Consider the following 144,179-nt stretch of genomic DNA (forward strand, 5'->3'; position numbering starts at 1 on the left):
CGTGCATCCGTGCGTCGCTGCGGTCCGGTCCCAGGTCGACGGGCACGTGCACCTTCCGCCGACCACTGGCGACAACATCGATGTACTGTGGAGACCTCATGCCCCATGTGTTGAGCAATTTGGCGGTACGTCCACCCGGCCTCCCGCATGCCCACTATACGCCCTCGCTCAAAGTCCGTCAACTGCACATACGGTTCACGTCCACGCTGTCGCGGCATGCTACCAGTGTTAAAGACTGCGGTGGAGCTCCGTATGCCACGGCAAACTGGCTGACACTGACGGCGGCGGTGCACAAATGCTGCGCAGCTAGCGCCATTCGACGGCCAACACCGCGGTTCCTGGTGTGTCCGCTGTGCCGTGCGTGTGATCATTGCTTGTACAGCCCTGTCGCAGTGTGCGGAGCAAGTATGGTGGGTCTGACACACCGGTGTCAATGTGTTCTTTTTTCCATTTCCAGGAGTGTATTTTGAGTGACTTGTAAACCTCTAAAAGGGTGTCCTATTTTCTCTTCGAGCAGTTTATCGGATTAGATATCTATTAGTCATATAGGCACAGTCGCTGCCTTGAGTGATTGATGGTGGGCAATATTGTCGAGAGGAGTACCCCTGATACCTAGGAGACTGCACTGTAGAAACTGAGTTTTTGTGAGCCTCAGCACGTAATCTTTATTGGCTACTTCTTTGAAGTTCTTTGCTAGAGGTAGTGCATGGAGTGCAGTAGCAGCGCACACAGGAAGAACAGCCTGGATCGTGTGGTGGTCTCCCTGAACCTGGGTTCTGGAGACACATTGCGAGCTGTGGCACTCTCCGTGAACTTGCGGTTCGGATACACAGCGTACACGGTCCGGTCGTTCAGCGGCTGCACCGGCCTTCTGTTCTTTCTCAGCAGTCCGTGTGGGGACTTCACCCTCCTGAAGGCCGCCACCTGCCACAGAGGAGAGGATCAGCGTGAGTCACACGTCTCCAAAAATGCTTCTCATCTAAATACTTATAATATCGTAAGCATGCACTTAAAAAATATTCACATCATTTCTCAAAAGTAGGTGTCCTAGAATCAATTTGTAATCCTGATTCTAAAGACTACTCTGATTCTCTTCTGAAACGTCAGAATTATTCACAGAATAAGAATTTTTTTTTTTTTGATGTTATTGTAGTGCTACTTATACTCTGATCAGCAAAACATTATGACCACTGCCCACTGTGACGTTACATGCTGCCTGGTGGCGTTGCTGTAACAAAACTATGTAACCAGACACGGACGGGGGATCACCCTAGCAGAGATATGAACCCTGACAAAGGGCAGATTATTATTACGCAGAGCCCGTGAACGAGTGTCTCGAAAACAGCGAAGCTGGTCGAATGTTCACGTGCTACTGTCGTGAGCATCTCTACCGTATCTTCCTTCGTCGTCGGCGTTGTCGTTGATGCCGTGAGGCACCGTTATACCAAGTGGAAAGGCGCGTCGATCTTAGAGCATGAGATGTGGTAACCTTAAGCCATTGACAACACACAACGGTCACGGTAGCACCTGATTCCAGAACAGCTGCAGTAGTTAGGATCTACGAACTACCCCCTCTTGACCAGGTCCCCAGAATTTAACTCGTAACGAGATCCCTTCGAAGCAAATTGTCATAACGATCGTCTATAAAGGCTTTGTACAACGATAAGAAATGTTACAGTTTATGGAATAATAACAGATACGACCAAACGTCTTCTTTCTTCTGTTTTATTTAACGTAACTTTGTTCACAGTTTCATTTCGCATTCACCACTCATTCACACTCTTGATGTGGAGTATATGTGAGTGCCTGAACCCTGACTCTCAAGTTCCATGGAAACCCTTTGATGAACAGTCTTGGTTGCTCGACACCAACAGTCAATGATAATGATACAGTATTTTGTAATTGACTCTTCTAGTTTAGCCACCGCCTCCACGAATGTTTGTTAGGCGTAAGACAATTACACACTTTTCTCTCCGATCCGCAATTATTATGAGTTCGCGTGAAAGTTAAAGTTTTTCTCCGTTTCGTAAATTGGAGCGATATAATTAAAAAAAAAAAAAAACGGTCTCAGTACCGCGTCCCTCGTGAGATGCGTATAGATTTATCCCGGAATTGACCGCCCTGTAGGTGTACTCAGTTTCATGACCACACTTCGCTATCCGCGATTTCGTGTAACTAAATGTCCTTTTGTTACTCTGATTGTATACCGTAGTTATTTAAAACTCGCCTCTATATTTTTTTCACTACGCACAATTAGCACTTCTTTACTTGTTTTATATCTAAGAGTAAAAGAAAAAAAATGACGCCGTATCATCGGCTTCGTCGATATAAAGCAAAACACCTTAATATGCCCAATTTTACCTCTTCTTATAGGATCGGCTACCTTACTCATTAATTTACTACATATTATTTCCAATAACATTAAACAGGTATCGCCGTTATATTTTAATTGTATTCAAATGCATGTTATTATTATTATGACGGACCAAATCGCGCGGCGTGCGGTTTTAACGATAGCTTTACACTCGCCCAGCCATTACTCATGCAATATTATATACAGGGTTATTACAAATGATTGAAGCGATTTCACAGCTCTACAATAACTTTATTATTTGAGATATTATCACAATGCTTTGCACACACATACAAAAACTCAAAAAGTTTTTTTAGGCATTCACAAATGTTCGATATGTGCCCCTTTAGTGATTCGGCAGACATCAAGCTGATAATCAAGTACCTCCCACACTCGGCGCAGCATGTCCCCATCAATGAGTTCGAAAGCATCGTTGATGCGAGCTCGCAGTTCTGGCACGTTTCTTGGTAGAGGAGATTTAAACACTGAATCTTTCACATAACCCCACAGAAAGAAGTCGGGAGAGCGTGGAGGCCATGACATGAATTGCTGATCATGATCTCCACCACGACAGATCCATCGGTTTTCCAATCTCCTGTTTAAGAAATGCCGAACATCATGATGGAAGTGCGGTGGAGCACCATCCTGTTGAAAGATGAAGTCGGCGCTGTCGGTCTCCAGTTGTGGCATGAGCCAATTTTCCAGCATGTCCAGATACACGTGTCCTGTAACGTTTTTTTCGCAGAAGAAAGAGGGGGCGTAAACTTTAAACCGTGAGATTGCACAAAACACGTTAACTTTTGGCGAATTGCGAATTTGCTGCACGAATTCGTGAGGATTCTCTACCGCCCAGATTCGTACATTGTGTCTGTTCACTTCACCATTAAGAAAAAATGTTGCTTCATCACTGAAAACAAGTTTCGCACTGAACGCATCCTCTTCCATGAGCTGTTGCAACCGCGCCGAAAATTCAAAGCGTTTGACTTTGTCATCGGGTGTCAGGGCTTGTAGCAATTGTAAACGGTAAGGCTTCTGCTTTAGTCTTTTCCGTAAGATTTTCCAAACCGTCGGCTGTGGTACGTTTAGCTCCCTGCTTGCTTTATTCGTCGACTTCCGCGGGCTACGCGTGAAACTTGCCCGCACGCGTTCAACCGTTTCTTCGCTCACTGCAGGCCGACCCGTTGATTTCCCCTTACAGAGGCATCGAGAAGCTTTAAACTGCGCATACCATCGCCGAATGGAGTTAGCAGTTGGTGGATCTTTGTTGATCTTCGTCCTGAAGTGTCGTTGCACTGTTATGGCTGACTGATGTGAGTGGATTTCAAGCACGACATACGCTTTCTCGGCTCCTGTCGCCATTTTGTCTCACTGCTCTCTCGAGCGCTCTGGCGGCAGAAACCTGAAGTGCGGCTTCAGCCGAACAAAACTTTGTGAGTTTTTCTACGCATCTGTAGTGTGTCGTGACCATATGTCAATGAATGGAGCTACAGTGAATTTATGAAATCGCTTCAATCATTTGTACTCGTAATAGCCCTGTTTATAAATATACAGACGGGACCGAAAGATCGATCTCTCTACCGTAACCAATAGAGGCAAATACGCTATTCAAGTTGCGTTACATCTATCTTGACTCGTATTGTTACACATCAACAGGAAAAGGTAGGAGGACAGTGGGACCACCACCACCAGGCGCTAAATGGCTGGACGTCCACGACTCTACACAGAACGTGGGGTTCGGAGGCTTGTCTGCTCTGTGAAGTACGATAGACGGCGATCTGTGGCATCTCTTCCAAAAGAGCACAGTGCTGGTGCCTGCGCAAGGGTTTTGGAGCACACCATTCATTGTACATTATTGAACATGGAGCTCTACAGCAGACCATCCCAAATGTCACATATTGTTGGTTGGTTGGTTGGTTTGGGGAAGGAGACCAAACAGCGTGGTCATCGGTCTCATCGGATTAGGGAAGGATTGGGAAGGAAGTCGGCCGTGCCCTTTCAGAGGAACCATCCCGGCATTTGCCTGGAGTGATTTAGGGAAATCACGGAAAACCTAAATCAGGACGGCCGGACGCGGGATTGAACCGTCGTCCTCCCGAATGCGAGTCCAGTGTCTAACCACTGCGCCACCCCGCTCGGTATGTCACATATTGATCCGAAGATATCGCTGATTATGATTGCAGAGCGAACTGACCATCGATCAATGGAAATGTGTCGGCTCTTCAGGTGAATCACATTTTTGCTACACCAGGCCAAGCCAAAGACTGCGATTCATTGGCAGAACACTTAGAAGGTGCAACAGGTCTACCAAAGAGACTGCTTACACCACGCTTGTCCGCCCTACTCTGGAGTACCGCTGTGCGGTGTGGGATCCGCATCAGGTGGGACTCACGGATGATATCGAAAAAGTATAAAGAAGGGCAGCTCGTTTTGTATTATCGCGAAATAGGGGAGATAGTGTCACATATATGATACGTGAATTGGAGTGGCAGTCATTAAAACAAAGGCGTTTTTCGTTGCGACGGGATCTTCTCATGAAATTTCAATCACCAGTTTTCTCCTCCGATTGCGTCCGCCCCGGTAGCTGAATGGTCAGCGTGACAGACTGTCAATCCTAAGGGCCCGGGTTCGATTCCCGGCTGGGTCGGAAATTTTCTCCGCTCAGGGACTGGGTGTTGTGTTGTCCTAATCATCATCATTTCATCCCCATCGACGCGCAGGTCGCCGAAGTGGCGTCCAATCGAAAGACCTGCACCAGGCGAACGGTCTACCCGACGGGAGGCCCTAGCCACACGACATTTCCATTTTTCCTCCGATTGCGAAAACATTTTGCTGGCGCCCACCTACATAGGGAGAAATGATCATCACGATAAAAATAAGAGAAATCAGGGCTCGCACAGAAAAATTTAAGTGCTCGTTTTTCCCGCGTGCCGTTCGAGTGTGGAACGGTAGAGAGACAGCATGAAGGTGGTTCATTGGATCCTCTGCCAGCCACTTTATTGTGAATAGCAGAGTAATCACGTAGACGTAGATGTATACCAGGTCGATGGTCGTCTCCACAAAAGCCGTGGTCGAGGTGAACGGCGCCACGATACATGCTCCATGGTCGCAGCCTGGTGGGATCAGTGTTGTGCTATGGGAGGCCTTCTCCTGCACTTGCACGGAACCTGTGGTAACACACACTGACAACTGGGAACTAGCTGCATCCTTGCATGCTTGAGGTCTTCCCCGATAGCGATGTCATCCTTCAGCAGTTTAATTGTACCTGTCTCGAAGACAGAACTGTGCTACAATGGTTTGAGGAGCATTGTAGTGAAGTTTGTTGTTGTTGTGGTCTTCAGTCCTGAGACTGGTTTGATGCAGCTCTCCATGCTACTCTATCCTGTGCAAGCTTCTTCATCTCCCAGTACCTACTGCAACCTACATCCTTCTGAATCTGCTTAGTGTATTCATATCTTGGTCTCCCCCTACGATTTTTACCCTCCACGCTGCCCTCCCAATACTAAATTGGTGATCCCTTGATGCCTCAGAACATGTCCTACCAACCGATCCCTTCTTCTAGTCAAGTTGTGCCACAAACTTCTCTTCTCCCCAATCCTATTCAATACTTCCTCATTAGTTATGTGATCTGCCCATCTAATCTTCAGCATTCTTCTGTAGCACAACATTTCGAAAGCTTCTATTCTCTTCTTGTCCAAACTATTTATCGTCCATGTTTCACTTCCATACATGGCTACACTCCATACAAATACTTTCAGAAACAACTTCCTGACACTTAAATCTATACTCGATGTTAACAAATTTCTCTTCTTCAGAAACGCTTTCCTTGCCATTGCCAGTCTACATTTTATATCCTCTCTACTTCGACGCAGTTATTTTGCTCCCCAAATAGCAAAACTCCTTTACTACTTTAAGTGTCTCATTTCCTAATCTAAAACCCTCAACATCACCCGACTTCATTCGACTACATTCCATTATCCTCGTTTTGCTTTTGTTGATGTTCATCTTATATCCTCCCTTCAAGACACCATCCATTCCGTTCAACTGCTCTTCCAAGTCCTTTGCTGTCCCTGACAGAATTACAATGTCATCGGCGAACCTCAACGTTTTTATTTCTTCTCCATGGATTTTAATACCTACTCCGAATTTTTCTTTTGTTTCCTTTACTGCTTGCTCAGTAGTGAAGTTACGTTGATGCAAATCCTGTGGAACCCATCTGTGTCGCTATCGGCCGCCATCACCGCGTACGCAAATCAGCGGCCCCTTATTTACGCGAATTACGTGAACTGTGAGTAGACATCTAATGCCACATAGCTCCACAAACCTACCACCCAATTGTCGGATCCCTTATACACAGAAACAGTGTTGCGTTTCGTTCCAACGAGCTACCAGGTACGTGGTCATAATGTTTCGGCTCGTGTATGTAAATTGGTTCATCAAATATTTCAAGCCTTAAATAATAAAATATCGCCAGTGGGTATCTTTTTATCTTCGGAAGGCGTTTCATTGTGTAGATGATGTTAAAATTTTGTAAAAACTCAAATTTTATTAATTGATGGATTTTCACCCAATTGGTGTGAATCCTATTTAACAAAGAGAATGGAAAATGTTTTGCTGACTAATTCAGACAATGTGTTTAGGGCACAGAAAATTTTAGTGACTGGGCCTCAATTTTGGGTCTACTTCTACTCGTAATATATACAGGGTGGTCCAATGATAGTGACCGAGCCAAATATCTCACGAAATAAGCATCAAACGAAAAAACTACAAAGTACGAAACTCGTCTAGCTTCGTCAAACGTATATCAACTGCGTTTTTTTTAATAGTAACCTCCATTTTTTATTACATATTCGTGTAATACGTAAAGAAATATGAAAGTTTTAGTTGGACCACTTTTTTCGCTTTGTGATACATGGCGCTGTAATAGTCACAAACATATGGCTCACAATTTTAGACGAACAGTAGGTAACAGGTAGGTTTTTTTAAATTAAAATACAGAGCATAGGTACGTTTGAACACTTTATTTCGGTTTTTCCAATGTGATACATGTACCTTTGTGAACTTATCATTTTCGAGAACGCATGCTCTTACAGCGTGATTACCTGTAAATACCACATTAATGCAATAAATGCTCAAAATGATGTCTATCAACCTCAATGCATTTGGCAATACGTGTAACGACATTCCTCTCAACAGCGAGTAGTTCGCCTTCCGTAATGTTCGCACATGCATTGACAATGCGCTGACGCCTGTTGTCAGGCGTTGTCGGTGGATCACGATACCAAATATCCTTCAGCGTTCCCCACAGAATGAAATCCGGCGACGTCAGATCAGGTGAACGTGCGGGCCGTGGTATGGTGCTTCGACGACCAATCCACCTGTCATGAAATATGCTATTCAATACCGCTTCAACCGCACGCGAGCTATGTGCCGGACATCCATCATGTTGGAAGTACATCGGCATTCTGTCATGCTGTGAAACATCTTGCAGTAACATCGGTAGAACATTACATAGGAAATCAGCATACATTGCACCATTTAGATTGCCATTGATAAAACGGGGGCCAATTATCCTTCCTCCCATAATGCCGCACCATACATTAACCCGCCAAGGTCACTGATGTTGCACTTGTCGCAGCCATCGTGGATTTTCCGTTGCCCAATAGTGCATATTATGCCGGTTTACGTTACCGCTGTTGGTGGACGATGCTTCGTCGCTAAATAGAACGCGTGCAAAAAATTCGTCATTGTCCCGTAATTTCTCTTGTGGCCCAGTGGCAGAACTGTACACGACGTTCAAAGTCGTCGCCATGCAATTCCTTGTGCATAGAAACATGGTACGGGTGCAATCGATGTTGATGTGGCATTCTCAACACCGACGTTTCTGAGATTCCCGATTCTCGTGCAATTTGTCTGCTACTGATGTGCGGATTAGCCGCGACAGCAGCTAAAACACCTACTTGGGCATAATCGTTTGTTGCAGGTAGTGGTTGACGTTTCACATGTGGCTGAACACTTCCTGTTTCCTTAAATAACGTAACTATCCGGCGAACGGTCCGAACACTTGGATGATGTCCAGGATACCGAGCAGCATACACAGCACACGCCCGTTGCGCATTTTGATCACAATAGCCATACATCAACACGATATCGACCTTTTCCGCAATAGGTAAACGGTCCATTTTAACATGGGTAATGTATCACGAAGCACTGGCGGAATTTACGTGATACCACGTACTTAAACGTTTGTGACTATTACAGCGCCATCTATCACAAAGCGAAAAAAGTGGTCCAACTAAAACATTCATATTTCTGTACGTATTACACGAATATGTATTAAAAATGGTGGTTCCTATTTTAAAAAACGCAGTTGGTATCCGTTTGACCTATGGCAGCGCCACCTAGCGGGCCAACTATAGCGCCATCTGGTTTCCCCCTTCAAGCTAGACAAGTTTCGTTCTTTGTAGTTTTTCGTTTGACTCTTATTTCGTGAGATATTTGGCCCGGTCACGATCAATGAACCACCCTGCATATATATGAATGACCTCCCACTTAACAGTCAACAAGAAGAACTGATACTTTTTGTATGCAGTATTAGCATTGTAATAAAACCCATTAAAAAGAAAGCAACAGAAGAGAATGTTAATGTCGTTTTATAAAGAATTGTTTAGTTGCACTGGTTGACTGTTCCGTCCATTCTTGGTAGAATATTTTATACATTATGAATGAAACTCTCACAACACAGTGTAATATTCTGCGTCATCATCAGGTACAAAGATGTTAAGTGGACGATGGCGTAACAGCCGAAAACCAGTTCGTGTAACAAATAATAAATATTGAAGAATATTTCACTAGTGTTGTGCGGGTTTCATTCAAAATGAATTGTTTAGTTGTTCTTTGAAAATGGACTAACCCAAAATTGTGAGAAAAAGCACTATATTCAGTTACATACAACAAACTGACTTATATTAACAATTGATGTAGCACGTGAGCGGGAGTGAGTAAACAGGGCAGAATTCTCCAAATTTTTGGGTGAACATATTGAGCTTTTCAAACAAATTTTGGGTGCTTTTGCTAATCTTGGAAACAAACGAGTTAACCTCCTGAGATACTTTGCGTATTAACACTGAATAATGTTTCATCGATAACTAATTTTTTGGTGTTCTCATCTCTTGGAGACAAAATTTGGTGCCACGAAAGCGAGCAGAAAGAATAATGAATCTCATTATGATCTACAGCCGTCATGTCAAGAATCTTCTAGAATCAAGACATCTTAACTGCGCCATCACAGAACATATATTCGCTAGTGAAATTTATCGTAAATAATCCATTGCAGTTTCACGAGGATTGGTACGTCCGTACCTACAACTCCAGAGAAAAACATAACCCTTATTATACATAATCAAAGCCGTCAGTGGCTCAGTAGGAGTTCCTTATGTGCAGCAAAAATTCTTGATCATTTTTCCCAATAACATAAAATATCTGATGGGTAGCGAAGTAAGTTTTAAATGTTACCTAAAATCATTTCTCCTTGACAACTACTTGTGCTCCAATGATGAATTTCTATTTGAAAACCGATACCTCTTAAAAAAAAGCAAACTTGTTTTTAAGTGTAGTTACATAATTTCAAATGATCTATGGAACACTTAGCTAACTAACTAAAGGTTTAAGAATTTGACGCTCAAACGTTGCACTAAAAGTTCAATCAAGGTCCATATCTTCGTAACTATTGCTTTAATTTTTAGACAAATTCTAAACTTGATCTGTCTGGATATCCACCCCGCTTCCAAGATTCGGGGATACAAGCTGGAGGTGGACAGAATCTACATGGTACACTAACATCGACGTCCGGTGTGCTAGCCAACTTGGATTTTAGGCGGTTTCCCACATCTGACAGGCTGAATACTGTGCTGGTAGGGGAGACCAGGGCAAAACGATCCCTTTAAGGAGTCCGTCCATTTACTCTGGCTAACATACAAAATATTTTATAAAATCCATTGGATATATGTTTTGCACATATTTTACTTGTTATATGTAAAGGATTATTCTGCCCCTGGTCTTTGGGGTAAAATGATCCCCTGGCTTAGAATTTGCACTTTACTGCCATTCTTTGTAAATTTGTTTCTTTTAGTAAATTAAATGCATATGTTATTCAACTTTTACTGCGCAATGTACTTAGATAACGTATTAATTTACATAAATGCATTTAGTTAAGAGGAAATGAAATTTTGATTCACTGTCACAAAGTTAAAAAATGAAATATTCAACGTTATCATTTAAAATACAAATTGAACAAAAAGAATACAAAGCTGTTTACATATTCAACTTCCTTTTACTTGGCAGAACATTTCTGTTTCTACAAAAATCACAAATGGAGTCATTATCATCATTGTCAACTCCAGCACATTCCTCATGAGCCCAATTTTTACAGCCCTGACACATAATCCAACCTTCACCACTTAACGAAGATAGAAATGTTTCTTTGCAGTAAATACACTCTGGGTTACCATCGACATCCTCGTAATTCTCACAACTCTCTAGCATGTATGACCCTCCCGTCTTCTTAGACGTTTCTTTTCTTCTCTGCAAAGAGCCATCAGATGTTTTTACATGAACTTGTTTACGTTTAGGTCTTTGTAGGCATTTCCCTTTCTGTAAGTCATCCTTTTTTCTTTTTTCCTCCACTGAGGCATTTTTATATGGACTGCTAGTCAGTATTGTTGCGACACCCCTCTGCCTCTTCCTAGCAGACCTTGGTCCACTCATTTTGGGAACTGGAATGATTTGGGCTGGCAATCTTGTACCGAATGATGTTTTCCTACATAAAGATCCACCCACTCCACTTGGTCCTGGTTGGGAAATATCTAAACGTGGGAGATCAGATTCAATAAAAGTTGTGATTGTTGAGTGATTTCCATGTGCTGTAGGCTCTGGAGACCCTGATTCCTTATTGACAGAAGACTGTGCATGTGGTATGCATTCTTCAGTTAAGGCTTTAGAACTGCTTCCAGTTTCCATTGCTACACAATTTGAGTGATCTAGTTGGTCGGAAGTTTCTGCAGCTATAAAGTCTGCATCAGTAAAGATTTCTGGGTCATAAGGATATATCCCACATTTCTTAAATCCATTTATAGCATTCATGGGTATGCATGCTTTGAGGTAAGCTTCCCCAAACATCTGACTTATCTGGAAAAGTGTGAGTACCCTCCCTGAGTGGTTGTTAAGCCGTTTCTCCATAGCCTTGTCATAATGTGTCCTTGAAGGAAACTTATTGACTTATCTAGTGGCTGGAGCTTGTGTGTGCAGTGGGGAGGTAAACATATGATGGTAACAAAGTTTTTTCTGGCAGCTTCAATCACATCCAAATTTTTCGTGTGGCTGAGGTGTCCACCCTTTATTAGCTGTGCTGGATCATCCTTTGATGGTTCTGCATGTTACACAAAATGCTGAAACCAATCCTCGAACACCTCGAGTCTCATTCATGCACTAGAGTTGCAGACAAAAATAGTTCCAGGCGGAGCTCCATCAGTTAACTATGCTTTCATCCTTTTTCGGGGAAATATGAGCATCGATTCGGTGGTATGAATGTTCCTCCAGCAAACATGCATAAAACAGCTGTAGTCGACTCACCACGCTCCCCAGACACAATTCGCCCTAGTTGTAGTAGACCCTTCTTCGCCAAAACTCGCGAATTCCTAGATGAAAATGTTCCAATAGAAGTTTCATCCACGTTAAAAGTTCTGTGAGGAGGATATGGCCGATCGGATTTACTTCCCCAAGATTTTGAGTAATTTCGTCACAACAGGCCGATTGAATGCACGAGCTCTTGCAGCTGATGTTGAGTCTGGAACTCTGAGGAAGAGATCTGGATGTCGTCGTCGACAGCCAGCTAACCAATCTTCTCCAGCCATACCCAGTTCTGTGTTAAAAGGACGTGGTATACCATTTTTCACTGCTAAGTGGCGCACATCTTTTGTTGTCAGACCATAAAATCTTGTTTCCATATCCACAATATGCTTAACCAGTTCCTCCTCTTGGCATTGAGTGAAAACAGGTTTATAATTTTCTAAGACTTTCTTATCTTGCACAGCAGATGTATTTCTTCCTGTTACTCTTCTTTTTAGTGCCATTCTAGGGACATTAAAATTCCTATTAAATTATTCCTATTAAATTATTCCTATTAAATTATTAATGGGGTAATATGGTCCCTACGAGGTATAATGGTCCCCTCTACATGATCATTTTGCCCCAAACCCTCGTCCTGCAACAGCAACAACATTGCAGGAGAACGCCATCTTGTATGCTAACAACAACGCGAATACAACTTCCTTACAAACTGCGTTAAAAGCTGAAATATTTTTGACTCGCTTTAGAGGCTTACAGCGGGACATAAACAATTACAGATTTAGAACTTACCTTAGATCATCAGTGTATAAAACGAAGTTTTCTTCTGTAAATCTTGTTGCAGAACACACGGCGGAACCATATCACTGGTGTATCCTTAGACTCATGCGAGCTCTTAATTCACGAATTGTCCGCTTCATGGCAGCACTAACTGTGAAGACAGAGAGTGTGACCATTATGCCCCAAGCGAACGTTTCGCCCCAGTCTACCCTACTCATTTACCGCATCGGCTACATGATTCACAAACATTTAGGAAACGTTCTCAAACTTTCACAGATTTAGACAGAATGGGCACACACATCTCGTCTGGGTTGGAGAAGGGACTGAGACAGGAAGGGCATCTGGTGACCCTCTGCCACTAACATTGCCAAATCTAGATTAACATGTGGATCCCATGCAGACGTGGGATAAAATATGATATGTCTTTTAATAAAAAAACACGAGGATGAACTCTGGTGCCTAAGAGGGGCTTGATAATAACAATGTCAAGCGATATTCCTACTTGTGGAGTGCGAAGTAACGGTTACTAATACTTTTTAATTTGCAGTTTTTGGTAGATTATATCTGTTCCATTGAGAGAACTGCAAAAACTATTTCTTTTGGCAGTACTTACGAGAAAACAACGTCTTGAAAAAATTAATATGTTATACCAATCTTTCTTCTCTAATAACTGTAATTATTTTCTTTGTGATAAATGAGGCACTCGATTGTTCCTTCTTCATGTTCTTGTATCGACACGAAAAGGATGTTAAGTTGTACTCGCTGTGTTTGTTTGCTAATAATAATTGGAATATTGCGTTTTAAACATTTTTTTCTCATGTTGTTGTTGTGGTCTTCAGTCCTGAGACTGGTTTGATGCAGCTCTCCATGCTACTCTATCCTGTGCGAGGTTCTTCATCTCCCAGTAACTACTGCAGCCTACATCCTTCTGAATCTGCTTAGTGTATTCATTTCTTGGTCTCCCTCTACGATTTTTACTCTCCACGCTGCCCTCCAGTACTAAACTGGTGATCCCTTGATGCCTCAGAACATGTCCTACCAACCGATCCCTTCTTCTAGTCAAGTTGTGCCACAAACTCCTCCCCAATTCTGTTCAATACCTCATTTTTTTCTCAGTAAAGCGAAAAACCTCTCAATTCTCCTGTTTTGAATACATCATGCAATTAATTTCTGGCACTTTAACTTAAGCTGGAAGCGACTTGGTTGGTGAAGCAATGATCGAGTGCGTTATGCGCTCTATTGGTAGTTTTTTAATTGTTATAGAATAATTTCTTTTGTAAGAACATTAGCTACGTACACGATCGATCGTCACCAAGTGCACTATTAACCAACAATGACCTTTCCGCTGGGAGCTCGTTTTCATTTATTATAATAAAGTCAATGAATATGATTCCATTTACAGCAAAAATAATTAGCATTCACAACAGTTTCAGTTACAAAAGAGGGTAGTTGCAGTTTTCCTTTCTTCGAGTGGATCCTTTTGTTTCAGACTTCATGATGCTTCTGGTCTGGAAAATCGCTTCAAAGGCGAGGAAAAAGAAGAACAAGAAGATGAGGCATATACTAAAATTACTACCAATAGTTTCGTTAGCAACACTGATTTGTAAAATTTTCTCTTCCTCATATCTTCGCAGAACTTTGACCTTTACTGTCCTTCTTCAAAATCCAGCAGTAGTCTGATGTCATACGTTCATTCCACCTTCTCTGTTACCTCTTTTACGATTCCCTATGCTCCTGGTGGACGCTTTCTCCTTGCTCTCCACTTTAACGCCTTACGTTTTCAAAGAAGTCGTCAATATTTGAATGTGTTAACAACCCAACTCCCCCCCATTTTTCAAAATGGTTTTAATAACGTTCTTTAAATTTGTTTGCTTTTTATTCCCTAGAAAGTTTTCACTAGCAGGCCTGAAGGCAGTCAATGCATCTTTTTGTTCAACATTCGTGGTATTCTCAAATTCGTGATCTTTCATCAGTTTAAAAATTTGAGGACCAATAACAATTTGTGCTTCTAGTGTTTCTTGACTGATTAAGGGAAATCTACATACGAAGGTAATTAAACTAGTATCCACTTCATAAAAGAGCGCCTGCAAAGGGCTTTATTAATCTCAATTTGATCTATAGGGGTGGAAAGCATTTTTTCCCTCCACTAGCTAATTTCGGTCCTAGGCGCAAGGCACGAAATGTCTACAATCTGGCAAAAACCTTTACCTTCCAGCGCTTCGCCTTTGCCCAGTTATCGGACTCACATAAAAGCAGTGCATTTTCAGTCGCCAGCTTTCGGTTCCAATGAAATACCTCCAACTAAAATAAACTGAATCTCATTATGAAGAAAATTGTACGTCATAGAAGAAAAAATCGAAGAGTCTTGAAAACAACATGAAAAAGTTAGTGAAATACACATATTAAATTGTATCACCTATAACATTGTAGCATATTGTAGAAGTATAATATAATTTTCCTTTCAGACACAATTGCAAATTTTTACATGAAGTATCGGATCGACGAACGTTTTCTCAGGTTTAGTTGTTGCAGTTATTTTATATATTTTATTGTTATTACTGGTAAAGTCCTACATATACGTATGTCACAAGTTAAATGAGGAGGAGACCTTAACACATGTCCTAACGTCCTGTCTCTTCTTGTCAATATTTCGCACATGTTCCTATCCTCGCTGATTCTGTGGAGAACCTCTTCATTTCTTATCTTATAAGTCCATCTGATTTTCAGTATTCTTCTACAGCACCACATCGCAAACGCTTTGATTCCCTTCTTTTCCGGTTTCCTACTCCCACGATTCACTTCCATAGAACGCTGTGCCCCAACCATACATACTCATTGATTTTTGCCTTGACACCAATAGACATCCTTTGGCCAGGAATGTCCTCTTTGCTATGCTAGTCTCCTTTTTAAGCCCTTCTTCTTTCTTACATCACGTGTTATTTTACTTCCAGAGTAGTAGAATAACTTCAGTTTATATCCCGGCAGGCAGTGCTGATGTGCCTCTTCATCCATCTCTAGGTGGGGAACAGATCGCATTATTGCCAGATTTTCCCCCGCCTCTCCACTACTGTGTCATGGATTTCCCCCCTCCCGTCTGACACTGGCCAATTGCCCTACGTATGAAACACTGGAAAATTAAAAAATTGACAGGAATTCAAAATTTGGTCAGAAATTCAAAATTTAACGAGAAATTAAAAAATAGCGCAATTATGCTAATGCATCTTCCCCCACCCCTATGACATCACTGTGGAAGTAGGACCAGTGCCCTAAATATTAGTGGGAAATCCACGATGATGCAATATCCTGTTGGAATTCAGGACAACAGACTCTCTAATATATGCACAGTCTGCACTCTTGTCAGATTTCGTCAGTTTTCCCCTGACATCACACACCTGAAACAAAACTACGTTTGTTTCTCATGCAGGTCCAAGCCTGCCTATTAGACAAATGATGTTTTCCTGTTGCCAGTATAAGCATGCGGTTCTAGGACAATTGGTTTTGTTCCCCTATATCAGTTCTAGGACAAAGAACATTGTCTCACCAAAGACAAATAATGGGTTTCCCCCATGCAGGTTCAAGCCTGCCTGCTATTCAGAGTCAAAACAAAAGGTGTTCGTTTCCTCTGCAGGGCCATGTGTGTCATGCCTGCCAGTCTATGCATGTTGGCGGAATAAACATGTTATTCACCCTACATGTACTATCCAGTCTGCTGACCTACTTAACACGTTTCCTGCAAGTTATTATTCACTCAGACCAGTGTGGCTGTTTTTAATAGTCAGGTCGCTTACAGAATTAAAGATAGCCACTGACATCACACACCTGCTGCTCCTCCTAAGTGCAGTTCCCCAAAGTTTGGACCTGTCCACTTGTGTTATGTTAGTAATGGATAGGAATATGGTGTCTTTATTTTTAAGGAAATTCCACACAGTGGAGAGCCGATCAGCCATCACCATCGTCACGAGAGCTCCACTGTAGCTCCCTCCAGTCACCTCGTCACACTGGAGCGAGTTGCACATAGTATACTATCGTTCGGCTGCTTAACATGAAGTGCAGAATAGTAGTTCCGATTTCTACCAATATTGTGTTGTTTGCGATGGCACTATAGTCACAGGCCACGTTACTTGGGTTAAAGTGGAAAGGTAATTTGAAAATGAAAGCGTGAAACATATCCTTTAAATAATAGTGAAAAATTATTGGGAAATTCGAAAGTCACCTAGATTAAAAATTATGTACACTCCACACAAACATTTTGCAGGGATATTCAAAAATCGCACGGTGTGCTATTGGAGTATGTATCAAACTGCTTCTAGCCAAAAAAAAAAAAGAGGTTGAGATATTATGGTTTTAAAAATCTCCACAAAAAATCTGTATGTTGGAAGGGTGAGACCTTTACTGGAAGCTGTAGTCATAGACTGACACTACCAGTTACATGTGCAAATTACTTCAGAGACTGCTGTATAACAGAATACATATGGAGATACTTTGAACGATGCCTGTCAAACAAGCCGGATTCTGACCAAACAGTAGCTGTGTGAATCAGGTACTTTCATTTACAATCTACACAGAAGTTGGATTCCAGAAACAACTAATGATCTCTGCTGTATTTATTCAGCTGTCTTCAGCTTACTATACCATGTGGAGACAGGGTGTTGTGTATCATCTGCTCCATGTAATGTTTTGCGGAAGAATAATAAAGCTTCTTAACAGTATGTTGGCTGATAGACCATTTCAGGTACCCTTAGGCTATACCATTAGTAACCAGAAAACCCTCAACAATGGATTACCTCAAGGCTGAGTCCTAGCGCCACTGCTGTTTAGCTTGTATATTATTGCAGATATGCCACCCACTCAGTACAGGAAGTTTGGTTAAGCTGATTAGTAGGTTATAGCAGCACAGCACAAACAAATCATGGTCACTGAAGACATGTTAATAGAAGACATAAGTGTAATGTTTCAGTACGTTTATAAATGGGAACTTCAACCGAAATCTAACAGCAGTGAATTCACTTGCTTTTGTCTGAGTTATATCCTAGCTGACTAAAGTAGACAGTGTTTGATAGGAGAAGTTCTGGAAGTCAGCCTTTATTTTGCTACATTCTTCAGGCATTGCGATCTCGTTATAGACAACAACATCTGCAGACAGTTTCATAGATCTTTTAAGATGGTTAGTAGTGGATGCATGTACTTACAGTTCATTACTCTGTCAACTCACGTGTTTTCAGATCTCAATTTCCAGTTGTCAGCTTCTCCTGTGGTGATGTACTGGAGATCAGAAGTGGATGCATGCGCTTCCAGCTCCTTACCTCATCCTCCTATGCATTCTCCTATGCATTCTCCTATGATGCTTCTGCCTTCTTCTGAGGTGATTTCTCTAAAATGGTTAGTAGTGAATGCATGCACTTCCAAGTCTTCAGACTGTCATCCCATTTGCATCTTCTAATTTATCCTTTTGACACATGCACTTTCAATTCTTGATCCCACCATCCTATGTAGCTTCTAGCCTCTCCTGTGATCGAAACTTTAAGATGAGTAGTAATGATCATACACACTTCCAGTTCTTAACCATGTCACCCCTGTGTGTCCCCATCCATGTATGAAGCTTCTGGCATCTCTTGAAGTGACAGTTTCAAGGTGAGTAGCAGTGGACACATGAACAGCCAATTCTTCTCTTCATCATCCCATGCAAGCCTCCATTCCCATATGCTGCTATCAATTTCTCCTGATCTAATGGTTTTACAATGAGCAGTAGTGGATATATTTCTTCCAGTTCTTTACCCCATCATTCCATGTGTGTCCCTAACCCCATATGTGACTGCCAGCCTCTCCTACTGTGGTTTTCTAGTATGGATAGCAGTGAAAGTACGTACTTTAAATATTTCATCACTACACCCCATCTGTGGCCACTCCCCCATGCGCCACTTCTGGCTCCTCCTGAGGCCATGTTTTAAGGTGTGCACTTACAGTTCATTACCCTGTAATCCCATACGTTTTTATATCTCTAATGCCAGTATTCAGCTTCTTCTATGGTGAGGTTTTGAAGATTGGTACTAGTAGATGCATGCACTTTTAATTATTTACCACATCACCTTATTTGTGCCCCCTCCTCCATACGCAACATCTGACGTCTCCTGAGGTGATGTTTTTCAGCTGATTATTAATGGATACATGCACTTGCAATTCATTATGCTGTCATCCCATATGTTTTCAGATCCATGTTTCTAGTTTTCAGCTTCTTCTTCAGTTATTTTTTGGGACATTCGTAGTAGTAGATTCATGCACTTTTAATTCCTTATCACATCGTCCAGTTATCAATTTCTACTTAACATTATCCAGTAAAAGAAGTTTAATTGTGCCAGTAGGCCTAAAAGTAAAGTGTTTATGTATTTATTTATTTACACATCTAGTTCCATAGGACCAAATTCAGGAGCAAATCTCCAAGGTCATAGAAAGTGTCAGTACATGAAATTACAACATAAAATTAATAACAGATAAAATGAAATGTTTATAAACCCAAAAAAGTCAAGCCATAAGTTTCAGTAAACGCGATCAATAATACAACATAGGAATCAGCTTTAATTTTTCAAAGAACTCCTCAACAGAATATAAGGAGTGATCCATGAGGAGACTCTTCATTTTCGATTTGAAAGTGGTGGATTACTGCTAAGTTTTTTGAATTCTTGTGGTAGTTTATTGAAAATGGATGCAGCAGGACACTGCACACCCTTCTGCACAAGAGTCAAGCAAGTCGGATCCAAATGCAGATTGGATTTCTGCCAAGTATTAACTCAATGAAAGCTGCTAACTCTTGGGAATAAGCTGACACTGTTAACAAGAAACGACAGTAAAGAATATATATATTGGAGATGCCAATGTCAGAATACCTAGATTACTGAAAAGGGGTTAGCAAGAAATGAGAATAAGGAATATATATTTTGAGAGGCCCATGTCAAAATACCCAGACTCTTGAACAGGGGTCGACAAGAGGTTCATGAACTTGCACCACTTATTACCCAAACTGGCCATTTACGAGCCGAAAATATCCTTTGAGAATGGGAAGAGCTACCCAAAAATATAATACCACACGACATAAGCGAATGAAAATAAGCGAAGTAGACTAATTTTTGTGTCGAACGATCACTTACTTCACATACCATTCGAATAGTAAAAATGGCAATATTAAGTCTTTGAACAAGATCCTGAACAAGGGTTTTCCATGACAGCTTACTATCTATCTCAACACCTAGAAATTTGAACTGTTCAGTTTCACTAATCATATGCCCATTCTGTGAAATTAAAACGTCAGGTTTTGTTGAATTGTGTGTAAGAAATTGTAAAAACTGAGTCTTGCTGTGATTTAGCGTTAGTTTATTTTCTACAAGCCATGAACTTACGTCATGAACTGCACTATTTGAAACAGAGCCAGTGTTGTACAAAACATCCTTACTATCAAGCTAGGGTCATCAGCAAACAGAAATATTTTAGAGTTACCCGTAATACTACAAGGCATATCATTTATGTAAATAAGAAACAGGAGCGGCCCCAACACTGATCCCTGGGGCACCCCTCCCGCCCCCCACTTGACAGTACCCCACATGACAGCCGTTATCAACATTGTGAATAATGACCTTTTACTGCCTTTTGCTAAAGTAAGAGGTGAACCAATTGTGAGCTACTCCCCATATTCCGTATTGTTCCAACTTCTGGAGCAATATTTTGTGATCAACACAATCAAATGCCTTAGTTAAATTAAAAAATATGCCAAGCGTTCAAGACCTTTTGGTTTAGTCCATGCAGTACCTCACAGAGAAAAGAGAATATAGTATTTTCAGTTGTTAAACGACTTCTAAAGCCGAACAGTAACTTTTGATAGCAAATCGTGTGATATAAAATGATCAATTAACCTTACATACACAGCCTTTTCGATAACTTTTGCAAACACTGATGGCATAGAAATAGGTCTGAAATTATCTACATTATCCCTTTCTCCCTTTTTATAAAGCGGCTTTACTACTGAGTACTTTAATTGTTCAGGAAACTGACCATTCCCAATGGAACAATTACAAATACGGCTAAATACAGCGCTAACATGTGCAGCACAGTACTTTAATATTCTGTTGGGTACTCCATCGTATCCATGAGTGTCCTTAGTCGTCAGTGATTTAATTATTGACCCAATCTCCCCCTTTTCTGTATCACAGAGGAGTATTTCAAACATCAATCCCGAAAAGGCATTTGCCAAGAGAGTTATACGATTCCCCGTATAAACTAAATTTTTATTAAATTCACCAGCAATGCTCAGAAAATGATTGTTAAATGATGTACATATATCTGATTTATCAGTAACAGAAATATTATTACTGTGAACTGACTTTATATCGTCGACCTTGTGCTGCTGACCAGACACTTCCTTCACAACTGACCATTTGGTTTTAATTTTATCGTGTGAAGTAGCTATTCTGTTTGCGTACTACATGTTTTTGGCTTTCCTAATAACATTTTAAGCACCTTACAATACTGTTTGTAATGGGCTACTTCTAACGTTTTGGTGTAGTTCTCGCTTTGTTCTACATCATATCCTTATCCCTCTAGTCAGTCACCCAGGCTGCCTATTACTGCTAGTACCCCGTTTAGAACATTCTAATGAAAAACTCTCAAAAAGCTCTCTATTGCTGTTCGGTTAGCTTTCCTACATTGATGGTAATTATCTGTGACATTTGTTTGAATACAAAAGCCTTTTAGTGATAAAATTTGTATATCATGGCCTGACAGGCAACTCACCCATTTACTAACAGAATGCCCATCTAGTGACGAACAATGAATAAAAATACTGTCTATGGTTGTGCTACTGTTCCCCTGCAACCTGGATGGAAAAAACTCAGTCTACAGGCACCTCCGCACTGTGCCTCCTGTCGTGACCTGCCACATTCGGCTAACAGTCTTGGCGATTCCACACATGCTGCAGTACCTGATTGGAAGAGACAGTGATTGGCTGACGGAAGATGATCCAGGTGACGGTCTCCGAGCACGGTGGCGTGGTGAGCGACCCATTGTACACCAGCAGGCTGCCCCGCTCTTCAGGGACCAGTTTTGCGGTAGACATGGACATCTGTGGCTGCACCTCGGAGTCCACCTCCTGCAGTTGTCGCAGGTGTGACACCACGGGCCTTAGTGTAGGGTTGTTATCGTCAGCCAGCTGTTGGGACAAACAAGCTCGCTCTCAGCAAATGGTTCAAATGGCTCTGAGCACTATGGGACTTAACATCTGAGGTCATCAGTCCCCTAGATCTCAGAACTACTTAAACCTAACTAACCTAAGGACATGACATACATCCATGCCCGAGGCAGGATTCGAACCTGCGACTGTAGCGGTCGCGCAGTTCCAGACTGAAGCGCCTAGAACCGTTTGGCCACAACAGCCGGCTCGGCATCAGCACGTTCCTTGAAAGGATACAGCAGCACTACTTGAGACACCAAAATGCAAGTGTAACACTAGTAACTAATAGTTCTGGACATTGGAATGTGGTAAGCAATAATGTACTATTTAACATGGCATTTCACTTTTAGTCTATTGTTTGCCTTTATACACAGAAAAATACTTGACAAAGCAACAACTAAAGAGAGGAAATACAAGGGATGGCCAAATGTACAGGAAACGTTCCTCACACACAGAGGACGAAACTGCACTGTATAACAAAAATTAAATGATTTTTTTCAAAAGGGAAACTGAGCAAGTCAATATTACGTCGGTCTACCTCTGGTCCTGATTGACAGAGCTGTTAGATGCCTTGAGGGATATCATGCCAAATTCTGTATACTTTACATATTAAATCCTCAAAACCCCAAGACTGCTGGTGGGCCCTGCCCATAATACTCCAAGCTTTCTCAACTGGGACAGGTCCAGCGACCTTGCTGGCCAACGTATTTGGAAAGGACGAAGACAAGCAGTAGACGCTCTCGCTGTGTGCGAGTGGGCGTCATCTTGCTGAAATCTAAGCACAGGATGGCTTGCCTTGAAGGGTAACAGAACTGGGTACAGAATGTCGTTGATGCATCACTGTGGTGTAGGGATGCCAGAGATGATAACGAAAGGGGTCGTGCTAAGAAAAGAACTTGGCACTCCAGACCATCACCCCTGGTTGTGTGTGAGTCGGCAGTTCAAGTTCTAGTGGCTAGTGTTGCCACCACTAGATGGTGGAGTCCTGGATTCGATTCCTGGCCAGGTTGGGGATTTTCTCTGCCCGGGGACTGTGTGTCTGTGTTGTCTTCATAATTTCATCATCATCATCATCATCATCATCATCATCATCATTCGGGACAGTGACTAGATGGGACTGTGTAGAAACTGGACTGTGTAAAAATTAGGACTTTGTATGGGCGCTGATTACCTCGCAGTTGAGCGCCACACAAACCAAATATCGTCATCATCAACTCCTGATTGTCGGGCCATATAGCAGGCAATAGTAGGATTGGTACCCCCCCCCCCTCCACTGTCTGAGGCGTCGCCAGAGACATCTTTGCTGGTCATTGGCGCTCAGTTCGAAGTGTGCCTCATCAGTGAAGACAATTCTCATCTACTCAATGAGATTCCACGCCAAAGACGTATTTGGAGACACTCTGGGCAGTAGTGCAATACCGACCTACCTATCGTCTGCAGTACGGTCTGACAACCATGAGAAATTAATCTCTGTCATAGTACGACTCCAATCCAGCTTTAGGCTTCTCATCGCCCCTCACTACAGCAATGGTCATCCATGAATTACCTGGTACAACTTCATTTGTTGTACAAGAGAAATTAATCTTACAGCCAACAAAAGTTATTGGCCCACTAAGTATTTCTTGTTGAGCGACATCATTTGGTGTCTCATCAAAACTGATAACAGTCTTGTACACAGGCATTCTGCTCCTCCTTGCATATCTTCTACGACGGTACGGCATGGCTGTGTGCTCCGTGCGGCTGCCTCGAGTCGACTGAGCATGCTGCTGCCTGTGCGCGGAGACCCCAGCACCAAGCGCCAGAAGTCCCGATAAGATAGTGCGGTCACATGACTTTTGATTTTCCAGCAACACGGGCCTAGTAATACTAGGGCCCGTGTTGCGCTCTCTCTCACACAATCGAGCAACTCCACTTCCCCCCCGGGCTCGCTCAGCAGCTAAGTCCACTTCAAGGTCATGCGCCTATACGGCGACACACACAGCCATGTACTATAACAGAGACCTTATCTGTTATAGAACATTTGCAATTGGAGTAGTTGCTGACAGGAATTATGGTACCTGTGTTCTTACAACAGACAAGTCTCTCTCACTGTAAGATTAATTTCTCTTGTACAACAAATGAAGTTGTACCAGGTAATTCATGGCTGTGTGTGTCGCCGTATAGGCGCATGACCTTGAAGCGGACTTAGCCGCTGAGCGAGCCCGGGGGGGAAATGGAGTTGCTCGATTGTGTGAGAGAGAGCGCAACACGGGCCCTAGTATTACTAGGCCCGTGTTGCTGGAAAATCAAAAGTCACATGACCGCAGAGCAGAATGCCTGTCCCATTTTTTTGCGCTGCAGGACCCCTTTGGTTGTCATTCATCGCACCCTTACAGCAGAGCAGTACGTCGACAAAATAACACGCCCCAATTTGTTGCCCTTCATGGCAAGCCATCCTGGGCTAGCATTTCAGCAAGATAATGCCTGCCCGCACAACATGACAGCTGGTTTTTACTCGTGTTGCCGAACACCTCCTTGGCCAGCAAGGTCGCCAGACTTCTCGCCAGTTGAGAACGTTCGGAGCTTTATGGACACAGCTCTCCAATAAGCTCGGGATTTCGACTACATAACGGACCAGTTGGACAGAATGCGGCACGATATGCCTCAAGAGGACATCCAGCACATCTGTCAATCAAAGCCAAGCCGAATAACTGCTTGTATATAGGCCAGAGGAGGACCAACACATTAAGTTGTGCAATTTTTGAAGTTCTTTCTCCTGAATAAATGATTCCATTTTTCTGAAACTGTGCTCATTTGTCCGTGTGTGCATGCACATAACACGTACCGATTTCCGTTCCATTTGGATAATTCGTTCGCGGTGCGTCTTTTCTTTGTCTTAGACTGTAACGCACGATGTAACAAGACGAATTGCAGGTTGTAACAAAAAGAGGTGGCCAAACTTGCGGGAATCACTCCTCACACGTTATACAGACTTGGGTCCAGAAACGCTCATTTCCTGCACGTATCCCTGGAGAATCACATATTTCATAGCCTTCCACAATATGGGCACTGAGATTCTGTACACCTTGTGCCATGCTTCTGTACACAGGACCCCTCAAATGTCCCAACAAATAAATGTGTAGTCCATTTAGGCCTGGACAGCATGGGGGCCAGGGAACTGGTCCGCCTCTGCCTATACACCTGCCAATGAATCTGTTATTTAGAAGCCTACAAACGTTGACAATGAAACGAGGTGGAGCTCCTGCTTGCATAAAGCACATGTTTTGTCGCACTCAGGCAATTGGTCTACCAGAGCGGGTAGATTATTCTCTAAGAAAACATGGCAAGTTTCTCTGTTCAGTCTGGGTGAAAGAACGTCGACAAAAAATCTATTTTGGTGACGTGATTCCACAATTTCGTGAGTATTCTCGGCAACCGATATGTGCTGATTGTGAAAATTTAAAATCTGACGATAGTGAAATGAAGCCTCATCCGTAAACACCACACTTGCACGAAATTGAGAGCTGACCCATTGTTGGATGAACTATTCGCGGAAGTGCAGGAAAATTTACTGGTTATGGTGTCTACACATGTTGTACATGGTACAGATACAGTCGAAATTACAGTGAAATCCAGACCTTTGTAGCTGCTTACAGGCGTTGATAAATATCAACGGGGACAGCTGGAAATGTGTGCCCCAGCGGGGACTCGAACCCGGGATCTCCTGCTTACGTGGCAGACGCTCTATCTGATTGAGCCATAGAGGACACAGAGGATAGTGCGACTGCAGGGACTTATCTCCAGCACGCTCCCCGTGAGACCCACATGTCCAACTTACTGTCCACACACTACATTTGTAGTTCCCCTGCCCACTATACTCATTACTCTCGGCAGTCAATCTACCGAATCCCGTTAGAGTTTGAGCCATGTGAGTGCGTCCACACTGCAGATGATCACTGGCTGGTAAGCCTCATCTACATGGTGTCCGAAAGAACAGACACCATTGATGATCTGCACCTCTCGAAGTAGGAAATTACAGTGACATCCAGACCTTTGTAGCAGCTTACAGGTGTTGATAAATATCAACAGGAACAGCTGAAAATGTGTGCCCCGACTGGAACTCGAACCCTGGATGTCCTGTTTACATGACAGACGCGCTGTCCGACTGAGCCATCGAGGACACAGAGGTTAGTGAACAGAGGCACTACAAATGTAGTGTGTGGACAATAAGTTGGAAATGTAGGTCTCATGGGGAGTTTGCCAGAGATAAGTCCCTGCAGTCGCACTATCCTTTGTATCCTCGATGGCTCAGTCAGATAGAGCGTCTGACATGCAAGCAGGAGATCCCGGGTTCGAGTCCCGGTCGAGACACACATTTTCAGCTGTCCCCGTTGGTATTTATCAACGCCTGTAAGCAGCTACAAAGGTCTGGATGTCACTGTAATTTCATTCTGCGAGAGCTGCAGATCACCAATGGTGTCTGCTCTTTCGGACACCATATTCATACAGATACAGTTGGTTCTCATGCAGAACTCTCCAGACAGTCATACGGTCAACATTATTTGTTTCATCTAAATTTCTTACTCCGACACTATGAGTTGTCGTCAACTGCATGAAGAAGTTCCTCATCCAGTTGAGGTGTCCTCGTCCTCTTAGGCAACCCTCAGTCGCGTCGCGATTATCAGGCTTAAAGGACGACGATCAATTGCTTCTATCTTCCTCCCGTCTGGGCACCGTCGTTCTGAAAATCATGGGCACCAGGCAACTCCGCATCTGAGTACTCTTCTTGAAAAATTTCTCGGGTATTAAGCCGGGTAGCGTCGTCCAAAAGGCGCGATATTTCGGGAAGCCGACTTCTTGCCATCTTCAGGCGTTCTTGGTGTCTGATTGGTCTCTGATGGATGCCGACTTTATATAATCTCCACCCCTCTCCAGCAGCCTCCGTCTCGGAGCTTCCGAGTAGTCCGCGGCCGGTGGTGGGGGAAGGCCGGCGCCCCGCGACACATCGTGGGCTGCAGTCCTTCCGTGGCTACGGCCGCTTGCGGAAGTCTGAAGTCGTGGTGACAATGCTTCTTCTTCTTCTTCAGGTGTCCTGACAGAAGTGGATTTCCGTGTAGACTGTTGCTGTGTTTTAATCATACTCAAAACTGGATCCCAGGCTTTGCTTAGTTCATCATACAGCCAGATCTCCACTGTCTCTCTGAGGATGCAGTCCCAGAAGGTATTCGATTGCTGTAACACCTTTGTGCCATTGTAGTTCATGTCATGTCCAAGTGAGATGCAGTGCTCTGCCATGGCAGACTTGGTCAGCTGTGCGTTGTCTGTGAGGCGTTTATGTTCACTACATCTCTCGTGTACCATCTAGATGGTGTGGCCTATATACATTTTCCCACACTGGCAAGGGATGCTGTAAACTCCCGGTTTCTGGAGTCTTAAGTCTTCCTTGACTGATCCTGATACTGTTTTCGTTTTGGATGGAGGGAAGAACACACAGTTGACATTATATTTTCTGAGCGGGGCGTGGGGCGCCACGCTTCCCCCACCACCCAGCACCGCCCTTCCCCACCATCCAGCGCCGTCCTTCCCCCACCACCCAGCGACGCCCTTCCCCCACCACCGGCCGCGGACCACTCAGAAGCGCCCAGACAAAGGCTGCGGGAGAGGAGTGGAGATTATATACGAGGTGCATTCAAGTTCTAAGGCATCCGGTTTTTTTTCTCCGGACTGAAAAGAGATATAAACATGCACATTGTCTTAAAATGAGGCCGCGTTCATTGTAAATACGTCCCAGAGATGGCAGCACAGTACGGCAGATGGAATTTTACAGCCAGCGGCGAGAATCTGAACTGTTTTAAATACTTAAAATGGCGACGTTTTCCTTACTTGAACAGCGTGCAATCATTCGTTTTCTGAATTTGCGTGGTGTGAAACCAGCTGAAATTCATCGACAGTTGAAGGAGACATATGGTGATGGATTTATGGATGTGTCGAAAGTGCGTTCGTGGGTGCGACAGTTTAATGAAGGCAGAACATCGTGCAACAACAAACCGAAACAACCTTGGGCTCACACAAGCCGGTCTGACGACATGATCGAGAAAGTGGAGAGAATTGTTTTGGGGGATCGCCGAACGACTGTTGAACAGATCGCCTCCAGAGTTGGCATTTCTGTGGGTTCTGTGCACACAATCCTGCATGACGACCTGAAAATGCGAAAAGTGTCATCCAGGTGGGTGCCACGAATGCTGACGGACGACCACACGGCTGCCCGTGTGGCATGTTGCCGAGCAATGTTGACGCGCAACGACAGCATGAATGGGACTTTCTTTTCGTCGGTTGTGACAATGGATGAGACGTGGATGCCATTTTTCAATCCAGAAACAAAGCGCCAGTCAGCTCAATGTAAGCACACAGATTCACCGCCACCAAAAAAATTTCGGGTAACCGCCAGTGCTGAAAAAATGATGGTTTCCATGTTCTGGGACAGCGAGGGCGTAATCCTTACCCATTGCGTCCCAAAGGGCACTACGGTAACAGGTGCATCCTACGAAAATGTTTTGAAGAACAAATTCCTTCCTGCACTGCAACAAAAACGTCCGGGAAGGGCTGCGCGTGTGCTGTTTCACCAAGAGAACGCACCCGCACATCGAGCTAACGTTACGCAACAGTTTCTTCGTGATAACAACTTTGAAGTGATTCCTCATGCTCCCTACTCACCTGACCTGGCTCCTAGTGACTTTTGGCTTTTTCCAACAATGAAAGACACTCTCCGTGGCCGCACATTCACCAGCTGTGCTGCTATTGCCTCAGCGATTTTCCAGTGGTCAAAACATACTCCTAAAGAAGCCCTCGCCGCTACCATGGAATCATGGCGTCAGCGTTGTGAAAAATGTGTACGTCTGCAGGGCGATTACGTCGAGAAGTAACGCCAGTTTCATCGATTTCGGGCAAGTAGTTAATTAGAAAAAAAATCGGAGGCCTTAGAACTTGAATGCACCTCGTAAAGTCGGCATCCATTAGAGATGAATCAGACACCAAGAACGCCTAAAGATGGCAAGAAGTCGGCTTGCCGAAATATCGCGCCTTTTGGAAGACGCTACCCGGCCGAATACCCGAGAAATTTTCAAGATTTCTGTACGCCGGGAAAACCTCAGATCACACACTGAGTACACTTCCATTGCACTGTACCAGAAACCAAGTCCGAGACGAACATAAAACTGTTGATCCCCTTGTGCTTGGTGCTAGTAGAGCAATGGAGTCAATCCCAAGTCAACACATGCAATGAAGTGAGCCACATGTCAACATTACCTCCCTTCAATTGGAACAGCATAAACTGGCTGTGAACCTAAGCATGACCACTAACTGTACAGCCTAAGCAAACGTAGCCAAAAGGATATTTTGAACATTTCGTGCAAGAAAAACATTTCATGTCATGCTGGTACGTTCTGTTTCTGTGCGTTTCCCATGATTGATGTGTATATGAAGGATTATAGAAAATGAACTCTATCATGGAAATAAAGCATTTACAGACACATCCCCATATATCGTATTTTATTCCTCTACGTGAGGAATGTTTCCTGGAAGCTTGGCCTTACCATTTCGTTACACGGTGAATACAATGCCATCTGAGAAGAGCGAGTGAAGCTTATCTAAAAAGAGAAACCTTTTAACACAGAAAATAAATTTGAACTCAAGTAGTACCCCAGCTTTGAAGTAATGGGGAAACCCTGCCCGTACCTCAGGCATAGGTGATCTATAGATCTGATATACACTCCTGGAAATTGAAATAAGAACACCCTGAATTCATTGTCCCAGGAAGGGGAAACTTTATTGACACATTCCTGGGGTCAGATACATCACATGATCACACTGACAGAACCACAGGCACATAGACACAGGCAACAGAGCATGCACAATGTCGGCACTAGTACAGCGTATATCCACCTTTCGCAGCAATGCAGGCTGCTATTCTCCCATGGAGACGATCGTAGAGATGCTGGATGTAGTCCTGTGGAACGGCTTGCCATGCCATTTCCACCTGGCGCCTCAGTTGGACCAGCGTTCGTGCTGGACGTGCAGACCGCGTGAGACGACGCTTCATCCAGTCCCAAACATGCTCAATGGGGGACAGATCCGGAGATCTTGCTGGCCAGGGTAGTTGACTTACACCTTCTAGAGCACGTTGGGTGGCACGGGATACATGCGGACGTGCATTGTCCTGTTGGAACAGCAAGTTCCCTTGCCGGTCTAGGAATGGTAGAACGATGGGTTCGATGACGGTTTGTATGTACCGTGCACTATTCAGTGTCCCCTCGACGATCACCAGTGGTGTACGGCCAGTGTAGGAGATCGCTCCCCACACCATGATGCCGGGTGTTGGCCCTGTGTGCCTCGGTCGTATGCAGTCCTGATTGTGGCGCTCACCTGCACGGCGCCAAACACGCATACGACCATCATTGGCACCAAGGCAGAAGCGACTCTCATCGCTGAAGACGACACGTCTCCATTCGTCCCTCCATTCACGCCTGTCGCCACACCACTGGAGGCGGGCTGCACGATGTTGGGGCGTGAGCGGAAGACGGCCTAACGGTGTGCGGGACCGTAGCCCAGCTTCATGGAGACGGTTGCGAATGGTCCTCGCCGATACCCCAGGAGCAACAGTGTCCCTAATTTGCTGGGAAGTGGCGGTGCGGTCCCCTACGGCACTGCGTAGGATCCTACGGTCTTGGCGTGCATCCGTGTGTCACTGCGGTCCGGTCCCAGGTCGACGGGCACGTGCACCTTCCGCCGACCACTGGCGACAACATCGATGTACTGTGGAGACCTCACGCCCCACGTGTTGAGCAATTCGGCGGTACGTCCACCCGGCCTCCCGCATGCCCACTATACGCCCTCGCTCAAAGTCCGTCAACTGCACATACGGTTCACGTCCACGCTGTCGCGGCATGCTACCAGTGTTAAAGACTGCGATGGAGCTCCGTATGCCACGGCAAACTGGCTGACACTGACGGCGGCGGTGCACAAATGCTGCGCAGCTAGCGCCATTCGACGGCCAACACCGCGGTTCCTGGTGTGTCCGCTGTGCCGTGCGTGTGATCATTGCTTGTACAGCCCTCTCGCAGTGTCCGGAGCAAGTATGGTGGGTCTGACACACCGGTGTCAATGTGTTCTTTTTTCCATTTCCAGGAGTGTAATTAAGTATTGCCTGAGACATATGAGTCGCAACTTTATCTATGAAAATGAGAGAAGCTGAAGAAATTAATTAAAATCTGTGTTATGGCCAGGACTTGAACCTATGTCTTGTGCTTACTAGGCAGATGGGGCTAGCCATTACACCACCGTAGCAGCACAGTTAACATGTCTCCATGGACTACCCAGTTCCAGCGCGCTCCCTAACACAAACTTCAGTTGACGACTTCAGCCTATTTTCCACTTCTTAAATCGTCAGTCTTGCTCAGGTACGGACAGGATTTCACCATCACATCAAAGCTGGAGTGCTGCTCTAATACTGGACTGCCTTGGCAATACTGACTGTGTGAGAGAGAGAAAATAGGCTGAAGGTGTGAACTGAAGTTTGTGCTAGGGATGTCATTGGACTAGGATAATCCGTGCAGCTGTGTTACCAATACTGTTATGGTGTTGTAGTAGCTAACACGTCTGCCTAGTGTGAAGGAGGCCTAGCTACAAGTCGCACAAATACAACAAATATAATTCATTTCTTCATCTTTTATCATTGTCCTAGATAATGTTGAGACTCATGTGTCTCAAGGAATATTTAATTATATCAGATAAATTCAAACGTTAGTAAGTCTTTTCTGGACGTATTTGTCTGTAGTGTTGGCTTGTACGGAAGTGAAATGTGGGAGATAGGCAGTTGAGTCAGGAAGAGAGTAGAAGGTTTTGAAAGGAGTTACGAGGAACTACTGAGCTGAATTGGGGAGAAAAGAAGTTTGTGACACAACTTCACTTAAAGAAGCGAATAGTTGATATGTTGTATTCTGAAGCATGAAGGAATCGTCAATTTTGTAATGAAGGGAAGTGTGGAGGATAAAAGCTGTTAGAGGCAGTCCAAGACCTGAACACACAGTAAGCAGATTCAGACGATGTAGGCTGCAGTAGTTAAAAAGAGTTGAAGATGCTCACACAGAATAGAACAACATGGATAGCTGCATCAGTAAAGACTTGGGAACAGGGACCACAAAACAACAAAAGGTAGCTACACTCAGTCTAGTCATATTCCGAAACGGATATATCTTGTGGAGATGAAAGCCATTACATTCATCCAGCTATTTTTTTCGTTATTGATTGGAGCTGTCACAGAGCAATGTACTTCTTACTGTCACTAAAATACTTCAGTTGATCAACAAAGAGGGAAAGTACAAAAATATTCAGGAAAGTACAGAAATAGAGCAATAAAAATCACTTAGGAATGAAGTAAATAGGCAGTTCATGGAAGCCAAGCAGAGAAAATGAGAAGAGACTGAAAGAGATATGGGCGTCACAGGGATTGATCCATCGTATAGGAAAGCAAAATAAATTTCACTGAAATTGCAAACAAGGTCGTCAACATTAAGAGTGCAAGAGGAATGTTACTGTTAAGCACATATGAGGCAGTAGAAAATGGAAAGTGTACATCGAAGTTACCTACCAAGGGGAGGAATTGTCTGATAATGTGATAGAAGAAGAAATAGAAGTCAACATGGAAGACAGAGAGGATGCAGTGTTAGAGTGAGAGTTAAACAGAACCTAGAAATGGGTGCAATTAAATAAGGCGGAAGGGATGTGTCACATCCCTTCGGAATTTTTAAAATAATTGGGGGGGGGGGGAGGGGGGCTGACAACCAAGATTACTCAAGTTGGTTTTTACAATTAATGAATCCACAGATATACCATCAGACTTTCGGGAAAATACCATTCACACAATTCTGAAGATAGTAAGAGTAGATAAGTGTGAGAACCAGCTCAGCAAGCACGTGCACCCAAGTTGCTCAGAAGAATAATATACAGAAGAACGAAAAAGAAAACAAAGGGTCAGTTTGATGACGATCAATTTGAATTTAGGAAAGATGAAAGGGCCAGAGGGGCAGCCCTGACGTTATGTTTGATAATAGAAGCTATAACTAAGGAAAAGCAAGGTATCTTCGTAGGATCTGGCCACCTAGAAAAAGCGATCGACAAAGTAAATGGTGCAAGATGTTTGAAACACTCGGGAAAATCAAGAGTAAGGTGTCGGCATAGATGGGTAACATGCAGCATGTATAAGAACAAACAGGCAACTGCATGAATGGAAGACCAAGAATGAAGTTCTCGGATAAAACGAGTATAAGCTAGCGTTTCTCCCACACCGTTCAATTTTTACAGCGAAGAAGCAGTGACGGAAACAAAAAAAAAGATCCAGCAGAAGGATTAAAACTCAGGATAATAGGATATCAATGATAAGATTTGCTGATGACGTTGCCCCAGTGGAGATGAAGATCTCTCGAATGGAATGAACAGTCTAATGAGCACAGCATATGGATAGACAGTAAACTGTATAACGACGAAAGTAATGAGGGATAGCACAAATGAGAATAGCGACAAATTTAACACCAAAATCGACGACTATGCAGTAGACCAAGTGAAGAAATTCTGCTAACTTTGGATGCAAAGTAATACATGACGGACAAAGCAAAGAGGACATGAGAAGCATACTAGTCTACAGTCGCTATTTTATTTAGCGTACTGACTACCAGTTTCTGTACGATCATCAGGCCACGCTTCAGCCAAAAGAAGATAGTACACACTTAAAACATTCTTTGAGAAACGTTTACATAATATTTTTAGCCTAGGACAGCAGAACCATCGTGCAAAGCACAACCTTAAAATATAGGTAGCCGTTTAACCATGGCACTGAGTCGTCAAGTTTGCTTACCAAAGTAGACGTGACATATGCTTAAAGTAAAGGTCAATGCTGTGCTTTATATAGACGTTAAGAAAACAAAGTGTTAATAACGCCCATTGTTTCTTAAAAAGAATAACAATATCTTAAAATAAAAATCATGTAAAATATGGAATGTAAGAAGACATGTAATAAAACATTATGATTAAGCAACCTCACTGTAACAAGACATTAAAGGCAGAATAGCTCATCTAAGCTGCTACGATTTCATCCATAGTTTGTACATTGTCCGTACCACTGTAAAACATCCATCTGACAATGGATATACCAAACAAGAATGACTGTGCACAATATTAGAATAATATATGTTGAAGTAATATCCAGATCCAAATGGTATAGTGGCTATGTATTACTACACAATTGTCAGCTGACAGTCTGTGATCGCATTTATAGCTGCATGTTCATCTGTACCAGTAGCGCCCAAGTGTACGGTTGAGCCCCTGATGGTATGGCACTTCCTCCTCTCTTCCTCACAGTTTGGAATGTGGCAGTGATACTGGGTGCGTTCCATAAGTAATGCGACCAAATCCATAAAAAATCATTTATTGAATATGTTCGTACAAATAATCAAACATTTTCAACTTAGCACCCTCTTGCGTCGATATGCTTCTAGAGGCAGTTTTTCCATGTCTGGAAGGCATCCTGGAATGCCTTTTCCGGAATGTCCTTTAGAGCTGATGTAACATGCTCCTGGATGCTTTCAATCGTGTCCCAATGTTTTCCTTTCATGATTCATTTTAACCGAGGAAACAAAAAAAAGTCAGTGGGAGCCAGGTCAGGACTGTAGGGAGGGAGGCTGGGGAAACACTGGGGTCTTGGTTCTGGCCAGGAAGTCATTGACAACGAAGGCGCTGTGACTCGGCGCACTGTCGTGGTGAACTTTCCACGTGTCCTTGATGTCGCTTCGGCAGCCCGAGACCCTCCTTTTCAGTCTTTTGAGCACTTCCAAGTAGAAAGCTGAGTTCACTGTACTCTCGGTAGGTACGAATTTGTGTCGGCGCAATGCCTCTGACGTCAGAGAAGACAATGAGCATGGTTTTGGTCCTGGACTTGCTCATGCGTGCCTTCTTGGTATGGGGCGACGATGGGGTGTGCCACTTTGAACTCTGCCTTTTTGTCTCAGAGTCATACCCAAAAATCCACGACTCATCACCAGTGATAACTGAGTTTAAAAAATGAGGATCATTTTCACACATTTCCAACATTTCTCGGCACTGAAGCACTCGCATGTGCTTCTGTTCGTCGGTCAACCCTTTTGGGATGAGGTTGGCACACACCTTTCTCATGTTCAAAATCTCGGTCACAATGCGGAAAACGGTTGTTTTTGACATGTTTAGATAGTTCAAATGGCTCTAAGCACTATGGGACTTAACATCTGAGGTCATCAGTCCCCTAGACTTAAAATTACTTACCGAAGGACATCACACACATCCATGCCGAGGCAGGATTCGAACCTGCGACCGTAGCAGCAGCGCGGTTCCGGACTGAAGCGCCTATAAACGCTCGGCCACAGCGGCCGGCTCATGTTTAGAGTTTGTCCTGTCAATTGAAGGCTCAGCCGTCTGTCAGAGTCCAAACAATCGCGCCCACGCTTCACATTTTCGTCGACTCGTGCTGTTGATGGCCGTCCACTGCGAGGTTCGTCGCTGATCTCCTCTCGGCCCTCCACAAACGACTTGCGCCATCGGAAAACTTGTGATTTGGACGAGCTATCAGTCCTAAAGGCATGCTCAAATAATGGAAACGTTTCGGTGGCGGATTTCCCAAGTTTAACGCAAAATTTGATAGCGTACCGTTGCTCTACAGAATGATCCACTGTGCCGTGTTACATAAACTCAAAGTGGGGTTGACTGAAACGCACGTCCTGACTCTCCTGCAGCTCGCAGCCGAATGAGACAAAGAGCGTTTTGAAGCTAACACCCCCCACCACTTAGCCCAGCCGGTTACAACCCGCTGTGGTGTACCTTTGCGTCAGAAAAAAAAAGTTGGTCGCATTACGTATGGAACGAACTGTGCATGTGCAACCGATGTCCTCGCCCATTGTGGACGTACTTTTCTGCAAGCGTGAAAGTCAAGTAACAGGAGAAAGAGACTGGAACACAAGGTACATGGGTGTGGTCTATTATTTAAGAGGCTTTCATGTAAACCACGTGGTGTTCAGAGTCATAGAAGATGAGATATTTCAGTTTTAATTTAGTACTGAAAGCAGAATTCGTGGTACCATACAGAGGCAGGAGGCGAACATTGTCGTCAGGTGGGGAGGCAGAAGCCCTTCAGGTATGGTGAGTCGTCATAGCAGGGTTTGCACATGTCGATGGAAAGTTTACACAAAGCCAGCAGAAGAGTACGGAATGCACAGTCTAAAAGTTGGACGCAATTTCTCAGGCAGACATCCCTTGGCGACACGCAAATGAACGAGTCCAAAGAATGGACGACCAACAAAAGAAAAATAGTCCATTATAAAAACACATTTTATAGGAGTATAAATAAACTGAGAAACACGAGGGTGGGTCAAATGAAAACCTTAAATTTGTAATAACAAATCGAAATTTCGCGCCGTTATCCTGTAAGTTGGTAAGCGTGCTATAAACAGCGTGCAGAATGGCCTGTAGGTGGCAGCATAGTGCAGATTCACACATACCGTCGCAGTATCAGTATAAAGATGGCCGCCCCACTTGCAACTTCTACCAAGGAAGTACAGCGTTCTGTTGTTCGGTTTTTGCATAGTGAAGGTGTGAAACCTACAGAAATTCATCGACGAATGAAGGTGATGCATGTTTGTCACAGCAGCAAGTCTACGAATGGAGTAGGAAGTTCGCAAATGGTGTGACTTCTGTGGAAGATGCTCCTCGTCCAGGTCAGGCACAACGAGTTGTGACTCCACAGAACATTGCAGCAGGTGAAGCCATAGCATAAGGAAAATCGCCGAGTGACACTGAATGACATTGCAGCATGTTTACAGATTAGTCATGGGTCAGCACACCACATTGTGCATGATGTGCTCCAGTTTCACAAAGTGTCTGCAAGATGGGTGTCACGGCAACTGACTTCTGAAATGAGAGAACGACGTGTTGATGCTTGCGAAGAACTTCTTCGGCGCTTTGAACGAGGAGGTGATGGCTTCCTTGCAAGAATCGTTACAGGGGACGAAACCTGGGTTCACTTCCACCAACCGGAAACGAAGAGAGCTGGCAAGGAATGGCGCCATTCCTCATCACCAAAAGCAAAGAAGTTTCCAACAGAACCATCAGCAGGAAAGCTTATGCTGACTCTCTTTTGGGAAGAAAAAGGTGTCATTTTTTAGCATTACATGCCTAGAGGGACCACTGTCACCAGTGCATCATACACAGATCGCCTAAAAAAATCATCTGCGGCCTGCGATCAAATCAAAGCCACGTGGATTGCTGTCAGTAGGTGTCCTTTTGCAACATGACAATGTAAGGCCCCACACTGCCCTACAACAGTTGCAACAATCACAGACCTGCATTTTGAGTGTCTTCCTCATCCACCATACTGACCAGACCTTGCCCCAAGTGATTTATATATGTCTGAACCACTCAAAGACGCAATGGGAGGAAAGAAGCTCCGTTCTGATGCACGCGCTGCATGAGTGGTTGCGCGGACTACCAAAAGAATTTGTTTCTAAAGGCATTTATGCCCTTGTAAGCGCTGGAGGACTTGTATTGAGAGTGGGAGAGATTATGTTGAAAAGTGATACAGCTTTGTACCACTTCTGCACAATAAATAATGTTTTAAAAAATATTTAAGGTTTTCATTTGACTCACCTTGTATTTCAGAAGATTTTGCCACTGGAGGAAGCGACGAAGAACATTATAGTTTTGGTAGTAAAATCATCGGCAAAGGGCTTGTCAGATCTCATACAAGTCACAAAAGTTATAAGCAGGAGCAACAGACCTTTCTGTAGGTGCGAACGTATTGATACTTCGCTTATGTTGGACTTACACTGACGAGCCAAAATATTATGACCACCTGTTTCATAGCTTGTTTGTCCCTCTGGTCCATCACTGATATTGAGTATCTGGTATCCGACAGTTTGTTGGTAGGTTTGTGGAGGTATGTAGTTTCAGGTGTCTACCCACAGGTCATGTAATTCCCGTAGATAACGGGCCAGCGATTTGCACAAGAGGTGATGGAACCGTATAGCGACTCAGATGAGTTACATAGGATTTCCATCAGGCGAATTTGATCGCCAAAACATCGACGTGAGTTCACTATAATGCTCCTAAAACCACTGTAGCACGGGTCTGGCTCCGAAAGACGGACAATTATACTGCTGAGAGATGACATCGCCGCCGGGGAAGACATCAAGCATGAAGGGGTGCAGGTGGTTCGCAGCTGCCAGCGTGTCTTCGATTATAAACACAGGCCCCACGAAAGACCAGGAGAATGTCTCCCACAGCATAACACCGATCCCACCAGCCTGTGTCCGTGACGCGCTGCACGTTTCGAGCCGCCGTTCACCTCGATGATGGTGTTTGTGGAAACGACCAGCGACCTTCTGTAGCAAAAGCGTGATTCACCGGATCAACCCACACGTTTCCATTGATCGGCGGTCGAATGCCGATGGTCCCATTCCCACTGCAATCGTAACTCACGGTTCCGTTGTAGAGATGGGGGATGCGCTCTTGAACTGATTCATAGAGTTGAATCTTTCAAAGGAGTGAACAATCAGTGATTCAGAAAAAAAGAACGGTAGCTCCAAACGTTTCCCACGGCAGAGAGAGAGAGAGAGAGAGAGAGAGAGAGACAGAGCATATCAGCAGCGCCTCTGCTGGTCACAGCACAGTGCACGCCACACAACACAGCCAGCGCCGGCCTCTGCCCTGCTTCTACCTTGGCTGCCTGCATTGTGCAGTGCCCCATTGGATTTTGTGTTTCACATATGCCGTGCCGTCTCTGTGCGTCGTCTGCCGCGTGCAGTGTCTGGCGCAGCGTAACTTTGCATCGCACTCTGTCGGCGATCGTTTCAGTCGCACGTCCTGCCCTCTGGGCAGCTGATGCGAGCAACAGGACAGAGAGCCACCTAGCGGATAACATAGGAACTACTTGCAACAACCTGCTCGCAAGGGAACGGACGATTTGTCTCGGAGCGGGTGAGTTCACCGCTCCCCCCACCCTCGGAACTCGCCCGCTCAACGCTCACCCCACCGTTCTCGACTCTAGCCAGAGCGTTGAGCAAAGCGACTCAGGTGTCACTCTGGTCTCTGCGGTCTTATCTCACGCAGTAATACAGCTCGCAGCTCGACCTGCTCGACTCAGTGCTTCTGCATTGGAGTTCGTCTCTACTGGATATTGTTCTTCGTAGTAATACCGCTATGCATATTACATTATTATGTTATATATACATCATTTGTTTTTATTTTATTTTTATTTGTTTAAACTGATTAGATTAGGTTCCTGATGACTCCTCTTACTATAGGATTTTTATTATGGACACTCGAATTTACACTTTAATTACGAGCGAACCGATAAACATATCGCAAAATGTGATACACCAATATTTTCCTTGTCTTATTCTGCGTAAGGCTATATGCAGCACTTTCGTTTTACAGTCAAATTTATATATTTTTTTCTTATTCTGGTACGGATTTTGCGATTTTTGGCGTCTTCGGAAGGAAACGTTCACTTTAAAAATATATGGCTTGCGATGTATTTGTATGAGGTTAATGAAATTTTAATACATTATAGCCAAATATATTGTTAATGTAAATCTCAAGTTACAACATTTTCCGATCACCCAAAAAACCACGATAGTGCAAAATAAATCAATAATCAAAAACTTTGTCATATCGTGGAAATTTCAATAAACAATACAAAATTCTTACTCATTATCTGTGTTACTTCAAAATAGGATCAAATAAGATCAAAATACAGGTATAGTACTAGAATAAACCAAGTTTAAAGGGCAATGTGCCTTCCATGTATTTTCTATTGTAAATGAGTGGTGAGTCATGAAAAAGAGCTAATTCATTTCAGGGAGTGAACAGTTCTGATCCGATCTCTGAAAAGAACAGTTTTGCCCATCTCTATTTCGTTGGAGCCAGCACATGAATGCGTGGCGGTGATCTGCTGCAGAGCTCCATGTTCAACGATGTACTATGAATGGTGTACTCCCAAACTTTTGTTCGTGCACCAGAACTGTGCTCTCTCGGCAGAGATGCCACACGCCACCACCTGTCCTACGTTAGAGACCAGACAGGCCTCCGAACCTCACGTTCAGTGAACAGTCGTGGACGTGCAACCATTTAGCTGCCAGTGGTAGTTTCACTGCCCTATCTGTTTCTGTAGATGCTCACGACAGTAGTACGTGAACATTCGATCAGCTTCGATGTTTTCGAGATAGTCGTTCAGTGTCTGTGTAATAATAATCTGCCCTTAGCCAAAGTCGCTCATCTCAATGGATTTCCCCACTTTCAGCCCATACCTTCGCTAGGGTGATCCCCTCACCCGTGTCTACACCACTTACGAGTACATTCTCGCAATGACTCCAGGCGGCATCCGACGTAGCCGTGGGTGTTGGTCATAATGTCTCGGGTGATCAGGGTATACTAAAATGTAGACTTTCACGGCCGGAAATATCATGTCCATTATAATTATCCGGGCTGTTACGCCGTGGTCGGTTGATGAATTCTGTGGTGATTCCCAACGGACCCCCTTGAAGATGTCTCCCACAGTCGGAGACGAAACGTTGGGAATCACCACAGAATTCATCAACTGACCACGGCATAACAGCCCAGATAATTATAATGGACATGATCAGGGTATGTCAGATGGCAGTCCACTTTAGTCACATCATAAGCCCTGTATTTGTTCATTAGACTTTAAATATGTCTGATTGTAAATAAATACTTCAAAGTATATTTCAGATAATTGCAATACCTATAAACTTAAACACAGATAAGTTAACTGAACAAAGCTTAAAATGCGTCAATACACATCAGCTAAAGTGTTGCTTCACCCTGGGATGTCCTGCAGATGTCTTGATACTGCGTTAGGAAGGTCAATGTTGACGTTTTTTGGAAACATACATAGTTATCACGAGTGGGGTAGAACGCCGCACTACGATGGATTCCAGCATTTCAGTTGAAGGTAACGCACCAATAGGGACGCATTAGAGACGTCTGTGGAACAATAAGCTGAATATCGCGCCATGGACGACAACTGCGACCATTGATTGTGTCTGCATCATCATTATGCATGCAGACGGCTTGTCAACCAGGAAAGTTGCTCGAAGTGTGCACCAGAGTCAAAGTGATGTGATGCGGGCGTGGGATAATTCCAATTGACAGGTAGTAAAGGACAAGTAGTAAAGGAGTTTTGCTATTTGGGGAGCAAAATAACTGATGATGGTCGAAGTAGAGAGGATACAAAATGTAGACTGGCAATGGCAAGGAAAGCGTTTCTGAAGAAGAGAAATTTGTTAACATCGAGTATAGATTTAAGTGTCAGGAAGTCGTTCCTGAAAGTATTTGTATGGAGTGTAGCCATGTATGGAAGTGAAACATGGACGATAAATAGTTTGGACAAGAAGAGAATAGAAGCTTTCGAAATGTTGTGCTACAGAAGAATTCTGAAGATTAGATGGGTAGATCACATAACTAATGAGGAAGTATTGAATAGGATTGGGGAGAAGAGAAGTTTGTGGCACAACTTGACCGGAAGAAGGGATCGGTTGGTAGGACATGTTCTGAGGCATCAAGGGATCACCAATTTAGTATTGGAGGGCAGCGTGGAGGGTAAAAATCGTAGAGGGAGACCAAGAGATGAATACACTAAGCAGATTCAGAAAGATGTGGGTTGCAGTAGGTACTGGGAGATGAAGAAGCTTGCACAGGATAGAGTAGCATGAGGAGCTGCATCAAACCAGTCTCAGGACTGAAGACCACAACAACAACAACAGGTAGTGTTGAGGACTTAAGCCATGCATGTCGTCCACGGTCGAGAAATGCACAGGTCAATCACTATCTACGACTTTTCTAGTCGAAGGAACCATGGGATGAACGATCCAGAATGGAATTTGGCTCTTGCAGAAGCTGCAGGATGTCATGTATCGCATCAAATTATTAGGAGACGACTGCAAGGTGCGAATTTTCGTAACACTGACATAGCAAGTATCATGTCGTACACCACAACACCATGGAGTGCGTTAGACATCTACAAGAAGTCACGCAGAACAGATGCCCCAGGATTGGTGTTGGGTTTTGTTTGGGGACGAAACTATGGTGTGTTTCTACCCTGATAATCGTAGGCAACGTGTTTGGAGACAGCCTCCACAACTGTGTGCCAGATGTGCAACAAGGTGGTGTAATGTGGTATTGTTGAATGGCATTAAACGGGGCCACCGTATGCCTCTCATGGTTGTTGAGGCCCATCTCACTCAGGGACGAAATTCTGCAAGCACTAGTTTGACAGTTCTAGTGACAGTTTCAGCTTAATGGGAGGTAACACGTCTTCTCATCGTTTTTGCGAACACATTCCTTCACTATGTTTGCATGACCGGAATGGAGGGGCCAGCTTGTTCCCAGGAGATGAACCCAAGTCACTGAAACAAACTCTTTTAGGACATCGACAAAGATCACCTACTCCATGTGGCGTATGCTCATCGCTGCTGAAGAGTGGGACAATTTGGAACAGAGCTGGCTCTATGATCTCATCGATGCTATTCCACAATGCACTCAAGCCTGCGATGGAACGCTCCACCACATACTGAAGTTGCTCGGGAATGTTGTGAAAAACACCCCACAGGTAAAACATCCTGGGTTTTCAAGCCATGTCAATTCGAATAAAATCCTCGAGCTTTCGATGACCATCTCCGCCATCGTCGTCAGGAGTTCGCTGACTGCCGGGGCTGCTACGGTTTCTCGTTTATATAGGCATGGTGACATCATCAGCAGCCAATCAGAACGATCCAATGTGGCGCGCGCGCTTAAGTCGACCCGGGCAGCTAGCGGAGCTATTGCCCGTGGCAGCACCGGCGATGTCAGGTGGCCCCAGGGGCAGGTGCCACGTTTGAAACTGCAGCTCCTGCGTCGCTCATCTGTCTTTGCTTTCTTTCGACGTCCGACGCCCGTCGCCCCATGCCCTGCTGAGTGTGTACCCCTGGTGTCTGTTGAAATTGTTGTTAAAAGCTGTGAGTACCGGGCGTGAGTCGTGCTTCGGTAGCTCAGATGGTAGAGCACTTGCCCGCGAAAGGCAAAGGTCCCGAGTTCGAAACTCGGTCCGGCACACAGTTTTAATCTGCCAGGAAGTTTCATATCAGCGCACACTCCGCTGCAGAGTGAAAATCTCATTCTGGAAACGTACCCCAGGCTGTGGCTAAGCCATGTCTCCGCAATATCCTTTCTTTCAGGATTGCTAGTTCTGCAAGGTTCGCAGGAGAGCTTCTGTAAAGTTTGGAAGGTAGGAGACGAGGTACTGGCAGAAGTAAAGCTGTGAGTACGGGGCGTGAGTCGTGCTTCGTTAGCTCAGATGGTAGAGCACTTGCCTGCGAAAGGCAAAGGTCCCGAGTTCGAAACTCGGTCCGGCACACAGTTTTAATCTGCCAGGAAGTGTGATATCAGCGCACACTCCGCTGCAGAGTGAAAATCTCATTCTGGAAATTGTTGTTGTTTAAACGAATCTAGGCCCCTTCCTTTATAACAGAGTCCCAATATGTAGATGCATAAACGGACATAAAATACGGTTCGAAAATACAAAAGTGTTGGCTCATGCATAAATGTACATAAAATATAGTTAGAAAATACAAAAGTTTTGGCTCATGTAGCTACATATAGGGACTCCATTATAAAGGAAGTGGCCGAGATTCGTTTAAACAATAACAATTTCATCAGAGATCAGGGAAACACACTCAGCAGGGCATGGGAGCGGGCGTTGGACATCGAAAGAAAGCAAAGACAGATGAGCGACGCGGGAGCGGCATTTCAAACGTGGCGCCTGCCCCTGGCGCCACCTGACGTCGCCGGTGCTGCCACGGGCAACAGCGCCGCTAGCTGCCCGGGTCGACTTACGCGCGTGCGCCACATTGGGTCTGTCTGATTGGCTGCTGATGATGTCACCATGCCTATATAAGCGAGAAACCGGAGCAGCCCCGGCTCTCCTGGACTCCCCATCTCCAGACGATCCAAGCCAAGGCACGTTCCCGACTCCGTCTCCTCAAGCTCCTTTCCGGCCGCACGTGGGGTCTGGACCCCTCCACCATCCTCCACACCTATAAATCCCTCATCCGCCCTATCCTTTGTTACGCCCATCCAGCCTGGATCTCCGCCCCCCCTACCTTCTATAAATCCCTCCAAATCCTTGAACGCCATGCTCTCTGCCTTGCCTATCGCATCCGTCTCCCCTCCCCCACGCGGATCCTGTATGATCTCATCCCCTTCCCCCACCTCCTCCTTTTCTTTGAAAGGATACGGATCCTGTACACCTCCCGTAAACTTGATCCTCCTCACCCGCTCGTGTCCCCGATCCTCTCCCACCCCCGCCCGCTGCCGCGCCTGTATTCCCACATCCCACCTGGTCTCCATCTCTCCACCCTCCTTACCCTCTCCCAAGGTGGCTTCCGCCAGCTCCCCCTCCCTGATGATGTCCTCCTCCCCTGCATCTACCCCACCTATCAACTTTGATCCTCCCCCCCCACCTCCTGTGTCCTTTCCTTTAGGCACCCTCCCTCCCCCCCTTTCCCTTCCCTTCTCTTTCCTTTCCCCCCCTCCCTCCTACCCTCTCCTCCGGGCTTCCCCTCCCCCTTCCTCCCTCTCCCTCTCTCCTTTGCCCATGGCATCTCTGCTCTCCCCTCTCCCATCTCCCCTTCCTCCTCCTCCACCTCCACTCTTGGCAGGTCTCCGGACTCGTACACGCTGAGTGAACATTCGCGCGCCGGAGGTCATCGCCATCAGTGTATCGTGTGTGCCGTCGTGTTTAGTGTCCAGTTTCGCCGTCACGCTCCATTGTTCACCAGTGCCATTGTATTCTTCAGTGTTTGTGCGTCGTGTCAACAGTTCGTAGTGTGGATTGTCTTCGAGTGTGAACGGCTTCTTGTGTTTTTATGTTCATGAGTCTACTGTTTTTTCCCGCCGTTTCTCTAAGTGATGTCTCTTCTCTGTTTATTTCCTTGTACTCTCTTCGGCTGAAGAGCAGCGTATTGTGCTGCTGCCAGCCTACCTGCTTGCTCAGGTGTCAAAATAACAATAAAGTAAAAAAAAAAAAAAAAAGCAGCCCCGGCAGTCAGTGAACTCCTGATGACAATGACGGGGATGGTCATCGAAAGCTCGAGGATTTTATTCGAACTGACCCGGCTTCAAAACCGAGAACGTTTTATTCGTGTATACGGTCGTGAAAGACTCCAAGGACACAATCCCCCCCTTGGGAATCCTACGATTTTGTCGTTATGTAAGTGATTTCGGTTTTTCATTTGGTGAACTGTAACACTGTGAATGAATATATACACATGCTTGGGAGTCAGTTTTTGTTTTTGTGCCATGAATTCCGAAATAAGGCTGATGCAAAACTGTTGTTGATGTGTGTATGCTGTCAGTCAACCCAGTATCAGTAAGTTGGATGTTGCTAATTTATGATTGTGTAGTAGCTCAGAGTTGCTGTAGATCGTCGCTGATTGCCATCTAATCGTGTGACTTATTGCACGCTGATTCTAAAACTGCCCCGGCGGTCTGTATTTATTCCTGTGTGGCAGGGCAGCAAAGTGGTTCAAGCTGCTAGTAACTAATTTGATATGGAGGGATTATCTTCTCAATCGGATTTGATTTTAGTCTTGCAAGTTCCCTCAATTCTGATGAGTGCTACTGTCAGCTTTGCATAAATGTTGTAACGACTGTACACCAACTTCATTGCAGGAGAAGTGCCCTCAGTAATATATTTGACTTTACCTGTTTAGTTTGTTCTTTCTTTATCGGTGTTCCAACCTTTTTTAGAGTTGCTATTGGATTCATGCAAGGTTCAATTACATGTGCACATGGGAGTGCAGATTAAAAACAACTGCGTCTCATATGAAGGCAGGCAGGTTTGACACATTGAGAATGTGCAGCTGGACTGCAAGAACGCAGTATCTGAAAGTAGGCCAGTGTTGTAAATAACACATTTCCGTTGCCACTTCCCGTCCCAGGCAAATTGTTCGATTTTACATTGCGGCAGTTTGCTTTTGGCTGGATATTTTTCTTGCTAGAAAGAGATGTGTCTATAATGCTGAATGATTTGTGAGGTTACATACAATATGTTTTTATTCTCATAAGCATCAACTGCGAAAATGGTAGTAGTCTCATAGCTGAGGGGAAGCAAACCATGTTCGAAGCTCACAAACCTCCCAAGGATTTGTATGAAACATGCTGTTACGAGAGGCTATATTGAGGGTCTCAATATTTGGAGAAGTTCACAAAACTGATCTTTTCAATTGGCTTATGTGACATTTAAATCTACTCTTTATGTCCTAATCTTGGTGGTACTTTATGGCAGTAAGTAATAAGAAAATTCCTACATTCATAATTTCTTCATGGATCTCAAACTTGAAATAGTGTATTGACTGTATTTAACCCTTCCATGGTTAAATTTTTTGCATATATTTGAAAAATAAAATGTCAGTAACTATCTTCGTTTGTGATAAATAATATACTTTCACTAGTAAAAAAATTTTAAGCTGACTTATTTCGAAAATCGGTGAAGTCGAATGCATGTGTTCCACGATCCTAACTAAATTCATGTTTTCATGTGAACCTAGGATTTTCAGAGTTAATTTTTAAAAATATTTATATAACATGATTTCACATAGAGTTTATTTCGTAGAAAGGTTTTTAACTGCAGTTGTTTACGAAATACCTTATAATGAGTCTAGCAGTTTTCATACTGGGCAAATGCGACACGAAGTTTGAAGAACATTCTGTAGGGACAACTAAAGTTACCTTTGGGAATAACATTATTTAAAATGAGCATATGATACAAGAGATAGGAAGTAATCATGAAATTTTATATTTTAGCCATAAGGAACCGTTAATGAACATCTCACTGGAAATGGATATTTACAGTTACTTGAACAGAAGAGCAGTGAGTTACTCAAATATCAAGTGGAGCTTAGAAAGAAGCAACTCCCAAAACTTCTTACAAAATGGATATACAAATGTTATGTCACCTGATAGATACTCTTCTCTTCCACATCTTACTGATGTTGATAATAATCTTTACCCCCTTTCTGTCCTCCCTTCCACCCCAAAACTTTTGATATTCGAATATACCTGCCCAGGTTTATCTGTTTCTCCTTCCCTTGCTCCTCTCACTCTTTGACCTGCATATCAGCCTCCTCCCCCCCCCCCCCCCACCGATCTCTATGACCAACCTGGATAATAATATACAATGTTTGAGGCTAATTATCAATGTATTATTTTTTTATAGAATGGAAAATTCTTCTATAAATGTTCTCAAATCTAATCGTCATATCACTATGACAAATTTAGTTGTAGGTTTAACACATACACACATATATTATTACATACATACACACACACACACACACACACACACACACACACACACACACATATATATATATATATATATATATATTTATATATATATATATATATATATATATACAGGGTGTTTCAAAAATGACCGGTATATTTGAAACGGCAATAAAAACTAAACGAGCAGCGATATAAATACACCGTTTGTTGCAATATGCTTGGGACAACAGTACATTTTCAGGCGGACAAACTTTCGAAATTACAGTAGTTACAATTTTCAACAACAGATGGCGCTGCAAGTGATGTCAAAGATATAGAAGACAACGCAGTCTGTGGGTGCGCCATTCTGTACGTCGTCTTTCTGCTGTAAGCGTGTGCTGTTCACAACGTGCAAGTGTGCTGTAGACAACATGGTTTATTCCTTAGAACAGAGGATTTTTCTGGTGTTGGAATTCCACCGCCTAGAACACAGTATTGTTGCAACAAGACGAAGTTTTCAACGGAGGTTTAATGTAACCAAAGGACCGAAAAGCGATACAATAAAGGATCTGTTTGAAAAATTTCAACGGACTGGGAACGTGACGGATGAACGTGCTGGAAAGGTAGGGCGACCGCGTACGGCAACCACAGAGGGCAACGTGCAGCTAGTGCAGCAGGTGATCCGACAGCGGCCTCGGGTTTCCGTTCGCCGTGTTGCAGCTGTGGTCCAAATGACGCCAACGTCCACGTATCGTCTCATGCGCCAGAGTTTACACCCCTAACCATACAAAATTCAAACGCGGCAACCCCTCAGCGCCGCTGCCATTGCTGCACGAGAGACATTCGCTAACGATATAGTGCACAGGATTGATGACGGCGATATGCATGTGGGCAGTATTTGGTTTACTGGCGAAGCTTATTTTTACCTGGACGGCTTCGTCAATAAAAAGAACTGGCGCATATGGGGAACCGAAAAGCCCCATGTTGCAGTCCCATCGTCCCTGCATCCTCAAAAAGTACTGGTCTGGGCCGCCATTTCTTCCAAAGGAATCATTGGCCCATTTTTCAGATCTGAAACGATTACTGCATCACGATATCTGGACATTCTTCGTGAATTTGTGGCGGTACAAACTGTCTTAGACGACACTGCGAACACCTCGTGGTTTATGCAAGATGGTGCCCGGCCGCATTGCACGGCCGACGTCTTTAATTTCCTGCATGAATATTTCGATGATCGTGTGATTGCTTTGGGCTATCCGAAACATACAGGAGGCGGCGTGGATTGGCCTCCCTATTCGTCAGACATGAACCCCTGTGACTTCTTTCTGTGGGGACACTTGAAAGACCAGGTGTACCGCCAGAATCCAGAGACAATTGAACAGCTGAAGCAGTACATCTCATCTGCATGTGAAGCCATTCCGCCAGACACGTTGTCAAAGGTTTCGGGTAATTTCATTCAGAGACTACGCCATATTATTGCTATGCATGGTGGATATGTGGAAAATATCGTACTATAGAGTTTCCCAGACCGCAGCGCCATCTGTTGTTGAAAATTGTAACTACTGCAATTTCGAAAGTTTGTCTGCCTGAAAATGTATTGTTGTCCCAAGCATATTGCAACAAACGGTGTATTTCTATCGCTGCTCGTTTAGGTTTTATTACCGTTTCAAATATACCGGTCATTTTTGAAACACCCGGGAAACATTCCACATGGGAAAAATATATCTAAAAACAAAGATAACGTAACTTACCAAACGAAAGCGCTGGCATGTTGACAGACACACAAACAAACACAAACATACACAAGAAATTCAAGCTTTCGCAGCCAACGGTTGCTTCATCAGGAAAGAGGAAAGGAGAGGGAAAGACGAAAGGATGTGGGTTTTAAGGGAGAGGGTAAGGAGTCATTCCAATGCTGGGAGTGGAAAGACTTATCTTAGGGGGAAAAAAGGACAGGTATACACTTGCACACACACACATATCCATCTGCTCTTACACAGACACAAGCAGACATTTGTAAAGGCAAAGAATTTTCAAAACAAATGTCTGCTTGTGTCTGTGTATGTGTGGATGGATATGTGTGTGTGTGCGAGTGTATACCTGTCCTTTTTTCCCCATAAGGTAAGTCTTTCCGCTCCCAGGATTGGAATGACTCCTTACCCTCTCCCTTAAAACCCACATCCTTTCGTCTTTCCCTCTCCTTCCTTCTTTCCTGATGAAGCAACCGTTGGTTGCGAAAGCTTGAATTTTGTGTGTATGTTTGTGTTTGTTTGTGTGTCTATCAACATGCCAGCGCTTTCGTTCGGTAAGTTATATCATCTTTGTTTTTAGATATATTTTTCCTACGTGGAATGTTTCCCTCTCTATTGTGTGTGTGTGTGTGTGTGTGTGTGTGTGTGTGTGTGTGTGTGTGTGTGTGTGTGTGCGTGCAGGCTTTGTGATGATCTCTGAATAAAAATAGATTTGCACATTTATGATGTTCTATGTTGATGAGCATCACCTCACTACGGATCTGTAGAAAGAACACCAGAACACCACACCTAATAATATACAGTCATACCTCCAGGAAGACCGCCAATACTGCTGCATCACCATGTTCCCTATAGTTATTCTGCTTGCCACGTGCTGCTTTTCTTGAAAATACCATATGCATCTCCATAGCATAGCTGAAATTAGAAGAAAGATATTGGCTTGTCATGATTTTTAAGATAAACTGGCGAAAACATTAACTTTGCCACTACAATCTACTAGTTTTTTTTTTCGTACTGCCCATCATGTGGGGGCATCATTAGAGAATATGTGGATAGCACAATCAAAGACAATAGCAAGCAAGTAAACAGTTTCTGGAAATAAATACTATAGTCCAAAGGAGTTTTGGAGAAATTGGGCAGTAAAAATTGTAATACATAATGTAAACAAAAAATACAAAATTGAATGTTCAGGAATGCATAGTTTATATAATTGGTATTTTTAATATCCCTGTCAATGTGCAACATCGATAGAGGCTCAGAGGTATTACAAATCGTGACTGACAATCGCCTTCAGGGGCGCATGCAGAATGTGATGTGGAGCAAACTGCTCACAACAATGAGGCCAGGCAGACAGATGTGACCCAGCCTAGTAAATTCCATCGCAGTCACGCCTATCTGCTTGTCGAACTTCGACCCTGGATTGCACCTTGTAACTCTTTTTACATGATATTGATCCTCTCACTTTATAATCAGACTGGTAGCCAGAGGAGGTTACCTGAAAGGACTTATTATGGCTTGGCTTACACCCATGACGATTCTGTTGTCCAATTCCTAAGGCATGTAGAGAAATTGAATGAGCTATCTGAGAGAACAGCTACACAAAACTTTGACTATGGGAGACCTAACTTGGGTAATAACAGTCATCACAACATTAATAATAACGAAGGTAGAAGGGGTGGCAATAATTACAGGAATTCCCAGTCAGAGAGAGAACAGATGTGAGGTAATCAGGACTAAATTTTAGATAGAATAGTAACCAAGTGTTTGATAATAGAGGTATATCATGGCAAGAGTACAGTCAGCCACAACAACCTTTCATACCTAATGGTGCAAAGAATTGCCTATTAAAACTCAAGACTCTGTGTTGGTGGTCTACAATGTGAGAGTTTGATGTGATAATGCAGGGACCACTGACAATGAGCAATGTTAAAATCAGAATTATGATGATGCCAGTGTAGTGGATATCTTTTAAATGTATGCAGTTACCATTGATGGAAACTATTGGAGTAAGTTTTGGAAAGAACAATTAAGCCAGTCGAGAATTACTTATATTTGAGCAGAGAGCTGAGGACAAAGTAGACAATAAGTTAACTAACGCTTTTCTGAAAGATAATTTGGTAAATAAAGATGCTGAAGAGCTGACACTTGAAGATGAAGAAGAACTGGGTTATTGTGTTCGTTCAGTGAAGAAATAACGTTAGTAGATGAAGAAAATGATGTCTTAGACATTGTAAAGCTGTTACATTCTGTAGGGGATTCTAAGGAAATGTGTGTTATTTGACGTTTGTCACATTAAAAACGCCTAATTGAGATCATGTTTCTTATAGCAGTGGAGGTGGAGATCAATTAAATACTGAGCAAAGTTCAAAATGTGTAAATTCAGTTGTTGGTATGGGAGAAGGTGAAAGGTTTTGTTGTGCATTGGCAAAAGAGCCAACCCGGTTTTGAGAGGTTTTAGCTCACGCAGGCTGGCGTGAGGTCTGGAACAGGACAAGGAAATTAGACTAGCAAAAAAGGACGTAGCTGTGGAATACTTAACTTTAATCCATAAATGGTGAACATCGCTCTTGACGGTACATGTTTTACAGCATCAATAGTAACTGGTAATGGCGCCTTGCTAGGTCGTAGCAAATGACGTAGCTGAAGGCTATGCTAAACTGTCGTGTCTGCAAATGAGAGCGTATGTAGACAGTGAACCATCGCTAGCAAAGTCGGCTGTACAACTGGGGCGAGTGCTAGGAAGTGTCTCTAGACCTGCCGTGTGGCGGCGCTCGGTCTGCAATCACTGATAGTGGCGACACGCGGGTCCGACATATACTAACGGACCGCGGCCGATTTAAAGGCTACCACCTAGCAAGTGTGGTGTCTGGCGGTGACACCACAGGTTTCTTTACAGTATTTGGACTAATTTAGGAACATATCTTATTAAGTTCTTTTGTGAAAGACTGACTGCAATAATCAGGTAACTGCATCCATGGTGGTAGAAAAAGTATAAAAAATATGTTTTATAACTATTTTAAAGAAAATATGAGTAATAGTAACCAGAATTTAAGTAATGTAGAGATTCTGTTTCAAAATAGTAGCCAAGAGCAGAATAATCACAAAATTTGAAGTGAATATTAAACCAGCTGAAAGTGTATCTAATATTAATAGTAATAATAAAGAAACTGACGTTAATGACATGCAGTGTGATAGAACAGAGGAGTATGATGATGACATACCTTGCAAATTTGTGGAAAAAGCTCTAAAGCAAAGCTTTTTGCAGACATAGTAACTCAGGGGAGTGCTAATCAGTTGAAATGCTTGCAAACACAATATGCAGAGTACTGAAATTTTGTCTTCTGAATTTATTGATGTGTGCTAAAAATATATATTGTGCATAAAAGTATTATGTAATTAGAATATAGTGGATGGAAATTTCAAATTTAAACCTTACTTCTACATTTTAGCAAGAATAAGGAACACAACATTGAGAAAAAAGCATATCTTGTTTTCAACAAACATAGTAGTTTTTATGTATACTAATTTATTGCTTTAATCACTGTCGCTTTCAGCAAAGCTGCTTATTCTTGTAAGCTACACCAATGTTCTTCCATAAGTTTGTGTGTACATGATTTATGTACATCTTCTTAAAAATTTTATCTCCCAAAGGAGTTCAAATTTTATATATGTATATACAGGGTATTTCACTTAATGTGTTTGCCTCTGTAAGTTATGAGGTAACAGGCGACAGAAATATTTATTGTGGTAGGTCACCTTAAGAAACGTTACATTGTCTGTGGAGCTATGAACATAGTTTATTGTGTTATTATCCAAAGAGTTACAGCAAAAATATACAATTTTTAAATGGAACAATAGTTGTTTCTATCTGCACTGGAATCAGTAATACCAGCTGTGTATACATCAATTTAAATTACATTCCTATCACTTTTAGTTTGGGTGCTACAACCTTTCAAACTTTCAGGGGCAGATACCACATACTGTACATAATACATGGCTGTGTCGTGGGTGATGGATGTTCTGGCGGTGGGAAGTTGATTTAAATGAGATGTTCACATGTGTGTCCATGTTCCTGAATGCACAATGCAATGTGCCTTCTAAAGGATCTGCGCACGAGATGTAACATCACCGCTGTCATAGAGCAACATGCGTCCTCAATGCGCCGTTTTAGATCCGCTGGGGATGTGGGCTCAGTGGCATAAACACGATCCTTTAGATATCCCAACAAAAAGAATTCTAATGGTGTTAAATTGGGCGACCTTGCAGGCCATGAATGAGCATCATGGCACCCCAACCACCTTCCTGCAAACCCTGTTGTTTAGTTCTTCCACAACAGCACACACAGAACTGGCTGGGTGACCTTTGTGCTGCATCCACACATGGACTCTCCTGTGTAGAGACACATGTTCAAGGAGACCACCCAAACTGTTGACTATAAACACGCGATATAACTCACCTGTCAGTGTACCTGGGAAGTAGTGTGGACTGATGAATGCATCTCCAAGGATTCCACACCATACACAAATAGACCACCTGGCTGTGTACTATACGCCACACAGATGTGAGACTGACACCAGCGACGGCAGCAACAGCTCATAAGCTGACATGAGGACTATGGTGTACTGCAGCTAAAACAAACACCTCCGTCTCCTCACTTCTTGCAGTACTTCATCTGTTACTGCAGCTCATAACAAAGCTGCCTGCATTGTGCATTGTGTCAGCATTGCTGCCTGCATTGTGTCAGCACTCGCCGAGCATCAGCAACATCTCAACGTAGTCATTGTTCGCGTATGCCATCTTAATCTGGTGTCAGTAACACTGGTATATTGAGCCCCACTTGTTTGTGTGGCTCGACTCTTGGGTATACGGCTGTGTGTGGCGACAGTCAGCAGTCTAACAGCGCACTGAGGAAGCTTCTTGCTCCATGACACTGGCGACGTTACAACTCGGCCACATCACATTTAGAAGGTGCATTGCGTTTAGCACAGCATGTGTGGTATCTGCCCCTGAAACTCTGAAGGGTTGTAGTTCCCAAACTAAAAGTGATAGGAATGTAATTTAAATTGATGTATACATAGATGGTTCAAAAATGGCTCTGAGCACTATGGGACTTAACAGCTGAGGTCATCAGTCCCCTAGAACTTAGGACTACTTAAACCTAACTAACCTAAGTACATCACACACATCCATGCCCGAGGCAGGATTCGAACCTGCGACCATAGCAGTCGCGCGGTTCCAGACTGAAGTGCCTAGAACCTCTCAACCACTCCAGCCGGCATACACAACTGGTGTCACTGATTCCACTGCATGATAGAAACAACTATTGTTCCATTTAAAAAATGTATTTTTTTGGTGTAACTCTTTGGATAATAACACAATAAACTACGTTCATTGCTCCACAGACAGTCTAAGTTTCTTATGGTGACCTACCGCAATAGATATTTCCGTCGCCTATTACTTCATAACTTACAGAGGCAAACACATTTAATGAAACACCCTGTATATTATGTGCACATCTATTCCTGCTCTTACTCAAATCACATTTACTTTTTATGTGGTTAACATTAGTCTTCAGGCATAATTATATTAGTCCTATGAGTAAAAGTAAGCAATTTTACATTCATGAAACAAATTGTAGTATACAAGAAGGCATTAAGTATAAACATTTTAGAAGATCTCACCCAAACCTTAATTTTGAACACAATTTACCTGAAGTACACAACTGATCAATATCTGCACTGTCTGAACAATTCTCATTTAATTCATATTTGTTTATTTGTCTACTAGAATATGATTTCTCAGAGTTTCAATTTTACTTTTATATTTCTAAGAATGTGCTAATGAATTGATTGTAACACATAAACTAGCTCCCATTTTTTTACCCTTTGATTAGTGTCAATAATTCACTCACGAATTCCTTACATTTTGTAAATTATTGTAAAAACCGGTGTGCCAAACTGATGGGGGTTGTACCACACCAGTTACAAAATTTTATTGCTCATCTGAGGAATTGGATCACAGTATCCCTTTTTCTGCCTCATTTAGCTATAAAAACCCAATCTGTCAGTCACTTCCAAGTCTAATGAGATGAAATATTCTGCATGTGGTTGTGTCAGTCTGGGTTCTGTTGCTGAAAGAGATTCCACTGTTGTAACGCAAAAGCTTATACCTGGGAATGTCAACCTGAAGAGGATTCACCACCCAAATTCAATGACATAAGAAAGCTGATGACGAAGAGAGAAAATAAAATATTCGACATCACTTAAATATGTGATGACCATTTTGAATATTTCATTTCATGTTTTGTATTTTTTAAAATACATAACCACCAGAAAAATGTATACATACTTTAAGGAACGCAAAGTATTACTTATGTATTTATTTTACATTTAATAATTGATGACACATGTTGTAGAACCTTCAGCTTAGCACATGGTTACTTCAAATGTTCAAAATATTCAGCGTAGGCGGCTATACACGTTACAGAACGACGAGCGGGCGCCCCAAATATGTCAGTCAATGTTACAGTGGAGATCGCTGCACATGTCGCTGAAATCTCCTGGCGAAGTTCCTCCAGCATGTGTGGCTTACGTCGATAGACGTTATCTTTCACAGCTCCCCACAAGTAAAGGTCGATAGGTGTTGGATCTGGTGACAGTGGAGGTAACTCAATGGGCCCTCTTCGTCCAATCCAATGGCCTGGAAAATTGTCATCCAGGAAAATTCTTACGGCTAGGTGGTAGTGTGGTGGTGGCCAGTCCTGTTGGTAGAAGACCTCTTCGTCAGCTCCATAAAGCGCACATACACCAGGCAAAATTGATGTGCATAACATTTTCAGCCACTCTTTCTGCGACAGTAACACCAAAGAGAAAGGGTCCTACAAAGCCCCTAGATGACAGTCCACACCACACATGAACCCCTGGTAGATTGACCGCTTTATCCACATAAACATGCCGTTTTTCCGGTGCCCAGCACATACCGTTATGCCGATTCACAGTGCCATTAAGATTAAATTGTGCCTCGTCATTCCAAACTACCTTCGTCACAAATTGTTCGTCATCAGTAAACATTTGCTGATACCATTCGCACAATTGCTTTCGGCGATCAGGATTGTCGTCATTAATCGCGTGAGGTAATCGTGGAACGTAAACTTTCAACGTTGCAGCTTTCAGAATTCTTTGTACACTTGTTCTGCAAACCCCTATTTCATGTACACATTGCGTAGCAGACTTCTGTGGAGAATTAACAAACGTTTCCAACACGAGAGCCGGGGAAGCAACACTCTTAAGTTGTCTTCCTGACCTTCCTTTGTGAATATCACAGATCGTTCCATGCAATTCAAACTTGTCATTGATGCATTTAATTGTAGAAGGGTTGGCGGTTCTGTTTCAAACTCCCGCCTCCACTGACATTGCACTTCAGCGGCATTATCAAACTTAAAAAACCACTTCACATTACAATTTCGTTGTTCGAATGTCAATCGTGCTCCAGCCATCTTGTTTTCCCAATACTGAGATGAAAGTACTAATATCTGTTGAACCAAAGACCATACTACAACACACTCGTAACTCAAATCGAACGACAACATCGATAGAGACCGACGAAGGGTGTACACATTTTTCTGTCGGACTCTGTATAGCTGCGAGATTATTAGATTTTGCAAAAACACCAGAGTTAAAAATAACAATTTGTGTAATTTGTGTAACATCAAACATTTTACTGACATAGATAAAACTTATATCTGGGCAAAACTGTTATAATTCCATCAGTAGTGGAATATGAATGGATGTTAAGTGGGTATTGTGACACTTCTTGCATAGTATCAATCCTTTAACTTTATAATCAGGTCGGTAGCTGAGCAACAAAACTCGTCAAACTAAGTTCCAATAAGTTAGATTCGTACTTTTCCCTATGAGTGTGTGTTTTTGAGCATCAGCATAACTGTCTGAAGTTTGAAGCGGTGTCAGCACTGAAACATGTATGGTTCATTTTTCTTCATTGAGCTAAAGGTTTCAACAAACAATTACACAGACGTGCTTGACCAATAAATGGTGCCACAGGTAGATCTGAGTTCCACAGATTACCTCTCTGACCATGATCAGTACCTGAACATTGGGGTATGAAGATTTGGACGTTTTTAAATGAACATCTTCCAAACAATTGCGTCTCTGCTACTGGTTACCTATGGGACTATTTATATGTGGTAATGTAAAAGACCTTGTGTATGTGCATTCTTTTCCAAAAGCAGTTCAAGGACGCAAAATATGCCTTTTTAATGTTCTTGACTCGATAACTGCACATATCCTTTAGTATCCTTGGCATGTTGTTAGATATAGTCCGTGTGACCAGGAGGAGTTGTACTGAACACATAAAAAATATTATGTAGTTATAGCCATTTGGTGTTTACCAATGACGCTGAAATGGTGTCTGAGGTGGCAAAGAACTTCGGATAACAGCTGAACAGAATCAACAATGTCTTGAAACAAAGTAAAACTAGAATAATTAAAAAAACATAAAATATTTGTATATACTGCTCACTGCCATGATCATTTGTCAGGAGATGTCAAAGTAGGTAAATATATTACAGTAAACTGGAACGGCTAATATTTAAAGAATTAATACACTGTCAGAATGAAACATAGTTATGCACTTTTAATAAATTTATCATACACAAAATATCTGATCTTGACTTTTGTGACCAAGTGCTGTCAAAACTGAAATATAACCAACAGTTTTACGTAAAGTGTCCCTGTTAAGATATTCATTTATAGAGTAGAAGGAGCTGCCTATCAAAAAGTCTTTTAAACTCTTTTAAAACTGTGCTTTATCTGAAACGAAATTTTAATGGTTGCTGGCAATTTATAGGAAATGTGTGTTCCTGCATATTGGACCACTTTCTGGATCAAGGTCTTTACATAGATTGTTCTTATTCCTAGTGTTGATAGCATGTTTTGAGCTATTGCTTGGAAATAGACATGTATCACGTGCAACAAATTTCGTTAAAGAATAAACATACTGAGAAGCAATGGTTAGGATACGAAGTTCCTTGAAGAGCTTTCTACATGATGTTGTTGAATTTACGAAACAAATGAATCTTATTATACGTTTTGGTACGCTAAAAACTTTTGCTCGGTTTGATGAGTTACCTCAGAATATGAACCCATATGACATAATAGAATGAAAGTAAGCAAAGTATGCAAGTTTTTTTTATATTTATATCTCCTGCATCTGACCTCATTCTCACTGCAAATACAGACTTCTTTATGCATTACAGCAATTCTCTGATATGCCCTTCCCAACTGATCTATTAGCGATTTGTAGTCCCAGAAATTTAATGCTGTCAACCTCTCCAATCTGCATGTCATCATATGTTATGCACATGCTGGAAGGAAATCTCTTACACATTCTGAAGTGCATATAGTGGGTCTTTTCAAAGTTTAATGACAGTTAATTAGCTTTAAACCATTTATTAATGCCAGCGAAAATTTGATTAGCAGCCATTTGCTACGTATTTCAATGTTTGTATCACATGCTAACAAAACAAATTTATTATCTGTCAATGTAACAGATAAGAGGTCATTAATGCATACAAGAAAAAGCAACAGACCCAAGATTGAACCTTGAAGAACACCACATGTAATTACTTCCCAATTAGATGAAGAGTGACTGCTTACTGCACAGATATCTCGCAATGACACCCTTTGTTTCCTGTCAGTTACATAAGACTCAAACCATTTTGCAGCACTGTCGGTGAAATCGAAATAAATGAGAGGATGCCGGTGGCTGAAGTGGAGAGGATATAAAATGTAGACTGGTAATTACAGTAAGAGGAATCTGTTAACATCGGGTATAAATTTCAGTGATAGGAAGTCTTTTCTGAAAGTGTATGTGTGAAGGTATCTTTTTGTGTGGAAGTAAAATGTGGATGATAAACAGTTCAGACAAAAAGAGAATAGCAGCTTTCGAAATAAGTTGCTACATAATAAAGCCTAGGATTTGATAGATTGATCAAATGACTGAGGAGGAGATACTAAACTGCTTTGGGGAAAGAAGAAAATTGTTGCATAACATGACTAACGGAAGGAGTCGGTTGATACAACACATAGTGACGCCTTAAAGAATCGTCAATATAGTATTGGGGTGAAAAGTGGGAAGTAAAAGTCGTAGAGAGAGATCAAGAGATGAATAGAATAAGCAGATTCAGAAGTCTTTTCTGAAAGTGTATGTGTGAAGTTATCTTTTTGTGTGGAAGTAAAATGTGGATGATAAACAGTTCAGACAAGAGATGTCTGCAGTAGTTATTTGGAGACGAAAAGACTCGCACAGGATAGAGTAGCATACAGAACTGCATCAAACCAGTCTTATGACTGAAGACCACAACATTCCATGTTCAGGCGCCCACTGCTATTACACTCATAAGCCAAGACCTAATGACCGCCTGCTTGATAGCTCTGGAACATCACTGATTCTGTGTACAAGAGACCGGTTGTTTGTTGGTAGGTTTGTGGAGGTATGTGGCATTAAATGTCTGTACAAAGGTCACATAATTCGCGTAAGTAATGGGCTGCAGATCTGTGTAGGCAGTGATGGCGCCTGAATGCGACCCAGATGGCTTCCACACGATTTTCGTCAGGTGAATTTCGTCGTCGAGACATGAACGTGAGTTCACTATAATGTTCCTCAAACCACTGTTGCACAGTTCTGCCTACGAGGGTATTATAATGCTAAAAGATCACACCGCCATCGGGGAATACATCAAGCACGAACGGATGCTGGTCCTTTGCAGCTGTCAGCGTGTCTTCGATTACTACCACATGTCCCATACAAGCGCAGGAGAATGTCTCCCATAGCATAATACTGCTCCGACCAGCCTGTTACCGTGGCGCGCTGCACGTTTCGAGCCATTGTTCGTCTCGATGATGGCTTTTCTGGAGACGACCGTCGACGCATTATAGCAAATACACTCCTGGAAATTGAAATAAGAACACCGTGAATTCATTGTCCCAGGAAGGGGAAACTTTATTGACACATTCCTGGGGTCAGATACATCACATGATCACACTGACAGAACCACAGGCACATAGGCACAGGCAACAGAGCATGCACAATGTCGGCACTAGTACAGTGTATATCCACCTTTCGCAGCAATGCAGGCTGCTATTCTCCCATGGAGACGATCGTAGAGATGCTGGATGTAGTCCTGTGGAACGGCTTGCCATGCCATTTCCACCTGGCGCCTATGTTGGACCAGCGTTCGTGCTGGACGTGCAGACCGCGTGAGACGACGCTTCATCCAGTCCCAAACATGCTCAATGGGGGACAGATCCGGAGATCTTGCTGGCCAGGGTAGTTGACTTACACCTTCTAGAGCACGTTGGGTGGCACGGGATACATGCGGACGTGCATTGTCCTGTTGGAACAGCAAGTTCCCTTGCCGGTCTAGGAATGGTAGAACGATGGGTTCGATGACGGTTTGGATGTACCGTGCACTATTCAGTGTCCCCTCGACGATCACCAGTGGTGTACGGCCAGTGTAGGAGATCGCTCCCCACACCATAATGCCGGGCGTTGGCCCTGTGTGCCTCGGTCATATGCACTCCTGATTGTGGCGCTCACCTGCATGGCGCCAAACACGCATACGACCATCATTGGCACCAAGGCAGAAGCGACTCTCATCGCTGAAGACGACACGTCTCCATTCGTCCCTCCATTCACGCCTGTCGCCACACCACTGGAGGCGGGCTGCACGATGTTGGGGCGTGAGCGGAAGACGGCCTAACGGTGTGCGGGACCGTAGCCCAGCTTCATGGAGACGGTTGCGAATGGTCCTCGCCGATACCCCAGGAGCAACAGTGTCCCTAATTTGCTGGGAAGTGGCGGTGCGGTCCCCTACGGCACTGCGTAGGATCCTACGGTCTTGGCGTGCATCCGTGCGTCGCTGCGGTCCGGTCCCAGGTCGACGGGCACGTGCACCTTCCGCCGACCACTGGCGACAACATCGATGTACTGTGGAGACCTCACGCCCCACGTGTTGAGCAATTCGGCGGTACGTCCACCCGGCCTCCCACATGCCCACTATACGCCCTCGCTCAAAGTCCGTCAACCGCACATACGGTTCACGTCCACGCTGTCGCGGCATGCTACCAGTGTTAAAGACTGCGATGGAGCTCCGTATGCCACGGCAAACTGGCTGACACTGACGGCGGCGGTGCACAAATGCTGCGCAGCTAGCGCCATTCGACGGCCAACACCGCGGTTCCTGGTGTGTCCGCTGTGCCGTGCGTGTGATCATTGCTTGTACAGCCCTCTCGCAGTGTCCGGAGCAAGTATGGTGGGTCTGACACACCGGTGTCAATGTGTTCTTTTTTCCATTTCCAGGAGTGTATGTTATTCACCCAATGCACCAGCATTGTGCTCTTTTGGCAGAGATGCCACAGATCACCTTCTACAGTGTGGCAGACCTCTCCCTAGTCCTGAATCGGTAGAAGTCGGTAAACGTCGGGAGGCTTCGGTAGGCACGCAGTTTCGACTGCTGACAACATTACGTAGCTGACTGTGTTGTACAAGGTAGCCATTGTCGTCTGCTTCGTTATTGTTTTGCGCTGTACTGTTCTGCGTGTTTTTATTGTGCAGTTGTGCTAAACATTATCAAAATGAGTGAAGAGGCAGTTCCTGGGCCATCTCGGGAGTTTTTTAGGAATACGCCCGTGGTTTTATATACTTTTTTTTATCACGTTTGCGAAATGTGTTGCGAATAGTGTTAGTAGTGTAGAAATAATAGAACAAAACGTCATGCCTGTTGCGGCACTTTTTCACGCATCTAGATGTTTACCACGTCATATCTCCTGAATTACATGTCGTAAAGAGACATAAATTTGCTGGCGAATTTACTGATATATGTGGATACTGTATGCGAAATATTTTACGATTAGAGTTAATAGTAACGAAATAATACATTAAAACGCCACGCCTACTGCGGCAGATTTACGGTATGTACTGAGAAAATGTAGTACGCGACAACCTTTTTTCCTTTCATTATTTTGTGGCGGGTGTCAGCGAGAAAAATTTTCCTAAAGGTTTGAAATTGTATGTAACGTTTGTTGCTAGGCGCTAAGTGTTCTCATTCTCAAATAGTGGATGCATAAATCTGGGTATTTTCCCGCGGTGGCATCTCATTGTTTATGACGTCATATCTCCTCAAGAATGTGTCTTATTTCTTTTTTTTCCGCCTAGGAACCTTCGTGGGCGTACGGAGAACAAATCGCCAAAATTTCATCGCTATCGGATGAATGGTTTGGGAACACACAGAGGGCAGACATACATACATTAATTTTTATATATAGAGATTCACAGTTACGTTATACTTCATGACCTGTTTAAATATATTTAAATTTTATAATTAATAGTTTAACACTGCGGGGAATCAAATAAAATGAAAAAAGTTGCAAGCAGTGGGAATCGAACCCGGCTTCAATGCATGACGAGCCTTTACCTAATCAATTGCGCTACGCATGCTATACTGACGTAATTGTTGAAACATTGTCCATTACTCTTTTCGGGCGTTCGGAGAACAACTCACCAAAGTTTCATTGCAATCGTATGAATGGTTTCTGAGCGCATAGTAGACAAACATACATACATTCATTTTTATATACAGGGTGAGTCACCTAACATTACCGCTGGATATATTTCGTAAACCACATCAAATACTGACGAATCGATTCCACAGACCGAACGTGAGGAGAGGGGCTAGTATAATTGGTTAATACAAACCATAAAAAAATGCACGGAAGTATGTTTTTTAACACAAACCTACGTTTTTTTTAAATGGAACCCCGTTAGTTTTGTTAGCACATCTGAACATATAAACAAATACGTAATCAATGCCGTTTGTTGCATTGTAAAATGTTAATTACATCCGGAGATATTGTAACCTAAAGTTGACGCTTGATTACCACTCCTCCGCTGATTGATCGTGTGTATCGGAGAGCACCGAATTACGTAGGGATCCAAAGGGAACGGTGATGGACCTTACGTACAGAAGAGACTGGAACAGCACATTACGTCCATATGCTAACACCTTTTTATTGGTCTTTTTCACTGACGCACAAGTACATTACCATGAGGGGTGAGGTACACGTACACACGTGGTTTCCGTTTTCAATTACGGAGTGGAATAGAGTGTGTCCCTACATGTCAGGCCAATAGATGTTCAATGTGGTGGCCACCATTTGCTGCACACAGTTGCAATCTCTGGCGTAATGAATGTCGTACAAGCCGCAGTACATCTGGTGTAATGTCGCCGCAGGCTGCGACAATACGTTGTTTCATATCCTCTGGGGTTGTAGGCACATCACGGTACACATTCTCCTTTAACGTACCCCACAGAAAGAAGTCCAGAGGTGTAAGATCAGGAGAACGGGCTGGCCAATTTATGCGTCCTCCACGTCCTATGAAACGCCCGTCGAACATCCTGTCAAGGGTCAGCCTAGTGTTAATTGCGGAATGTGCAGGTGCACCGTCATGCTGATACCACATACGTCGACGCGTTTCCAGTGGGACATTTTCGAGCAACGTTGGCAGATCATTCTGTAGAAACGCGATGTATGCTGCAGCTGTTTGGACCCCTGCAATGAAGTGAGGACCAATGAGGTGACCGCCAATGATTCCGCAACATACATTTACAGTCCAATGTCGCTGTCGCTCTACCTGTCTGAGCCAGCGAGGATTGTCCACGGACCAGTAATGCATGTTCCGTAGATTCACTGCCCCGTGGTTTGTGAAACCCACTTCATCGGTAAACAGGTAGAACTGCAACGCATTCTCTGTTAATGCCCAGTGACAGAATTGCACTCGATGATTAAAGTCGTCACCATGTAATCGCTGATGTAGCGACACATGAAACGAGTGAAAGCGGTGACGATGCAGTATGCGCATGACACTACTTTGACTCAGTCCACCGGCTCTCGCAATGTCCCGTGTACTCATGTGTGGGTTCATGGCAACAGCAGCTAACACACCAACTGCACCCGCTTCTCCTGTGACGGGCTTGTTACGGACCCGTTTGCGTGCGACGACCATACCTGTTGCATACAGTTGGCGGTAGATGTTTTGCAATGTGCGGCACGTTGGATGCTCTCTGTCCGGGTACCGATCTGCATACACCCTGCAGGCTTCAGCTGCATTTCGTAACCACTCGCTATAGATGAATATCATCTCCGCCTTTTCATAGTTCGAATACACCATGGTCACAGTTCCTACAACACTACACTATCACAGACGTCTGGTAACACAGTGTACTACAGTTGGTCTGCGTGCAGAGACGAATGCAGAATAACAATAGCAGCAAGCGCTACATGCGGACACTGCGACAGATAGACCAAACCACAACAGTGCACTACAGCCACACTCGTAAACACGGTCGCCATCGCAAACATGTCCCTGCAGATGCTGCTCGCCGACCGTGGCCCGTGTTTGTTACAACACGCAACTGAACGTCGGAGGTTTCAAGCGTCAACTTTAGGTTACAATATCTCCGGATGTAATTAACATTTTACAATACAACAATCGGTACTGATTACGAATTTGTTTATATGTTCAGATGTGCTAACAAAACTAACGTGGTTCCATTTAAAAAAACGTAGGTTTGTGTTAAAAAACATACTTCCGTGCATTTTTGTATGGTTTGTATTAAACAATTACACTAGCACCTCTCCTCACGTTCGGTCTGTGGAGTCGGTTCGTCAGTATTTGATGTGGTTTACGAAATATATCCAGCGGTAACGTTAGGTGACTCACCCTGTATACAGATTTTAATGTACATGACGTTTTCAGTTTCGTTTACGAACAACATTTAAAGCGAGTTTTACTTCCAAGCCTTTCGTCTGCTTTCGTGTAAGCATGACGCGCAATTTGTAGTGCCAGCACTGCAACTGGTAGGCGTGCCTTGTCCCCCCCCCCTCCTACCCACAGGCTCCCCTCCCCTCGGCAGCCAATGCTTGCTTCCTCCTCTCCCCGCACTCCCCTCACAACTCTGCCGTCTTACAGTTAACACACTGTATCCTACCTTACACAGTAGACGCCCAACCATTCAGCGCCTAGTGATAGTTTCACTGTCCTCCTACCTCTTTTCATCGATCCTCACGACATTAGCACGTGAAAATTCGATCAGCTTCGCCGTTTTCGAGCTACTCCTTCGTAGGCTCTATACAGGGCTATTACAAATGGTTGAAGCGATTTCATAAATCCACTGTAGCTCCATTCATTGACATATGGTCACGACATACTACAGATACGTAGAAAAACTCATAAAGTTTTGTTCGGCTGAAGCCGCACTTCAGGTTTCTGCCGCCAAAGCGCTCGAGAGCGCAGTGAGACAAAATGGCGACAGGAGCCGACAAAGCGTATGTCGTGCTTGAAATGCACTCACATCAGTCATAATAGTGCAACGACACTTCAGGACGAAGTTCAACAAAGATCCACCAACTGCTAACGCCATTCGGCGATGGTATGCGCAGTTTAAAGCTTCTGGATGCCTCTGTAAGGGGAAATCAACGGGTCAGCCTGCAGTGAGCGAAGAAACGGTTGAACGCGTGCGGGCAAGTTTCACGCGTAGCCCGCGGAAGTCAACGAATAAAGCAAGCAGGGAGCTAAACGTAACACAGCCGACGGTTTGGAAAATCTTACGGAAAAGGGTAAAGCAGAAGCCTTACCGTTTACAATTGCTACAAGCCCTGACATCCGATGACAAAGTCAAACGCTTTGAATTTTCGGCGCGGTTGCAACAGCTCACGGAAGAGGATGCGTTCAGTGCGAAACTTGTTTTCAGTGATGAAGCAACATTTTTTCTTAATGGTGAAGTGAACAGACACAATGTGCGAATCTGGGTGGTAGAGAATCCTCACGCATTCGTGCAGCAAATTCGCAATTCACCAAAAGTTAACGTGTTTTGTTCAATCTCACGGTTTAAAGTTTACGGCCCCTTTTTCTTCTGTGAAAAAAACGTTACAGGACACGTGTATCTGGACATGCTGGAAAATTGGCTCATGCTACAACTGGAGACCGACAGCGCCGACTTCATCTTTCAACAGGATGGTGCTCCACCGCACTTCCATTAAGATGTTAGGCATTTCTTAAACAGGAGATTGGAAAACTGATGGATCGGTCGTGGTGGAGATTATGATCAGCAATTCATGTCATGGTCTCCACGCTCTCCCGACTTAACCCCATGCGATTTCTTTCTGTGGGGTTATGTGAAAGATTCAGTGTTTAAACCTCCTCTACCAAGAAACGTGCCAGAACTGCGAGCTCACATCAACGATGCTTTGGAACTCATTGATGGGGACATGCTGCGCCGAGTGTGGGAGGAACTTGATTATCGGCTTGATGTCTGCCGAATCACTAAAGGGGCACATATCGAACATTTGTGAATGCCTAAAAAAAACTTTTTGAGTTTTTGTATGTGTGTGCAAAGCATTGTGAAAATATCTCAAATAATAAAGTTATTGTAGAGCTGTGAAATCGCTTCAATCATTTGTAATAACCCTGTATAATAATAATCTGCCATTTGTCAAAGTGGCCCATCTCAGTGGATTTAAGCATTTGCAATCCATGTCTTCGCTAGGGTGATCCCCCATCTGTGCCTGCTCCGCTTACATACTCTTGTTACCGCGTCACGTGCCTGCAACGCCACCACGAGGCATCCAACGTCACCGTGGTCAGTGGTCATTATGTTTTGGCTGATCAGCGTATGTGAAGGTTCTGTTGGCGCTGCCACTTACTAGGAGCCATCAAGAGCGTGCTCGCTGCCCATGTCGTCGCTCTCCCCCCAGTGGAAGTGCAGCTGGAGAAACTGGTACTCGCCTGCCAGTGGACCACCTCGCAGGAGCGTGTTCTCCACAGAGGCTGGATCCACTGGCTGCAGCTGCACTGTGAAGCAGAAGGCCACACACTCGTGACAGTATCCAGGCATCAGTTTCCTACAGCAGTATGACATATTCTTCAAAAGGCCTCAGAAATATCACCTACAGAGATTAGGGTATGTTCGAGTGCTGCTGAACAGAAAGCATTTGACATACAAAATGAAATTGGCGATATCTGACTCAGTAGTTCACTAGTTCAGTAAACACGAACATGATGGTTCGATTCTCGCTAGTAATACCTATTCTTTTTATTTTTATTTTATTTTATTCATACTTTTTATCAAATGAAAAGCTTATGGGTATACGGAATGAGTTTTTCGATGAAAAAATCGATTTTTGGGTAAATGCATTTTCGAAAAATTTAGACTCTCCCGTTTAATACCCTGTATAAAATATTTGGATGACGTGAATAGAACTATTTTAAATAATTTTTTAAAATAATTTCGACACACGATGTTCCGCACCTTGTATATGAGACGCGAAATATACCTGATATAGACAGCCTTGCCAGAGATATGATTGAGCACAAGAGAGTTAGCTTTTCTGTTGGCTACACTGCTAGACAGTTGACAATAGATTCTGCACCATTTGTATTGTTTCCTTTGTGAGTACATCCATGTCATTGTTGTGAAAGTCGTATGTGGAGAAGTCATTGACTTTTCTTTCCTTCAACATGCCAAAACCTAGTCTGAAGGTATTTAGAAAGCGTGTACATTGGCGCAAGAAAGTAAAGTGTACTAAAAATTCGTCTGATTCATCTTCATCAGTATCTGATGTCCCAGTAGCGACTAACCTCAACACTGGTAGTGATACATTTAGTGATGCTGCTGCCACTACACCAGAAAGTGCTTCAAGAAGAAAACTAGCTGGAATTGAAGAAGAATACAAGAAAGTAAATGCTGGGACTACAAAATATGAGGTAATTAACGTCTCTTTATTATCAGACGTTTTAGAGAACAATGTGCGCTGCAAACAATGTGGAAAATGTGGTGTTTCATTGGAAACAAACTTACATGTAGGACTTGCTTGTGAATTAGAGTTGATGTGCAGTTATTGCAAACACAGTGTTACTTTCTTCAATTCATCACATGTTACTGCAGATACAGGTAAACTATACGATATAAAAATTAGACTAGTTTATGGATTACGGTGTATAGGAAAGGGCAGGGCTGCAGGTGCCATGTTGTGTGGTGTGATGAACCTCCCTCCTCCACCTTCACAATTTAACAAACACATAATTGCAATAAGCTCTGCTGTAGAAGATGTGACACAGGAAAACATGAAAGATGCTGTTGAGGAAGCAGTTGTTGAAAATAATAATAGCAGAGACTTGTCCATAGCTTTTGATGGAAGCTGGCAGAAGAGAGGCCACACATCTCTGAATGGTGTAGTAACAGCTACAAGTGTGGACACTGGTAAGGTAGTTGATGTGGCAATACTTTCCAAGCATTGCAGATGCAAGGAGAATTCAGCATAAAGGCAGAACATATCTCTGCGTTCTGTGAAAAAAATCAAGAGTATCGTCCAAATAACAAATGAGACAATGTTCCTAACTTTTAGCTCAGTTTAACATTGTAAGCATAGGGCATTCCGTATACCCTTAATTAACAAGAATTGTGTCAAAATTTTTCAATCAAAATAGCATCCTTTACTTTTAATTATGTGCTGCATTCTATAATCACTAGGAAATAAATTTCAGTCTGATGCAGGCATACAACACCCGTCACTATTAAGAAACAAACTGTATACATGCCAACCCAGTTAGCCGAGCGGTCTAATGCACGTCTTTCCGGAGTGGGAAGGAGCGCCTGGTCCCCGGCACAAATCCGCCGGCGGACTTGTGTCGAGGTCCGGTGAGCCAGCCAGTCTTTGGATGGTTTTTAGGCGGTTTTCCATCTGCCTCGGCAACTCCGGGCTGGTTCCCCTTATTCCGCCTCAGCTACACTATGTCGGCAATTGCTGCACGTACGCATACACCACCATTACTCTAGCATGTAAACATAGCGGTTACACTCGTTTGGTGTGAGATGTTCCCTGGGGGGGGGGGGGGGGGCACCGGGGGATGAACCGCACAATAACCCTGGGTTCGGTCTGGGGCAGTAGAGGGGTGAATGTGGACTGCGGTAGTCATCGTGGAGTTGTGGACCACTGTGGCTGCGGGGGGGACAGAGCCTCTCCGTCGTTTCTTGGTCCCCGGTTCACATACAACAACAATATACACCAATAATACTATGCAGTATACAGGGTGAAAAGTATTTAAACCAACAGTCTCTGGGAGCTTGTAGGGCACATCAAAACAAATATATTTCTCTAATGTCATTTTTTCCTATGAGGAGTATTTAAACTGGTAGAGGAAGATTTCTCTGGTGGCAAATTAATTAAACCAACAAACACTTTTCCTTTTTTCTATGACCAAGAGACAACACATTAACACAACCCAATTTCAATTACAGTAGATTTTCAAAAATGCCACCATTGACACGTAAACAAAGGTTACACCATCGGATCATGTTCTGTCTGACACATGGAAAAACCCCAGGAGTATCCTGAATTGTTCCTGCTGCTCCGGGCAACCAGATCCTCTTCTGATGCAACAGGAGTTGCGTAAACAAGGTTGTGCATCTCTCTGCACACAAAAAAGTCCAGAGTGGACATATCTGGGGATCGAGGTACAGGACCGCCTCTGCCGATGCACATTTCTGGGAACCGTCGGTCCAGGAATCGACGCACACGACGACCGAAATGTGCCAGCGCCCCGTCATGTTGGAACCACATGCGTTGTCTTGTAGGGAGCGGGACGTCTTCCAGCAATTCTGGCGATGCTCTGGCGAGGAAATTGTAATAGTGCCTGCCATTTAATGGGCTATGTAGCAGATACGGCCCAATTAAACAGTGCCCAACAACACTGATCCATGCATTATCGAAGAACCGCACTTGATGAGGGCTAGTAACTGTGGCACGTGGGTTGTCCTCACTCCAAACATGCGAATTGTGCATGTTAAAAGACTTCATCACGCCCTAACGTTGCTTCATCGGTAAACAACACAGAGGATGGAAATGTAGGACGCTTTCACACTGTTCCAGGTACCACTGCGAAAACTGTGCTCTGGGTGGATAATCAACTGGTTCCAGGTTGTGGACACGCTGTAAGTGAAATGGACGTAACAATTGCTCTCGAAGGACTGTTACTACATTCGTCTGATTCGTCCCCATGTTACGTGCAATTGCACGAGTGCTGACTGAAGGATCCCGCTCCACATGCTGCAAGACAGCTTCCTCAAATAGCAGCGTTCTTGCCGTGCGACGGCGTCCCTGTCCAGGTAATCTGCTAAATGACCCGGTCTCACGCAGACGTTGGTACACAGCAGCAATAGTCGTATGATGCGGGATACAGCGATTAGGATATTGTTGTTGATAAACCTGCTGTGCAGCTCGTCCCTTATGGTGCGCTATGTAGTACGCACCAACCATATCAGTGTACTCACTCCAGGTGTATCACTCCATTAGTAAACAGAAACAATGCACTACTACACTGGTGACAGCAGTTGCCTACAACTGAAGAGCGTAATATGCCCTCTAACAACTACAGATCGTAATACGGCCTCTACCAACTGAAGAGTGTAATACAGCCTCCACCAGTTTAAATAATCCTCATAGGAAAAAATGGCATTAGGGAAAAATATTTGTTTTGATGTCCCCTATAACCTCCCAGAATTTGTCGGTTTAAAGACTTTTCACCCTGTAGAGGGCATCCCAGAAATGTTGCGACGAACTTCCAGAGGCTGTAGAGGATGTCGTTAGGGACAAGTAGACGACAGCAACCCTAATCTGGAAACGTCCTCCAATGACGTTATGGAGCGTCGAAGTTATACACGCCGACGCTTGCCGCTAGGCCATCCCTTTGCCAGCAAACGTGACTTTATACGCTGTCAGACCATAGGGGGAATGTCTTGCAATGTTGTTTGTTACTCAGTGATTGTAGTTGATTGCCACGATGCAAGTGGAGAAGGTGGCGATAGTTGCTGCGTAGACAGATCTTGTCTCATATGGACGCGGTAGTGGATGACAGTTTCAGACACGAGTTTCCATTTGCAGTTGTTTTTCTCCTTTGTGCCGAAAAATACTGGAGATTTAAGAGGGTTCCAGGAGAAAAACTGATTGTAGATGGAAACCTCTATCTGAAACTGTGATCCACCAAGGCAACAGTGCATCATATTTGTAAGAGACAAGGCATGTCTACGCAGTAGCTATCTCCATTTCTTCACTTGTGATCGTGGCAACCAGTCCTGATCACTCAACAACAAACAACATTGCGAGACTTTCTGCCTATGGTTCGTCCGCACACAAAGACACATTTGCTGTCGACAGGGTAGCCTAGTAGCTGGCGCCAGCGCCTATAACTTTGACACTCTGTAGCGCCATTGGATGATGTTTCCAGACACGGGTTCCTATCCTCGATTTGTTACTCAAGACAACCTCTACAACCTCTCGAAGTTTGTCGCAACATTTCTGGAACACCCTCTGTAGAAATAAAAACAATACTTTATATACTCTTTTATGTTTCACGTTTTTGCACCAAATTGCAACTGATAGTGTATTCACATATTTCCATAACATTAGTAATTAAAAAATAAAAATATTTTACCGTTATTTTAAAAAATTACACCGTATTTGTTTGTTAACACACTGATTTGATAATACAAGTACACACAGAATTTAAAGTAGAGGGAAAAATGCTGTTTGTGAGAACGGAACCAGAGACTTGTAAATTAACACAGTACCAACTCGACTACAAGCGATTTCCAGGAAAATCATCTAATGCTTCATATGAGGTCATTCATAAATGCATCCTGAGTTTCTGAAGACGATTGCGCAGAAACTATGAGACATGCAGAAAGCAGACACATATCAGTGGCTAGAGCATGTCCTCAAGTTTTTGACGCACTCTATGGGTCCTGAGTATGGACACAGTTTGGGATGTGACAAACGTCATTATGTGTGGAGAACCTGGAAAGATGCGACAACAGCCCACTTTGGAAATCTGTGATCAGAGTTGTCTGTCTGCAGGTAGATACTTCGAGCGACAGTACGGAGTGGATGGTTTCACGACTGTCTTCTGGATGTAGGATCTCCAACCACGTCACTACGAGTATTACAATTTGACACTTGGAAAAATGCTCTTACCAGTGACATGTGTCAAGACTCTTGTATGCCTTGAAGTTTTCGCGCAGTCATTCTCTGAAATTTAAAATGAAGAACACACAGGGTCCTTTTTGGCAAGTAAAGATTTTTATTCCTGTTCCCTGTAGTATCCAGTTACATTCCAAAGTCCACGATTATCTATGCAGTAGCTATCTCCATTTCTTCACTTGTGATTGTGGCAACCATTCCTGATCACTCAACAACAAACAGCATTGCGAGACTTCCTGCCTATTGTCCGTCCACACACAAAGACACGTTTAAAGTCGACAGGGTAGCCTAATAGCACGCGCCAGCGCCTGTAACTTCGACACTCTGTAGCGCCACTGGATGATGTTTCCAGACACAGGTTCCTATCCTCGATTTGTTACTCAAGACAACCTCTACAACATCTCGAAGTTAAGCACCAAGCAAGGTGGCGCAGTGGTTAGCACACTGGACTCACATTCAGGAGGACGACAGTCCAAATACGGGTCTGGCCATCCTGATTTAGGTTTTACTTGACATCCTTAAATCGATTCGGGCACATACCAGGATGGCTCCTTTGAAAGGGCACGGCCTACTTCCTTCCCCATCCTACTCTTATCCAATGGGGCCAATGACTATGCTGTTTGATCCCCTCCCCAAAAATCAACCAACCAACCACTAATCAACCTTTTTGCTTTGTGAATATCAAATTTGCTACAAGGGTCACTCCAAAAGAAATGCACACTATTTTTAAAAAAAATCCATCTTTTATTCTACATGTTTGAAAGTTTTACAGTGTGTAGATAAATCCTTTAGGAGCAATGTTTTCATTTCTCCACATAATTTCCATCCCTCTCAACTGCCTTACGCCATCTTGGAACCAGCGCCTGTATACCCGCACGGCAAAATTCTGGACCAACCTGTTGGAGCCACTGTTTGGCAGCGTGCACAAGGGAGACATCATCTTCAAACCTTGTTCCACGAAGAGAGCCTTCCAGTTTCCCAAAGAGATGATAGCCACATGGAGCCAGGTCAGGACTGTAAGGCGGATGTTTCAGCGTTGTCCAACCGAGTTTTGTGATCGCTTTCATGGTTTTTTGACTGACATGTGGCCGTGCATTGTCGTGCAACAGCAAAACGTCCTGCTTTTGCCGATGTGGGCGAACACGACTCAGTCGAGCTTGAAATTTCTTCAGTGTCGTCACATATGCGTCAGAATTTATGGTGGCTCCACTTGGCATGATGTCCACAAGCAAGAGTCTGGAGTGTGTGCAGTATGAGGCCTGCCGCTGCGAGGACAATCCTCAATGCTGTCGTGTCCGCTTTAATCACGTAACCTGCTTGCCCACTGACTAAATGTACTGCGATCGACAGCAGCATCTCCATACACCTTTTTCAACCTCTTGTGGATGTTTCCCACTGTCTCCTTTTCACAGCACAGGAATTCTGTGACAGCACGTTGCTTCTGATGAACGTCAAGTGTAGCAGCCATCTTGAAGACATGCTGTGACGGCGCCACTCACGGGAACGGGTTGAACTAAGTTTGAAAACAAGCGGGAAGGATGTATCTACACACCGTAAAACTTTCACACATGCAGAATGAAAATTGTATTTTTACAAAAATAGTGTGCATTTCTTTTGGAGTGCCCCTCGGATTTGCACTGTTAATACCCTATTGTATTCTCTGGGCAGCTTCTACAAAGGAAGATGCAGAAAGATAACTACAGTGTCACGTCACTTTGATATCGAGGTGTCTGAGCACAAGCTCATATTACAAAAGGGTGGGGAAAGGAAGTCGGCTGTGCCCCCTCAAAGGAACCACTCTGACATGTGCCTGGAGCGATTTAGGAAAACCACGGAGAACCTGAATCAGGATTGCCGGAAGCGAATTTGAACCCCATCTCGCAACCCCACACCCCTGCGGCAATACGAGTCCAGTGTTCTAACGACTGTACCACCTCACTTCCTCCAGCTTCTGCATTTGGACAGCTCACTAAAGTCAGTCTTCAGTATGGCTTCACACTGACTTAGGAGAATCTGCAAAAATTTTGAAATGCTGTAAAGAATCTTCATTAAACTTGTAAGTTTTATTATTTCTTACAGATTCTACAACCCTATTTAAAAGTTTCTGGATACCCCTGTGGAAGGCAGAACTGCTTCTAGTTGGGATGAGAGGCGGACTCGCCAGTAGAGAAGGTGGCGGGGAGTATTGTATTGTCATCAGAGAAGCGAAAACAGCAGAATGGGTGGATCAGGAGAGCTGAGTGTCTTGGAACATGGTCTGGTCATTGGATGTCATCTGAGTAACAAATCTGTCTGGGACATCTCAACCCTACTAAAGCTGCCAAAGTCTTCTGCTGTTGGTGATGTGGTTGTGAAGTAGAAACGGGAAGGAACGACCACATTTGAGCCAAGACCGGGCACACACTGACGGACAGGGAGTGTTGAGCATTCCAGAGGGTTGTTCTAGACTGAATCAGCGCGAGGGACCACTCGTGAGTTTCAAAGTGCTGCCAGCAGTCCAGCTAACAGAATGACTGAGCGTAGGGAGTTGAAACGAATGTGGCACAGTGGTCGAGCAACTCCTCGTAACACGTATGTTTCTGTAGTCAACGTCAAGCGGTGTTTGAGGTGGTGCAAAGGGCGACGCCAGCGGTCAGGAAACGAGTATTTCCAGTGGTGAATCACACTATACCCTGCAGCAATGAAACTGAAGTGCTTAGATTCGACCAAATGGTTCAAATGGCTAGGAGCACTATGGGACGTAACATATGAGGTTATCAGTCCCCTAGAACTTAGAACTACTTAAACCTAACTACTCTAAGGACATCACACGAATCCATGCCCGAGGTAGGATTCGAACCTGCGACCGTAGTAATCACGCAGTTCCAGACTGAAGCGCCTACAACTGCTCGGCCACCGCGGCCGGCTAGGTTCGACCGGTCCCTTGAGAATGTTATATGCTGTCACGTGCAATGAGAACAGTGAAATAAATAGGAGATGATGTTACAGTATGGGGGCGTTTTTCATGATTATGGAGTGGTCTTCTTGTTGTGCTTAAGGAAAAGCAGGATGAGGAGGAATATGAACATGTTTTACAGATGTATGTACTGCTTTTAGTAGAGGAACAGTTCAGATACGATGTTTGTTTCTTTCAGCATGATAATGCGCCTGCCATGCAGCAGCGTGGCAACGATTTGTAGGCGGTAACATTCCTGAAATGGTCTGGCCTGACCAGAGCCCCAATCTGAACACAATGCAACACTTCTTGGGTGAGTTACAACGTCGAATTCGCTCCTATGGTCGCGTCCAACATCGATATCTTCTCCAGCTTTGGCCCCTGATGAAGAATGGGCTGCCATTCCTCTGTAGACATTCAGACACCTCACTGAAGAGTCCTTAGCAGAGTTCAAGTTGTCCTAGTGGCGAAGGGTAGCCGCACACCCCACATTAATGCTCACTAATAGTTGTCCAGAGCCTTCTGATCAGAGAGTATATTTTGGTCAGCAACGCCGACATACTCAATCGTTCAGAGCTCATACCAAGAAGAATTGTCTCAAGTGCAGCACTGCACCAGACTTCCTTCTTGTAATGATTACCATTAACGTCCTACCAAAAATTTTTCGTGGTGTAACCCATTAACATACACTATATGATCAAAAGTATCCGGACACCCCCCAAAAACATACGTTTTTCATATTAGCAGTATTGCGCTGCCACCTACTGCCACGTACTCCATATCAGCGACCTCAGCAGTCACTAGACATCCTGAGAGAGCAGAATGGGGCGCTCTGTGGAACTCAGACTTCAAACGTGGTCAGGTGATTGGGTGTCACTTGTGTCATGCGTCTGTACCCGTGATTTCCTCATTCGTAAACATCCCTAGGCCCCCTGTTTCCGATGTGATAGTGAAGTAGAAACGTGAAGGGACACGTACAGCACAAAATCATACAGGCCAACCTCGTCTGTTGACTGACAGAGACCGCCGACAGCTCAAGAGGGTCGTAATGTGTAATAGGCAGACAGCTATGCAGACCATCGCACAGGAATTCCAAAGTGCATCAGGATCCACTGAAAGTACTATGACAGTTAGGCGGGAGGTGAGAAAACTTGGATTTCTGGTCGAGCGGCTGCTCTTAAGCCACACATCACGCTGGTAAATGCCAGACGAAGCCTCGCTTGGCGTAAGGAGCGTAGACATTGGACGATTGAACAGTGGAAAAACGTTGTGTGGAGTGACGAACCACGGTACGCAATGTGGCAGACCCGATGGCAGGGTGTGGGTATGGTGAATGCCCGATGAACGTCATCTGCCAGCGTGTGTAGTGCCAACTGTAAAGTCCGGACGCTGTGGTGTTATGGTGTGGTCGTGTTTTTCATGGAGGGGGCTTCCACCCCTTATTGTTTTGCACGGCACTTTCACTGCACAGGCCTACATTGATGTTTTAAGCATCTTCTTGCTTCCCACTGTTGAAGAGCAATTCGGGGATGGCGATTGCATCTTCCAACACTTTCGATCACCTGTTCATAATGCGCGGCGTGTGGCGGAGTGGTTACACGACAATAACATCCCTGTAATGGACTGGCCTGCATAGAGTTCTGACCTCAATCCTACGGAACATCTTTGGGGTGTTTTTGAAAGCCGACTTGGCGCTAGGCTTCACCGACCGACATCGGTACCTCTCCTCAGTGCAGCACCCCGTGAAGAATGGGCTGCCATTCCCCAGGAAACCTTCCAACACCTGATTGGATGTATGCCTGCGAGTGTAGAAGCTGTCATCAAGGCTAAGGGAGGGCAAACACCATATTGAATTCCAGCATTACCGATGGAGGCCGCCACGAACCTGTAAGTCATTTTCAGCCAGGTGTCCGGATACTTTTGATCACATAGTGTATACAACTGATACGTTCTGTGTCGTGACAGATGGAAAGTAGTGGAACTAAGTAGTTTTGGCAATGACATTCGCCACTGCAGGCCGTGCATATGTACATCTGCATCAACACCTATGTTCATATCGCACAAGTCTCCGTATGGTGCGTGGCGGAGGGTACCCTGTACCACTAGTAGTCATTTGCTTTCCTGTTCCACTAGCAAACAAAAAAATGGTTCAAATGGCTCTGAGCACTATGCGACTTAACTTCTGAGGTCATCAGTCGCCTAGAACTTAGAACTAATTAAACCTAACTAACCTAAGGACATCACACACATCCATGCCCGAGGCAGGATTCGAACCTGCGACCGTAGCGGTCGGTCGGCTCCAGACTGTAGCCACTAGCAAACAGAACTAGGGAAAAACGACTGCCCTTATGCCTCTGTACAAGCCCTGAGTTCTGGTATCTTCGCGGAGCTTACGCAAAATGTATGTTGATGGCAGCTCTGCAGTCAGCTGGTTCTCTAAATTTTTCTCAACAGCGTTCATCGAAAAGAATGTCATCTTTCCTCCAGGGGTTCCCATTTGAGTTCCCAAAGTATCTCCTCAGTACTCGCGTGTTGTTCGAATCTAGGAGCCCGCCTCTGAATTGCTTCCATGTCTTCGCCTGATTCCAACCTGATGCTAATCCCACACGCTCCAGCATTACTCAAGAACAGGTTCCACTTGCGTCCTATGTGTGGTGTCGTTTAGACACTTTCCCAAAATGCTCCAAATATACACAATTCTCACATGCTGATTTCGCTGCGTATCGCTTTGTAGCATTACATTCAGATATTTAAACGATGTGACTGGTGAAGCAGTACACCACTAATGCCGTATTCAAACGTTATAGGTTTGTTTTTGTTACTCATCTACATTTACTTAAATTTTTCTCGTTTTTGGGCTAGTTGTAGAATTACAGACGCAATGGCTAACAGTACGGCTTTGGAACTCAGTTTCACACAGCAGCGTCTCTGTGTCAACAAGGCTTTAGTAAGAAGAGGTTACTTACCTGTGTGGCCATTATTCAATATCTTAAATCGATATGAAGACCACATGAAATCTGGGACCTCCAGGGGTGTCTGGATATCGAGGGACTCGGTTTGACTCATGGGGATGTCCAAAGGGCTCTGCGCTCTGCCACCGCATTCAGGGAACGTACTCGGCCAGTTGACAGGACCTGCCAAATGGAGGGCACAACTCGGGCATCACGATGAGTCAATAGCAGAGTCAGTGAAAGAAGATACCTGACAGCTACCGTGGGCATGGAGCAGTCACTTCGTACATCTACATCAACCAACCACGTAATGCGATTCTGTACATGTCTCCAATGTAATGCCTCAGTGATGTCACAGCTCTGTAGATGACTGTTGTTTCTTCCTTCTGCTGCTGCCAGTTGTCAGGTTATCTTCTTACACCGATTCTACCACAGTTGTCGCAACTCACAAATAGGTTCATCAGTAACTATACTCTGTATACACTACTTTGTCATGTTATTATGAACTCCCCCTTGTGTTCAACCATTGACAACAGTTTTCTTGTTAAGGGGAGCTTGCAGGTCCAATGCAGTCAAGGTTAAATAAGCAAAACTTATGTACCTTAACCTCCAGTGAAAAGAACAATCTAAAAATTTTACTGGAACGTATCCTCAATATTTATGTCTTCTGAAACAAAATTAAGAGATAAGACACAAAATAACCAGCTATATATATATATATATATATATATATATATATATATATATATATATATACACTCCTGGAAATTGAAATAAGAACACCGTGAATTCATTGTCCCAGGAAGGAGAAACTTTATTGACACATTCCTGGGGTCAGATACATCACATGATCACACTGACAGAACCACAGGCACATAGGCACAGGCAACAGAGCATGCACAATGTCGGCACTAGTACAGTGTATATCCACCTTTCGCAGCAATGCAGGCTGCTATTCTCCCATGGAGACGATCGTAGAGATGCTGGATGTAGTCCTGTGGAACGGCTTGCCATGCCATTTCCACCTGGCGCCTCAGTTGGATCAGCGTTCGTGCTGGACGTGCAGACCGCGTGAGACGACGCTTCATCCAGTCCCAAACATGCTCAATGGGGGACAGATCCGGAGATCTTGCTGGCCAGGGTAGTTGACTTACACCTTCTAGAGCACGTTGGGTGGCACGGGATACATGCGGACGTGCATTGTCCTGTTGGAACAGCAAGTTCCATTGCCGGTCTAGGAATGGTAGGACGATGGGTTCGATGACGGTTTGGATGTACCGTGCACTATTCAGTGTCCCCTCGACGATCACCAGTGGTGTACGGCCAGTGTAGGAGATCGCTCCCCACACCATGATGCCGGGTGTGGGCCCTGTGTGCCTCGGTCGTATGCAGTCCTGATTGTGGCGCTCACCTGCACGGCGCCAAACACGCATACGACCATCATTGGCACCAAGGCAGAAGCGACTCTCATCGCTGAAGACGACACGTCTCCATTCGTCCCTCCATTCACGCCTGTCGCGACACCACTGGAGGCGGGCTGCACGATGTTGGGGCGTGAGCGGAAGACGGCCTAACGGTGTGCGGGACCGTAGCCCAGCTTCATGGAGACGGTTGCGAATGGTCCTCGCCGATACCCCAGGAGCAACAGTGTCCCTAATTTGCTGGGAAGTGGCGGTGCGGTCCCCTACGGCACTGCGTAGGATCCTACGGTCTTGGCGTGCATCCGTGCGTTGCTGCGGTCCGGTCCCAGGTCGACGGGCACGTGCACCTTCCGCCGACCACTGGCGACATCATCGATGTACTGTGGAGACCTCACGCCCCACGTGTTGAGCAATCCGGCGGTACGTCCACCCGGCCTCCCGCATGCCCACTATACGCCCTCGCTCAAAGTCCGTCAACTGCACATACGGTTCACGTCCACGCTGTCGCGGCATGCTACCAGTGTTAAAGACTGCGATGGAGCTCCGTATGCCACGGCAAACTGGCTGACACTGACGGTGGCGGTGCACAAATGCTGCGCAGCTAGCGCCATTCGACGGGCAACACCGCGGTTCCTGGTGTGTCCGCTGTGCCGTGCGTGTGATCATTGCTTGTACAGCCCTCTCGCAGTGTCCGGAGCAAGTATGGTGGGTCTGACACACCGGTGTCAATGTGTTCTTTTTTCCATTTCCAGGAGTATATATATATATATATATATATATATATATATATATATATATATGGGTTGAAAAGTAATGTGAACCCCTCTACTTACTTGAGAGTGGTTTATTAATAAAATGTTGGATCCCCATTTGCCCATAAGACAGCTGCGAGTCTTCTTGGGATAATGGTGTATAATGTTTGCATACTCTCCAGTGGAATGTTATGTCACTCTTTGGTCACAACCTCTTCTAACTCTTGTAGTGACAAGGGAGAGACAAAGATCTGCCCCAGAGTCTGCACTCCAATACTGCCCACAAGGGTTCCATAATGTCCAAGTCCTGGGACTGTGCTGGCCAGGGAAGACGCTGCATGCTCCTCATACCACGACTGTACTGCCCTGGCTGTGTGAATCGGTGCATTATCGTCCTGAAATATGGCATCATTGTTGGGGACCAACATTTGAATCATGGGGTGCACATGATCACCAAAAATGTTCACATAATCGTTGGCTGTAACACGGCCTTTGAGAGTAATGATGGGACCAGCAGAATACCCACACCATGCTTAACCACTGGAATCTGGCAATCAGGATTCTAGGCTTCTTTTGACGTTCTCCAGAAATAAACCCGGCCCGATGTTGGAAATAACGAAAGCGTTGACTCGTCAGACCGTACGTTGTGTTTCAGCTGATCAGCCGTCCAGGATTTATGCTCCTGGCATCATGCTATGCGATTCTTTTCGTTGGTGTTCGTCACTAAAGGTTTCGGTATAGCAGCTCGTCCATGAAAAGTCACTTTATGGAGTTCTCGGTGGACAGTGTCGATAGATACAGGGTCTTGAAGATGGCCATTGAGCTCTGTAGACACTTTAGCCGCCATAGTTTTGCGTTCGTTTTGACACAATTCGTGTTAGCGTACGACGATCTCTGTTACTTGGCTCTGATTTGCGCCTACTATCACGTTTGCATGATGATGTCTTTTCATGTTTTGTGTAAACTGTCATGACTGTTGAAACAGTTGCTCTTAAAACATTCATTCAATAATTTGGTTGTCTTGGTTACTGATACACACACACAAACACACACACACACACACAGAGCCTGAACTGTTGTCTATTGAGTCACAGACCAATATAATAGCATCAATAGGAGAAAACACACATTAAGGGATTACATGACATCTCATATACCAATACTTGTTTATCACATGGTGAAGACAATAAGCTCAAGGAAAAATCCACCGTAGCCACAGATTTTGTCCTAAAAGTTATCATTCATTCTCAGTCTGTTGATTTATTACTGATTTATTTGAGGTATCCAATGGTGCAATAAAAATAAATAAATTAAGCATTCTTTACCAGACTTCTGCCGAAAACGAAATCTAAGGTACATGCTGAAATTTCGGCCAATAGAGTTTTCCACATTTTCAAGGTTTCATTTACCAATAGTTAGCAAATTTTTATTTCACATTGCTCTTAGTACAAGTGTAATTTTTTATTTATTTACAGTTTTCTGCACTTTAAAGAGTTGTTATTAAACACACACACACACACACACACACACACACACACACACCATTTTTCTTCTCTAGTGTGCAAACTGCCATTCTGCACATATAATAATAGACTGAAAACATTTACTCCAACCAGCAGAATACATCTACGTAGTTATACAACACAAACATAATGTGTGTGGTACTTCAAAATAAATTATATATATCCTATACGTTCAAATATCCGTAATCCGCCATTGCTGTTACCAATAAACAAATGGTAAAACTGCAGCAAATACGCGTAATATTAAAGTTTCGATCACTGCAGAAAGCGTAAACAAACAGCATTATCCGAAAGTCATGTGACAGTTCCAGCTTAAAGATGGCGACACTCAAAGATTTCTCCTGCATGCTACACATCGTTGTCAGATAATTAGTTCACAAAAATCAGTGCAAATACTTTCGTTTCCACAAAATTTCTAAATGCCGTCATGCATTTCCGACCGAGGTACTTGAAGATGAGCTGCTGTTTCGCGAATGTATTTCATTAGAGACTGCCAATTAGTCGAGCTACTGCTGCAAACGTTCTCTTACGCCCTCTATGCTGTCTGCCTTCAACACTGGCTGAAACAAAAGCACGTTTGTCCCAGTCGGACAGGGCTGCTTTGCAAGTTGGTACCTCGCCAAAGGGACCTTTAGACACACCCCGTCACTGTCACTGTTAACCCTATCTGTGGCGTTGTTGCGTCGACACACATGCTCAACAGTGTACCAATGCATACTCACGTCAGCCATGGCTTCACAACTGAGACAGTTCTATACTGAAACAAAGTAATAAAACATGGACAACAATGATTTTCGTCAGTTTCAAAGCAGGCATACCAGTAAAAAAATAAAAAAAACGGAGACTTCTCAGACAAGGCTGCAACAAAAAGAAGGAAGTGTGTCATGTATTGTACATGCATATATTTAGATTTGTGTGATGGCTATCCTACCAACTTGAAAATGAAAATGAATATCGTTTTCCTCTTTCTTCGTGAGAAATACTTCACTAAGCACATAAAGAATGTGCACACACTGTCAGTGTGTGGGTGTTATGTTGCTGAGTTGCGCAACGGACTGATCTGACAAGTACCCTTCGGCTCCTGCAAGAAGCAATTTCCTCTCCACACTACTACAGAAGTCAGATAGACGCTCCTAACGTACCAAAGAGAAATGCCTGAAAAACTTTCAGCAATAAATATCTTCTGGAGTCGTCCGCTGTAAGGAAAAGTCACAAAAATATTCTATTTTCTTACGTAACTAGTGGGATACTTGGGTACTGCAGTATTGCTAGTTAGTGTAAAAAAAATTGAACGAACGGAAAATATTATTTATTGCAAAATTTACGAAAATCAAGTGAAACTTTTATTTATAAACTGATACACAAAATACCGGGTTCTTTTCGGAATTGGAGGTTACCTCTTGTGGATAGGAATCCTGTTAATGACATTTATATACAAAGTGTGGGAAAGCTCTTTTATCCATTTTCTTTAAGAATGTTATTTACTCGGCAGAATGGCTGAAAGCCGTGCCTACTCAACTTAAATAATTATCCGATTGAATTTTCCTAAGTACGGTCGAGGCTATCGCGTGAGAAATGTAATGGAGTGACGTGAATAAAGTATGTTATTTCTAATAGAGGAAAGATGGGGTTCGCCTACGCTGTAGTGCACAATACCATGAGCTGCGACGACTGCTGCCTGCGTCGTTCGCCGCTGAAAAACAACACTGTCTCTTTCTATCTGGATTGACCTTCGCCAATCGGCCTCTCAGTACGCCTTGATGAAGTCAAGGACTCCTATCTGCCCCTAGTCTAACTACTGGCGTGGTACACCGGTCAGATAACCAGTCCACCGCAGTGCCACTCAATGTTCGCTCGCAGGCACTAACTAATACTCTGTCTGTGTTCACACCGCACATTAAGTGTCACGGTCAACACAGTGAGCAAATGCTCAATCGCGAGCGACTCAGTACAGAGTATCACTCCGATTCACTGGCAACAGAGGTGCTCCCTCAGTGCAGTACTGAGCAGAGACTTTGTTCCTCGCTCTCTGTGTACACGCACGAGCGAACTCGCTCCCACTACGTGTTCCTGCTACAAGAGCGTCACCGGAACGACTTCCCTCCACGCAAAAAAGTGAAAGGGTATATCATCCGCTGTCTTTTCCTCACTCCTCCGGCTCATTGCGTCAGAAATAGTCCACCAATCAGCGTTACTCTTACAAATGGGAGAATGGTCCGCTGTCTTTTCCTCACTCCTCTGGCTCATTGCGTCAGAAATAGTCCACCAATCAGCGTTACTCTTACAAATGGGAGAATGGCTAAGCCGACCAATCCGGAAATATATAGTATCTGCGTTAGGCTTTTACTGTCCACTTGTGAGAACTCTGAAACAGCGCACTAGGTCCATCAAAAAAATGCGTATGCTGGGGCTCTCCCAAACAATACAGCGGGATTTGCTTTTAAGGTGAACACGCAGGCCATTATCCCTTTTCTCTGGCAAAAAACTGTTTTAGTCAGTGGGTGGTCAGATGGCTGGTGCAGCTGCATGCTAACGCACCCTCCTATGCACTTTCCAGCGGGGGTGGTTGCCTCCGCCGAACAAAAACACCTGTGGCCGTCATGTCTTGAATGTTTGTGTACGCCAGCCTCGACTTTTTAATCTCGGTGCGCACTTGCCATTTATTTATTATATTTGCATATAGATTAAATGGAAATGCACTCCTGGAAATGGAAAAAAGAACACATTGACACCGGTGTGTCAGACCCACCATACTTGCTCCGGACACTGCGAGAGGGCTGTACAAGCAATGATCACACGCACGGCACAGCGGACACACCAGGAACCGCGGTGTTGCCCGTCGAATGGCTCTAGCTGCGCAGCATTTGTGCACCGCCGCCGTCAGTGTCAGCCAGTTTGCCGTGGCATACGGAGCTCCATCGCAGTCTAACACTGGTAGCATGCCGCGACAGCGTGGACGTGAACCGTATGTGCAGTTGACGGACTTTGAGCGAGGGCGTATAGTGGGCATGCGGGAGGCCGGGTGGACGTACCGCCGAATTGCTCAACACGTGGGGCGTGAGGTCTCCACAGTACATCGATGTTGTCGCCAGTGGTCGGCGGAAGGTGCACGTGCCCGTCGACCTGGGACCGGACCGCAGCGACGCACGGATGCACGCCAAGACTGTAGGATCCTACGCAGTGCCGTAGGGGACTGCACCGCCACTTCCCAGCAAATTAGGGACACTGTTGCTCCTGGGGTATCGGCGAGGACCATTCGCAACCGTCTCCATGAAGCTGGGCTACGGTCCCACACACCGTTAGGCCGTCTTCCGCTCACGCCCCAACATCGTGCAGCCCGCCTCCAGTGGTGTCGCGACAGGCGTGAATGGAGGGACGAATGGAGACGTGTCGTCTTCAGCGATGAGAGTCGCTTCTGCCTTGGTGCCAATGATAGTCGTATGCGTGTTTGGCGCCGTGCAGGTGAGCGCCACAATCAGGACTGCATACGACCGAGGCACACAGGGCCAACACCCGGCATCATTGTGTGGGGAGCGATCTCCTACACTGGCCGTACACCACTGGTGATCGTCGAGGGGACACTGAATAGTGCACGGTACATCCAAACCGTCATCGAACCCATCGTTCTACCATTCCTAGACCGGCAAGGGAACTTGCTGTTCCAACAGGACAATGCACGTCCGCGTGAATCCTGTGCCACCCAACGTGCTCTAGAAGGTGTAAGTCAACTACCTTGGCCAGCAAGATCTCCGGATCTGTCCCCCATTGAGCATGTTTGGGACTGGATGAAGCGTCGTCTCACGCGGTCTGCACGTCCAGCACGAACGCTGGTCCAACTGAGGCGCCAGGTGGAAATGGCATGGCAAGCCGTTCCACAGGACTACATCCAGCATCTCTACGATCGTCTCCATGGGAGAATAGCAGCCTGCATTGCTGCGAAAGGTGGATATACACTGTACTAGTGCCGACATTGTGCATGCTCTGTTGCCTGTGTCTATGTGCCTGTGGTTCTGTCAGTGTGATCATGTGATGTATCCGACCCCAGGAATGTGTCAATAAAGTTTCCCCTTCCTGGAACAATGAATTCACGGTGTTCTTATTTCAATTTCCAGGAGTGTATGTAAAATTGACTCTACCATATCGAGTTTGGGCTCGAATGAAGCGTCATGATACACAGAATACGATGGTGAGATCGGAATATGTAAGAAATATAGGTCAGGAGACCACCCAACCTTACAACACTAATGTGAACAATGCTTATGCTCGACAGAAACGTAAATAAACAATCACATACTGCAGCTAGCAGCACTAGCAGTGGAGGACATATAAAGTAGACGTTTAATGCACCCTTGTTGTCTGCTGTTTGTCAGTGACAAAGGCTGGAATTTGCACGCCAATATCACAACTTGACCTCCGCCGAGTGGCGGCAGGTGGCCTTTTCAGATGACTCACGTTTTATGCTCCATCGGACAGATGCCCATTGCCGTGTACAGCGTCAAAGTCTGCAACAGTTATGGCCTGGGGAACGTCTTCGTGGCATTCCCAGGTGATGCCGTCATTCTTGAGGGCACAGTGGATCAACACAAGTATACATCTATCGTTTGGGACCATTTCCACCCTTACACGCAGTTTGTGTTTCTTTGGCACGATGGCATCTACCAGCAGGACAACGCAACGTGTCGCACAGCTCGCAGTGTACGTGCGTGGTTCTAAGAGCACCTGGATGAGTTTACTGTACTCTCCCGGCCACCAAACGCCTCTGGATTTGAACCTCCTCGACTTAGAAACCTGTCGCAGCTGGCAACGGAACTGGAATTGGCTTGGCACCACATCCCTGTCGGTGCCTCTCACAACCTCACTGACACCCTTCATACACGCGTCGCAATGGTCCGCACAGCAAAATATGGTTATTTGGGCTTTTGACAGGTGGTCACATCAATGTACGAGCGTCACTCCAAACACTATTTTTGTAAAAATACAGTTTTCATTCTGCATGTGTGAAAGTTTTACAGTGTGTAGATACATCCCTCCCGTTGTTTTCAAACTTAGTTCAACCCGTTCCCGTGAGTGGCGCCGTCACAGCATGTCTTCAAGATGGCTGCTACACTTGACGTTTTTCAGAAGCAACGTGCTGTGATAGAATTCCTGTGCTGTGAAAACGAGACAGGGGGAAACATCCACAAGGGATTGAAAAGGTGTATGGAGATGCTGCTGTCGATCGCAGTACAGTTAGTGGGTGGGCAAGCAGGTTACGTGATGAAAAGTGGGCACGGCAATATTGAGGATTGTCCTCGGAGCGGCAGGCCTCGTACTGCACACACTCCAGACAATGTGCAGAGAGTTAACGAATGGGTGACTGCTGACAGACGCATCACAGTGAACGAATTGTCACGCTACGATAGGACAGGGGAAGGAAGTGTTTGCAGAATACTGAAAGTGTTGGCATTAAGAAAGGTTTGTGCCAGGTGGGTTCCCGGGATGTTTACAGTGGCTCACAAAGAAACAAGAAAAACGGTATGCAGTGAACTTTTGGAACAGTATGAGAATGGTGGAGATGAATTTCTTGGAAGAACTGTGGCAGGTGATGAAACATGGCCCATCATTTTCCACCAGAGATGAAGAGGCAATCAATGGAGTGGCATCATGCAAATTCACCGAAGAAAAAAAAAATCAAAACCACACCTTCTGCTGGAAAAGTTATGGCTACGATGTTTTTCGATTCCGAAGGACTTTTTCTTGTGGACATCATGCCAAGTGGAACTACCACAAATTCTGATGCATATGTGACGACAGTGAAGAAACTTCAAGCTCGACTGACCACATTGGCAAAAGCAGGATGTTTTGCTGTTGCACAATGCACGGTCACATGTCAGTCAAAAAACCATGGAAGCGATCACAAAACTCGGATGTACAACACTGAAACACCTGCCTTACAGTCCTGACCTGCCTCCATGTGATTATCACCTCCTTGGGAAACTGAAAGACTCTCTTCGTGGAACATTGCACGCTGCCAAACAGTGGCTGAAACAGGTTGGTCCAGAATTTTACCATGCGGGTATAGAGGCGCCAGTTCCACGATGGCGTAAGATGGAAATTATGTGGAGAAATGAAAATATTGTTCCTAAAGGATGTATCTACACACTGTAAAACTTTCAAACATGTAGAATAAAAAATAATGTGCATTTCTTAGGAGTGACCCTAGTAAATATGACAGTGTAGATACTCGTTGTTGGCTCCATCATGCAAAGCAGTTCAGTAAGTTTTGTCTACATTTATTAGATTTCTTTTTCTTTATTTCAGGTCTTAAATAACTACTGTTAAATAATTACCAGAAATGGCAACACCTCAACAGAGAGTACAAGGTGTGATGTGGTAAGTGAGAACGAAATGACCCAGTGCTGTACAATGAGATTTCCGACATGAAATTCAAAGGGAGGCGTCAGATATTAAGATGATTAAGACTTATTGTGACAAATTTCTAGCTACTTGGAGCGTAAACAGGCAGTCAGGTTCTGGCAGGAAACAAATCTGTGGTGAAATGGTAGAGGAGATCAGAGAAACTTTCCAAAGGAACCCCATCAAAGTCAGTTTTCCAATCATCGCGAGAGCTAAACATCCCTCACTCTATAGTTCACAAGGTGCTGCATAAACAGCTTCTCTTGCACGCTTACAAATTCTTGAACTGAAATGGCTAGTCATTGAAGCTTGCAGCTTCGCCACGAATTTGCTATTGAGACGCTGGAGTGGATCAGGCAAAACCCCTGGCATCTAGGAAATCTCGTTTTCCTGACAAAGCAACGTTCCATACAAGTGAGAACATCAATCGGCACAATATTCGTATCTGGGGTTCCAAAAATCTCCAGACGTTTCAGAAACATATATATGAAGATAATAACTGTTCTCGAAAGAACAGATACCATTGATGACCGTGCAGCTTCTGTAGAATAAATGATAATTAGTTGAAACCCTCAGCTGGCGACATGTGTTGTTGATGTACCTCGATGGGGACAGCTGAAAATGTATGCCCCGACCGGGACTCGAACCCGGGATCTCCTGCTTAAATGGCAGATGCTCTATCCATCTGAGCCACCGAGAACACAGATGAGTAGTGCGACTGCAGGTACTTATCCCTTGCGCGCTTCCGGTGAGACCCACATTCCCAACTGTCCACCATCTACATACATAATGTTCCTAATAGATCCATTGCACATCCACTCATGCACACTACGGTGACGATTCCTGTAAGAGTTCGGGCAACCAGTGCGCATTCGCACAGACGAAGGTCAATGGCTGGGTAGCCTTTAACTATATATATGAAGATAGTAACTGCCCTCGGTGGCTCAGATGGATAGAGCGTCTGCCGTGTATGCAGGAGATCCTGGGTTCGAGTCACGGTCAGGGCAGACATTTTCAGCTGCCCGCATCGAGGTATATCAACAATACCTGTTGGCAGCTGAGTGTTTCAATTAACTATCATTGTTTCAGAAATATATGAGAGACAGCGAAAAGGTAAATATGTCAAGTGCGCTGATCAAAGGCAGCGTAGCTGCACCAGTACCCCCACCTAAGAAACAGTAACAGGAACTGTTTGTCTGGACATCCCTGAGCAATTTGCTGCCCCTCGGTTTCTTTCTGTTCTTCCAAATGTGATCTTCCACCAGGGTGGTTCACCACCGCTCTGGAGTTAACATGTTCGTGACCTCCAGGACTGAACATTTCCATAGCAATGGATAGGAAGTGATGGACAAACCAATAGGCCACTGCCTTCATCAGACTGTGCTCTGGATTTCTTCTTGCTGGCTTACATGAAAGACATCATGTATGCTCGAATTGTGGGTGCGGTAGCCTTTATTACCCCAGACATGTCAAAATGGGCCGATCAGAGTCGTTCCATAAATCTCACACCCACAATTCATTCGCATGATTCTCACGATGCACTTTACGTTACTTGGTTTTTCAGCAGACTCTGGAGAAGGTCTGAACGAATGTGTTATGTTACTTCTCTCATAAAATTCCCTTGCAGTCCTCACCGATAAGTACCCGTCTATTGTCAGACTGGTCCATATCATATGCTACTCATAATTGATCTACTGTCATTAGTATTTTTTTCCCATCAGTTAATAAAATAGTTAACATTTGTAATTAAGAACACAATTGCACTTAGAAAAACAGTCCTGATCACACAAATCACATTTACTGGTGATTCGTTTCAGTCCAAAACTCGACCATCGTCAGACCATACTCCAAAGTTGATGTGTGGAGATGGCTCCATGGAGCAGGAACTGCAATAGTCTCTGCATTAAGAGTGATGTAAGAATTCTGAATGTCTTCAGTGGTAATGTTTCTCCTCTCATTTTCAAATAGTGTATGTAATTTTAATGACATAGATTATTAATTGACTAATGGATGAGAATGAAACTTTCTTTTTTGTTACAGTTAGTGAAGTTATTGTAGTATCCTTGTCGCAACTGTAGTGCCCTCGTCGCCACTGTAAAGTTTTGTACCAGTAAGCAAGGAAGAGGGGGTTGTCTTGTGGCTGGTATCCTCTTTTTGCAACACAACTGCACATGTAGACTAACAGGTTTCTTTATTTACATGAACAGCAAGCTACTTATTTTCAATACAGGCCATGTGTTGTGGTTCAAGCTCAAACTGGCTCTGAGCACTATGAGACAACTGCTGAGGTCATCAGTCCCCTAGAACTTAGAACTACTTAATCCTAACAAACCTAAGGACGTCACACACATCTATGCCCGAGGCAGGATTCGAACCTGCGACCGTAGCGATCGCGCGGTTCCAGACTGTAGCGCCTAGAACCGCTTGGCCACCCCGGCCGGCGGTTCAAGCTCTTCCGTAATAGTCCTCTTGCAGACAATATCAATAATCTGGCTATAATATGACAATATTGTAGCGGCACCACCATTTAGGATAGGGAAAGTTTTGTGCGATATTCCGAGCGCAAGTCACAGCCAGGTGCGGGCCAGATTGCAGTGAGTTATGCATGCCACCAGTTGCGAAGCAGAATGGAGGCCGCAGGGCCGTTGAACAGCTGAAAAGAGTAAACACAGCGATCTGCATGTCCCAACAGGCAGAAGGGGCCCACTGGCACAGCCCAAGTGTTGTGCGTACATGACTCAGAGCAGCGCGTTAGCGAAACAGAGGTGCACAGCCGAGTATAAATACACTCCCGGAAATGGAAAAAAGAACACATTGACACCGGTGTGTCAGACCCACCATACTTGCTCCGGACACTGCGAGAGGGCTGTACAAGCAATGATCACACGCACGGCACAGCGGACACACCAGGAACCGCGGTGTTGGCCGTCGAATGGCGCTAGCTGCGCAGCATTTGTGCACCGCCGCCGTCAGTGTCAGCCAGTTTGCCGTGGCATACGGAGCTCCATCGCAGTCTTTAACACTGGTAGCATGCCGCGACAGCGTGGACGTGAACCGTATGTGCAGCTGACGGACTTTGAGCGAGGGCGTATAGTGGGCATGCGGGAGGCCGGGTGGACGTACCGCCGAATTGCTCAACACGTGGTGCGTGAGGTCTCCACAGTACATCGATGTTGTCGCCAGTGGTCGGCGGAAGGTGCACGTGCCCGTCGACCTGGGACCGGACCGCAGCGACGCACGGATGCACGCCAAGACCGTAGGATCCTACGCAATGCCGTAGGGGACCGCACCGCCACTTCCCAGCAAATTAGGGACACTCTTGCTCCTGGGGTATCGGCGAGGACCATTCGCAACCGTCTCCATGAAGCTGGGCTACGGTCCCGCACACCGTTAGGCCGTCTTCCGCTCACGCCCCAACATCGTGCAGCCCGCCTCCAGTGGTGTCGCGACAGGCGTGAATGGAGGGACGAATGGAGACGTGTCGTCTTCAGCGATGAGAGTCGCTTCTGCCTTGGTGCCAATGATGGTCATATGCGTGTTTGGCGCCGTGCAGGTGAGCGCCACAATCAGGACTGCATACGACCGAGGCACACAGGGCCAACACCCGGCATCATGGTGTGGGGAGCGATCTCCTACACTGGCCGTACACCACTGGTGATCGTCGAGGGGACACTGAATAGTGCACGGTACATCCAAACCGTCATCGAACCCATCGTTCTACCGTTCCTAGACCGGCAAGGGAACTTGCTGTTCCAACAGGACAATGCACGTCCGCATGTATCCCGTGCCACCCAACGTGCTCTAGAAGGTGTAAGTCAACTACCCTGGCCAGCAAGATCTCCGGATCTGTCCCCCATTGAGCATGTTTGGGACTGGATGAAGCGTCGTCTCACGCGGTCTGCACGTCCGGCACGAACGCTGATCCAACTGAGGCGCCAGGTGGAAATGGCGTGGCAAGCCGTTCCACAGGACTACATCCAGCATCTCTACGATCGTCTCCATGGGAGAATAGCAGCCTGCATTGCTGCGAAAGGTGGATATACACTGTACTAGTGCCGACATTGTGCATGCTCTGTTGCCTGTGTCTATGTGCCTGTGGTTCTGTCAGTGTGATCATGTGATGTATCTGACCCCAGGAATGTGTCAATAAAGTTTCCCCTTCCTGGGACAATGAATTCACGGTGTTCTTATTTCAATTTCCAGGAGTGTAGGTGTCGTTTCCTAATGAGATTGATTCAAGTGTGGCAGCTCTCCTGGATGGCGGTGCATGTCACACCTCCGGCCTACATGAAGCAACAGCTGGGGCGCCAGTGTCCCAGTCCATGGCGAGTCATTGGTTCGACCCTCGGAGGCTGGCGTGGTGTCCGCAGCCAGCCAGCGGCAGGCCACTCCATGGCTCGCTACCGCCAGCAGTAGTCTCAGGTCCCGACACACGTTGGAGACATTCCAAGGTGAGGGCCGCAGATTCGGATGCCGGATCGCAGGCGCTTGCGGTCGCCGCTATCTCAGATACACCAGTGAGGAAGGAAGCAGCAGGCCGCTCGGCTGCTCCCAGCGGAGCAGTGCTGAGTCATCGGGAAGAAGACCGCTGAGCTGGCTGCAGCTGATGACGTGGTCCTACAAGGCCAACACACAGCAGAGCATTGCGGGACCCTGCGACGCGGACCAGGGTGAACGGGGTACTGTAGTGGAAACAAATAAATCATTCCAAGCGTTTTCGCCGAGTTATAATACAGCAACTCCTGGCAACCACCTACTACATTTGGTGTCTTCCCGCTACATTTGGTCATCCTGATAGATTCGGTGGCAGACGTCACCATTACACTATGTCATGTCATAGCCTAAACCCATTCTGCAAATGAATGACAGATGCCAACTAGAATGAGTCGGTGAGAGTGACTGAGCTAGTGACTGACTGAGGCCCTCCGGTCAGCAGTGGTGGCCTGAACACGTGCAGCGGCGTTGTTGGCTTGTTGCTTGCAAGTCTGTCTCTGGCCTCTCTCGTGACAGGCATGTCTCATCAAGCGCCTAATATCGATCTTCTCGATCCATCTTTGTCAACCATTGTGTTGGCAACAACTTATGCCAGCACAGTTATTTTCTGAGACATTGACAACACCTGGAGACATCTGCAGCTCCTTCTATGTGGATCTGTCTCTTCGCATCAACTTTGGAGTATGATCTGAAAATGGACCGCCGTTTGACTGAAATCAGTTACCAATAGATGTGATTTGAGCGACTTCGACTGTTTTTCTAAGTACAATTGTGAAACTGATCGCTGTTTTGCCAAAATGTTTTCGAAGATACGTGAACAACATCAGTTCAAAAATGGTTCAAATGGCTCTGAGTCTGTGGGACTTAATATCAGAGGTCATCAGTCCCCTAGAACTTAGAACTACTTAATCCTAACTAACCGGAAGACATCAAACACATCCATGCCTGAGGCAGGATTCGAACCTGCGACTGTAGCTGCCGCGCGGTTCCAGACTGAAGCGCCTAGAGCAGCTTGGTCACACCGACTGGCGAACAACATCAGTGATTGATGGTTTATTGGTTGATACAGGGGAGGGGGCCAAACAGTGAAGTCATCTGTCCCATCGGATTAGAGGGGGACAGGGAAGGAAGTCGGCCGTACCCTTTCACAGCAAACCATTCTGTCATTTACCTGAAGCGACTTAGGGAAATCACAGAAATCCTAAATCAGGATGCCCGCATGTGGGTTTGAACCGTTGTCCTCCCGAATGTGAATGCAGTGTTCTAACCACTGTGCCACCTCGCTCAGTCAGTGACAGCCAGAAGCAAACCACCTACTTATAGATTAGCAATAACAGCCAACCAGTTGCAAAATACAGGTTTATTCAACTTTGATCACGGTTTCGACCCTCATAGTCTTCAAGAATTGCACCATAACATTTCGAATGAGGTTGCAGCAATTCCAGCAGTCCAGTTTCGACCCACCTTCAGCAACTTGCTGAAGAAGGTTCGTAATTGCCAAGAGATGAATAGTGGTCACTTTCAACATCTGCTATAGCCAGATTAGCACTGCATTTCCTTTCCTGTGCTGTGTTCCTCTGTACCCAGGAACACTGTTCTCCGGGCCACTTTTATTTGCCCCACCCTGTGTTTGAGTGTACTAGTTTAACATGCTGGAGTGTTTAATCTGGTCTGTTTCAACAACAGTTATGATATCCAAACGTTTCGATAACCCATATTACGTTCCTTTCACTTAATTTCGAGTGTGAGACTAGTCTGATGGCAATGCTTTGTTTGAACTATCACATAGCATGCTATCACATAGCATGCCCAGTGTCTTGTGCCTTAATCACTGTGAGCTCAATTTTTATTAAGTGTGTTTTATTAACAACCGACTTATTGTATGGAGGGTTCTGTGTGGAGTTTATACCATTTTTAGTTGGTTATTACTTGCGTTTAATATCGTGACTTTTGTCCACTAGCAATCGATGTGTTTGTGATGCAGCTTTTGCACAACACTGCTGCACATTTGGTAGTCCATGAGATTCTGTCCCAAGTGAACCTCTACATCGAGTGATAAATGTGGTTTTCTGATTTTTAAGAAAATACATGACACTGTGGCTACTTAAGGCAATGGTGGCTACTGATCTTCCTATTTTCTGTCTGCTTGTCCCAGCAGTGAAGGCAACGGCCTTGCCGCAGTGGATACACCGGTTCCCGTCAGATCACCGAAGTTAAGCGCTGTCGGGCGTAGCTGGCATTTGGATGGGTGACCATCCGGGCCGCCATGTGCTGTTGCCATTTTTTGGGGGGGGCACTCAGCCTCGTGATGCCAATTGAGGAGCTACTCGACCGAATAGTGGCCGCTCTGGTGAAAGAAAACCATCATAACGACCAGGAGAGCGGTGTGCTGACCACACGCCCCTCCTATTCGCATCCTCAACTGAGGATGACACGGCGGTCAGATGGTCCCGATGGGTCCCTTGTGGTTTGAGGACGGAGTGTTTTCTCTTAGTAGTAGCAGGGGGTAGAATGTGCATAAAACTGCGTTATTCTTTCGCAAGTTAGTTGGGAACTTTGTTATTTCTGATGGCAGCCTGAATCCAACCTCAGTTATCCTTCCAGCCATACATTCATAAGGTAACACTAATTTAGGATCCCCGATTAATGCCTGTTATGACCTTTGCTCTTACTGGAACCATCAACTTCCCCTAATTAATGTGCTTCAGAGTGTTACCGGTGACTACCCCATGTATTTATCTAAATAAATCGCCACTGTCAATGATGAAAGAATCTCGCTGTCTCCGTAAATAATTTCCAACCACCCATTGGTGCTTTTCATCCTCCCACATCCACTCATTTCTGAATGATCAATACGAAGGGAACAGATCTAAAGAAAGAAATGACCAGAATGAGTAATACGAAATGTGATACAGTTCAGTACGATTTCAATTATCTTGCCTTGTCTGACATGCTTGCCTAGTTTTGCATTATCCATCGTGCTAAATAGTAGATTATCTTTCTTGTAGGGTCACGTACGTGGCGTTATCATTCTACAGATTACAAACAACGAGATATAACGAGAAACTGTAAGTAGGTTGTTTAGGTGTTTATGTTGGTAACGTCACGTAGCGCTCTGTATGAAAATCACTGACTGTGCTGTGTACAGCCTGTGGCTGGTCGGCATTGTTAGAATATTCGCTATTGTAGTGTTTGGCAGTTGGATGTGGACAGCGCGTAGCGTTGCGCAGTTGGAGGTGAGCCGCCAGCAGTGGTGGATGTGGGGAGAGAGATGGTAGAATTCTGAGAGTGGACGATCTGGACGTGTGTCCATCAGAAAGAGAAAATTTGTAATACTGGATATCATGAACTTATATATATATATATATATATATATATAATGACTTTTGACATTATTAAGGTAAATACTTTGTTTGTTCTCTGTCAAAATCTTTCATTTGCTAACTATGTCTATCAGTAGTTAGTGCCTTCAGTAGTTAGAATCTTTTATTTAGCTGGCGGTATTGGCGCTCGCTGTATTGCAGTAGCTCGAATAACGAAGATTTTTGTGAGGTAAGTGATTCATGAAAGGTATAGGTTATTGTTAGTCAGGGCCATTCTTTTGTGGGGATTATTGAAAGTCAGATTGCGTTGCGCTAAAAATATTGTGAGTCAGTTTAGTGTTGATCAGAATAAGTAAAGAGAGAAATGTCTGGGTACGTTCAGTTCTGCTCAGCTGTTTGAAAATCAAATGACGTACGAGGTTTATCAGCACTGTGGCAAACTAATTTTTCTAAGGGGATGTTTCAAAACGTACACACTTACCTGCATTTACCTACAAATTAATCCCTTTATGCAGCGCTTGGGTTCACATGTGTTTATTCTTGACAGAAGGCATATTAAAATCTAGATCACACCTTTCACAGGACGATCCTGGCGAGGAACTCATATGGGCATATGGGAAACAGTAGGCGCTAAGTATTCCAATTGTTTACCCCCCCCTCCCCTCCCTTTTCAAATTCTTGAATGCACATGGGTTTAGACAGAGTATCGTCTAGAACTCTAGACACTTAATGGGTTACAAAAGTAGCCCATCTAGAAATGTATTAATTTTTTACCCTAAACTATCTGACTTAGTTTACATGGTGCCACAAATCGCAAGCATCTGTGAGTCATAGTTCTCTTTAATTGCATTTGAAAATGATGAATGTTTCACGTGGGCGTGGTGTAGAACACATTTTTCGCATATAAAATAATGTGTGTAGCCTTTGTGCTCATTTCATACGTTCCTATTAAAGTATTCCTCACGAGTAAAGAGGAGAAACAACTTTTTCCCCCGTGTTGACAGGATAGTCGCCACAGAAATTTAAATATGTGCATAAATACATATTATTTTGTGTGTCAAATAGGTGTTCTACATCGCATTTTTCCGATATTTTGCTCGCATATGGAGATATTGATTTGTGGAACAAAGTCGTCTATTGTGTCTAATCTAATCTAAGGTGAACTAATGTATTGTAATCTTGAATATGTCGTATGGTCTTCCGAGCAGGAAGGCTGAAAAATAACTCACCATGTTCTCCTTCGTATCCAAAGTCTCCCCTGTATGGTCTCCCTGAAACAAACGACCAAGATGCGTCACTAATTACTTCTTATGATTATTGGAATTTGGGCAGTAATGCTGAACATTCAAAAGAAGCATTCCAGATGCACTTACAACCAAACTATTCCGTCCGAGATGTCGGATTTACCAGCAAAACTCCAAATACGCTAATGTCACAGAGAAAAATTTTTAGATAATATTTGACGAAAACAGACTAACACACATAACATTAATTTGCCGACGGTGTTTGGCAAGATGTGATAACAATATGTTGTAGGAAACAGCTAATTTTATGGAAAATTATGACTCTTTGTTCACATTTCACTTTTCTGCTTCTTGGGCCATCGTTATGTGACAAGCGAACATCGCAACTGCAAATAAAATTACGTGCGACTTAACGCAGACATTGCTTATACAGAAGATACAAATGATACAAGAGTGTTTACAAATCAAAATTTAACATTTTTCTTTCATGCAAAAGCAGTTCCATGTAATAAAAAACGAAAAATAAAGTCTTTTGTGTGGAAATCGTTACATTTAAAATCAGATGATAAATATAGTTCAGTTTGCAGTTGTAGTGTAATATTTGTGCAATTAAAACTTAAATTAGCTGTGAGGAAAAAGGAAATTGAGTTTAGGCACTTAATATCAAGGTGGTATTCTCTGTCAACTATTTCCATCAAGGCCGTCTTTCTGCTCTTCACGACAACATGTAAAACTTCATAGTCTACATTATATTCCTTGCTTCCTGCTAAAACATGACGTTCAGCAAAGAATGACTCCGTCTTCCTTATCTCCAATCTCTCTAATGTTCAGACTACCTAACTCTTGACAGACCAGCATATTTTTTCCGCAGCTTCATACGCACCAGTAAATGAAGCAGGCAAAAAGAAATACAAACGTCTCAAAAATGAGATCGACAGGAAGTGCAAAATGGCTAAGCAGGGATGGCTAGAGCACAAATGTAAGGATGTAGAGGCTTATCTCAGTAGGGGTAAGATAGATACTGCCTACAGGAAAATTAAAGAGACCTTTGGAGAAAAGAGAACCACTTGTATGAACATCAAGAGCTCAGATGGAAACCCAGTTCTAAGCAAAGAAGGGAAAGCAGAAAGGTGGAAGGAGCACATAGAGGGTCTATACAAGGGCGATGTACTTCAGGACAATATTCTGGAAATGGAAGAGGATGTAGATGAAGATGAAATGGGAGATACAATACTGCGTGAAGAGTTTGACAGAGCACTGAAAGACCTGAGTCGAGTCCATTAGAACTACTGACAGCCTTGGGAGAGCCAGTCCTGACAAAACTCTACCATCTGATGAGCAGAATGTATGAGACAGGCGAAATATCCTCAGACTACAAGAAGAATATAATAATTCCAATCCCAAAGAAAGCAGGTGTTGACTGATGTGAAAATTACCGAACTGTCAGTTTAATAAGTCACGGCTGCAAAATAGTAACACGATTTCTTTACAGATGAATGGAAAAACTGGTAGAAGCCGACCTCGGGGAAGATCGGTTTGGATTCCGTAAAAATGTTGGAACACGTGAGGCAATACTGATCCTACGACGTATCTTAGAAGAAAGACTAAGGAAAGGCAAACCTATGTTTCTAGCATTTGTAGACTTAGAGAAAGCTTTTGACAATGTTGACTGGAACATTCTCTTTCAAATTCTGAAAGGTGACAGGGGTAAAATACAGGGAGCGAAAAGCTATTTACAATTTGTACAGAAACCAGATGGCAGTTATAAGAGTCGAGGGGCATGAAAGGGAAGCAGTGGTTGGGAAGGGAGTGAGACAGGGTTGTAGCCTCTCCCCAACGTTATTCAATCCGTATATTGAGCAAACAGTAAAGGAAACACAAGAAAAATTCGGAACAGGTATTAAAATCCATGGAGAAAAAGTAAAAACTTTTAGGTTTGCCGATGACATTGTAATTCTGTCAGAGACAGCAAAGGCCTTGGAAGAGCAGTTGAACGGAATGGACAGTGTCTTGAAAGGAGGATATAAGATAAACATCAACAAAAGCAAACGAGGATAATGAAATGTAGTCGAGTTAAGTCGGGTGATGCTGAGGGAATTAGATTAGGAAATGAGACATTTAAAGTAGTAAATGAGTTTTGCTATTTGGGAAGAAAAATAACTGATGATGCTCGTAGTAGAAAAGATATAAAATGTAGACTGGCAATGGCAAGGAAAGCGTTTCTGAAGAAGATAAATTTGTTAACATCGAGTATAGATATAAGTGTTAGGAAGTCGTTTCTGAAAGTATTCGTATGCAGTGTAGTGAAACATGGACGATAAATAGTTTGGACAGGAAGAGAATAGAAGCTTTCGAAATGTGGTGCTACAGAAGAATGCCATAGATTCGATGGGTATATCACATAACTAATGAGGAGGTATTGAATAGAATTTGGGAGAGGAGGAGTTTGTGGCACAACTTGACTAGAAGAAGGGATCGGTTGGTAGGACACGTTCTGAGGCATCATGGGATCACCAATTTAGTATTGGAGGGCAGGGTGGAGGGTAAAAATCGTAGAGGGAGACCAAGAGATGAATACACTAAGCACATTCAGAAGGAAGTAGGTTGCAGAAGGTCCTGGGAGATGAAGAAGCTTGCACAAGAGAGAGTAGCATGGAGAGCTGCATCAAAACAGTCCCAGGACTGAAGACCACAAGAACAACAACAACAACAACAATATACGCACCAGTCAGTGTTTCCAAAGGCTGCAACTTGCAACATAGCAACTACGTTACGTAGTACTGTGTAAATGTACCACCTCTATTTTTCATTTTCAATTTCTTTTAAAAACTTCAAGAGCAATATTTATAATAATAAAAGCATAACGGTTTCACCCATAATTAACTGAATCAATTCACGCTAACCATATGGCGACATGCACTGTTTTATTTGCCTTATTATCCAAACAAATGTAAGGGAGAGTACTCCGATGACATTGGGCAGTCGTACGCCAGAACTATTTGTGGAGAAGCTCTGAATTACACAGAGCAGGCAGGCGCACTGGTTCACATGGCGCGAAGTATTACGGAGTCCCAAGTGCGCGGGAAAGTAAAAAGCTTCTACGAGGTGCATTCAAGTTCTAAAGCCTCCGATTTTTCTTCTAATTAACTACTCACCCGAAATCGATGAAACTGGCGTTACTTCTCGACGTAATCGCCCTGCAGACGTACACATTTTTCACAACGCTGACGCCATGATTCCGTGGCAGCGGCGAAGGCTTCTTTAGGAGTCTGTTTTGACCACTGGAAAATCGCTGAGGAAATAGCAGCACGGCTGGTGAATGTGCGGCCACGGAGAGTGTCTTTCATTGTTGGAAAAAGCCAAAAGTCACTAGGTGCCAGGTCAGGTGAGTAGGGAGCATGAGGAATCACTTCAAAGTTGTTATCACGAAGAAACTGTTGCGTAACTTCAGCTCGATGTGCGGGTGCATTGTCTTGGTGAAACAGCACACGCGCAGCCCTTCCCGGACGTTTTTGTTGCAGTGCAGGAAGGAATTTGTTCTTCAAAACATTTTCGTAGGATGCACCTGTTACCGTAGTGCCCTTTGGAACGCAATGGGTAAGGATTACGCCCTCGCTGTCCCAGAACATGGACACCATCATTTTTTCAGCACTGGCGGTTACCCGAAATTTATTGGTGGCCGTGAATCTTTGTGCTTCCATTGAGCTGACTGGCGCTTTGTTTCTGGATTGAAAAATGGCATCCACGTCTCATCCATTGTCACAACCGACGAAAAGAAAGTCCCATTCATGCTGTCGTTGCGCGTCAACATTGCTTGGCAACATGTCACACCGGCAGCCATGTGGTCGTCCGTCAGCATTCGTGGCACCCACCTGGATGACACTTTTCGCATTTTCAGGTCGTCATGCGGGATTGTGTGCACAGAACCCACAGAAATGCCAACTCTGGAGGCGATCTGTTCAACAGTCATTTGGCGATCCCCCAAAACAGTTCTTTCCACTTTCTTGATCATGTCGTCAGAACGGCTTGTGCGAACCTGAGGTTGTTTCGGTTTGTTGTCACACGATGTTCTGCCTTCATTAAACTGTCGCACCCACGAACGCACTTTCGACACATCCGTAACTCCATCACCACATGTCTCCTTCAACTGTCGATGAATTTCAATTGGTTTCACACCACGCAAATTCAGAAAACGAATGACTGCACGCTGTTCAAGTAAGGAAAACGTCGCCATTTTAAGTATTTAAAACAGTTCTCATTCTCGCCGCTGGCGGTAAAATTCCATCTGCCGTACGGTGCTGCCATCTCCGGGACATACTGACAATGAACGCGGCCTCATTTTAAAACAATGTGCATGTTTCTATCTCTTTCCAGTCCGGAGAAAAAAAATCGGAGGCCTTAGAATTTGAATGCCCCTCGTAGTAGCTTCTAGAACAAATCCAGCGTAGGAATGCCTTTCCGGTAGTAACAAAGCGAGCGGGGTTGGTATTTCTGCGGGGAACGCCCATACGACTTTGATGTGCGATATTGCCAGTTATCGTCATCATCGGCAAAATACTCCCACTTACTAATAGTCTCTCAGGTTAATAAAAGTATAATTTAATATGTTAACAGAATCTTCCGTCGGTTTTTGGTAGAACAACATTATAATAAATGAAAAGCGCCAGTTTGCTTTTGTTCTACAATATTACTTTTGTTGTTAGCCGGTTTTCAGCTTACAAGGCCATCTTCAGACATTTATTGGGTATTATCAACAAGGAAGTTACTTTGTTTGCAAACAACATTGGAAGAGAAGTAACACGTCTAGACTGAAATAGGCTGGCCAGATTGGCCGAACGGCTCTAGGCGCTTCAGTCTGGAACCGCGCGACCGCTACGGTCGCAGGTTCGAATCCTGCCTCGGCCACGGACGTGTGTGATGTCCGTAGGTTAGTTAGGTTTAAGTAGTTCTAAGTTCTAGGGGACTGATGACCTCAGATGTTAAGTCCCATAGTGCTCAGACCCATTTGAACCATTTTTAGACTGAAGTAGAAACATAGAGTTAGTAACATTTTGACACTGTGGTGGTAATGCAATGTAAAAGTAAAAATTGAACAGTACATAAATAACAATGGAGTAGACAGGAAAACCTTTAGCACAAAATAGGAATATCATGCCTACATAACAGTTTCTATTAATAAACATAAGTAATAAAATAAAATAAAATTAGTACTAGACAAGGCTACATCAGGAGGCATGAAACATGGAGAGTGATACACAAACCAATTAAAAGAAGAGACAATTATGAATGTAACTACAGTTTCCATGTTTCATACCTCCTGGTGTAGCCTTGTCTAGTACTAATTTTATTTTATTTTATTAATTTTGTTTATTAACAGAAACTGTTATGTAGGCATACTATTCCTATTTTGTGCTAAAGGTTTTCCTGTCTACTCCACTGTTATTTATGTACTGTTCAATTTTTACTTTTTCACTGAAAAGATGTTACTTACCGTATGTTTCTACTTCAGTCTATATGTGTTACTTCTCTTCTAATGTCGTTTGCAAACATTGTAACTCCTTTGGTCTGATACTCAATAAATCTTTGAAGATGCCCTTGTAAGCCGAAAACCGGTTACCAATAAAAGTAATACTGTAGAACAAAAGCAAACTGGTGTTTTTCATTTATTGTAATTTAATAATTATCTAAAGAAGTTGAGGACAGTGCGTGAGGAAACTTAGATTTCATATTGTTTGATTTAGTTTCAAAATCGAGTGACTCATAGGTGGAGGGGTGCCGGCTTAGAGGCTGGCGTGCTCAATCCAGAAAGCCATTTTTGGGTCATCATTGATATCATATCCGTATTTGATCGCTCCGCTAAAATATTCAATGTACGAGGTCTGTTTAAAAATTCCGGAACATTCGTCATTTCACGCCAATGGCGTCTTGGAGCGAAACGCTGTTGACATTCCTGCGCACGCCTGTGTTCAATGTGTAACTGCCCGAAGTTTCATTGTTGTATGTCTGTTAGTTATTGTTCAGTGCTGTATTGCGTAGACCGTTGTGTCGCACAATTTGCGAATTTAGAGATGGCAGGGTTAGAGGAGCAATGTGTCTGCATTAAATTTTGCGCCAGACTCAAGAAAACCTTTACAGAGATACACCAAATGATGTAGGAAGCCTACAGTGATGAGTCTGAAGCCGTACTCGGTGTTGCGAATAGTTAACACGGTTTAAAAATGGCCGGACAGAAGTTAAAGATGATCCTCGTTCAGGACGCCCTTCGACGTTTACAGTCGGCGCTCGTGTCAGGGTCATCAACGGAATTGTGCGTGCCATCAAAGACTGACTGTACGAGAGATTATAGAAGAATGTAACACTTCAGTGGGATCATGTCAGAAAATCCCGACGCAGCATTTTGGGATGCATCGTGTTACCGCTAAGTTCGTCCCACGACTCGTGAGTCATAACCGGAAAGACCTTCACCTCGTCAGGCCAGGACAAGTGTCAAAGCTTTGTCCCTGAAGGATTAGTTCATCATAAATTCGTGCCACAGAGACAAACTGTTTATCAATGGTGCCATTGAATATTAAAGTACTGTCCTGCTCATGTTAGCCCTGTGTTTAGCCATATTTGTAATTTTTTCTTTCGGAATGGTCAGTTTCCTGAGCGATTGAAGCACTCAGTAGTAATGCCACTTTATAAAAAGGGAGAAAGGGATAATACAGATAATTTTAGACCTATTTCTATGCCACCAGTGCTTGCAAAAGTTATTGAAAAGGCTGTGTATGTAAGGATAAGTGATCATTTTATATCACACGATTTGTTATTAAATGTACAGTTCGGCTTTAGAAGTCGTTTAACAACTGAAAATGCTAAATTCTCTTCTCTCTGTGAGGTACTGCATGGGCTAAACAAATGGTTTCGAACGCTTGGCATATTTTTTGATTTAACTAAGGCATTTGATTGTGTTGACCACAAAATATTGCTGCAGAAGTTGGACCATTACGGAATACAGGGAGTAGCTCACAATTGGTTCCCCTCTTACTTTAGCAACAGGCAGCAAAAGGTCATTATTCACAATGTTGATAACGGCTGCGATGTGGGATCCAAGTGGGGTACTGTCAAGTAGGGGGTGCCCCAGGGATCAGTGTTGGGGCCGCTCCTGTTCCTTATTTATATAAATGATATGCCTTCTAGTATTATGGGTAACTCTAAAATATTTCTGTTTGCTGATGACACTAGCTTGGTAGTAAAGGCTGTTGTGTGCAACATTGGCTCGGTTTCAAATAGTGCAGTAAATGACCTAAGTTCATGGCTTGTAGAAAATAAACGAACGCTAAATCACAGTAAGACACAGTTTTTACAATTTCTAACACACAATTCAACAAAACCTGACGTTTTAATTTCACAGAACGGGCATATCATTAGTGAAACTGAACAGTTCAAATGTCTAGGTGTTCACATAGATAGTAAGTTGTCGTGGAAAGCCCACGTTCAGGATCTTGTTCAAAGACTTAATACTATCATTTCTACTATTCGAATGGTATCAGAAGTGAGTGATCGTTCGACACGAAAATTAGTCTACTTCGCTTATTTTCATTCGCTTATATCGTATAGTATTATATTTTGGGGTAACTTTTCCCATTCTAAAAGGATATTTTTGGCTCAGAAACGGGCGGTTCGGGCAATAAGTGGTGTGAGTTCACGAACCTCTTGTAGAACTCTGTTCACGAATCTGGGTATTTTGACATTGGCCTCTTAATATCTATATTCCTTGTTGTCGTTTCTTGTTACCAATATTAGTTTATTCTCAAGAATAAGCAGCTTTCACTCGGTTAATACTCGGCAGAAATGAAAGCTGCATTTGGATCGGACTTCCTTAACTCTTGTGCGAAAAGGTGTGCAGTATACTGCTGCATCCATTTTCAATGAGCTGCCATGGCTGATAGCGTTTACCTAAACTTATGGACTGATTTTCTTGTAGGTTCATGAACATTTATTTTTATCTGTTATTACTTTTATGTTGTAAGTTCATGTACTGACACGTTCCATGACCTTGGAGATTTGCTCCTCAATTTGGTCCTACGGAACTTGACGTGTAAATAAATAAATAAATAAAAAATCGGACGTGATGTGACGCCTGCGAGAAAATGTGAGGAACCGGCCTGAAATGTGGCGAGACAATTAATCGCCCGTGAATCACGATAACGCACTCCCATATTCATCCCTGTTGGTGCGTAACTATTACACAAAAAATGAAATCATTGTGCTGCCACTTCCCCCGTACTCTCCAGACCTGTCCCTTGCGGACTTTCTTTCCAAAGTTGAAAACCTCCTTGAAAGGACGAAGATTTGCAACCTTAGACGAGATAAAAGAAAATTCGCAGACGGCGCTTCGCGCGATCCAGCAAGAGGCTACAACGACCCCCCCCCCCCCCCCCTCCCGGAAGTGGAAACGGCTTTAGGAGCGGTGTAGCAATTGTGGAGGAGAGTATTTCGAAGGTGACCGTGCATAATAAGTAAAAGCTAAGCGTGGAAAAATTTTGCGGACAATATTCTGGTATTTTTTAACAGACCTCGTATGCGGTCGTAAAGTACTTTCAAAGCACTGAAGCACTGCTCTGAGCGTATGGAACAGCAGTTGAGTAGCGACAGTTTATTCCGCTATTAATACCCACTAATAAACGTGTACGTGAGGGAGTAGCTTTGCGTAGTACAAGATTTCATTAAACTGTGACAAACTTTAGAACGACGATAGAGCCGCGTGCCGCAATCAAGTTGCTGCCTCATCGTCACAGGCAAGTGATTTCATAGACGACTCGGCGCTTGTGTGAAATTCCGACATGTCTTCGAAAGTACTGCACGTAGGGTGGCCGTCTGGGAGAGTGCAGACAACAGACTTCCGTTTCATTGTTTCGCGTTTGTGTGGGCGAATTAATGTGACTGTAGTTTCATTATTAAAAGACCCATCTGGCAGTGCAAAATTAACTGTTTGTGATTACTCTGAGTGAACCCAGTATCCAAATTCTGTGTGCTTCCAGTACAGATGTATTGTTCTAGAAGTGGCTGGCATATATCAAATTTATGTAAGTAGTAGGGCCTGACAGATAGTGAAGAATTATACGAACATGAATGGTGGCTGTGTAATCATATGCGGCGGAAGGAAAGACATAAGTCTGAGACTGTCATTCGTGTGCTCTCTGATTTAACAATAGGTGCCAAGTATTACTACAATAGCAATCCCTTGCAGATGTAGCATGTGTTTCCTTAGAGGACAATGTGCCTCTAATTTAGATTTCAGTTATCATGGTATATCCGTTTTCTGATTTACAACGAACCTTTCCACTTTCCAAATTACTTTGTTTATTTGTTTCTTCCCACAAGAGATTATAGCGGGAACGTCGAGCACTATCTTTGAGGGCAACATGTCTTCGTGAAGTATAAACGCTTAACAAACGTCAGGTGGCCGTTGGGGCACTGCACGCCCTAATTAATGTAATTTCTTTGGCATCCCTGCTCTCAAGTGACTAACCACTGCTAACGATACCTACCAACGACAATCAAATTTATTTTTAAATATATTACAGCATTTGGTTTAGTTTCCATGGTAATTAGGTAGAATAAATCTCCAAGTAACAAACATCTCCACCAATCCTGCTAACTTCTAAACATGTCTTTACTATAGAATAAAAATATAGTCTGCTATTACTAGTACAAACTTAAGGTTTGTACTGTAGTTGCAATACAAATTTTTTCGCTGCGTTGTCAGAAGTCTTGACAGTGTATGGGATTGCACCAGCTTCTAAAACTACTAACTACTTCCTGTTGACCAACATACAGAAGTGGTGCAATTTCACGCATTTCCTTTTTTCCTAGAACGTTATCAGTCAGGGAAGAGCTATAGCCATTACCAGAGATGATAGTCTGTAGTTATATCTGAAATGTAGATTCAGATAATGGAACTGATATGAGGCGATGCGCCGTCGAATGGAGAGCTGTGTGTTTGTAGCCGTATGGGTGCTGGAAAGTTGGAGGGATTACCTCATCCCAGAATGTGATTTTTATGAAAGTGTTACGTAAAATTCTCCAGGTGCTAATATCTTTACTGTTGCCATGGAAACAAAAATCGACGACTGAACTCCCTCAGAATCAACATCATTATATCGCGTGGTTATAATGAAACTGACGGTGTTGCGAATGCTGCAGTATGGGCTGTATACATGGCGGATGCTGATATGTCGAACGTATGCTCATTAATCGGTGCGCTCACGCAGTATGCTGAAAAAATAATAGTTTCACTTCCCGGCGACGGGTGAAAATATCGCGCGGTAGGTAGTCAGAACGTCGTGTGGGTACAGGAAAAGGGAAGGAACTGCTGTGATTACGGTGGTTCTGGCTCACATATTAGCATATGGTCACACGTTACAATATGCATTCAGTATGATCCCACAACTCATTAAGATGCTGCATCCGTAACATGGCATGTTCGACAGTTGTTTGTGGCATATCTGTTTAATCAGTGTGATACGTCATCGTGTGCTATGCTTCAGATTAGTAAGAGTCTGGATGAATCACTGATAGATAAAATCTTCCATGAACCACACAAACAGAAGTCACAAGTACGCACATGAAAAAAAAGTTTTGCATCACCCCCGTTCCCAGAACTCCTGAAGACAGATGTTGACTGTGGATATTGTATCACAGACACAGTCCCTTTGACTGTTCAGAGATGTCACTAAACCCGCCCAAAGATGTAAAGAACCAGGCATGAGCAGCGCCTGTTAGACGGAGGAGGTCCGACAGCCGATCAGTTCAAGCCATTCCACCAGGAAGGACGTACACGGCTTATGTCGTCTGTAGTTCAACCAAGCCTAAACGGTCAATATCGCGGTTCGATCGCGTCCGCATTGTTACTCTGTGCCAGGAAGGACTCTCATCAAGGGAAGTGTCCAGGCGTCTCGGACTGAACCAAAGAGATGTTGTTCGGACATGGAGGAGATACAGAGAGACAGGAACTGTCGATGACATGCCTCGCTCAGGCCGCCCAAGAGCTACTACGGCAGTGGATCACCGCTGCTTATGGATTGTGGCTCGGAGGAACCCTGACAGCAATGCCACCATGTTGAATGATGCTTTTCGTGCAGCCACAGGACGTCGTGTTACGACTCAAACTGTGCGCAACAGGCTGCATGATGAGCAACTTCACTCCTGACGTCCATGGCGAGGACCATCTTTGCAACCACGACACCATGCAGCGCGGTACAGATTTGTCCAACAACATGCCGAATGGACCGCTCAGGATTGGCATCACGTTCTCTTCACCGATGAGTGTCGCATATGTCTTCAACCAGACAATCGTCGGAGACGTGTTTGGAGGCAATCCGGTCAGGCTGAACGCCTTAGACACACTGTCTAGCGAGTGCAGCAAGGTGGAGGTTCCCTGCTGTTTTGGGGTGGCATTATGTGGGGCCAACGTACGCCGCTGGTGGTCACGGAAGGCGCCGTAACAGCTGTACGATACGTGAATGCCATCCTCCGACCGATAGTGCAACCACATCGGCAGCATAATGGCGAGGCATTCGTCTTCATGGACGACAATTCGCACCTCCATCGTGCACATCTTGTGAATGACTTCCTTCAGGATAACGACATCGCTCGACTAAAGTGGCCAGCATGTTCTCTAGACATGAATACTTTCGCACGTGCCTGCGATAGATTGAAAATGGCTGTTTATGTACGGCGTGACCCACCAACCACTCTGAGGGATCTACACCGAATCGACGTTGAGGAGTGGGACAATCTGGACCAATGGTGTCTCGATGAACTTGTGGATAGTATGCCACGACGAATACAGGCATGCATCAGTGCAAGAGGACGTGCTACTGGGTATTAGAGGTACCGATGTGTTCAGAAATCTGGATCACCACCACTGAACGTCTCGCTGTATGGTAGTAAAACATGCAATGTGTGGTTTTCATGAGCAATAAAAAGGACCAAAATGATGTTTATTTTGATCTCTATTCCAATTTTCTGTACATGTTCCATAGCTCTTGGAACCGAGATGATGCAAAACTTTTTTTGATGTGTGTAATTAAGTAAGGGTATCTGGAAAGTCACGCATCAAGAAACTGTCTAGAGATGATTCGGTCACTACTGAAGGTTTCTCAAAGAAAACCTTTCACATGGTAAGCGATATGTAGAGTCGTCCCATCTTGCATGAAAGTAGTGGTGTGGATACAGTTGCAATCTTGGAAAACTGCAGCAACATGTTCCATAAGGAGGTCCTGATAACATGCAGATGTCACTCCACACTTAACAAGCCTGCAAGGGGTCATCTCCTCAAAGGAAAACGGACCGAGAATGGAGGAGCTTGTGAAACCAGACCACACAGTCACATATCCTGAGTGCAATGGATAATCCTGCACAACATATGGTGGAGCAGAACTCCATATGCTACAATTTTGTACGTTCTTGGCTCTATGCAGAGTAAAATGTCATTCATTTCATTGGGTGCCAAACAAACAAAGGACAAAGTCACAGCGATGTAGCCCATGTTGGGGCTCCATTTGGTGCACATTCTGAATCTTGCAGGAATACCAGTGTAAAATGCACTCCAAAATCTTTCGAACCCTTGACCAGTGGACAGATAATTACCCTGTCACATCTCGAGTAGTGGCTTCAGAATCTGAGGCATGTGCTGCACGTTCGGCTGTAGCTGCAGCAGCTCCATCAACAAGTGCCATTGGAGTAGGCCATCTCCCTCGCCCTGCTGCACCACCTAATTCACCTGTTTCTCCAAATTTCTTGGTCCTCTTCTTTAGGCCATTTATTAAGAAGGGGTCTCTTCGCAGCTGTTTCTGTCGGCGATATTCCCGCGAGGCAGCGCTGCTAATGCTGCCATTCTGGTAAAGTAACTTTACCAGCAGTGACAGGTTTTCTTCTCACTAGCTATGGCGTTTCGTACAGAAAAGTTCAACCCTCTTAACCGTTTTCCATCAACAATCACTTCACATAAGAAATCAGCAAATATCGCCGAGTGACGAACTCCATACTGCTGTCAATACAGGAAACATCTTACATTGTGACTACTTGCAGTGCCGTATTTTCACCTGGTGGCTGAAAAGTGAACTATTGCTTTCTTCAGAATACTACGTGAGTCCATCGATTAGTGAACATACAGGTACCTACAATGTTTCAGTTTCCTATGATGTATCCAGCCCATACTGCTGCACTCGAAACACCATCAGACCAATTATAACCACCCAATATCTGTATTTGCGACATTCAGTTGTCACCTAACGATGGTCTAAGAAGCCAGAAGCTGGTTCGTTCCCAAGTACATACAATTTTGCAGAACATTAGGAAAATTTTTTCCTGTTTAAGAATAAGATACAAAAATTATCCATAAAAATTAAGATTTTTGCAAATGAGAAAACATGGTCCAATATATGACATACTTATGTGCCTAGGAACAAATATTTTGTTTAGATTTAAAAGTATTGCAACCGAGAAAATCTTTTCAATACCATATTTAATTTCTATGTGCTGTATTATTAATACAGAGGGTGACAATTATTAAACGATATGAAATAAAATCGTCATAGCTTCTGAACGGTTCACATTAGGAAGTTCAAACTGCATGGTTGGCTGCAGGGCATGATGGGAATTAGTATGTGCATATGGTTTGGTTGAGCAGCGAAGCCCATTTTCATTTGGATGGGCTCATCAATAAGCAAAATTAGGTCATTTGTGGGACTGAGAAGTCTCCCCATCCTCAACATGTCCAGTCACCGACTAATGGGTGCGATATTCCTTGACGGCGCGGTGACTGCCAAACAGTACGTAAAGAGTTTGGGAGATGATTTCATCCCCATTATCAAAAACTGACCCTGATTTCGACAAGATGTGGTTCATGCAAGATGGAGCTTCACCCAATCGAAGCAAGAGGGTGTTTGATGTCCTGGAGGAGCACTTTGGGAATCGCATTTCTGGCTCTGGGGTACGCAGAGGCCACTGGCATGTCCCTCCATTGGCTGGCACAGTCTCCAAATCTGAACACATGCGACTCCTTTTGTGGGGCTATATTAAAGAAAAGGTTACAGCATTAATCCCAAAACCATTAGTGAGCTGAAAACAGTCATTCAGGAGGTCATCGAGAGCAGCGATGTTCCAACACTCCAGTGGGTCATGCAGATTTACACTGTTTGTCTGCATCACATCATTGCCAATGACGGAAGGCATACGAAACATGTCATAACCTAAATCCGAATATCTATAGTGACGTTAACATGTTGCATAGAGTGTGTGCATGCCGTAGTTTGTAACTAATTTACGTTTTTTTCACATAGTTCAATAATAGTCACCCTGTACTACATAGCAATAACCAGTAAGTAATATCAAATTAGGAAGTAGTAGTATGAAAAACTAGTTACAAGTTAAATGCATTTCCAAATAAAAGCTACAGGAAACTGACACCAAGTTCCATTTTCAAGAGAGATAAAATTTGTAAATAATAGATTTCAGCTATCAGTCGTCCTTTTTAAATTTTATTGGCAGATCCAGATTTCAGCTAGCAATTAGCCATTCTGAGTGCTAAGAATACAAGAGGTACATAGTTAGATGATGTCAAAAAAAAGTTGAAATTAATGGCTTAACTCATCTGGTTTGTATATTACATACCACTATCATTTTTTATCAATACGTGTAATGCCTGTAGGTCGGGCTTCGTCCACAGTTCATTGAATACTACTGTTTGTGGAAGGTGGGCTGCATGGAGAACACATCTGTTGGTTACGTGGCACCATTTATGTGAACTACGTATAAACCTCTATGAACTATTTAGTAAATATGACGAACAATATACTTAGCATGCTTTAATAAAGGGAGATATAATATAAAAATAAATATATTCAAGCCATATCAACTAATAGATGTATACAGCATGTGTCTTCTAGTGTATTACAAATTTTAAAAAAATGTTTTTAAAAAATTTAAGTTTTACTCACCTGACGTAATTTAAATGTTATAATAATAATAACGGACTCACGAGGAGTGAACATGGAAATTTTATTACTTGATAAATATGAAATAAGTCGGACGACTGTGTAAGAATTTTACTTATGTTTCATTTTATGTAATTAAACTTGAAGTGGTTTACTTCCCTTGAGGTTTATGCGAAGTTCACATAGATGGCGCCATGTAACCAACCGATGTGTTCTCCATACAGCCCGCCTTCCGCAAACAGTAGTATTCAATGAACTGTGGACGAAGCCCGACCAACAGGCATTACATGCATTGGTGAAAAATGATAGTGGTATGTAATATACAAACCAGATGAGTAAAGCCATTAATTGCAACTTTTTTGTGACGTCATCTCACTATGTACCTCTTGTATTCTTAATATTGAGAATGGCTAGTTGCTAGCTGAAATCTAGATCTGCCCATAAAATTTCAGCAGGACGACTGAGAGCTGAAATCTATTATTTACAAGTCAATAACAGTCGCTGCGTGCATGAGCCTCCTGATGAAGAGATAAAATTCTTAGAACATTAAATAAACTCCACTGATTTGCAAATATCACCTGCTCTACGGTAAAACATCTTCGTATGTTGCATGGTGCACGGTCGATGAAGTATAAGATCTCTTAGAAAAGTATCTGACCTTTGGCCAGGGGGGAAAAATTGGCTTATGTAGAGTATTGGACACATAATCACCCTCAAACTAGTTCCCTTTGGGACTCCAAGACTTCTCCCAGTGGTGCCCCCATTGTTGGAAGCATGGAGTTTAGCTCAGCTGCCGTTGCTACCATAATGTCCTCTTTTGTCTGAAATCGCATTCCCTTCAATGGCCTGTTGAGTTTGGGGAACAGCCAGGAGTCGCAAGGGGCCATATCAAGAGAGTAAGGAGCCTGTTGAAGCACAGCAATTGAGGAATGTGCTGGAGTATTGTCATGATGGAGGCGCCAATTTTCTGTTGACCACAAGTCCGGTCTCTTGCGCTGCACAGCATCACGTAGGTCATGGACAACATCCCTGTAGCACTCTTCAGTGATGGTTTGACCCAGTGGTGTGTACTCGTGGTGTACCACACTGAGGGAGTCAAACAAGGCAGTCAGCATCAGTTTGTCATTGCTGCGCACTTGGCGGTCCTTCTTCGGTCTGGGTGACGAGGAATGCTTCCACTGTGACGACTGTGATTTGGCTTCCGGGTCATACCCGTACCGCCAGAACTTGTCACCAGTGGCTGTGGTATTCACAAAGTCGGAGTCACTATTTGTGGAGTCCGTGTCCTCTGTGACTTTAAGCACAAAGTTGCTTTTTCTCTGCCGCCAGCATCTTCGGCACGAATTGCGCCGACACTCTCTTCGTAGCGAAATCTTCAGTCATAGTAGAATGTGCTGGTCGCATCGGCCATCGAATACGATTCGATTGTATAATCACATAGACAAAGGATTTTTTCAGCAGGATGGGCGAAAAAGATTCTCTTTCAACAGCTCCGTGTGAACCACATGTTGACTGTACACAGCAGAGAAAGAAATGCCCAGGTGAAATGTCAGATGTCTGATTGTGGTAGGGAAGCTAGGAAATTCCAAAATGGAAACGCAAAGGCTCAGTCTAGATACTGTGAGGAGAAGTGAAGTGAAATGGACAGAAGATAAGGATTTCTGGTCAAACGAATATAGGATAATACCAACAGCAGCAGAAAATGAAGTAACAGGAGTAGGATTCGTTATGACTAGAAAGATAGGGCAGAGAGTGTATTACTGTGAACAGTGTAGTCATAGATTTGTTCGCACCAGATTCGACTATATACAGGGTGGTCCATTGATCGTGACCGGGTCAAATATCTCACGAAAGAAGTATCAAACGAAAAAACTACAAAGAACGAAACTTGTCTAACTTGAAGGGGGAATGCAATAAAAAATGGGGGTCCTATTTTAAAAAACGCAGTTGATATCCGTTTGACCTATGGCAGCGCCATCTAGCGGTTCAACCATAGTGCCATCTGGTTTCCCCCATCAAGCTAGACGAGTTTCGTTTGATGCTTATTTCGTCAGATATTTGGCCAGGTCACTATCAATGGACCACTCTGTATATAAAACTGAAACGCCAAAGGAACTTGTGTAGGCATAGATATTAAAATACAGAGATATGTAAACAGGCAGAATACGGCTTTGCGGGCGGCAACGCCTACATAAGACAGCAAGTGTCTGGCGCAGTTGTTAGATCGGTTACTGCTGCTACAATGTCAGGTTATCAAAATTTAACTGAGTTCGAACGCGGTGTTATAGTCGTCGCACGAGCGATGGGCCACAGCATCCCCGAGGTAGCGATAAAGTGAGGATTTTCCCGTACGACCATTTCACGTGTGTACTGCGCATATCAGGGATCCGGTAAAACATCAAATCTCCGATATCGCTGCAGTCGGAAAAAGATCCTACAAGAACGGGACCAACGACGACTGAAGAGAATCGCTCAACGTGACAGAAGTGTAAGCCTTCTGCAAATTGCTGCAGATTTCAATGCTGGGCCATCAACAAGTGTCAGCGTGCAAACCACTCAACGAAACATCATCGATACGGGGTTTCAGAGCCGGAGATCCACTCGTGTACCCTTGATGACTGCAAGACACAAAGCTTTACGCCTCGCCTGGGCCCGTCAACACCGACATTGGACTGTTGATGACTAGAGAGATGTTGCCTGGTCCGACAAGTCTCGTTTCAAATTGTATCGAGCGGATGGACATGTACGGGTTTGGAGACAACCTCATGAATCCATGGACCCTGCATATCAGCAAGGGACTGTTCAAGCTAGTGGAGGCTCTGTAATGTTGTGGGACATGTGCAGTTGGAGTGATATGGGACCCCTGATACGTCTAGATACGACTCTTGACAGGTGACACGTAATTAAGCATCCTGTCCGATCACCTGCATTGACTCATGTCCGTGTCCAATCAGAAGGACTTAGGCAATTCGAGCAGGACAATGCGACACCCCACACGTCCAGAATTGGTACAAAGTGGCTACAGGAACACTCTTCTGAGTTTAAACACTTCCGCTGGACAGCAAACTTCCCTGACATGAACCTTATTGAGCATATCTGGGATGCCTTGCATCGTGCTGTTCAGAAGACATCCCCCCCCCCCCCTGGTACTCTTACGGATTTATGGACAGTCCTGCAGGATTCATGGCGTCAGTTCTCTCGGGCACTGCTTCAGCCATTAGTCGAGTTCATGCCACGTCGTGTTGCGGCACTTCTGCGTGCTCGCGGTGGCCCTACATGATATTAGGCAGGTGTAGCAGTTTCTTGGGCTTTTCAGTGTATATGAGGGTACTGAAAGGGATACTGAGTATGAAAGGGGAGATGATAACCCAATAATCGTGGGGGATTGGAGTATTATTGTAGGAGAACAAAGAGAAGGATGATTTAAAGGAGAATATGGGCTTGGCAGTAGGAATGAGACAGAACAACTAACTGAGTTGTGCAATAAATTTCAGTTACTAATAGCGAACATACTGTCCAAAAATCACACGAACAAAAGACAGTTTGGAAAGGCCTGGAAATACGGGAAGATTCCACCTGGACTGCATCATGATCAAAGATTCTGAAATCAGATTCTGCATTGTAACGCATGCCCAGGGACTCGGAAGACAGTTTAGCAATGATGAAGGGTAGATAAAGTTTAACAGACTCGTCAGGAAGAACCAGTACGAAAGGAATGTCAGGAAGATAGAAATACAGGAATATAAATTACTCTGGAATGAAATATATAGAAAGAGCTGGAAAACCAAGGCGAAATGGCAGCAGGAAAAATCTGAAGAAATCGTAAAATGAATGGTCATCGGAAGGACAGATTCACCATACAGAAGAGTCAAAACAACCTTCGGTGACATTAAAAGCAACGGCGTCAGTATCATGAGTGCCATGGGAAATCCACGTTTCAACACAGAGGAATGAGAGATTAGGTGGAAAGAGAGCACTCGAGGCCTGTATGAGGGGGAGGAACCGTATGAAGACGTGATAGAAGAAGAAGCAGTAGATATGTAAGGCGTTCCGTCAGACTTTCGGAAAAATATCGTCCACACGATCCCGGAGATGGCAAGGACAGGAAAGTACGAGAATTATCGAACAAACAGCTTAACAGCTCATGCAGTGAAGTTGCTGTCAAGAATAATATTCAGAAGAGTGGAAAAGAAAATTCATACTCTGTCGGAGGACAATAAGTTTCACTTTAGGAACCGCACCGCACCAGAGAGGCCTGATAGTGGAAGCAAGACCGAGGAATAATCAAGACATTTTCATAAGATTTCTCAGTCTGGAAAAAGCGTTCGAGATTGAGAAATAGTACAGGATGTTCGAAATTTTGAGCAAAATAGGAGTAAGCTATCGAGAAACACGCATAGTGTACAATATGTACAACAGCCAAGAGAGAACAGTGAGAATGGATGAATGAGAACGCAGTTCTCGAGTTAAACATCATATCTTTTTCAGCTCTACTGTGCAGTCTACACACCGAAAACGCAATAGAGGAAATAAAAGAAATAGTCAAGGGTGGAATGAAAATTCAAGATGAAAGGATGTATGTGATAAGATTCGCTGATAACGTCAATATCCTCATTGAAAGTGAAGAAAAACTACAGGGACTATTGAATGGATTGAAAAATATAATGAGATCAGCATATGGACTGAGAGCAAACCGAAGAAAGACGAAAGTAATGAGAAGTAGAAGAAGTGCAATTAGCGACAAACGTAACACCAAAATTGGGAACCACGAAGTAGATGAATTTAAGGAATTCTGTTACCTTGGAAGCAAAAGGAATTCTGTTACCTTGGGAGCAATAAGACATTTGAGAGGCAAAGCAAAGAGGACAAAAACAAACAGACTAACAAAGGCAAAGAGGGAATTCCTGTTCAAGAGAGGTCTGTTATTGTCAAACATTGGATTTAATTTGAGAAATAAAATTTAACTTCGGATGCAGCATAGTATGAAAGCGAGCCATGGATTATGAAAATATGGGAAAAGAAGATGATCAAAGCGTTTGAGATGAATTGCTACGAAAGAATGTAGCAAATTAGGTGGACTGGTAAGGTAAGGAATCAGAAGGTTCTCCGCAGTTCGAGCGTGGAAAGGAACATATAGAAAACACTGATAAGAAGGAGGGAGAGGATGATATAACATCTGTTTTTCCATGGTACTGGAGGGAGCAGTAAAAGATAAACACTATATGAAAAGATAGAGATTGTAAAACATCAAGGAAGTAATTGAGGACATAGGTTCAGAGAATTACTGGTAGCCCAGGAGAGAATTCAAGATGGGCTGCAGCAAACTAATCAGTAGAATGATGAATGAAGAGATGAATTATCCTTATGTTACTTTCCTTGATGTTAATCAACCTATTTTCAAGATATTATCCATCCGTCTCAAAAATGCGATCGACAGGAACTGCAAAATCGCTAAGCAGGAATGGCTAGAGGACAAATGTAAGGATGTAGAGGTTTATCTCACCAAGGGTAATATAGATTCTGCCTACAGGAAAATTAAAGAGACCTTTGGAGAAAAGAGAACCACATGTATGAATATGAAGAGCTCCGGTGGCAACCCAGTTCTAACCAAAGAAGGGAAAGCAGAAAGGTGGGAGGAGTATATAGAGGGTCTATACAAGGGCGTTGTACTTGAGGACAATATTATGGAAATGGAAGAGGATGTAGATGAAGATGAAATGGAAGATACGATACTGCGTGAAGAGTTTCACAGAGCACTGAAAGACCTGAGTCGAACCAAGACTCCGGGAGTAGACAACATTCCATTAGACCTACTGACGGCCTTGGGAGAGCCAGTCCTGACAAAACTCTACCATCTGGTGAGAAAGATGTATGAGACAGGCGATATACCCTCAGACTTCAAGAAGAATATAATAATTCCAATCCCAAAGAAAGCAGGTGTTGACAGATGTAAAAATTACCGAACAATCAGTTTAATAAGTCACAGCTGCAAAATACTAACGCGAATTCTTTACAGACAAATGGAAAAACTGGTAGAAGCCGACCTCGGGGGAACTTGGGTTCAGATTCCGTAGAAATATTGGAACACATGAGGCAATACTGACCCTACGATTTATCTTAGAAGCTAGATTAAGGAAAGGCAAACCTACGTTTCTAGCAATTGTAGACTTTGAGAAAGCTTTTGACAATGTTGACTGGAATACTCTCTTTCAAATTCTGAAGGTGGCAGGGGAAAATACATGGAGCGAAAGGCTATTTACAATTTCTACAGAAACCAGATGGCAGTTATAAGAGTCGAGGGACATTAAAGGGAAGCAGTGGTTGGGAAGGGAGTAAGACAGGGTTGTAGCCTCTCCCCGATGGTATTCAATCTGTATATTGAGCAAGCAGTAAAGGAAACAAAAGAAAAATTCGGAGTAGGTATTAAAATCCATGGAGAAGAAATAAAAACTCTGAGGTTTGCCGATGACATTGTTATTCTGTCAGAGACAGTACTGGACTTGGAAGAGCAGTTGAACGGAATGGACAGTGTCTTGAAAGGAGGATATAAGATGAACATCAAAAAAAGCAAAACGAGGATCATGGAATGTAGTCGAATCAAGTAGGGTGATGCTGAGGGAATTCGATTAGGAAATGAGACGCTTGAAGTAGTAAATGAGTTTTTCTATTTGGTGAGCAAAATAACTGATGATGGTCGAAGTAGAGAGGATATAAAATGTAGTCTGGCAATGACAAGGAAAGCGTTTCTGAAGAAGAGAAATTTTTTAACATCAAGTATAGATTTAAGTGTCAGGAAGTCGTTTCTGAAAGTATTTGTATGGAGTGTAGCCATGTATGGAAGTGAAACATGGACGATAACTAGTTTGGACAGGAAGAGAATAGAAGCTTTCGAAATGTGGTGCTACAGAAGAATGCTGAAGATTAGATGGGTAGATCATAATACTAATGAGGAGGTATTGAATAGGATTGGGGAGAGGAGGAGCTTGTGGCACAACTTGACTAGAAGAAGGGACCAGTTGGTAGGACATGTTCTGAGGTATCAAGGGATCACCAATTTAGTATTGGAGGGCAGCGTGGAGGGTAAAAATCGTAGAGGGAGACCAAGAGATGAATACACTAAACAGATTCAGAAGGATGTAGGTTGCAGTAGGTACTGGGAGATGAAGAAGCTTGCACAGGATAGAGTAGCATGGAGAGCTGCATCAAACCAGTCTCAGGACTGAAGACCACAACAACAACAACATCCATTCTGTTCGCTTGTTGTCCAAAGCTGTCTCTGATATAACTGTCAGCAGCTCGTGGACTAGTGGCTAGCGTTGCTGCCTCTGGATCACGGGGTTTCGGGTTCCATTCTCGGCCGTATTGGGGAAATTCTCTGGCCGGCGCCTGAGTGTTTGTGTTGTCCTCATCATTTTATCATCATCATTCTTGACAGTGGCTAGATTTGATTGTGCACAAATTGGACGGTGTAAAAACTGGGACTTTGTATGGGCGCTGAAGACCGCGCAGTTGAGCGCCCCACAAACCAAACATAATTTGATATAATTACGAAGCCTCAATAAAATTGCGGCCGCTTCTTTGATAACAGCCTCCGAGTATTATGTGGTCAGAGACAAAACTTTCGTTTTTCCAAATTGTATTTTATGCCCGAAATTCGAATAAAAACTAACAGTTTTAACATAGACCAGTGGGTGCGGGCTTCGGAAATTGAGCGAAAGTATTGACGTAGGTTTGACGCTTGTAGGGACGCTGGAGCGGCAGTTTCAAACGTGGCGCCCGCCGCTCGTGCCATACGACGTCACTCCATCCCACGGTGGGACGGAGCAGCTGGGAGCTGCCCAACTGGCAAGCGCCACTCCGATCCCACATGGAAGGTTCCAGACGCTCCCAACTACGTCGACACTGAAGAGCAAAAGAAACTGGTACGAGTGCCTAATACCGTGTAGGGCCCCCGCGAGCACGACGTGGCAAGGAATCGAGTAATGTCTGAAGTAGTGCTGGAGGGAACTGACCTACAGGGCCGTCCGTAGATCCGTAAGAGTACGAGGGGGTGGAGATCTCTTCTGAGCAGCACGTTGCAAGGCATCACAGATGTGCTCAGTAATGTTCATGCCTTGGGAGTTTGCTGGCCAGCGAAAGTGTTTAAACTCAGACGAGTGTTCGTGAAGCCACCCTGTAGCAATTCTGGACGTGTGGGGTGTTGCATTATCCTGCTGGAATTGCCCAAGTCCGTCGGAACGTACAATGGATATGAATGTATGCTGGTGACCAGACAGGATTCTTACAGGGTGTTTCAAAAATGACCGGTATATTTGAAACGGCAATAAAAACTAAACGAGCAGCGATAGAAATACACCGTTTGTTGCAATATGCTTGGGACAACAGTACATTTTCAGGCGGACAAACTTTCGAAATTACAGTAGTTACAATTTTCAACAACAGATGGCGCTGCGGTCTGGGAAACTCTATAGTACGATATTTTCCACATATCCACCATGCGTAGCAATAATATGGCGTAGTCTCTGAATGAAATTACCCGAAACCTTTGACAACGAGTCTGGCGGAATGGCTTCACATGCAGTTGAGATGTACTGCTTCAGCTGTTCAATTGTTTCTGGATTCTGGCGGTACACCTGGTCTTTCAAGTGTCCCCACAGAAAGAAGTCACAGGGGTTCATGTCTGGCGAATAGGGAGGCCAATCCACGCCGCCTGCTGTATGTTTCGGATAGCCCAAAGCAATCACACGGTCATCGAAATATTCATTCAGGAAATTAAAGACGTCGGCCGTGCGATGTGGCCGGGCACCATCTTGCATAAACCACGAGGTGTTCGCAGTGTCGTCTAAGGCAGTTTGTACCACCACAAATTCACGAAGAATGTCCAGATAGCGTGATGCAGTAATCGTTTCGGATCTGAAAAATGGGTCAATGATTCCTTTGGAAGAAATGGCGGCCAAGACCAGTACTTTTTGAGGATGCAGGGACGATGGGACTGCAACATGGGGCTTTTCGGTTCCCCATAGGCGCCAGTTCTGTTTATTGACGAAGCCGTCCAGGTAAAAATAAGCTTTGTCAGTACACCAAATGCTGCCCACATGCATATCGCCGTCATCAATCCTGTGCACTATATCGTTAGCGAATGTCTCTCGTGCAGCAATGGTAGCGGCGCTGAGGGGTTGCCGCGTTTGAATTTTGTATGGATAGAGGTGTAAACTCTGGCGCATGAGACGATACGTGGACGTTGGCGTCATTTGGACCGCAGCTGCAACACGGCGAATGGAAACCCGAGGCCATTGTCGGATCACCTGCTGCACTAGCTGCGCGTTGCCCTCTGTGGTTGCCGTACGCGGTCGCCCTACCTTTCCGGCACGTTCATCCGTCACATTCCCAGTCCGTTGAAATTTTTCAAACAGATCCTTTGTTGTATCGCTTTTCGGTCCTTTGGTTACATTAAACCTCTGTTGAAAACTTCGTCTTGTTGCAACAACACTGTGTTCTAGGCGGTGGAATTCCAACACCAGAAAAATCCTCTGTTCTAAGGAATAAACCATGTTGTCTACAGCACACTTGCACGTTGTAAACAGCACACGCTTACAGCAGAAAGACGACGTACAGAATGGCGCACCCACAGACTGCGTTGTCTTCTATATCTTTCACATCACTTGCAACGCCATCTGTTGTTGAAAATTGTAACTACTGTAATTTCGAAAGTTTGTCCGCCTGAAAATGTACTGTTGTCCCAAGCATATTGCAACAAACGGTGTATTTCTATCGCTGCTCGTTTAGTTTTTATTGTCATTTCAAATATACCGGTCATTTTTGAAACACCCTGTATGTACGTGTCACCTGTCTGTTGTATCAAGACGTAAATCAGGGGTCCCATATGACTCAAACTGCACACATTCCTCACCATTACAGAGCCTCCACTTGCTTGAACAGTCCCCTGCTGACATGCAGCGTCCATGGATTCATGAGGTTGTCTCCATACCCGTACACGTCCATCTGCTCGATACAATTTGAAACGAGACTCGCCCGACCAGGCAACACGTTCCAGTCATCAACAGTCCAATATCGGTGTTTCGGGTCCAGGCGATGTGAAAAGCTTTGTCCCGTACAGTCATGAAGGGTGTTCGAGTGGGCCTTCTGCTACAAAAGCTCGTATCGATGATGTTTCGTCGAATGGCTCGCAAGCTGACACTTGTTGATGGCCCAGCATTAAAATCTGCAGCAATTTGCGAAAGGGTTGCACTTTTGTCACGTTGAACGATTATCTTCAGTCGTCGTTGGTCCCTTTCTTGCAGGATCTCTTTCTGGCCACAGCGATTTGTTGTTTTACCAGACTTCTGATATTCACACTTCACTGATGAAATGACCGTACGGGAAACTCCACACTTCATCATTACCTCAGAGATGCTGTGTCCGATCGCTATTGCCCCGACTATAACATCACGTTCAGACTCGCTTAAATCTTGATAACCTGCCATTCCAGCAGTAGTAAAAGATCTAACAATTGTGCCAGCCTGCCTGCGTTGCACTTGAATTCCTCTTCTTGAGGATGTTAAGGGGGAGTTTGATGTCGTTAGACATTTACTCCACTTAGATGGGTTGAGGTTACTGGGACGTTTGGGAATAACTGGGACGGTTGTGCACGTTTAGGTACATATGATTGCCGGTCAGAGACAGGCGATAGGTCACATGAATTGACAAGTATGCGTCGGCTAGGGGCCTTTACTTGACTGGCCCTGTCGACGCCTGGGACTGTCAGTCAGCGACTGACAGAGCGGATATTAGATGATGATGGTGATGGATGATGGATGTCGGGCGCAGTGAGGAGGAGAGTCTTCTAAGTCCTCCTGGCGTCTGGGTACCTCTTCTTGTCCTTCTTCTTTTTCTTGTTGTGGTATGTGTCTGCAAATGACACTTTAGGATGTGTCACATCCTCCCAGTTGGCAGCTTCGGCGTCTTCGGCGGTCCTCGCCTCTTGTTGTTGGCTTGCGTTCTCTTCTTCTTGTTCTTATTTTTCTATTGAGACGAAGAGAGCTTCCCACTGAACAGGCGTGAGAGGAGGGCGGGCGTTGTAGGACCTGAGAGTATCCAAGTGAATGGACACTACCTTCTGCAACTGCGTCTTGGAGAGGGGGCAAGGAGCCTCCTCGATGATGAATTGGGTTGCCATGTTCTTCGCCGCGATGATTGTCTGTGCGGCTGCGTCTTGTGTTCCCACCCTCGTGGCTTCCTGTATTACTACAGGTTCCACGGGGGCGGCAGTCTGCGTGTCGGCATCCTTCTTCTGTGCTGTGTGGGGCTGGCTGGCCAATGCATCACGGAGACTGTGCACCAGCAGCCGAGCCTCGGCTAGTTCGGCTGGGAGTGTTGCCCTCTCTTCCGCCATTGCGGCTTTGAGGGCAGCAATTTCTTCATCGGCGGCGGCGCGGACCCTGGCGCACGCCTCGCTGACTGCGTCCGGTGGTACAGCCACGTCATCGGACACCACGGGTCCGCCAGAGGCGGGGGGGGTGGCGAGGACGCAACGGCCTCGGCTGTATCCAGGTTCTCGGTGGTCTTGTGTCTCCGTCTAGCTTTGTCGCCGCGACTCCAGTTCTTGATATAGCTGCACCCGCGGTAATTCGCCGCATGAGGGCCGCCGCAATTGGCGCAGCAGCGTGTGGCGTCTTTCTTGGCGCAGTGGCGCGAATCGTGTGCTTGCGCACAGCGAAGGCACGCCACTGCATTACGGCAGTACTTGGCAACATGGCCAAGTTTTTGGCAGCGATAGCACTGCTCCTTCCGCTCCGCCGTCTTCTTGCGTTCCCCGTCTTCTGATGCGCCGAGCACGAGGCTCAGCAATTGCAGCAGGGCAGCAGCTTTGCCTCCCTTTCCGCGTCGTCCATACATGCTGGGGAGCTAGCGCCAACATGCAGCGATCAGCTCACCTCCCAATTGTGCCAGACGCTTGGTGTGTTATATAGGCGTTGCCGACTGCAGCGCCGTCTTCTCCCTGTTTACATATCTGTGTATTTGAATACGCATGCCTATACCAGTTTCTTTGGCGCTTCAGCGTATTCAAGCAGCCCACTGGCAGTCGCTAATTCGACTCCTGATGACACTGGCGGAGACAGCTGTCGAAAGCTTGAGTGCTTTATTCAAAATGACGCGGCTTGTAAACTGAGAATATTTTATTGAAGCGTGCCTCTGCAAAAGACTCCAAGGACCTATTTACGATTCCATCGACAAACCACGTAGTTTTTATGTAAATTGGAGGTGGAGAGGGGCAGAAAGGACAGGGGCTATTGGTGTCTGCTGCATCGGCACTTTATGTGGAATCAGCGGCGACGAGTAAAAGTGTGTGCCGGGCAAGGATTCGAACCCAAGACCTCCCGCTTATTAGGCAGTTTCGTTGACCGCTGCACCACCCAGAAACAATGTTTATCGCAACTGTATGGACTATCTGAGCATGCTTTCTGGCCAACTCACATTCCACCTAGCATCTCCTACCTGGAATCCCCACCTATGTCGTCCTGCTTTCATAATATGTATCATAGCTACAGGTTCTACGTGGTGTCTGTTCTTTCAGACACGTCCGAAAGAAAAGATGCCACACATTTGTATATGTACAGGGTGTCCCATTCAAACCTCTTTGATTTCAAAGACCCAGGGAAAAATAAACGCAGTAGGTACGACAATTAAAAATGCACCACATTGTAGAGCATGTCAAAGAATTTATTTATTTATCATCAGTACGCCTCTAGATGTGAACCATTTGTAGCACAAAGAATATCGAGTCTATATTCAATTTCTTTGTAAGATTTCCACTGTTATTGTTGCAATTGCATTAGTGATACGATGTCGCAACACAGGAATATCATCCACTTAGGTCGCATATACGCGGTCCCTCACTAAACCCGACATGAAGAAATCAAGCGGCATACTGTCAGGTGAAAGTGATGGCCAGGCAGTGGGTACTCCGTGTCCGATCCAACAATTGGGAAATTTCCTATCCATGAACTTGTGAACAGCCATTGACCAATGCGATGGAGCTCTATCTTGTTGAAAAATGATGTTGGGTTGCATGTCTTGTATCTGAGGGTACGCAATCTGCTCCAACATGTCCAGATACACTGACGCATTCACTGTTTGTTCCGCAAAGAAGAACGGTCCAATAATCCTGTCGTGCATTAGGCCGCACCAGACGTTTAATTTAGGATATTTACTATTAAAAACAGTCTTGATCTCAATTTATTTATTAATAATTAATTTATTAATCTATAATTAATTTAATAATAAATAAATTGTGATCAATACTGTTTTTAATAGTAAATATTTGTAACACATTGATCGCTAGCACTCCCATAATGTATTCAAAAGAATTAGTTTAGTTTAGGGCTATTACAAACATGTTTAATGACACAAAGTGCGAATTTTGCGAACCCCAAATCCGAACATTATGCCTATTAACGCTTCCTTTTAGATGAAAGGTTGCCTCATCTGAGCATAAACATCTTTCCACGATGCTGGCATCCATATCAATACGCTGCAGCATATCCCCAGCAAATTGTTGTCGGCGTGGTTTGTTGTTCGGCGGCAGATGTTGCAGAATTTGCACTTTGTAAGCACACATACGAAGACGCTGCTGAACTAACGATGCAATGTTGATCGAGGTACATCAGGTTGCCTGGATGCTTAACGAATTGACTTACATGGGCGTCTAAGAAACGTTTGTCTCATGTCTTCTGAAACTGCATAACGTGCACTGCCAGACCGTGAAGAACACTGCCTGTTGCCAGAAACTTCTTGTACCATTCCTTAATTGTTTTCACATCAGGTGGATCACATTCATAAACACGACGATAATTTCGCACAGTAATCGGGGATTTTGTTTCTGCAAACCACACTACTGCTTGCGCGCGCTGCTGTGGAGTCGCCATTTTCACTTCATGCGACCATGCGGCACTCTGGCGACGATACTTGGCACTTCTGACACGGGAATATAAATTCTTTCAGATGCTCTACAATGTGGTGCATTTTTCATTGTCGTATGTACTTTGGTTTTTCTCTCCAGGTTCTTTTGAGTGTGACAGCCTGTGCTTGTAGGTTTTATTTCATCTCCTTGAACTATAATCCCCTTTCCTTTTTTCTCATCGATTTAATTTATTGCTTACTTAATCTACAGAACGAACAATGTTGTGGTGAGGCTGCTACCCAGTCTCACTCTTCTCTCAAAAACTTCAGTTTCATGTAGTCCTGTTTCTGTACAAGTTGTAGACAAACTTTCACGTTCCATGTTTTATCTCCACTATCTTCAGAATGTCACCTAACGCTGTAAAAGCTTTTGCTAAATCTGCAAATTCTATGAATGTATGCTTACCTTTTATCAGTGTGTCTTCTAAAATTAATCTTAATATAAATAATGGGCTCGTGGAATGATGACGAATAGCAGGATGATTACTACAAGAGTGGAGAGCAGTCTTCTACTGTAGAATAGTGTACTTACGTAGTTCACTCAAGCGATAACCACCGGGACCTTTGGAGTTTCCTCTTCCGCGTCTTTCATCAGCCAGCACTGTAATTTAGGACAGATGAATAGATAATAATATCGCTAAACATAAACATAGCTAATGCAATTAAGGACATGATGTTCCACACATATCTGGTGAAAATAACAAAGGCACTAGAGAATCCTAAAATTTGTTCTGAGTTCAAGGAACTTATTGTCTGCCAGGCATAGTTAGTATTTTATTGTGAAATATATCAGGTTTGCTAGTCTTGTGCGGGTCACTATCTCACCCTTGCAATAGCACTACTGTTAACTAAAGCAATACCAATGTGTTTTCCATACTATGCATTATCAAGGGATGGATGGGAGGATGTACTTTATGGTCATCCAAATAAAAGTTAATAAAAAAACAAAATCCCTTAATTGTTGGCTTATATGAAGAACATACTTACAAAGAAATACTGACACTCAATGCATTTTCAGTAAAATGTACTACCAAGCTGGGGGTACTTTGCGACCACCACAAAAAGTATTTTAAAAGGTAGATTTCGTTCACTCTTCTTACTTTTGCTCACAACATACTTTTTATAGAGTTTTTGATGTTTAAGTAAGGTCTTCGAACTGAAAATATTGAATAGCATTCATTGTGGAAAGTGAATCTACTACGTACACTTAAATTTTTGGGGACAGCTTAACTGAAAATTTTTAAGCATTTATAGAACCTTGTATAAGAGTTCATTAAAAACAATAAATATTTTTCTTCAAAATTTTAGCATATAAAGTAACTATATTACAATATTTTCAAAAGGTGGGTGTAAAATACCTCCCTCCCATGGTGTTGCGCTGGTTAAAGGAAAGGGCCACAAACTTTTGGGGCACATGGATCTGTTGTGCATTAAAATTCTATGTCTATAGGAAGTTTGTGTAGAAACCCATAATGTTATCAGCGGTAGCAATTTGTTCAGTATAGGCTTTATTCAAGTGGAGTATCAGTCTCTTCATTTATTATTGCGATGTGGTATCAGTCTGTTCTGAGGCAGGTACCAATTTTTTCATTTATAATTTTCTAGAGGTGAGATTCTGCCATTTTAAATGAACTTGTGCATATTGTTGGAGGCTACCTCTTACACGCGATTTTCGCCATGCCTGTTGCCAAACACTCGTATGGCTCAAGGACTCTGTAGTTAGTGTTTTCATCTGCTGAGTAGTTCTGTCTTTGCTTGTATAGTGCAAGGCATGTCGTTAGACAGTACTTTGAACACAGAGGCCAATCATGTTGCTTGGCACAGAGTTTCGAACTCGGCAGGGCTTCGTGGACGGGCAGACAAGTAATCTTAATGCGTTGTAATAATTATACCTTCAGCTGCATTAGTTTTTATTAATTTGATGAAGATAAACATAGCTTATGTTGCGTTTATGCCGACAACTTATTGCTCGCATCTCTCCACCATGGCCCAACGGTGATGAAACAAACCCACCGATTCCTACTGTCACAGCCAGCCGGAGTGGCCGAGCGGTTCTAGGCGTTTCAGTCTGGAAACGCGCGACCGCTACGGTCGCAGGTTCCATTCCTGCCTCGGGCATGGATGTGTGTGATGTTCTTATGTCCTTAGGTTAGTTAGGTTTAAGTAGTTCTAAGTTGTAGGGGACTGATGACCTCAGATGTTAAGTCACATAGTGCTCAGAGCCATTTGAACCTACTGTCACATTCAGCCCGCACCATAGCTGTTCGCTACGATCCTCACCAGGTGAAAATATCAGTCCGGTCTGTGTTCCGAGACGTGGCCACCGCCGGCAGTCCTGAAACTCGAGCTGTGAATGGCTGCTTCAAGGTCACTCTAGGTTTCGTTTATGTGCTTTCCTGCGCATCATACATGGAGTTCTGTATCTCCATCTACATCCATACTCTACAAACTAAAACTAAACTCCTCCCGAACAGGTCATGAAGTCCCATCGGTACAGACCGGCCGCCGTGCCTTCCTCAGTCCAAATGCGTCACTGGATGCGGAGACGGAGGGGCATGTGGTCAGCATACCGCTCTCCCGGCCGTAGGTCAGTGTAAGAGACTGTAGCCGCTACTTCTCAAGTAGCTCCTCAGTTTGCCTCACAAGGGCTGAGTGCACCCCGCTTGCCAACAGCGCTCGGCAGACCGGATGGTCACCCATCCAAGTTCTAGCCCAGACCGACAGCGCTTAACTTCGGTGATCTGACGGGGAGCGGTGTTACTACTGCGGCAAGGCCGTTGGCATCCATACTCTACAAACAACTGCAAAACGTATGGCAGAGGGTACATCTCATTGTACTTATTAAGGATTTCTTCCCGTTCCATTTGCGTATGGAACTCGGGAAAAATAGCTTCTTAAATGGTTCTCTGTACTGTAATTTGTCCAGTCTCATCTTCTTCATTTCTAGTGCAGTGAAACTCATTTCATCACCATCTCCGACGCTCAAGTCGCCCACTGCGGCGTCGAATGCAGTAAGTATTTGCCCGAACAGTCCATAAAGTCCCAACGGTACCATCCTCAGCCAAATGTGTCACCGGATGCGGCCAAACTTCCCCAAACGGGCGACTCCCGGCCCACAATGCCGTACGCTCATTTCACTTCATATGGGGTTATAATACAGGGTGATTCAAAAAGAATACCACAACTTTAAAAATGTGTATTTAATGAAAGAAACATAATATAACCTTCTGTTATACATCATTACAAAGAGTATTTAAAAAGGTTTTTTTTTCACTCAAAAACAAGTTCAGAGATGTTCAATATGGCCCCCTCCAGACACTCGAGCAATATCAACGCGATATTCCAACTCGTTCCACACTCTCTGTAGCATATCAGACATAACAGTTTGGATAGCTGCTGTTATTTCTCGTTTCAAATCATCAATGGTGGCTGAGAGAGGTGGCCGAAACACCATATCCTTAACATACCCCCATAAGAAAAAATCGCAGGGGGTAAGATCAGGGCTTCTTGGAGGCCAGTGATGAAGTGCTCTGTCACGGGCTGCCTGGCGGCCGATCCATCGCCTCAGGTAGTTGACGTTCAGGTAGTTACGGACAGATAAGTGCCAATGTGGTGGCGCTCCATCCTGCTGAAACATGAATTGTTGTGCTTCTTCTTCGAGCTGAGGGAACAGCCAATTCTCTAACATCTCCAGATACTGTAGTCCAGTTACAGTAGCACCTTCGAAGAAAAAGGGACCAAAAACTTTATTGGCTGAAATGGCACAGAAAACGTTCACCTTAGGCGAGTCACGTTCATACTGAGTTGTCTCCCGCGGATTCTCAGTGCACGCTGAACAACTGTCGTCGATTCACTTCTGCCGTACTCAATAACACAAAAAGCTTTCTGTTGAGCGGTCGCCATCTTAGCATCAACTGACGCTGACGCCTAGTCAACAGCGCCTCAAGCGAACAAATGCACAACTAAATGAAACTTTATAGCTCCCTTAATTCGCCGACAGATAGTGCTTAGCTCTGCCTTTTGTCGTTGCAGAGTTTTAAATTCCTAAAGTTGTGGTATTCTTTTTGAATCACCCTGTATATTCCTAGATTTTTCAATTAACTATTTAACTTAAGAACTATGGAAGAGACATTAGCGTATCTCCTTTTCTTTGTAAATATAGTATTTATTCTCATTTTATGACAAGTTCTATGTTCTTGAACATTTTCTAATTACAGTATAAGGAACGAAAAGTATATTTAATCTGATTTTAAGCTGATTACTGAGTACATATATGAATGTTTGTTTTGTGAGGTATGGTGTCATAGTTTTAAATCAACGTAGAACACTATTATTATAGCTGAAAATACGAAAAACAAATCTTATAATGGAACTGAACATTGATTTTTGGCTTATGCATGATCAGTGAGTTAGCATTTCATAAATGGTTGCCTAGACAAAGCAATTCAAAAATAGGACTCGTGCTCTGATGTGACACATATTACAACCATATCAAGTCAGTGCATTTCTTTCAACTGATCCCCATCAATTACAGTATACATTGGATGGCATCAAAAGTGAAGCACACAGAAGACGTGGTGATATGTTAATATAACTTCCTACGTGCACACACCAGCAGGTATGTAAATGATTAGAGTTGCTATTCTCTGTGAGTGCATTAGCGTTATTCGTGTTTAATGTTGTTATTAGAACTGTTAAGGTATGTAAGGGGCATTGAACAACATGAGATGTTGAGCATTCACAGTGGAGGCCACAGAGATGCACATACTCTTGTGAGATGGCGTTATCAGCATCCAAAAGAATCGCGTGAAATCCAGTGAAACCATCCAGAGCGACTTAAACTGCAACGACCTCATAAAACAAATAGTAGGAAAAGCACATGCCAGACTGAGATTCACTTGGAGAATCTTTAGGAAATGTAATCCATCCACAAAAGAAGTTGCTTACAGATCAATCATCTGACCGATTCTTGGGTATTGGTAGTCAGTCTGGAACTTGTAGCAGGTTGGTTTGGTAGGGAAATACAGGAGATACAATGGGGCATTTTGACATGTAACATAGGTAAGGCATTTTGTAGTTACTGAACAAACTCTTGCCGCAGATGCCACCAGAGCGGCCTTGTCCATCACTTAGAGGTTACTGTCTAACAGCCATTTGTCCCACGCACTATTCATTAATGAAAAAGCTAAGGCCCGAAAAATTATCGCAGCCGAAATATCAGAAAAATTTGAGCTCATACGTATATTTGCTGACAGCTGCTCATGGCGTACACTATTCATAAATAGAAAAGGTAAGAGCTGAAGCAATGATGACAATGAGAAATTCAGGAAAATTTGAGCCGATATGTATATTTGCTGACAGCTGTTCATCGCATGCACTATTCATCAATGGAAAAGGACAGGTCAGGAAGGTCAGAAGATGTGGATATATCAAAAATACCTTCTGCCTTCTGGTTTGAGATGTAGATGCAACAAACATCATAGTTAACACCATGAAACTGTTCGTATTTAAAGTTCATCCTTTCATTTAAACTAAGCAACGGTGAGGTGCCTTACTGGGCCTGTTTTCTCTGTTAACACTTCTCTCCCATTGTGTCTGACAAGTGTGTAAATTTTTTCTACGACCAAAATAGGAAACGAAGTGCAAGATGGTCCAATTTCGACAGAATTATGTATAGTCTACATTCTAGTAACGATATGTAATTTGTATTGTACTTATACTGAGACAGATTGGTACTACCCTCTATTCTACAGACATCACAAGCAGATGAAGGTCTTACCTGTGACAGCGAAGAGAGTGCATACTATAACAGCGATGCACTGGTGTGGCGGCATGTTGCAGAAATTTGTCACACCGGCTCGTAGTCAGGACCTGCAATGAGATAACGTACTGAGTTTTTGTTTAATTTAGGACTTACTTCACACTGGCAAGATTAGGAAATTCAAGCGCACTTTTACATCTAACCTGAGTTCCGTAGAGGGAACCATAGTTATCCAACAGAGGAAAGGGGACTTTCGGTTTATATTTAATGAATTTTATATTTATATGGTGCAGGTACTCGAAATGAACGAAAAAAATAAAACGATGAAACAGCCCATAGCGAGAATCGAAACAGTACTCCATTGATTAGCCAGTTGTTAGCAGTCCCCAACGCTACTGAGCTTTTATATGGTGTACAGACTGTCCAGAAAATAAGGCCAAATTTTCACACCTATACGAAAGTGGGAAATAGAGCAATAGGCTATCAAATTGATCAGAGTGAGGCCTTGTTTTACAAAAATGGCTATATTTTATTGAAAGTAATCAGGGTAATTAAGAAAAATTTAACTGGTGATTTGAGGAAAAATTGCTGCCCGAATTTTCAGAGCCATATGAAAAGTAGAAAATAAAGAAATAGAGTACCAAACTGAATACCACGGGCTCTAGTTTTATAAAAAGATATTTAATTGCCTGGAGGTAATCAGAGTAATAAAGTAAAACTTAGAGATTTGCGGCAAAATTGAAATATTTCACGAGCAACAGCTACTAGCAATGTAAATCATGTATTGAAAAGTTCATCTCTTCAGGGCGAAGCTATTTTGTTCATAAGAAGTTACATTGGGGTAGGAATTGTGGAATTCCCCCTTTCATGATGAAACACTGAATTAAATATCAGATTACAGTATAAATTGAAACTTTTTTGCTTTCTCTTGATTTTAACAATACTAAAATACCTATCGATATTAAGATACGGTATATTATATTTCATGCTTTCCGAACGGAACTTGAAAATAAAAAAAAAAGTTGAAAGAATAAAAGAACGGTTTTGAGCAATGATTTGTCCGAAAGTAAGATGTAAAACAGATTAGAGAAACAACAGCCTTGCCTCATGTGCTGTGCACAATTTCGAGTATCATTCAAAGGCACGCCAAATGATTCTCTAATCTATTTTATTTCTTACTTTCAGATAAATAATTTCACAAAAAATTTAACCAGTTCTTTAAAAATATTCTTTCCTTGTCATGTCGCGATTTCCGAGGCTGTGGTTAGATTGGTGCCTAATAGCACATCTTAAATTGCTGCAATAATTTGCAAAACTCTTCTAAAAGATTCTTTATTCTGAATAACACCTCCAGCCAATATTCAGCTAATGAGTGTTATTGGACTCCCCCTAAAATCTTGTTTTTTTTGTGACAGATTCATCTGTAGCATAGCCCTAGGTCTAGATTAGATTGATTGGCGATAAGATGATCGTTATTGGCGATGCCAACGAATGTGCCTTCCAAACAAAGGCTGTGACAACGGTCTTTTTAAATACGACAGCGCCATATTTAAAGCACTTTCCATCCTAAAAGTTAACACAGCAAGGTTAACTCGGAAAACGTACACTATATAATGAACGAGTCTCCGACGAGTATTTTGCCTCATATTGTATACACAGATCGTACTACGAAAAATGCAAAGGGTAACTTTTAATCGATATCCTGACATTTGAACCGAAATCGAACACAATATATATACAATTTCCATCTTCTGTGGCAAATAGAATGCCACTAAGAGGATGTTTGTAAATAAAATAAGAAACTTACAGCTGAAGGAAGTATCTCTGCACGTTTTCCATCAACGCAGACAGCACAATGGGGAAAATCCAAAATCATTCGCTATATTGGGCCAAACATAAAGAGTTCGACATATTTCGGGTGCAAACTGACGCTTGTACAACCATTGTTGGGTCGTTGGAGGCGTAAAGAATTTGTGCAAACTGCTTGATCATGCGTGCTTGTCAAGCATACAGTTTCGGTATTTTTTGAATCTCTTACTAGTATGAAACCAAATTCAGATCTTTGTAGTTCTTACCCAAGAAAGAGATATTTCGATCTGCATCTGCAGCAGCAACAATTTTTCACCATTGGTGTTACTAATAGATTAATGGGCAAACGTGGGGTAAATTACTGGCCAATTTCCAAGAATGTTTGCCTATCGAAGCCGCGGGCCCGAAACGATAGATATCGAAGGCGTGATTCCAAATCGACCACTTGACTGTGACTGTGGTGGCGGGACTTAAGAGCAGTGTCTACAATGGTCACTACAGCAACGACAAAAGAAGAACGTGGACTAAAATTCTTGTAATTGTGAAGGGAATGACTTGATGTTTATGCTACGGGAAGCATTCCCTTTTTGCCATAACCTAGGTAGACTCTGCCTATGTCACGCAAAGGTATGGGTAAAGGTGTCACATGTGTCAACTTTTCCTTGCAACCGCAAGTTATGGAAATAAAGATACTGGAACTGTTAGAGTTGGTCTCTTTCTCCTGAACACCCTTGTCTTTTAATGAGAAATTACACTGATTTCCACAGTCTCTCGATGTTTTGCATGTGGACGCTGGAATAATCGGAAGACACGAACTCTACACAATGGTTCGCGTACTCGTGGTTGAATCCTTCCGCTTTTTGTGTCTTTCAGGATGTAAAGCCTTCTGTAATCACTCTGCTATTGTGCAGTATAAAGTGCCTTATCAAACGAACTAAAGTTACCTTGTCTCTAGAGAATACTCTTACCATAAAGCACTTCTGGGACTCACGTTCTGCGCCACTGAGAACCCAACTATGTTCGATTTCATTCTCTAAAGGTCGTCCTCTCTGGTTTTTCCCCCTACGTGCGACTCGTCCACTTCAACAACTTCATTTGGTCCACCGATCGGTACACTTTCGTTCGTCACTATTACATTACTAAAGTCACTTTCTGATGCTCTTGCTTGCAGGGTGTACTCACTAACCCATCAAGATACGTGAGCTATGCTGGTCTAAATCGATAATTAAATAAAACTTAATTAGAGGTTTGCGGCAAAATCGAAATCTTTCACGAGCAGCGGGTACTAGCAATGTGAATCATGTATTGAAAAGTTCACCTCTTCAAGGCGAAGCCATTTTGTTCATAAAAAATTACATTTGGATCGGAATTGTGGAATTCACCCTTTCATGTTGAAAAACTGTATTTAATATCAGATTACAGTATAAATTGAAAGGGACTAGTGCAGCAGGGGATAGAACGCGTCGGCTTTGAACAATGACGTCACAAGTCGCCAGAGAGCATGTATTACAGAGATGAAAGAGCTTAGGAGAATGTTGAGAAAGAAAGGAATGCGTGAGAGATAAACATTGATCTTGTCAAAAGCATGTGTTTTTTGACTTTTTAAAAAAAAATCTCACGAGACAGAATAAACTGATCCTACTTTATTAAGCAATATCTTGTCAAAAGCCGAGAAGCGATTCTTCTTAATGTTCTAGTTCCCTTCAGTACGTAGTAAGTGTTTTATGACTTTAAAAAAAAACTCACGAGATAGAATAAACTGATCCTACTTTATTAAGCAGCTCCCTTCAGTACCTAATAAGGGGTTTTTGGCTTTAAAAAAAAATCTCACGAGATAGAATAAACTGATCCTACTTTATTAAGCAATATCTTGTCAAAGGCCGAGAAGCGATTCTTCTTAGTGTTCTAGCTCCCTTCAGTACGTAATAAGAGTTTTTTGGCTTTTTTTTAAAAAAATCTCACGAGATAGAATAAACTGATCCTACTTCATTAAGCAATCAGTAAAGAAACGAAACTGAAACATAACAGGAAAAAGTTAATAATCCACATTACCTCAATATCATTACGAAAAATATTAAGTACCGGCCGAATAAAAAACAAATAATTAAGTTAATTAAGTCACACGTTTAATGATGCACCCAATATCAAGCGATCGGTTTTAGATTTACATTCAATTATTTTAATGATAGTGCTTATTAGAACACAGAACTGCTTTATTATCTATGCCTCGAAGTGAAGACATTACGATGTATGACTAAGGCATGACGTCATTGTTCAAAGCCGACGGGTTGTATCCCCTGCTGCACTAGACCCTTTAGTCCACCGATCGGTACACTTTCGTTCGTCACTATTACATTACTAAAGTCACTTTCTGATGCTCTTGCTTGCAGGGTGTACTCACTAACCCATCAAGATACATGAACTATGCTGGTCTAGATCGATAATTAAGTAAAACTTAATTAGAGATTTGCGGCAAAATTGAAATCTTTCACGAGCAGCGGCTACTAGCAATGTAAATCATGTATTGAAAAGTTCACCTCTTCAAGGCGAAGCTATTTTGTTCATAAAAATTTACATTGGGATCGGAATTGTGGAATTCACCTTTTCATGTTGAATAACTGAATTTAATATCAGATTACAGTATAAATTGAAACTTCTTTGCTTTCTCTTGATTTTAACAATATTAAAAAACCTATCAATATTTAGTACGATATACCATATTTCATGCTTTCTGAACGGAACTAGAAAATTTCAAAAAAAGTTGAAAAAATAAAAGAACGGTTTTGAGTAATGATTTGTCTAAAAGTAAGACGTAAAACAGATTAGAGAAACAACAGCCTTGCCTCATATGCTGTGCACAATTACAGTATAAATTGAAACTTCTTTGCTTTCTCTTGATTTTAACAATATTAAAAAACCTATCAATATTTAGATATGGTGTATCACATTTCATGCTTTCCTAACGGAACTAGAAAATTAAAAAAAAAGTTGAAAATATAAAAGAACGGTTTTGAGTAATGATTTGCAAAAGTAAGACGTAAAACAGATTGGAGAAACAACAGCCTTGCCTCATTTGCTGTGCACAATTTCTCGTTCAAAGGCACGTCAAATGATTCTCTAATCTATTTTATTTCTTACTTTCAGATAAATCATTCTTTCCCTATCATGTCGCGATTTCCGAGGCTGTGGTTAGATTGGTACCTAATAGCACAGCTTAAATTGCTGCAAGTAACACAGATTACCAGTTAAATTCGTTTACCAAGCACAGGAACTTTTCCTCGCAACGGCAAGTTATGAAAATAAAGATACTGAAAGTATTGTTCCTGATAGTCGTTTTACCACAGTTTCCACAATGAAATTGTAAAGATATTTCACTATCACAACTCTTCTTACGACCTTTTATTGACTTCATCCCACCGCAATCTCTCCTTTCGTCATCCGGCATTACTCCATATATCCGACAGGAATTCAAACTACATTACATAAGCGTGGAATTAGATCCTTTCACGTCAGGCAACCGGCCAAAGAAACATCTATGTCACCAGACACCCAACGCACTACCGACATAAATCATATGGGTTTTCGTAGCAACTCACAAATCGTAGCAACTCACAAATAATTTATTGTAAATCCCGCCACTATAGTCGTGTGATCGATTTATAATCACACGTTCGATATCTGTCGTTCGGAACTAGCAACTTCAATAGGCAAACATTCTTGGAAATTACGAATTAGTGTAATATTAAAGTTCCAGTCCTAGCTCAAAATGTAAATATACAGTGCTATACAGAAGTCACACAAGAATTCCAGTCTGGTTTTGGCGACAAAGGAAGTAAGTTACGCTTCACCCCAAAGATATTATTCCTGTATGAGGTACATAGCGATTACACTAAAGCTCAAAGGAAACTAAACGCATGGAGGTGACGAAATGTATGATCGATACGATCTTGGCAGCAATGTCGACGTAAATGCCATGGAATTTAATTATTTCCTGCAACATGCAAATATATTTTATCTCATAAACTGTTAAGGGAATAGCGTATAATTAACACAGCCCTTTTGTGAAGCTACAATTAGTTGGTTGCATTGTAAACATTGGCCGTTTACTAATGAAACGTAAACACTGCCCGTTCCCTAGATTTAGTTTCATAGAGATGTTGTACTACAAATCGTAACTGCTTTAAAAAGTACTGAAACATATAGGATTTACGGAAGGATAAGAACGTTTAATCCACGTGGATAGCCTATGATTATGACGGAATACTGTCATCCAAAATGTAGGGAATATTGGAAACTGACCTACCTCGAGATATTGTCGCTGCTAGTAGATTGTCGAGACGATAAGAAACGTATGTCAGACATCAGTCACAGGCGATTCTTTGTTGCGGAACGGGTTGGCAATTTCGTGAACCGACGAGTGAATGACGCAGCACTACATATTGCTAATGCCCACAAAACAGTGAAGTTGTTGACCAGTTTCTATGGTAACCTTGAGCACCTGATCTTAAAATTCCTACTCATCTGCACACCAGTTTCTATGGTAACCTTAGCATCCCATCTTAAAATTCCTATTCATCTGCATCTATATTCTACAACTACTGTGGGGTGTATGGTGGTGTCTACTTACCACCATTGCAATTATTAGAGTTTGTTTCCGACCTATCCCCGTATGGATCGCGGGAAGAATGCTTGTTTAAATGCCTCCGTGGGCGAGGTAAATAATCCAGTCCTGTCTTCACGATCCCTACAGGAGCGATATGAACAAGGTGAGAAAAGTAATCATAGTGATTTTTTATCTACCAAAGTTTCTATTGTCCCTTACAATGTAGTGCCCCTCGGCAGCTATACACTGCTGGAGTCGTTCCCTGTCTTGTTAGTACCACTGAAAGGCTTTAACTGGCAGGGCCTCTAACATAACGGTCACGTTATTGTGAGTATTTCTCCACAGTCACAGAACGATGCCCTTTTAAAACATTTTTCAGTGTCGGGAAAAAACAAAAGGCGCAAGGACTCAGATCAAATGAGCAGGAGGACTGTGTAACAACAGGAATGTCTTTTGAGATCGAAAATTCGTTGATGGAAGTGGCCGTGTGACATGGGGCATTGTCATGATGAAGCAGCCACTTGTCTGCAATGTCCGGTCTCATTCAATTCACCCTTTCCCTGCTCCTTTCAAGGACACCTGTGTAAAACATTTTGCTGACAGTTTGTCCTGGAAGAACAAACTCTTTCGACGTTTTCGTCGCATTTTGAAGCTGAAGGTCTCCCTAAGCAAGGTTCATCTTCAATGTGACCTCAGCCTCCCAAAACTGATTTGTGCCATCGAAAAACTCGTGCTTTTCATGAGAAATGTTCTCCGTGGGCCTGTTTCAACTTTAAAGGTCACACCAGCGGATTCCCCAAGTTTAACAAAAAACTTGCTGGCAAAACAGTGCCCTAAATTCCGCTGTCCCACATTCGCTACACACAACTGACACACAAGTTCATTAATTGCGCTCTTAAAAATGACGTCATAGCTTCACGGAGCTGAAAATCGGACTGAGCATCTTTACAGCATGTTGCATTTGAGGTTATTCAACACCTCCATCAAACTCTCCCAAGCAAAGCTGAAACCATTTGCACTGCTCTTCCCCGTATATTTTCATTTGCCTTGTTAGTTGTAATTGGTATGCGTGCCACATTCTTGAGAAATATTGTACGAAGAGCACGAGAGCAATCTTCTGTGTAACCTGATTTCATTTTTTCGGTATCCCACCAGTGATGTCAACTGCTCCACCCGGTTTCCTTACGACAAATTTTGAGTCTTTGTGATCATTCCATTTCTTATCCATACAAATCCATAGAAATTTTTACAACCAGTTACTTGTATTTGCATATACACTGAAGAGCCAAAGAAACTGGTACACCTGCCTAATATACGAGGGCAGTTCAATAAGTAATGCAACACATTTTTTTTCTGAAACAGGGATTGTTTTATTCAGCATTGAAATACACCAGGCTATTCCCCAATCTTTTAGCTATACAACACTATTTTTCAATGTAATCTCCATTCAATGCTACGGCCTTACGCCACCTTGAAATGAGGGCCTGTATGCCTGCACGGTACCATTCCACTGGTTGATTTCGGAGCCAACTCCATTGATTGCCGTTTTGTTTCAGGTTCGAAGTGATGAACCCATGTTTCATCGCCTGTAACAATCTTTGACAAGAAATTGTCACCCTCAGCCACATGACGAGCAAGCAATTCCGCACAGATGGTTCTCCTTTGCTCTTTATGGTGTTCGGTTAGACAACGAGGGACCCAGCGGGAACAAACCTTTGAAAATCCCAACTGGTGAACAATTGTGACAGCACTACCAACAGAGATGTCAAGTTGAGCACTGAGTTGTTTGATGGTGATCCGTCGATCATCTCGAACGAGTGTGTTCGCACGCTCCGCCATTGCAGGAGTCACAGCTGTGCACGGCCGGCCCGCACGCGGGAGATCAGTCAGTCTTGCTTGACCTTGCGGCGATGATGACACACGCTTTGCCCAACGACTCACCGTGCTTTTGTCCACTGCCAGATCACCGTAGACATTCTGCAAGCGCCTATGAATATCTGATATGCCCTGGTTTTCCGCCAAAAGAAACTCGATCACTGCCCGTTGTTTGCAACGCACATCCGTTACAGACGCCATTTTAACAGCTCCGTACAGCGCTGCCACCTGTCGGAAGTCAATGAAACTATACGAGACGAAGCGGGAATTTTTGAAAATATTCCACAAGAAATTTCCGGTTTTTTCAACCAAAATTGGCCGAGAAAAAAAAATGTGTTGCATTACTTATTGAACTGCCCTCGTAGCATAGGGCCCCCACGAGCACGCAGAAGTGCCGTAACATAACGTGGCATGGACTCTACTAATGTCTGAAGTAGTGCTGGAGGGAATTGACACCATGAATCCCGCATGGCTGTCCATATATCCGTAAGAGTACGATAGGGTGGAGATCTCTTCTGAACAGCACGTCGCAAGGGATTCCAGATAAGCTCAATAATGTTCATATCTGGGGAGTCTGACGGCAACTGAAAGTGCTTAAACTTAGAAGAGTGTTCCTGGAGCCACTCGGTAGCAATGTACGTGTGGGGTGTCGCACTGTCCCGCTGCAATTGCCCAAGTCCGACGGAATGTACAATGGACATGAACGGATGCAGGTGATCAGACAGGATGCTTACGTACGTGTCACCTGTCAAGAGTCGTATCTAGACGTATCAGGGGTCCCATATCACTGCAATTGCACATGCTCCACACCATTAGAGAGTCTCCACCAGCATGAACAGTCCCTTACTGACATCCAGAGTCTATGGATTCATGAGGTTGTCTCCATCCCCATACACGTCCACCTGCTCGATGCAATTTGAAACGAGACTCGTCCTACCAGGCAACATGTTTCCAATCATCAACAGACCAATGTCGGCTGGCTGGGGTGGCCGGGCGGTTCTAGGCGCTACAGTCTGGAACCACGCGACCACTACGGTCGCAGGTTGGAATCCTGCCTCAGTCATGGATGTGTGTGATGTTAGGTTTAAGTAGTTCTAAGTTCTAGGGGACCTCAGAAGTTAAGTCCCATAGTGCTCAGAGCCATTTGAACCAATGTCGGTGTTGACGACACAGGCGAAGGGTAAAGCTTTGTGTTGTGCAGTCATCAAGGGTTCACAAGCGAGCCTTCGATTCCGAACGCTCATATCGATAATATTTCGTTGTATGGTTCGCACGCTGATACTTGTTGATAGCCCAGCAATGAAACCTGCAGCATTTTGTGGAAGGGTCCTCTTCTGTCACGTTGAACGATTCTCTTCTGTCGTCGTTGGTCCCGTTCTTACCAGACCATTTTTGGGCTGCAGCGATGTTGGAGATTTGATGTTCTACCTGGTTCCTGATATTAACGGTACACTCATGAAATGGTCATAGGGGAAAATCCCCACTTTATCGCTACCTCGGATATGCTTTGTCCCATCGCTCTTGCGCCGACTATAACACAACGTTCAAACTCACTTAAATCATGATAACATCCCATTGTAGCAGCAGTAACCGATCTAACAACTGCGCCAGACACTTTGTAACGCCGGAAATGCATATCCTCCTATTTCCATCTACTGCACTGCAAATTTTTTTCCTTATTTTGTTACCTGAAGATATAACATTTCTGTGTCTTTGTATATTGTAATTGTTTTACTATTTGTATATATATGCATTTATGTCGATGTATAATTGGTTTGTTTTGTGAATATTATTTGTATTTATACGCTGGGTCTGGCCTAGGGAAAACTATGCTATCGAACGAATACATCGATAGGTCGTGTGGAGAACCAAAGTGTTTAGGATCTTTGGTAGTGTTGACTCTGTCGCGTGGAGCGCGGGCAGAGCAGAGAGAGTGTTGTGTGAAGCTCCCGCGAGTTGCCGCGCTTTCGGGGTTTGGCAGCATGTAATTGCCCTCCACTTGCGATGATAGTTTCTGACATGGTGTCGCGGACGGGAAGCATTAGCTGGCGTACATCAAGAGCCCGTTTAGTCTGGTGAACGTGTCGAGAAGAAGGCGCGCCAATATCCAGCTTCTGCAACAGCGATGGCCGACAATGAGTGACTGTCGCCACCTCCTCGATCGACGGCTTCAAACCTTCAATCAACCAACAAGGAAGACTGGGAGCATGTAAAGTTTTAGAACTGTATGGCAGACCTCAGCTTTTCAAACTTTTAAAATTGTTGCATCACAAAATTACAGCAACTTAGCATGAACGTTTGTTGCTCATTGTCCCAATTGCATTACCAAGCAGGGTCCCTTCCTTTTCCGGAATGAACCCGAGTGTCGTTGAAATTCAAACGCCAGCATCATTCGATTTCACTGCTTTAATTTCAAAGTTCAGTTAAGGTATTCTTAGCTGGCTACAATATTTAGATTACACAAGCACAAATTAAGAGTGCGAGTTTTGTTACCGTATTTTAGCTTACCTGTGACTGCAGCTCAGCTTGGTACGTACTAAATTTTACTATTGTTAATTGTTCAGAATCATTTAATTCAAGTTCAAAGTTAAATCTCTTATTTCTAAATTGCGTAGATATTCAAGTAGCTTTTGAAATGATTGTTGAGGTAGTCCAAGACTAACCGTATTTTACTGAATTTCGATGTGCTTCAGATAGAAAGCTCACTATTAACTTCAGTCACTAAATTAATTTTCGATTTTCCGGTTTTATTAATTCTTTTGCTAAATTAAGCCAGAGTGTAGCGAAATTTATTACTTCTGACAAACTTTCAGTTTTCACACTACACGTGTCAACCTTCAGTTGCCACGCTTCTAGTGCTAATTATATGTGTAATAACCTTTCTTTTTCAGTTACTATAGTAATTGTCCTTAGGACTGGCGACCGTAATTTCCCCCAAATCTCAAATATCTAATTACCGCTAGTTAATTGTTAACGTAACGGCCGCACATTTACTTTCTTTATTAACTTTACCCCTTTTCAAAATTAATTTCCACCAGTTTCATTTGCATTTTTCCTTTTCATTTAGATGTAACCCTTTCCTCCCTCTTTACCGACAGATTAACTTCGGTGACGATTGCTTTTCCAAAATTTTCATTAGGTACACGTGGTTTAATTTTTCACTGTCATTAAGATCGATAAGTGAGGGGGAGGTTACAACTTATTGTCTTATATAAGCGTTGCCGACTACAGCACCGTATTCCGCCTGTTTACATATCTCTGTATTTGAATACACATGCCTACACCAGTTTCTTTGGCGCTTCGGTGTAGATTCCATCTGCGACTCACTGGCGTATTAACCACAGGGAAGAATTTTTTTTTTTCGTTTTGTGAACTGCCTAATAAGAACTTTTGTCTTTACAGGCGAATCCTGGATTTGTGAACAGCGCCATGACAGGCTCATTCGTGTGCTGAGGCTCTCTAGGATGTGTTGAGAGTGATACCGACAACGATCGTCAGATGTCGTAGCCAGAGATCGCCCGATAACATCAGCCAACAGCTTGGTCACGGTTCATAGGATCTCCTTCGTCAGTTTTTAGTGGGGTCAAGGAGGTTAGGTTCTGTTAGGTTCTACACTAAGGTGGCAAAAGTCATGGGGTAGCGATATGTACGTACACAGATGGCACTAGTATCGTGTACACAAGGTACAAAAGGGCAGTGTGTTGGCAGAGCTGTCTTCTGTACTCAGGGGATTTATGTGAAAAGGTATCCAGCAGGATTATGGCCACACAACAAAAATTAGCAGGTTTGGAACGCGGAATGACGGCTGGAGCTATATGCATGGCGCATTCTGTTTCGGAAATCGTTAGGGAATTCAATATTTAGCGATCCATAGTGTCAAGAGTGTGACGAGGACACAAAATTTCAGGTATTACGTCTCCCTAAGGACAATGCAGTGGCAGACGG

General features: G+C 43.8%; 1 protein-coding gene, 1 non-coding gene and 1 pseudogene across 2 annotated transcripts; 1 reads left to right on the plus strand and 2 right to left on the minus strand.

The window, feature by feature from the left end:
* Positions 1-693: 693 nt before the first annotated feature.
* Positions 694-67,064, minus strand: LOC126109537 (carbonic anhydrase 1-like). The gene is made up of 4 exons (XM_049914555.1): positions 66,874-67,064; positions 49,903-50,008; positions 21,720-21,947; positions 694-924 (listed from the first exon to the last, which is right to left on the minus strand). Exons 1-4 carry the CDS (start codon positions 67,062-67,064, stop codon positions 694-696), a joined length of 756 nt encoding a protein of 251 aa, XP_049770512.1.
* A 21,744-nt stretch (positions 67,065-88,808) lies between these two features.
* Trnak-uuu (transfer RNA lysine (anticodon UUU)) lies at positions 88,809-88,883 on the minus strand. The gene has a single exon. It is a non-coding gene; the product is annotated as a tRNA-Lys (tRNA).
* A 5,955-nt stretch (positions 88,884-94,838) lies between these two features.
* On the plus strand, positions 94,839-94,956 carry LOC126110014 (5S ribosomal RNA; annotated as a pseudogene).
* Positions 94,957-144,179: the final 49,223 nt, after the last annotated feature.

The sequence above is a fragment of the Schistocerca cancellata genome, chromosome 12 (assembly GCF_023864275.1).
Source record: "Schistocerca cancellata isolate TAMUIC-IGC-003103 chromosome 12, iqSchCanc2.1, whole genome shotgun sequence".
Classification (NCBI taxonomy): Eukaryota; Metazoa; Arthropoda; class Insecta; order Orthoptera; family Acrididae; genus Schistocerca; species Schistocerca cancellata.

What these genes read in the sequence shown, in the direction of transcription:
- LOC126109537 (XM_049914555.1), bottom strand. Translation starts at nt 67,064, where the DNA reads ATGCCTGGATACTGTCACGAGTGTGTGGCCTTCTGCTTCACAGTGCAG. An exon ending in CACGCTCTTGATGGCTCCTA is followed by an intron (nt 50,009 to 66,873) that starts GTAAGTGGCAGC and finishes TTCTAATTTCAG; the next exon opens with CTATGCTATGGAGATGCATA. An exon ending in TCACTGTCTCTTCCAATCAG is followed by an intron (nt 925 to 21,719) that starts GTACTGCAGCAT and finishes CCTCTGTGGCAG; the next exon opens with GTGGCGGCCTTCAGGAGGGT.